General features: G+C 46.0%; 1 protein-coding gene across 1 annotated transcript; it reads right to left on the bottom strand.

Moving 5' to 3' along the window:
• Window positions 1-7801: 7801 nt before the first annotated feature.
• Window positions 7802-78783, bottom strand: FOXK1 (forkhead box K1). The gene is made up of 9 exons (XM_053555833.1): window positions 78230-78783; window positions 27984-28169; window positions 17284-17440; window positions 16524-16670; window positions 15632-15825; window positions 12062-12228; window positions 11667-11951; window positions 10455-10679; window positions 7802-9933 (listed from the first exon to the last, which is right to left on the bottom strand). Exons 1-9 carry the CDS (start codon window positions 78781-78783, stop codon window positions 9650-9652), a joined length of 2199 nt encoding a protein of 732 aa, XP_053411808.1. The 3' UTR covers window positions 7802-9649.
• Window positions 78784-121896: the final 43113 nt, after the last annotated feature.

Below are 121896 nucleotides of genomic sequence, written 5' to 3'. Positions count from 1 at the left end.
GTGTACACAGTAAAGTGCCAGATCGTAAAAGAACTTAATGCTATTTTACTTTTCAGTAAATTAGTGGTAAATTAGCAAATGTCTTAGCTCTATTTAAGCTCAGGTTGGGGGGGATTTGTTTTGGTAATTTCTGTGGTGTAAATACTCCTGCCATGGCTGGTTTCAAGATGCATACTATTCCCAGCTCCTTGGATGCACAGGGTGCCCCTTCCCAGGGGTAACCCTAACCTGATTTCCACCCTCTTTTTACTCTTCATGCAAATGGAATCACGTGGTTTACTATTTTTTGTTCTTCCATGGATATTTTGTTTGCTTCCAGATTTTGGCAATAATGAATTATTGTGTAGTGCACAATCTTAGGTCTTTGGGTGGGGGATATGCGCTCACTTCCCTCTTTCGTATATATATCCAGGTTCAAAGGGTAGCTAACGTTTACTGAGAACTTAAACTATGTGCCAGAAATTAAATCAATCTCAATCTGTCTCCTGAGACACACCAAGCAATTTAACCAAGGATGTTTATTATTTGACTAGTTTCTTACAAAATTTACATTTGTAGGCTTGGCCCCCGTAGCTCAATGGTTAGGGCGCTGGCCACATGCACTGGGGCTGGTGAGTTCGATCCCAGTCTGGGCCTGCTATACAACAATAACAACAATAATAACAATAAGAAAATAGCCAGGTGTTGTGGCAGGCGACTGTAATCCCATATACTTGGGAGGCTGAGGCAAGAGAAATCGCTTAAGCCCAAAAGTTTGAGGTTGCTGTGTGCTGTGATGCCAGGCACTCTATGGAGGGTGACATAGTGAGACTCTGTCTCAAAAAAAATGTTTGAGGTTGCTGAGCTGTGACGCCATGGCACTCTACCCAGGGTGACATAATGAGTCTCAAAAAAAAAAAAAAAATTTACATTTGTATAAAATGTTATTTTAAGGTCTTAGCCAATGCAGCACCCTGGAGGAAACTTAATTATTCTTACTCATGGTTGGGTATTTGGCTGAAATCCTGAAATACAGGGTGGCCATAAAGTGCAATTTAAAATTGTACATGAACTTTATGGCCACTCTATATCATATCTATGAATTGTGTGTTAATACCTATAGCTAGAATCTTACAATGACAAGTAACCGGAGGAAAGCAGAGAAATGTTCAAACTTTAGCTGTAACCATGGACAAATGCAAAATCTGAAGAATTCAAGTTATCTATTTAGCTGAATGTGTCACACGCACAAACATACATGTGAGAAACACATTCTTATAAAATCCCCAGCCAGGGGTAGTTTACAGCAGAAACACTCAATTGTCCTCTTTTAAATCTGGGGGCCCTGAGAGAGGAGGGGGGCGCCTCCACTCAGCTGACGTGCACAGAGTGCTCTGCCAGCCTGGGTCTGGGTGCCACCTCATTTAATCCACACAATACCCTTCGAAGCAGAGCTGCTGCTCTGCATGTGAAGAAATTCAGTGTACTGCAGGCTAAACTCCTGCAGCTGGAACCTGAACCCGGGTTTGTCAGGCTTTGAGGTCAATGGCATGCCACCTGACTCCCACCCCCACCCCCTGCACCTGGAATAGGAAAGGCCTCAGAGAAAACAGACATGAAATGGGTAGAAATCCTCATCTAGCTCAGTGCGAGCAGGAAGGATGCAGCTGTGGGCACTTGCTGGCACACCTCCCTCCACACTTCCCACCCTGGCAGTCTAAGCTGTGGGCTGGTTCTTGGAGGGGGGCTTGCTGGCTCCTCCCTTGCCCTGTCTGAGGGGCAGGCCTAAGCTGTCATCACATTCCTGCAGCTGCAAGCATCCACATTCAGGGATTCCCCAGGGGATTGCCAAGGCCATGGTCACAGGCACCTATGTACGTCTTTGTCAGCAGCCTCTCCCTAGGAATGAGACACCCTCGATATAGCTCCCAGTCCACTGCAGCCTCCTGAGCATCTTGGGGTGCCAGGGCTCTCATTTCAGGGCACAAAGACTGGCTGTATATCCAGACTAAGCATCTGTCCACACCTCGTCCCTCAGCACAATCCATTCAAATGCACCACACAGAGCCTCAGTGTCATCTCTTTAATATATAATTTTATTTCTGGTTATAGAAACAAATGCTAAGAGGAGAAACAAAACTTCCTCATCCACATACAACAATTTGATAAAAGAACAGTTAAAATAAATGAAAAACAAAAAGTAGAAATTTTAAACTTTGTTATAGCTTTAAAACATTAACGTCTGATACAATTAGAAATCACATTCAGCTTTCAAACTTAAAAAAAAAAAGTATGGCTCCATATTAAAAAAATACTGTATCCCATTTGAAATGAACATACAAGGCCGCCCACTGTGGACATAGGGCTGTCCGTCCCCTGGCAGTGGCACTTGAGCCTCCCAGTGCTGCTGTTCCCTCCTCAGGGTGAGGCACAGCCCCCTGACATGTCCCATCCTCATATCCAACACTCCAGAATCCAAATTTCTACTTTATAGGATACCACTGCTTTTTAAAGCATTGATTATTAAACATATTGTGAAAAATACTTTAGATAGCCACTGTAAAAAAAACAAAACAAAAAACCATACTCACACACACATACACACACCCCCCAAACACCCGCCCCTCCCAAATTATTTTTACAGGAGAATTATTATTCAGATAAAAACAAAATCTCAGTATTGGGTTTAACCCCTCCCTTGAGTATGCCACAGCTCAGGGCCTACAGGATGTTAGAGCCTGAGGATCTGGACGTAGCCACCTCTGAGGACAACCCAGACCACAGCTCTGTCTCTCCTCTCCCTGAAACAGAAACCACATATAAAGAAGCAGGCATGTGAGGTACCCACGAAGCCTTTCTACAAAGGAAGGGAGAGAGACCTTGATTTTAAGTCCCAATTTTTACTGATTAAAAAAAGGAAAAAAAAAAAAAAAACAAAACCTGGACCAGTAAACCCAGAATTTAGAGGCCACAGGCATGGTTTATTTATTCTGAGACGGGGTCTGGCTCTGTCACCCAGGCTAGAGTGCAGTCTCGCGGTCACAGCTCCTGCATCCTCGAGTTCCAGGGGTGACCAGCACACAGCAGAGCAGTTTAACATCATACAGGAAACAGAAATTCATTCAGTCACAGGTCTTGGTTCAGCTCAGCCAACAGATTCAGAAATCCAGGGGACAGTTCTAGCCACTGCTTGTGACTCCAGACAAAAGCTGTGGAAGAATGACTCCCAGCTCACAGAGAACAAAACTCTGGCAGAGGGAGAGGTGCCCAGCTAACCCCCTGCCCCCTGGGCCCAGCCCCTTGCTCTCTCTTCACTGCGTCTGACACAGAGGAAGCCAGCAGTGAATATCTGGGTGAATCAAATAAGCAAACTGTTCCAGAAAAGAGATTCCCAGATAAAGAACAACTAGAGAGATGGTCTATTTTACCTCAAAAAAAAAAAAAAAAAAAAATTTAAAACCCTATTCAGGCAGGAAAGAAAGAATAATAAAGTAGCAGTCTTCTAATTTTATTCTCTCTTAGGATAACTAGGTTAAGGAGCAAAAAGATGACAGTGACCTGGAAACCTAGCAGTCACCCTTGGGAGACTATGGCTGAACCTGAAGGATGGACCCTGAGATGCATGGAGCTCATTAGGGCATGTCCTGCTGCTCAGCCAAAGCAAAGAAATCCTTGGAGGGCTCCCCGAGAGAGGAAGGAAGATGCATCATGGCAGTGACTGCCCTCTCAACTACCTTCTCAAACACTGAGCCAGAACCAGCCCTCAGGTTCAGTCACAGAAACTAAACCCCAAGGCTAATTCAATTGTGTCCTGAAATGTAGTGAAAACACCCATTTTGGTGGCAGGCAGAGCTTGTGTGTCACACTCAGAACCTCCTGGTCTGAGGGGAGGCCTCTCCCTGCTGACCCTCAGGCTTCGCACTCTGAAGACAAGGCTGCTCCTCAGGGCAGGGCCCTGGTCTCCAAGAAGCTGTAACAGACTTGATGTGACAGCCTCAGAGAGGTCCATCAGCGACTCCCCTCCTCTCACCTCTTGCTACACACCCAGGCGGCCACTCCGTCTGGGGGCCCGGCTGCCAGGATGCATTCAGGTGTATTCCCTCATCTGGCAGCACTGAGGAGCAGGGCTGCCCCGGCAGAAGGGGGACAAGCCGGGATGGGAGGCAGGACAGCAGAGCCAGCGTCAGTGTCTGTAGGCTACAGAGACAACTTTTTTTAAACTAAGAGTATAACTACTTTCCATAAACAAGGTCAGTGAAATGAGCCTATTTATAATTTCAGTTCAGAGGAAACACTCAGGGTTGTGTGTCACAAAATCCCAGTCTTCTAAGCAGCTGTCACTTGGAAGCTATATCCTAGGGCGGGGTAACGGAGGACAGATAAATAAAGCAGCAGCTCCCACAGATGATCTTTCCATAAATTCAAGCCACCTGGGAAGGGTCCTGTCATGAGGCACATGGTCCAGCTGGCTGCCCTGCAGGGGGCTGCAGTGCCACCTGAGACACACTGCAAGGCATTGATTCCAAACCCTCCCCCTGGTCATCAAATGTAGCAGCTTGTGGTATTAAAAGAAAACACAAGTAGCAGATGTCTTGCACCAAACCATAGCAAAGGCAGGCAGGCAGATGACAAAAACTGTGTCCTGAGCATTTAAAAAACTATAAGTATAAAACAAGGCCTGGAGGAAGGAACTTGAAAGATGCAGGGAAACAATTTAAAAATAACAGAGAGAAATTGAGAATGTGTTACATTCTCTATTCTGCCCTAACTTTAAAAAGCCAAAATACATCAGGGAACCTCCAATAATAAGTCCCATCTAAAGATTAATCCTATCTTCATAGCAGCACAATTGAACAATTTAAATTATTCTTATTAAATAATATTGCTTCTAGGCAGAGGTATCATGAAAGAGGTGAGACTAGGCAGTGGCAAACACACTTTCACGTGAGCCCCGACAGGAGTGTGGGGAGGTGGCCAGGGCTACCCCTGCTGACCTCTGCAGTTGAGTGGCTCATGGCATGGACAAGGCTCCAGCTCAGCATCTTGGGGCTCTTCTCACTCACAGAGGCTCACAATCATTTCTTGTCACTTACTCCGGAGCAAGCTGTATCTACTCAGTGCAGAGGGCAGAGGTGGGTCACCCATTATTCTGCTGTCCTATCGGGGGGCTCTGCTCTCAGAGGGGTGAGTTGGTGCAGAGGACAGACCCAGGCATCCTCTCCAGAGACAGACATGATCCCTCACACCAGATGAAGTCACTGAAGTGCCAAGCAGAACTTGAGGCTTCTGAAGAGAAGCAGACAACTTCCCCCACCAGCTCTAAAGCTCTGAGAAAAAGCCTTTCTTCTCAAACATTTTCACATTCAACCATTTTCTTTCATTCCAGTGGGGTGTGTTCTTTGTCTCTATAAAATAAGACAATAGTTCAAAGCCAAGGAACATCTTTCTCCTCCTTCTGAACTCTGAATTGCATAACCGAGATATTTCTCTCTATAGAGAGAGGTGGCCCCTGGACACGGCTCTCTGCAGACTGGCACTCACTTTAAAGGGTCTGTGGCGATCACTCCTTATTTAGAGGAAATGAGCGATACCTGTGATCCCAGACTAATCTTTCATCAGGACCAGCAGATACAGAAAAAAGACCTAGAAGCTGGGAGGCCAAGATCAGCCTCAGCAGAAAACTTCAGGGGCTGGGGGCCATCTGGGGTACAGGGAAGGGAGGTCTTGGCAAAGCACCACTAGACAAAAAATGATCCCTAGCATCACAGGATACTCGTCTTAGCAACTCAGAAATTCATTTCTATCATTTTCATTGGCTTAGTTCTTAGATCTAAGAGATAAAAAAAAAATACAAATCAATAGCAAACCCAACAGGAATAAAATAGACCTGAAGGGGCTGTTGGTGTGGTGCTCATGGGCCTCTGCCTCCTTGGTCTCAGTACACTCCCTGGGTCTTTTCAGCACTGGTCTCAAAGGGCTGTGCTTAGGGGACTAGACCACAGGGTTCTGTTTTCCCTGAGCACACAGCAACCTCTAAGGTGAAATCAGTGCGAGAGAGAACTGGGGCACTGCAGGTCTGCCTGGCCACGCACCTCCTTGACCCCAAGGTAGGACAAGGGGTTCTAGGTGTGTGTAGTTTTTTTTTTTTTAGGTGTGTAGTTTTTAAGGATTTAGAAAGGCAGTGTTCTATTTGAGTCCCTCAAAGGCTTTGAATGACAGACTCTCCACACTCAACAGAGGCTAGATGTTACCAGGAAAACCTCAGAATGGAAAGACAGAAGCAAACAGCTAAGGATGGATGTGTACCATCCACCTGGGATGACCTGTGACCCATGGCTCTGCTGCACCATGGACCCTGGGCTGATGGCAGGAGCCAGCACGAAAGAAAGTGCCCTGGGCCAAGCATGGCTCTGGCAGCAGGTGGAAAGGTACAATTCTCTTCACTTCCCATAGCACACTCGACTGTCTTAATGAACACGTGCTTAACTATCTAACAAGTTACTTTTGTGACCTAATTCTTATTCAAAGAAAATGTTTTCCTGTATTTGGTAAACCTGGCGATTTGTCAACCAAGAAGCAGAAGAAAGAAGAGGGTTACCAGGCCCCAAGGACCTAGAGGGCCCAAAGCAGGAGGGAGCTCTTCCCAGAATCATCACCTCCACCTGGCTGATCTCCCGCAAGTCATGCCAGAGACTTGAGCCCTGGGGTGAGCAAGAGCCTCTGGTAGCATAATGGAATCAATTTTTTTCATTCCCTCACTTGACACTACTAGGATCAGCTCACCCTTAACAACTAAGAGAAAGTCACCTGGGCCGTCATTCTAAACCATGATGGGTAACAGGCCACCCAGACCACAGGCTGTGGCTCTCCGGCCTCCCTGGCCTGTGCTCTTGCTTCTGTGGATGAGTTCAGCAAAGAGACTCTCACCCGGTTGGCTCATAGACAAGAGAGAGCTCTGGGCAGTATGTGCAGCTCCTCCAGGCACCAGCCACTCCTAGACCTCCAGTTACCAGTTCCAGGATTAGTTCTGGCATGAGCTAGGTATGCTACCTGGTCAGATGGCCAAAACTCTTAAAAACCTCGTTGTTTATAAGTCCTGAGTGGCAGTTCCTGGCCCAACCCTCCTCTGCTGCCCCATTTGGGGTCTGAGATGACCTCCAGGGCCACTTCCCTTCTCAGTCCCAGCAGAAGCCAAAAGGTACTGACTCTGCGTGGCAGGATGTCACCCCCAATTTCTATCTTCTCCATTTCCTGGTTCATCCACCCCCTCCCTTTCATTCCCTTTGCCTGGAACTGGCATAAACATGAGAGTGAAAAAGGACAGAAACCAAAACATCTCAAAGCCAGGAAGCAAATGGGCTGGATCCAGACTCATCAGACCAGGCAAAGATGCAAGCAAACGCTTTGTAACCGGCATTCTGTTCTGGCTGGCACTGGGTGCTCTCTGCAGATGATATCAGCTTTCACAAGGAGATAAACCTGTGGCAGATGGGATAGTCCAAAAACAAACAGAGCTCTTCTCTGAGGGGGACCACATGCACCCCCGGGAAGAAATAGTCAGTAGGACAGGAAGTAGCAGCAGGAGGCCCTGAAGCCCGGGTGACAGACCCTGGAGGGCTCTTGCCTGGGAAGCTGGCACCTGTGCAGCCAACCTCCCTGCCCTGCCTGCTCACTCCCACCCACGCACGCACCAGGCACACTGGAAGGAAAAAGTTCACACAAAATACCAGAAACTGTGAGTATGGAAAAGAGAGCATTGTGGATGGCAGGAATGACACCCGAGGATGCACCCCCAGCTGTTTTCCTCCCATCCGGAGGCAACAGGTATGGACTGCAAAAAAGAGCTTATTTCCTACTTAGAGTTTAGTGCCATAGAAACAACTGATTAGAGGGGCTTAAAAAACAACAGAATGGGGATTTTCCCCGCCCAGACACAAGGCAGACATTCTACACGTGTCCTGGGGGGCAGTGGCCCTGGTGTGGCTGTGGCCGGGTCACAGTGGCTGCCAGTCTTCCTGCACCACCTCAGAATCATTTTGAAAGGCATTGTCCCTTTAAAGCAGCCCATGCCCACTTAGGTCCTGGTTCTTGCGGGACCATCTGCTGTTCCCTCAGACACTCTCCAGGAAACTGGATCTTTCTGCAGCTTCTCTACCAGGGCCATGGCTGAGGCTGGTGGGAGGCTGGGATGCTGAGGACAGGCTACTTCTAACAATAGCCACTCATCTGAGACTTCTGGACCTCTCAAATTTGTCCTTTCTAGTTGTGGTCTGCTCAGTATCAGACTGACTGGCAAAACTTAAAGTCAATCTTTATGTAGATGCATGTAGCATTTCCTGAAAATGTGAGAAGCTGAAGGACTCCAATCTCATCCCCAAATTGGGCCAAACACTAGCCAGCCCTGGCTCTGGTACAGGGACATCCTGAGGGGACCCGGGAGCGGCATGATCACTCAGAGCAGCCTGTCCTGTGGTTCTCAGTGTGCTGGCTACAAAGCCAAGTCAGTTAGCGGGAGTGGATCATGGGGGGCACAGCCTGCTCACCGACTGCTGCACAGAAGTCTCCTTTCTGCTGGCTGACCAGGGCCCTAGTGCTTCAGGTCAGGGAGAAAAAAGCATTCAAATTTATGACAGTAGATTAGACCCGGTGGTCAGGAAGCTGTAATCTGGGGACAAGCAGCATGGGGCAGACTGCGCTTGGCACTGGTGGGTCCCACTGTATCCATCAACCTCAGGACGACAAAACCACTGGTGAACACGGCAGGTCCTCCTGCCTCTAGTGCCAGGTGCAAGAGGGCTGGCTCAGGTCTGATCTTTCATCCTCGTAGACACCAGGCAGGACGCCGTCCATCTTACTTGAAGTTAGCAGACAGAGTGGTGGCAGGTTTACTCTCCAGGGGGCCTAATGCCAGTGAGAACCCCACACCCACAGTTGTTAAACTGTCTGAAGATAAAAACAAAATAACATGTCAAAAATAATTATCTTTTTTGTTTGTTTCAGATTTATGACTCAGCCTAAATTCCATGTTTACATAAAATAAGAAAGTTGGGGTCCAAAGCCAAACCTGGGCCCCTCCAAATTAATGCTGATACTTTCTACATCACGTTTGGGGAAAAGACACCACAGAACAGTGTGCAGTCAGCTTGCTCCTGCCTTCCTCTGCCGGTTCCCAGGCTGCTCCTGACAGGCATGCGGCCACCTGGCATCCTTCCTGTGTGGACCTTGGTGTGTACTGGCCACTTCTGTCCAGCCTCCTGGGATGAGGCTGTTCCTTCAACCAGACACAGAAGCCACGGAGCCTTATTCTGCTCGTGGGGGGCGTCTGACACATTCCTGGACATGCTGAGCTACAACCTTCTCCCCATGCCCCTGACAGAGGCCTGGGGAGAGGATATGGTGCTGAGGGAAGAGGAGAAAAAACAAAGAATTCCCAGAATCATACAATCAGTTGTCTGAACTTGTTTATGTGTTTTTGTTTTGAACCATGAGAGGACAGGAGATAAAATGGAAAGGGCTAGATGTGTCCAGGGGCTGCTGCTGCTGAGCCACCTGCTCACTGGGCACTGCAGGCCACTGTTAGCTCCTGTGTCTGTGGGCGCGGCCACTGGCACTGCCAGGCCCAGCTCTGGGCGCTGCTGGGTGAGTCCCACTCTACCCGGTGCAGGTGATATCACTCCCCAGGGCTCGGCCCCTGGGGGCCAGTGGCTGTGATGACCCCGGCCTGTGTAGTTCCAGTCCCACTGGGCTCTTCTACCCGGGACCTTTTGACCTCGGGCTCGCCAGTGGAAGAGGCTGAGGTGACAGTGGTGCCGGTGGTGGTGGCTGGTATAGCAGTGGCCACTGCTGTGCCAGCTGCTGCTGACTCCTCGGGTCCCACCTCACACACCCGGGTGACCACCACTGGTGTGGACGAACTCGCCTGGGCTGCCAGGAGCTGCAGGGGGCTGGTAAGGGCTGGTGGGGAGAAGAGGTTTACTGAGGTTTACTCGGGGAATCTGAGACAGGCCCATACCCACCAGCCCAGTGCCTTGGTCTGTGTGGCTGCGCCTCTCTGCCCTGCTGAGGGAACTCAGTCCCTGACAAGTTCTGCCCTGCCTGGTGCCCCTGCCTCTCCCCCACCCCATGCTATTGTGTTTGTCTGTACCCTACTGGACACCTGACAGGTGCCCCTCGCCTCTGTGATGCAGGTGACCTGCCCTGGAGGCTGAGCCCACCCTCTAGGGCTTGCCGGCCCTCTCACTTCCTCCTTTGACCTCTTGCCTCACCCTAGTGGAGCACAAGCTCCAGACAGGGTAGAGATCTGAATTTTTCCTTCCTCCCTCTTTAGCCTTCACAGTGCCCAGCATATAGCAGCTGCTCAGTAAATTGACTGAGCTGACAAAACGACTGAGTGAGGTGGAAAAACGTTTGAGGCACTGACTTGTGGCAGAGCCACAAAGCTCAGGACACAGCTTGGAGCCTGAACAGGGCCTCACCGTAGGCGCTGCCAGCTAGACTGTTCGTAGGCACAGCATGCTTTCCGTTCTGTGTGACGGCCCGGACGGGAAGGTGGTGCTGCCCAATGGCCATTGGTGCGGCTGGCTGCAGAATGGTGACTGTGTGTCCGGGGACTCCAGGGGCCACCTGGCTGGACACTGTCTGGATCACTCCGCTGGCTGTGGGGATTGTGGCAAATGCGATGGTGGGTTTCTCTTCCAGGCCTGCAGGACAGGAACAGTGTCAGAACCACACCTGAGGGAGGGAGTGGGGCCTTGGTGTGTGCCACACCTTTTGGGCACAAGACACGATTGTAAGAGGGACTTTACCTAACAAATGCAATCGGTGTAACCTGGTTTCTTGTACCCTCAATGAATCCCCAACAAAAAATAAAAATAAAATAGAAAAGAACCACACTCGACCAATGAGGCGATGGGTATGCATCGATGCTGCGGCAGGAAGCCTGCCAATGAGGGGAGTGAAGGTAGCACTGGGGAAACTTTGGTTCTCAAAAGAAAAGTCCCACCAATGAAATACACGCATATTTTCAAATAAGATAATTAGTAGGATTTTAGAAGAGTATTTTTAGAACCTTAACTTGAGCTAACCAAAATTTAATCTGAGAAAGAGAATGTATTATGTGGAATGAAATGATCTGCTTTAGTCTTCCTTCACCAAAATGGTATTTTCATTATAACAAATAAAAATTACTGCTGAGATTAAGTCAACAGTGGTAATAACAAGTAGGAAATGCTGCTTAATGTAAAAGAATTCCTGAGAGGACCTTCCACAGTATTAGCTGCATTTTCAACATCTACCCCAGCGATTCCCTAGGAAGAAATCCACAGCTTCTCTTTGCTATAAATGACATTCTAAGTCTCCTGCTCTAAGGAATCACCCTTCCAGGCTTATTCTTTCTCCTGTGGAAAATGTTAAATTCTAATCTTATGCAGAATCTCACAATTTAATTCAATGTCACCTTAAGAGAAAAAAATATTTCAAGGAAACAGCTATATGCATTTGAAGGTACCATTCAACAAAGGAAGAAGTTTTTGAAAACAATTAATGCTGATTTACAAAGATAGGCAGGGTGGGCAGATGCCTGACAACCATCCTCCTTGAGCCCCCAGGCCTAGGCTGAAAGTGCCACCTCCCAGAGGACAGGACAGCCCCTGAGTTTCTGCAAAGGCCACTGGCCACCGCCACATTACCTCTGGCCTCACTGCCCAGGTCCAGCACAGCTGTGCCTGCAGCGTCCTGGGAGCCTCCTGCTGAGCCCTGGCTGGCCAGGATGTACCCATTGGCAGAGCTGGCAGAGGTGGTGACCACCCTAACCATGGTGACCGTGGGGGCCTGCTGCACGACGTGGATCGCGTGGCCAGCAGGCTGCTGTGAAGTCACTATGGAGGCTGGCATGTAGGCCACAGGCTTGGCCACCAAACTGGATGGTCGGGGAGGCATAGCCATGATCACTGGCTGGGCACTAACAGGTGAGCCTGGACGAGGGACAGAGAGAGAGGGCAGTGACTCCCCATGCCCACCCAGTCCCACCACCTGCTGTCCCAAGTTCTGACACATTAAGTAAAAGGATAAAACCACTCTTTACCGGGTGCACTTTGGGAATACCGATACTCTGGAACAGCAGCTAACTTTGACCCAAAGTCGGGGTCGTGTGGGATGGGTGAGCCCTCTCGAGACACACACTCTGGAGTCTGCAGGCCACTTGAACGAGGGGACATCAACCCAGGGTGAGTGGGTGAGGCTGGGGCACTCCTGAAAAGTGAACAAAAGATACAGAAAGGTGCACAGTAGTAAGTCAGTAGGCAAAGGATTAAAGGACATTTAATAGGCATCAAGTGTCCCAATGTCACTCCCAAATCCCTTCTGCTACATGCCCCGGCGCTGGGCTTCACCCTCTTGATGCATTTCCAACACTAACGCTTGGGCAGTGCCAATGTCTTCTGACGACATGAAGCAGGTGGCTAAAAAAGCTCCATTCGAGGGAAGCCGGGTGTGGGAGACTTCACCAAGTAGGTGGGGTCAGTCTTGTGGGGGCCCCCAGCAAATGCCACAATCTGCAGGTTCATTTCCTGAAGGGTGCCAGCCAGTCTTCCATGAAAGTGGCTCGGCTTTCTGTGTCACAAAATGTGAGCTTCCATGCGTTGGGCACAGCTTCCCACCAGGAGAATGACAACTAAGAGGCACACGGGTTCTGAGGGCACCACTTTATCCTGCAGCCCCATCACCATCACCCTGGGTTCTAAAATGAAGTGTTCCCAACAATGGCTGACAGGGAGTACTGGCAGGCACAGTTGTGCCAGAGCTGAGACTCAGCCCTGGACACAGAACCAGCTTTCTTCTTTGTGAACCAAAGGCAGGTCCACCCACACCACTGAGCAGGTCCACCACAACACACAGGCTTGTTCAGCACAGACCCTGGAAGCTGGAACTGACCAGGTATGGTCTGGGGGAAGAAACTAGTCTTAATGTTACATTCCCAATCCATGTTGCAAATATCCTTGGCCACTCCAAATGTGCTGTGTCCACTGTGTGTGGCTGTGCTGGGTCTCCCCTGGCTTCCCCCTCCCGTCTTGCTGCCCTCAATCTGGCCAGACCTCTTAGCTCTTGTCTATTTTCCCCCCAATGATCTGGAGGCCTTGTCTGCTTATTTCAACGCTCACGCGACTCATTCTCAAATCAGCAGTGACCAGGCCACTCCACAGTCTTGAGTCTGTCATGGTTCTAGTTCTTATCAAAGAGCCCACACTCCTTTCAAGATCCTCTCTAATCTGGCCTTACTCATCCCAGTTCCCCATTCCGACAACCTCCTTCATACCCTAACACACACATCCAGTCCTGGAAGTCAGGAGGCCCCCTCCTCATCTACACCAGAGCTCTTTCCACACCACTCTCCAGGCCTGAAGGATGTCCCTTCATCCTGCAAATTCTACTTGGTACAAACTCAAGACCTTCCTGAAGTTGGAACCTTATAGGGGCTCCTTATACATGGTTTCCAGGACAGTGCTGGACACACAGAAAGCCCCTGAAACCGTCCCTCGACTGACAGTAAGAAATCATGTTGGTTGTTATGGGTCAAACTGTATCCCCCAAAGAAGATATGTTGGAGTCCTGACCCCCAGGACCTCAGAATGTGACCTTATTTGGAGACAGGGTCATTATAAGGGTGATTGTAACGACCAAAGGGGAACTTAACACAGACACGTACAGGGAAATGCAACATGAAGGTGAAGGCACAGGTTGGGGTGATGCGTCTCCAAGCCAAAGAACCCCGAAGATTGTCAGCAACCATGGGAAGCTCTGGGATAGGCCTGGACCAGACTCCCTGCCCTAGACCTCAGAGGGAACCAACTCTGCCAACACCCTGACTTCAACTTCTAGCTTCCAGAACCGTGAGACAGCAACTATCTGTTGTGTAAGCCTCATAGTTTGTGGTACTTGTTACGACCATCCTAGCAAACTAATAGTTTCATAAACTTTCTCTTCACATTCCTATTTAGGCAAAATGCTGTTTGAAAAAAATCTTAGCTCAGCCGAAACTTTCCAAACAATGAACACTTTTTAAAATTTTTACAGTACCAACATGACCAGTTTACCTGAGAATCACAATGGCAGAACCTACACCAGAAATGAACGTTTATGCATGTATGAAATCTTTCATAGAATCACATTTGAAGCAGAATTTTGAAATTGAGAGCACTAGCTGTGTTTTTTTCTGTGTGGAAGAATTTCTGAGAGGACCTCTCTGGAGATCTCCCCTACACCTGGGTCAGCTTGCTCTGATGGGCGATCTGGGCAAGGTCCACCCAGGCTGTCTATAAGCAGCTCTTCTAGACTGCGTGTGGCCAGGCCTGAGCTGGGCAGAAGAGGCCTGGGCTCAGGTGTGCCTGTTGTAGACAGAAGCCAAGTTCCTCAGCATCAGCTCTGCTGGGAGCCAACAGCCATCTCCTTCTTTGCCCCTCCAAAGATTGGCACCCTTTAGGGAAGAACACAGCTGGCTTTGCCGGGGCATCAAACACTCCAACAGAAAGCACTGTGAGCCATAACCCATTTGTTCCTTGCCTTCAGATACCCTTCCCTTCACTACGTACATTTAAGCTCCTAAGAATCAAATGTTAGAGAAATACCCAGTGGTTTATTAACTTTACTATTATATATATATATAAGTTCATTGGTCCTCAGAGATTCTCTCTCTTACAAAAAAAAAACTGAATTTTTTTTTTTATGAAACAGAGCCTCAAGCTGTCACCCTGGGTAGAGTGCCATGGCATCACAGCTCACAGCAACCTCCAATTCCTGGGCTCAAGCAATTATCTTGCCTCCACCTCCCAAGTAGTTAGGACTACAGGCACCCACCACAATGCCCAGCTATTTTTTTGGTTGCAGCCGTCATTGTTGTTTGGCAGGCCTGGGCTGGATTTGAACCTGCCAGCTCAGGTGTATGTGGCTGGCACCTTAGCCGCTTGAGCCACAGGCGCCGAGCCAAAAAAACTAAATTTTTAAATGCCAAAAATAATTCATTTGTCTCTCAGAATCCATGGGGAACTGGTTCTAGGACTCCACAATTTTCTGATACTCAAGTCCCTATTATAAAATGGTGTCGGGCGGCACCTGTGGCTCAGTCGGTAAGGCGCCGGCCCCATATACAGAGGGTGGTGGGTTCAAAACCGGCCCCGGCTGAACTGCAAATCAAAAAATAGCCAGGTGTTGTGGCGGGCACCTGTAGTCCCAGCTACTCGGGAGGCTGAGGCAGGAGAATCCCTTAAGCCCAGGAATTGGAGGTTGCTGTGAGCTGTGCGATGCCATGGCACGCTACCGAGGGCCATAAAGTGAGACTCTGTCTCTACAGAAAAAAAAAAATGGTGTAGTATTTGCCCATAACCTACAAACATTTGGCCATACACTTTAAATCACCTGTGCTTTACTAAGAATACCTGATATGATGTAAAGGCTGTGTAGGTAGTTGTTTTTACTTATATGACTTTTTATTGCTGCATTTTTAAAAATTATTGTTTCCTGAATATTTTTGATCCATGACTGGCAGCAGCAGAGGACATGGAATCTGAGGATGCAGAGGGCTGACTATTCTGTGAATCTCCACATGCTGGGAAGACGAACTTCCCTAACAGCTTGAGGATAGCAACACAGAGAGGTTTACCTTGAGGACAGAGGCCCAAAGGGAGTGCGGAAGCAGGAAACGCCTCTCTGCCTCCGTTTCCGGAATGCCTGTTCCACAAGTTTAGCTTCTGAGGCAGGGTCTATTCGCCAAAAAGACCCTTTCCCAGGCTCCTCCTGGGAACGTGGGACTTTAATAAAGTAACGGTTCAGAGAGAGGTTGTGTCGGATAGAATTCTGCAGGGAAGCAGAGACAGTCACCAATTATGAGCAAACCAGAAAATAGATCCCCCCAAACCCGAAGGTAACAGGTGCAGGACCAGCATGGCTGGGATAGGCCATCAGGCGGCAGAGGGCTCCTGTACCAGCACTAACTGTGCTGTCCTGGGAAAGTGCAAAGCACACTGTCATTCCCCTTCTTCACAGAAAAGTGAAACGGGAAGACAAACTGTGGTCTAGGGGTACGTCAAGGAAAAAACTGGGTCTTACAGAGCTCAGAGCTTGAGCTGAACGGGAAACAGTGACTTAGGAGAAATGGATACAAGTGCGACACGAGTCCGTCATGGCTGGTACAGGAAAGGCCTCACAATCCCATAGAAAGATGAAATGCACACAGCCTAGGCCTGTGGACTGCTGTATTCTCACGATGTGTAAAGTACACCTTAGACAGGATTATGACACAACAAGTGTGACACAGAACAAAGAATTTACCCATCTTCACAGTTCTGGGCATACGAAAGAAGGAAATGAATAAAAAACACTATTTTAAACTCAATGGCACCACCATTCTAAGGCACCTTAGGTGTACCATGTGCCATCTGTGAAAATACAACCAGCTCTTCTCTGGTCGTCTTAAATGAAGTGATGTGTCTGCTGAAGTATCTTGTTCTCAGGGGGTTCAATTGTAGTCAGTACTTTAGACCTCAAGCCCTCACCTGCCAGCCCTTGTCGGCAGTCCTGTAGTAGGGGTAATGTTTGGTGATATGGGCGTAGATGCCACTTAGTGTCAGCTGCCGGTCATGGGCCGAGGAGATGGCCTGTACGATCAGCTGCGCGTATGAGTACGGCGGCTTCGATTCATCCTGCGGGGCAACCGAGAGCACAGGGCTTACCAAGGGATGGTTCACAGTCCAACCTGCTCATAGAGAGGACCCTTCCACCAGAACACATGGGTCTAGATGAAATCTATCCCAGTGACCTCCAACTATTTCATTAGTGTACTTACATTTAGCTAGGAATAGCCGCTTTTGCCTCATGGGAAGGAAAAATTAGGTTTTCATTATACTTTAGTTCCTAAATTCAAATTTCTCACCTCAACAAATTGATTTTAAAACAGTTATCAGATGTAAACAAACTAAGACACAAGTTATAAGCAAAAAGTGTCATTCCTCTCAAAGTCTGGAATTAAAGCTCTGAGGCCGTCTGCCAGCCACAGAAGGAACACAGAGAAGATGGTGAGACCGTACTGCTGAATGACACACAGATCACCAGCAAATGGCCCATGGACTTCATGCAGGCACAGAAAGAGCAAAGGACGATGGCTCTGCTTGCCAGCCGCAGCCAAATTTCTCGTGAGCTGTTAGGACCAGTTGCTGCGTGGACATGTTCCCTGGGCACACATGTGCCACCTGCACTGGGTCCCTATGGTTGTTTTCGATCACCACATGTGTCAGAGAAGATGGGGCGGGCTCAGACCTTGGGGCTGTCCCCTCCTGAGGTGTCTGCTTGCTGCTCCGAGGCGGCCTTTGCTGCAAACTCTGCTGCCAGCTGCAGGTCCGAAGTCACGTTCTGGACAAAGCGGTAACCTGAGGACCCAGCACCACGAGGACTGGCCGGGCAGGAGTTGGGGACACTGAGGAGAGAAGGACACACCATGAGTTCATGATCCTGAAAGGAGAGCTCCACAGGACACAGGATTTCAGGACCTACCTGCCTGGATGATGGCAGGGGGAGAAGAAACTCACTACACCTCCTAGGGGTGAAGTTTCATTAGACCGCAGAGCTTCTTAAAAAGGACAGAGAAAGTGCAAGCAGAGGACAAAAGTTTAAAAGTTACAAAGAGTCCCAGACAAGACTCTGGAGATGGCAAATACATTTCATTTTGGTGGTAACTTCTGGTCTGGGGGGCTGAGAGCACCATGGCCCTCGTCCTGTCACAGTACAGGCCTGGGGCAGTGCCCAACCCGGCAGCTCTACAGGACCCAACCACGCTGGGCTGCATCTCAATCCAGGGACACTTCCACATGACAGCGAGCCACAAATCACGTGACTCAGGATCGTCACCACGGGCTGCCAGCTAGTGCAGAGGTGTCCACAAGATGTCGCTATGAGAAAAGGCTGAACAACCTCCGCGCGGTTACTCCTGCAGAGACTACAGGTGCCCGCAGAGGGCGCCATCCATCTATACACCAAGTAGGGGGCGGCGGTTGGAGAAGACGCCGCAGGAGTCCCGCGGAAACGCTGCCCTACCGGGAGAGGCACCCATGGCTTTGTCCAGAGCCATGGCCACCTGCTCAACCCTAGTGTTTTTCACAGTCCAGCGTCCCTTTCTCGTGGGCTGCAGTGACCGTGACACAAGGGCTGGCTCGGCCCCGGTGGCTCCCATTCTCATCTCTCGTCCTACCCGTGGGAACTGCGACGTCAGGCTGCACCTGCGTCTGTTGGACTGATGGATGTGCTGGGGCCTGTTTCTTCAAACTAATTAAGGCAGGCCATATAAATTTTGATTTGACAATGATTTCTATTCCAAAAAGAGAAAATCAAGGAGAACACCAAGAGTAGATGCAGGAACCCCTGACCCCACCCCACAGAAGGCACTCCGATGGTCACCCCTCCTCACAGTCCCCAGAAGGGTGTGGCAAGCCTGTGCCTGTCACCCCACAGAGAGCCCCAGCCCTTGGGATGCTCCTCAGTGCCCTGCCTCCCAGGCTGAAGCATCTGGAAGGTCAGCTCAGAACCAAGCCTGTGTGTTCCTGCTTCTTCCCAGTCTTGGTGCCATTTCCTCTGCCAGGAACCACCCCCCACCAACTGTGCCAATAGTAAGGCTTCTCCAACCTCCACATGCAAGCCCACATGCCCACTGTTGGTGCCACCCCTCAGCCCTAGGTGGTGGCCCTGAATCCTGACTTTCCTTTGCTGGATGAGCAAGGGATGGATAGGAAAGGCAAAGAGTGGCTAAGAGTGGCAACTGATCTTCATGGTAAATTCAATTGTGGGTCATTATCCTTTTCAGTAAAGACTCCATGTCAGGCAGACGGAATTTTAAAAACTCAGAATTCCTGTTCTCTTTTTCACTAGCTTCCCTGAAGGTGGTAGAGGCGGGCAAGTCCTGTATGTGTAGGGTTTATCAACAAGCATGAATTTTTCTGAATTTAATTCTGAACCCAAAACACAAACCCCGAGTTTATAAAGGAAGGTGCGGAGACAGCGATAAAGAATTTTATAAGTAACAATCCACACACTCAAAGATCAGGTTTTTCACAGCCATCTGTTTGCACATACAGCCCATAGCTGTGTTCCACAGGAGCGTGGCCATGGTGGGCCAGACCTGTCACTGAGTCTACAGACAATACAGCCCCTGTAATGCACACCTAATGCAGTGGTGTACCCTGTCCAGACCAAGCACACCTAATGCCCCGAAGATGGTGATACCTTGCTGCAGGCCAATGAACCGAGCTATCACTTGGAAACACACCAAGATGGTCTAGGACAGCTGGCTCAGCTTGGTCCACCTCTCAGGTGACAGGAAGACCCTCCAGTTCTATGCAGGGACTGACGAGGGGCACTCCTCTACCAGCTCTGATGGCAAATGGTGATGCTGAGCCCAGGCAGGTTACTGCACTCCTGTTCTGAGCAGTCATTTTATAAAAGAGGGTAAAAAATTTATGTCTAAACCTTAGGAGGCAAAACCCAAAGAAAAGGTTTAAAACCCAAAATCATTCCTGACAGAAAGATTTCAAATGGAAATAAAACCAAGGCTTGGCAAAGGCTGGCTCAGGAGCAGGGCAAAAGGCCAGGGAAGCTTGTAACTACTTTCTAGAATACCAGACCTGGTTTGCGCCAACAGCTTCTCACTGGGGTGGACTCGGGCGGGACAGTGCACCATGTGGCAGTTACTGGGAGACGTGATGCCGTGAGGCTCCCCAACGGCTCCTGGCTGAGGAACAACGTGCATTTGCTCACACGGCTCTTCTGGCCTTCTCGGTGGCCAGTTTCTCAATAACCCCCATTCAGCTGTCCTCTCTCGCTGGCCTAGCTGCGGGGCCGCGCCTGGTACTGGGCCACCCTGATGTTAAACCTCCATCTGAGGGGGGAGGCAGGAAGCAAGACAACGAATAAGCTCTGGAACATTCCAGGCTATAAAGCACTTGAATGGAGGATGGTTCTAAGGGCAGGATGGGACATCTGAGCTCCAAAGCAAGCTCCCGCACTGGTGACTACATAGAGGGTCCTTGGAGGCCATCAGGGAAAACCGATCAAGAAATTCAATGCTCATGCTTAGAATTTTGTCCTACTCCACTGAATAGCTCCTGGACATTAGCAATTTGAGAAAAATTCTTAAAAAGACAGCATAAATACCCAAGTTATCTCTTAGGGGACAGGAGAGAGAAGACAGAGGAGGGTCCCGCAGTAGAGCTGAGACCCCGACCTCCCAGCTGCCAGGGGTGTAGAAGTGAGGATTCAGGAAGGAGCATAGGAGGAGGACGATCATCAGCATGCAGAGCAAATGTTGGCTGTCCTCACCCTGAGCCTGGAGGTAGGACTGATGCGGAGCATGGAGCACATGCTTCAGACCAATAGTCACTGATTGGTCCTCTTTTTTATGGAAAAACAATTCCCAAATCACATTTCCCCTTCAGGCAAGAAAGTTGCTGGATCCTGAGCTCCCTGTTCCTGCCAGGGAAAACCCCCAGTCCTTCCAAGGAGCCAGGTTTGGGAGGTGCCCCAGCACTGTCCACGACACACCTGGCAATGCAACTCTGACAATGGGCCAGAGGGTTGCTCAGTCGCACTATGATAAAAATTCAAGCTGAGTGGGGCGGCGCCTGTGGCTTAGTGAGTAGGGCACCGGCCCTATATACTGAGGGTGGTGGGTTCAAACCCGGCCCTAATCAAACTGCAACAAAAAATAGCCGGGTGTTGTGGCGGGCGCCTGTAGTCCCAGCTACTTGGGAGGCTGAGGCAAGAGAATTGCCTAAGCCCAAGAGCTGGAGGTTGCTGTGAGCTGTAATACCCTAGCACTCTACCCAGGGTGGTAAAGTGAAACTCTAATGTCTCTTAAAAAAAAAAAAAAAATTCAAGCTGAGAAAGATAAATCTGACAAGAGACCTAAAGCTACCACTGCAGTGGCCAATGGAGATCGCCACCAGAGCCTGTGGCAAGCCTCCTCCTTAGCACCTGTGTTCCTTCCAAGTCTCCCTGACACCCTCAAGCTCTGGGGAGGGCAGTGCTGCTGAAACACAAGGGGTCCCAGTCCATCAGAAGTGGCCAGGTCCTTTTCCAACCCCTGGGAGACCCAGCTAAGACCTGACTCTGCAGGGACCACAGGGACTGAGAAGGCTGCAGAGGCTGCGGTGTCCTCTGTCCCCAACGCACTGCCTGGAGCCTCCTGGGGGAGACTCACTGACTGTGCTGCAAAAGGTCCTGCCCCAGCACTGCCCAGGAGCCCCCACCCCAATCCCATCACCTCCCGCTGACCCAGGCAGCCTTTTGGGACCCCATTCTTAGTGAGAATAGCTGGTCAAGGCACACCTGTTTGGGGAAAGTTTCTACCAGTCAGGTAAATAGAACAAAACAGAACAAGTGAAAAGGAGACTCAGGGGAAGCCGGCATAAGCCCAGGAGAAGAAGAACACCTCAAAACCAAGCGTGCATGGTTCATACACCCGAGAGGCCCCGTGTCTATGAGAGAGTAAGAACACCACAGAAAGAACTTAGGGAGGGCAAGAAAATGCTCTTAAAAATTGAAAGAAGAAGAGAAATGAAATCCAAGAAAGAAGAAGGAAAGACCAGAGAAAATCTCCCAGAAAGTAGAGAGACAAACATGAGGAAAGGATAAGAGAGGAACAAGAAGCCACCTGACACACTGGTCCCCAGAGACAGCAAGGATGGGGGCAGCACTGATAATTTCCCAGAATGGTGGAAACAAGTCTTCAGATGAAAATCCAATTATACGCCCAAAGGATGGCAAGAGATTGCCCAAGGTCACCCAAGGTGCTACCATGTGCAGGTACCCACAGAAGCCTAGGAGCCTCACAGAATCAGAATGGACCAAACTCCTTAACAGCAACACTCAACGCCAGAGAACAATTTTAAATTCTGAGGGAAAAATGTTTCCATCCTAGAACTTTCTACCCAGTAACACCATCCACCTAGAATAGTGATTTTCAAACAGTGTGCTGTGAAAATTTTTAATCTTAATTAAATTAGTTTCAAAAGAAGTTCAAAGCACAAGTATATTCCTTTTTTTTTTTTTGAGACAGTCTCAAGCTGTCCCCCTGCGTAGAGTGCCGTGGCATCACAGCTCACAGCAACCTCCAAGTCCTGGGCTCAAGCCATTCTCCTGTCTCCGCCTCCCAAGTAGCTGGGACTACAGGCGCCCACCGCAACGCCTGGCTGTTTTTTGTTTGCAGCTGTCATTGTTGTTTGGCAGGCCCAGGTTGGATTTGAACCCGCCAGCTCTGGTGTATGTGGCTGGTGCCTTAGCCGCTTGAGCCACAGGCGCAGAGCCTATATTCTTTTCTTTTAACTTTTTTTTTCATAAACATAATTTAAAGGTGCTACAGAAGTTTATAGGTTCAAGTATGCTATAAAATAAAAAAGGTTGAAAAACACTGATCTGGGGGGAATGAAAAATAACTATACTTTCTAAGCATGTAAAATTTTTTTGTAAAATGTACATGTCCTGTGCCCCTTCCCAGGAAATGCACTGGAAAGTGTTCTCTTAATAAAACAAAGGAGCAAATTAGGAAAGAAGACGACACAGGAATCAAAAAAGAGCCCTCTCCCCTCTCTACCTCCAGCGGGAATTCCCAGGAAGACAGAAAAGATGATCCTGTGGTCAGAGGGGCCCCAGACCCAGTTCTGGCTGGAAGACGCAGTGGGTCCCAGCGCAAGGCTGTCACACTGCAGGTGAAACTGATGGTCGTAAACACCACTGGCAGGACGCACAGGATATGCCTGCAATCGCTGCAGAGACATCTGACCACACACAGAAGGAGGCCGTCATTAGCTCTACACCAAAGGTATGAGGAAGGAAATAGCAAGCTATACAATTATTGAGTGGTTCAAATGAAGAAAATGCTATTGTTAGTTAAACAAAAAATGATGATACAATTTAACTGGGGAGAAACTAACTCCTTAATTTCCACATAGGAAGCTCATATATAATTTCTATGTACACAACTCAGATGGTTGGTAGTGAGAGGGGATTATTTCTGGGGAGTGTCCTAATAAGGCACTTTCATTTTCTGAAATGTTTGAATTTTATATGACATATACTCATCTCTATAATCTGAAAAAGAAATAAGAAGGAAAGAAAACTTCTGGAGCAAGTTTCTTATAATTATCTTAAAGAATGTTTGTTATCTTAAAGAATATATAAAATATAATAAAGAATATATAAATATTCTTAAAGAATATATATATAAATATCATAAAAATATATTTATATTTTATATATAAATATAAATAAATAATAAATATAAATAAAAGAATGTATTCTTTATTATATTAGCTTTTCTTCATTCATATAACAATGTATTCTTTATTATATTTATTTATATATAAAATATAAATATATTTTATATATTTATCAAATATAAAAAAATATTTTCGATAAATTCAAAACTGTAAAAACCCTGGGAAGCTATTTTAAAAATTGACTAGTCTTAGTGAAAAATAATCAGCAAGTGGGCCTGCATGTTAGCATTTCCCCACCCCTGTGGGTACTTCCTGCTCCCCCAGGGCTGTCCCTGAATAACCTGACCACACAGAGGTGACTGTTATCTGTGTGCCTGTCAGGAGACCCAGGGACTTCTACAGCTTAACATACTCTAATAAAGACAAGACCTTTAGTACGTACCAAGCTTCACATAATATTCTTGACTTTTAGAACCCCAAAATACCCCACGAATGGATTTAGGCAAAATGGAAAAGTAAAGGAACACAAATTTTTATTTCCATAAGATGGGCGTGGAGTGGGGCTGGGGGCTGGCAAGGTCTGTGGGTGTAGGAGGATCTCTGGGATGGACAGTTATATATCCAAACAGCCTCCTCTTGAAAACATGAGGAAGGCCACAGTCAGTAACCTTTAAACAGATGAACTCCCCCGAGGGAAGGCCACAAAGTATGTCAGAAAAAGACAGTATTTCCAATGCACATCTAATAACCTCTGAACGAAAAAGATCTCTAACATTATAAAACAACACAAACTGGGGCAGTGCCTGTGGCTCAGGGAGTAGGGCACTGGCCCAATAATACGGAGGGTGTGAGTTCAAGCCCAGCCCCGGCCAAACTGCAACAACAACCAAAAAATAGCAGGCGTTGTGGCAGGTGCCTGTAGTACCAGCTAAGAGAATCACCCAAGTCCAGGAGTTGGAGGTTGTTAGAGCCCACAGCACTCTACCATGGGCGATAAAGTGAGAATATGTCTCTAAAAAAAAAAAACCCACAAATTTTATCCAGCAATAAAGCAGAATTATGCTTAAAGATCATGACTGAAAGGGGATTTTTAAGTTAGTTGTTTAATTTGTTTTCTATAATGTTCTGCTAACGCTTGCTGAATTTCACAAGTTACTTTCATTTTTGATCTCCACGTTGGAGAAATCAGGAAAGGCCCTCTTAAACAGCTTCAAAAATCTTGCCCTTCTGAGCAAAAAGGAGTTACTTTTGCTGTGCCTTTTCTCTCATTAATTGCAGAAGTTTTCTCAAAAACTTCTCGGGAGTAATTTTTAGAATGATGTCTGTTTTTGTAATACCTAGAAAATGATTAAACAATTTATTCTTTCCTAAAAATGTGTCTTCTCTGCAAAAAAGGAAAAAGGTCAAATGCTGCTAAAGATAGCGGAATGCATTTCAAAGAGAGTTCATTCATTTTCTGGGTGGAGTACTTCGGAGTAGAAAAAATAAACTGAAAAAAAAAAAAAAAAAAAAAAAAAAAAAAAGAAAACCAACCACACACACCCCACCCCACCCACTCCGGGAAACAGAAAACAGGAGCTCAGAGCAAAATGGGAAGGGGGTGTCTGATGGGAGGGTGGGGTCCGATGGAAGGGCTCCCTGTGGGGTACCCCTCCAGGAACAGCCGCCCAGACGGAAGGGGCTCAGTGGATGCCCGCATCGCAGTCGCCGAGGCCGCCCAGGTGAAGGCGCCCCAAATTAGGAAAGTGACCCTGGAAGGGGCGGGGCCAGGAGCTGACAGCTCAGACTCCGCCCCTTTACGGCCAGATCTCCGGGAGGGCTGCAGGGAAGGCGGAGAGTGTTTGTAAACACCTCGGCTCCACCCTACGACAGAAACTCAAACTGAAAAGGATCTTGGCAAGCAAAACCTCAAGGGCCTCTGAGGTTTCTAAATACTCAATTGAATTCCACAGCGCTAAGATAAACGGATGTAAACAGAGATCCTTTTATTATAACAATTGAAGGCCCAAAAGTGAGAGAGCCAGTCCCAGAGTTACTACTTGTTCCGCAAATAATTCTCCCAGCAAGAATCCAGTCCCTACCCAGGACAGAAGACTTTAAAGAACAGGACCCGTGGCAGGGGAAAAACCAGGCCACCTGAGCCCCCAATCCAAGCAGTAAGAAAGAAGGTCAGGTACAGACCAGGAGCAGAGTGGCTTCATCCTCCAACCCAAACTGCACTCACCTACCACCAGTCTAACTTCTCTGAAGAGCTCGATCTAGTCAGCGTGAGCTTTACTCACTTTGTAAAAAAGATCTTCTTTTAACTCCTTTACAAACTACGGCCTCTGTTCTAAAACAAAAGCTACTTTATATACAAACCTTTTATTGAGTAACTTTACCAGCTGTCTACTCTTTTATTTGGGTTATTACTGGTTAATATTTTATTAAGTCCTCCAGATATAAACCAAAACATTTTGCTTTCTTAAATAGCCTCTATTTGGCTGGATTAGAACCTGATATTAACAACCCATGCAGCTCTCAAGCCCCTTAACTAGGGCCTAGTTTGGACTGAAGTGGACATGAAAAGCCCTTCGCTATCCATGTTGGAGACAGCAGAGACCAGCCCTCTGACTAGTCTGAGCTCTTAGCAAGATGTGAACCTGTCTCAGCAACTGCTGCAACATCTGCTTTAAGGTGATACTGGAGAAAGACTTAAGTATATGTAAGGCATTCAATAGCTTTATTGAGATACAATTCACACATCATACAGTTTACCTTTTTAAAGTATGTGACTCAGTGGGTTTTTGGAATATTCACAAAGTTGTGTAACCATCATCACTAACTCTAAAACATTCTCTCATAAAGCTGTCAAGGAATAAATAAAACACCACATGTGTTTATGGTTCTGCAAACAGGACTAGACATATTCAAAAACTTGGGTTTCCAATAAGTTATCATTTATCATCACCATTATAAAGAATTATGAAATCACAGTGCTGGCTTGATAGACAGGGACCACAAGGCGCAGTGAAGCTTAATTAACTGGCCAAGTTACACACCTAGCCATTCACACGTCAGAACTTAGACTCTGGCCCTGACCTGTGGGCTCTGCCCCTTACATGCTGCTACTGAACTTTTCTCTCCACTAGGGAGAGAGTCATCCACCCCTGGCTCTGGGGAGAAAGGAAGCCAATTTCAAGCAACTCAAATGCAAATGGCTCCTCACTTGTAACTGAAGCTTCATGACAGGAAAACAAAAAGTTTAAGTAAAACACGGACTATGGCACTGGGGGAATCCAGCCCTCCAGGGTTATGGTCAAAGAGAAACCGATTTACAACTCTAACCTTAAAGGTGGTCAGCCCACTGGTCAGCAGGGTAGGGCCATGTGTGACTAGAACACAGGGATGGAGAATCTGCAGCTCCAAACCAGCAACAGTGTCAGGGTGTGCTTTAAAGGTGGCCCCAGACCCTTTCACAATGTATGTGAAGTCAACACAATTTTCACAACAATCTTAAAATGCAGCCTGCCTTTTCCGCAGGCTGAGGAACTGCTGTGTGCTGGGGCAGGAACCACTAAGCCACCCACCCGCAGGGCCATGGACCAGGAGCCCAGAGGGAAAAGCCAGTTTCATTTAAAAATATCTGTAATGAAGCAGTAAAAACTTCAAATTTATTAACTCCTGACCTGACCCTCAAGCATATGTCTTTTTCCATCCTGTGTACCAGGATGAGGAGCTGGCAGGACCAGGCAGTCCCCAGAGGTCCACATGACTGCGCTGCTTTTCTCCCTGACACCTTCCTGCAGCTTATCTTTGTACAGAATGCCAAGTAAGATAAAGTGTAAGGACTTTCCTTTCTCTGAAATCTAGATTAGCTTCTAAAATGTTACAAAGAGTTTCTACAAGTGAGGCTTACAAAAAAACAACGTTCCCCATATCCTGACAGATATACTTTAAAACATCTCAATGTGGCTTGGCATCTGTAGCTCAGAGGTTAGGGCGCTGGCCACATACCAGGGCTAGTGGGTTCGAACCCGGCCCAGGCCTGCTAAACAACAATGACAACTACAACAAAAAAATAGCTGGGCATTGTGGCGGGAACCTGTAGTCCCAGCTACTTGGGAGGCTGAGGCAAGAGAATCGCTTAGGCCCAAGAGTTTGAGGTTGCTGTGAACTGTGATGCCACAGCACTCCACTGAGGGTGACATAAAGAGACTGTCTCAAAAAAAATTTTTTTTTCAATGAGACAGTGTCACTCAGTTGTCCTGGGTAGAATGCTGCAGCATCATAGTTGACAGCAACCTCAAACTCTTAGGCTCTAACGATCCCCTTGCCTTAGCCTCCTCAGTAGCTGGGACTGTAGGCACCCGCCACAAGGTCCTATTAGTTTTTCTATTTTTAGTGGAGATGTGGTCTCACTGCTACTCAGGCTGGTCTTGAACTCCTGAGCTCAAGCAATCCACCCGCCGTGGCCTCCCAGAGTGCTAGGATTACAAGTGTGAGCCACTGCGCCCACCAACATTTCAATGTCTTTAAAAAAAGAAATACCTGTGCTTGCTTTAACAGACCCTAATATGTGAAACTTATCTTTATAAGAGTTCACCAGTGATTTTTACGTAAGCCATCAGCTAAACAGTTTTATAACTTCATGAACAAATGATTTCCCAGAAGACGTGGGCCCTGGTGCTGCATAGGACCACCCCCTCTCCCCATGGGGAGAAGGTAAGACCAACCTCTCTCCCAGTGGACAGAGACAGGCTGAGGGCCACCTACCTGATGGTGCCAGTTGGGGAGGGCACGGGGCTGACCAGGCTCCGGAGATCCGGCTCCGGGATGTGGATCTTGAGAGGTGAGATCTGTGGGTAGAGCGGCCGGAGAGGGGAGGCCGGAGCCTCCTCTTTGTGGTATAGTGATGTGAACTGGATCTTTATGGCTGTGCTGGGGAATCGGAAAGTACACCTGCAATGGGAGGGACAGCAGTGTGTTAGGTCAGGAGGACACAGAAGAGGGGAGGCCCCAATGCAGTCAAGGTGTGTCCTGCTTCACCTAAATATCTATGACTTAGCCCCCAAATCTGTGCCCCAAAGAGTATTTTCTATGCTTTTGTTAGGACACCGTGAACGTGAATTTTGGCTCTTTTGGACATCAGCTGTCCTTCTATGGTACATATTAACAGACAGATATAAACCCTCTCAGCCTGGTGCCCATAGCCACCTCCCATAGAGGCTCCGGACAGACAGAGACACTTCCTGTCTGAGACAGCAGCTGTGGTCACACCCAGGTGGGATTCGCCCCCTCACAAAGAATGTACGCATGGGCGGCGCCTGTGGCTCAAAGGAGTAGGGCACCGGCCCCATAGGCTGGAGGTGGCAGGTTCAAACCCAGCCCTGGCAAGAAACTGAAAAAAAAAAAAAAAAAAAAAACCAACCAACCAACCAAACAAACAAACAAAAACAACAAAGAATGTACACTGGAAAACTGAGATAACATGGTTGCCATTTACACAGAGATTTTATAGATAGGTTCCGTCACATCAACCAGAGGATAGGACAAAAGTAGAGAGTCTCAGAAAGTGGGGATCCTGCACTTCCGTCTAGGGCTTTAAACCACCAGCCCTGGGTTTTCTGCCGAAGATGACCACATGTAAACAAGCAGAGGACTGCCAGGCTCAGGTGTCAAAGCAAACACCCATGTGCTTGGATGAGCAGGTGAAGACTATCCTACATTCATCTGGTTCTAAGAAACTTCTACCTATTAAAAAATTTAGGCTTTATTTACCCAAAACACCTTCTGATTTCTAAACTGACAAGTTACCAACCAAAGAGTGGCTAACTACAGGACTCAGTTAAAAAAACAAAACCAAAGGGCGGCGGCGCCTGTGGCTCTATTATCTATTATCCCCCCATAATCCAGAGGTGGCAGGTTCAAACCTGGCCCTGGCCAAAAACGAAACAAAACCAAACCCAATTAGTGCAGCCTGCCCACCAAAGACAAGCAACACTGGCCAGCGGTACAACTTTTTAGACAGGGCTCCCTGTAAAGCATGGATGGAAGGACAGAATGTGTGTAAACACTTATCTATATGCCCTTTTAATAGTCTCAGAAGGGGTCCAGCTCATGCGGGAATTCAACACTTGACCATGGTGAGATCTGCAGTGTGACCTGCACAGAGCCTCTGGACAGCTGGCTGCTCGGTCTACCCCTGTGTTTAATCCTGTAGTTATGTTTAAATAGTAAATCTAACACAAATCTTGCACAGACATGAGCAAACGCCCCTTCTATTTTAGGACCCCTTTGCTCTTAGTGAAATAGTTTCTAAAAAGTAGGGTTTAAGAAAAGGTTACGATATGATCTACAATCCAGAAAGGGAATGAAAGAAGGGTCCTTTTGAGTCTTTGCCTGGGGACCCACTTCAAAGGAAGTGACTCAGCACTGCATGTGGTGCTTTTTCCCATGTCTGCTCTGACAGCCACACTGCCCACACCCAACAGAGAAAAATCAGTAACTGAAACTGCCTCCACTGGGCCAGTGCTGGGTGTTCCCAAGGCCTCACCATGACGGCACACTCTGCCGCTGGCAGGTTAAGCACTAGGCTGCTATCTGACCTCCAGGTACTAGGTTTGTATTTCTAAACACAATATCAGAATAGAAGGATTTTGATCCTGTTTGTAGGAGGGGGCCTCCTGGGAGGCACAGCTCAGATGCTGAAATGTGAACGGGGATGGTGGTCTCTAATGGGTAGTCAGCATCACTCCTGTGGTTCTGGCTTAAAGGGCAACCCAAGGCTGTTTTAAAATATTCTGCAATTTTCTCTCTTCTTAAGTCATGTATAAAGGAACGTCTGATGTCATTTCCACTCTCTTTAGTTTCCCACAGCCCACTGGAAATTCCCTCCACCAGTACTTTGGCTTGAAGGGCACAGCACCCACTTTTCTAAGCTGCTCTGTGAGGCCCCTGGGCTCTTCTGTAAGTCACAGAGCCAGCATCTGTCCAGGCTCAGGTATCTGAGGAAGGGCCACATGCCCCTGATCCATGGAGATAAGGGGAGAACCTTGGAGCCAGACTCTGGCTGAGGGTTCCCATCAGGTGAGCTGCACTGGGCTAAGGTAAGCTCCACTTGGGAACAATAGAGCCAAAGGAACACAGTGTACATGGTGTGCATGGGGTGTGTGTATGTGCGCGTGCGCACGCGTGCTTGTACACACACCCTATTCTACCAATGCTGGACAGGAAGGCCGGAATGATGACAAGTATTTAAAGATGGTCTCTTTGACCCTTCACTAGTTTTCTCTTTCCCCGATTTCCTCAATTGCTACATACCAGCAAAATAAGCTATATCTGACAATTTGCCAGAAGTGCATGTAGTAAAGACTTTTGACCTTCTGTGGTGTGAAAGCCCCTGTGCTTATATCAGATTATATCACACTAGACCATCAAGGTCAACTGGAAAAAAGACGTGGCTTCTGCCCCATAACAGGTGGGGAACTTCAAAGAACAGGATTCAGATGTGAGGCAAAAAAGAGGCATGTGGGCTCCTTGGGTCCAGGAATCTGGAAGCCAGGGCAGAAAGGCCTCTCCAGACCACCCCTCCCTCTACCTCCTGGCTTTGATCCTGAGTCTTATTGAGTGCAGAAATGGGAGGTGAGGAGACACACCATACAGGTGACACCATCAGAGAAGAAAATCAGCTTGGAGCCACCTGACCCAATCTCTTCTCACTTCCATTTTCTTCACTAACAAATGAAATGGCCTAAATAGAAGCGATCACCTTGAAGGTGCTTTCCAGTTAGAAAAACTAAGAATCTAGATAACATGTGCATATAGATTGAGGTTTTAATAAAACAAAACAACATTTTACAGAACGGGCAGGGATCTGGATATGTCAGACAAAACCAAATACCATCTATAAATGGTATCAGTAGGACAATTTCCTACTGTAATAGTAGTTTAGTAATTAAGGCTTAACAATAAACATTTTTTTAAATTAAATCATAGCTGTGTACATTAACACAATCATGGGGTACAATGTGCTGGTTTTATATACAATTTGAAATATTTTCATCAAACTGGTTAACATAGCCTTCAGGGCATTTTCTTAGTTATTGTGTTAAGACATTTATATTCTACAATTAGTAAACTTCACATGTACCCTTGTAAGATGCACCGTAGGTGTGGTCCCACCAATTACCCTTCCTCCACCCATCCTCCCCCCTCCCCTCCTCTCTCTCTCTGCCCTTTCCTCATATTCTTGGGCTATAATTGCGTTATAGTTTGACACAGTAGGGCTGAGTACAATGGATACTTTTTCTTCCATTCTTGAGACACTTTGCTAAGAAGAGTTATGTTCCAGCTCCATCCATGTAAACATGAAAGAGGTAAAGTCTCCATCTTTCTTTAAGGCTGCATAATATTCCATGGTGTACATATACCACAATTTATTAATCCATTCGTGGATCGATGGGCACTTGGGCTTTTTCCATGACTTAGCAATTATGAATTGGGCTGCAATAAACATTGTGGTACAAATATCTTTGTTATAATGTGATTTTTGGTCTTCTGGATATATACCTAGTAGAGGAATTGTAGGATCAAATGGTAGGTCTATTTTGAGTTCTCTAAGTGTTCTCCAAACATCTTTCCAAAAGGAACGTATTAGTTTGCTTTCCCACCAGCAGTGTAGAAGTGTTCCCTTTTCTCCACATCCACGCCAACATCTCTGGTTTTGGGATTTTGTGATATGGGCTAATCTTACTGGAGTTAGATGGTATCTCAAAGTAGTTTTGATTTGCATTTCTCTGATGATTAAGGATGATGAGCATTTTTTCATATGTCTGTAGGCCATGCACCTGTCTTCTTCAGAGAAGTTTCTATTCAACTCCTTGCCCACCCCGAGATGGGATCACTTGTTTTTTTCTTACTAATACGTTTGAGTTCTCTGTGGATTCTGGTTATTAAACCTTTTTCGGAGACATAACCTGCAAATATCATCTCCCATTCTGAGAGCTACCTGCTTGCTTTACTTACTGTGTTCTTGGCTGTGCAGAAGCTTTTCAGTTTGATCAAGTCCCAGTAGTGTATTTTTGGTGTTGCTTCAATTGCCCGGGGGGTCCTCCTCATAAAATATTCACCCAGACCGATTTCTTCAAGGGTTTTCCCTGCACTTTCTTCTAGTATTTTTATAGTTTCATGTCATAAGTTTAAATCTTTAATCCAGTGAGAGTCTATCTTAGTTAATGGTAAAAGGTGTGGGTCCAGTTACAATAAACATTTTTATCTTTGCTGTAACAGCTATTTTAAAAGCATCACCTGATTCACTTCCAAAAATTATCCTGAAGCAGGTTATCTGCTAACTCAGGCGGAGGAGGAGAAAACAGCAGGAAGGATGCTGCTTTATTTCTAATCGATGTCTCCCCAGGGTGCTCACAAACTTGCCAATTACACCTCTCCCTGTAATATTTCCATTAAGGGGTGGGTTCCTAGCAGGAGAGTTAATGAGCATGCCTTGCAATTACCGTATTTTCCAGAAGGAGCTGTGTATTCCATCTTACACCCGACTACACACACACTGCCTGTTTTTCCTGTTGGAAATACCTACTAAGGCCCAGGGTGTTCCCATGCCAGAACTTCTGTCCACCACTCAGAAGGGTTCCCATATGAGCCAGAGCCTACCCTTGGAGGAAATCTCTCTAAAACATTCTTACCCAATTTACAGAGAAAGAAGGGACATGCTGGGGTGAGGGGTGGGGGATGGAGAGTGACGAAATGGTTACCAAGGAATGGGTTTCTTTGGGGAGGTGATAAAAATGTTCTAAAACTGACTGTGGTGACAGTTGCACAACTTTGTGAATACATTAAAAATCACAGAATAGAACATTTAAATGGGTTAGTTGTATATTTTATCTCAATGTTCTTGCCCTAAAACTCCCACACCAAGGGCCTATTCTGGCCTTGGATATTCCCCAGGTCCGTCTGGAAATGGAAGACTCCTGGAATTGGGCCAAACTGAGGATGAGCTGGTTTAAGATGAGGCTGCCTCATTCAGTAGCAGGTCAGAGATCCCCCCAGGACCCGTACTGAGCCCAAGTGACCTAGGACATGGCACCAAACTTCCTTTTGCTGAAGAGAAGTTTTGAGAGGAGAAGCATTTCATTTTGAGAGGAGAAGCATCCCACCACCTACCCCACTACCCAGAAAGTTGTCACAGAAATAAAAATTGTCCACTTAATTCCTGGTGGTATAAAGGCAGCTAACTTTATTTATTTTTTTTTTTGTAGAGACAGGGTCTCACTTTATGGCCCTCGGTAGAGTGCCATGGCCTCACACAGCTCACAGCAACCTCCAACTCCTGGGCTTAAGCGATTCTCTTGCCTCAGCCTCCCGAGCAGCTGGGACTACAGGCGCCCGCCACAACGCCCAGCTATTTTTTTTGGTTGCAGTTTGGCCGGGCCGGGTTTGAACCCGCCACCCTCGGTATATGGGGCCGGCGCCTTACCAACTGAGCCACAGGCGCCGCCCAAGGCAGCTAACTTTATTGTAGAGGCAAAGAAATAATGAGCGAGAGAGAGGAAAGTTTATGGGAGAGCTTCCAGGGAGTATTTTAAAGTTAAGGTAGTAGACTCCTCCTCTCCCCAGGCCCTTCCTTCTACCCCACAGAAGGCCCTTCTTCAGTTTACTTTCTGGAGAGGCTGAACCTTAAAGCCTAGACTAGGGCATCCGACACAAAGAACAGCAGGGAATGTCCTTCCATGGGGGACACAGACTCAGGACCATGGGGCTCCCGCTCCCCATCCCTCTGCTCCTGTTTCCCAGGGCCAAATGGCCACACCCAAGGTAGCCAGAGTGCGACACTCTCCAACAGGACAGATGCTTGGGGAATGTGTCCAATAAGGAGCACGGGATACTGGGAGCAAAAGACAACGCAGACCCCTATATCTCCCCAAGAAGAGAAAGGGCATTATATCTGCTGACCAAGGACAGGACTGCAGGAAGGCATGTCTGGGGAAAAACAAATCTGGGACAATTTAAAAATGACACAGAAAACTTCAAAAGGAAACTGGGATGACAGACTCAAAAACCTCTTCCAGAAAAGACAAAGAAAGAGAAATTTTAGAGGCTCTGTCCTGGAGCACTGATATTTGAATCAGAGTGACTCCACAAAGGTCACTCCCCCTCAGAGCTACACCAGGGTACAGACTGTGCTGTCTCCTTGCGCTGCATAATGTCATGTCTGCCACAAGACAGTCTCTGCCTCTCAGGAACCTAGATGCTTAGAGAAATGATGATTCATGTACAGCCCCCAGAGCAGCAGCTCTGTCCCAGCACACTCATGAAATACCACTGTCCCAGAGAAGACCCTCTAGAGCAGCGGTTCTCAACCTGTGGGTTGCGACCCATAGAAACTGTATTAAAGGGTTGCGGCATTAGGAAGGTTGAGAACCACTGCTCTAGAGACTCTGATCTGCCCAAGGACCACTAGGACTGAGGAACAAGGCAGGGCTCCAATTTGAAAGCCTTGCAAAAGACACAGCAGGGGACTGTATGAAGACCTCTGTGAGAACATGAATTGCTAAGGGTGCAAAGTAAATGCTGACCTGCCTGGCCTGGCCACTGCAAATGACAAGCCTGGATTCTGGTGGTGCCCCAAGCAGCTGGGAGGGAGGGGACTTGGGAGATGGGGTGCCCAACAACACCTGGGATTCCCATAAGTTGGGGTTTAATTTGGGGACTGCTGGTCTGGAAATAAGAGGTGCTGAAAGTGTTTAACATAACACAAACTTCTGTTAATTCAAATTATATAAAAAACATAATTATTAAGGGTGGTATTCTTATTAAAAAATTTAATAAGTAAAAATAACAATATCCCAATTCATAAACCCCACCTGAGACACAGCACAGCACAGCACTGGCAGGTGGCAGAAGCAACTGAGGGGCTCTGCAGCCTGCCCAGCTCTGAGCAGAGACCTACCTTGCTTGTGGATTTTCCAAGCACATTTTCCTTCACATCTTATTTTGTAAATTGGCTAAAACAAACAAACAAACAAAAAAAACACCCCTGACAGGCTCTAGATCTCCCTGAGGGGATGGTTGAAGGAACAATGGTGTGAACTTGATGGAGAAATGTTTTGTGGCCATTTAAAAGGACACCTTCCAGTACTGCGGGTCTCTGGGCAAATCTACCATATTAGCCTTGTTTCTCTCGTCAGGAAAATCAGGTAGTTAGAGTGGATATTCTTAGAGTTCTTGTGACTATTAAAGGATCCGAGCACAGAAAGCGGAAACACACACAACATGTGACACGGCTAAATGCTGGTCCTGGCCTGTGGAGGAGTGTGACAGTGTACATGAGACTCGGTAAATGAAAATAGCAGAAGACCAAGCAGAATAGTAGCTGGTGGCTAAAGGCATGGATGTAAAATCGGACAAACCTGGTGGGAAACTGTGTTGTTCAAGTACTCTGGGAGTACCTGGGGCAAGTCACTTGGTCCACGCCCGTCAGGTGGATGTGGCCTCAGTGTGGCGGCAGTTTGTGAGGCTGCGAACGCCAGCCCTGACCACAATGCCTGGCACACGGCTTTTGAACATGTTTCAGTCATCCTTGCTATTACTAGAAGGAGAAATGAACACAGCCGTGGGTGAGGGTGGCTTACAGCAAACCTCTCTTTGTACAAAATGTTCTTAATATGTTGTCACCATGTCCTATAAGAAACAAAAAGACTCAAGAATGGGGCAGGGGTAAAGCTGTTATATACTAGATAACAGGTTACTATCACATTTTACATGGGACAATGGGTCTTTTAGGCATCCAATAAAGTATGAAGCTTGGCCCTGGCCTGCTAGGTGGTCCTGCTCTGAGGGGAGGGAGAATGTCCCTTGGGGCCCAGGGCGCAGACCCCCCCCAAGAGGTGGAAAAGTGGAAAGGCCTCCAGGATCCCAAATAGCCCCAGGGGTCCCCTCACCCTCCTGCCAGCGTGATTGCTGCACATGCAATCAGGTGACCTTCCTAGGGTGGGCCGTGTTACACAAGAGCTGAAATTGGAATGCCAGTGATGCTGAGTTTTGTAAGAGCGCCACAGAAAAATAAGACTTCAGGAAATGGTATTGAAAGAAACTTTTACACACAAAATTCCCAAATCAAAGAATTCTGACAATCTTGAAATTTTTCTACCCTAAAATATCTTCTGTTAAAAACTTAATAAATTTGCTAGAACACCCACTAAAAAGAACAAAAGCATCAACAGCTGTGGGCACTTTTCTACTGCAGAGACTCCAGCTTCACTGGCAAGCTCAGCAGCACAAAACAGTGAAGGAACGCAAATTACAGATGAACCAACACAGCGAGAATGTCTAAAGTGTGGAAAATAAAATACAAACTCAAACTAGAAAAGGCAAAAGGAAATACACAGCCAGGCTCTAGGAAGGTGCAATAACTGTTGTTCTTGATCAGGTGGCCAAATGTGCAAGGCGCCTCCCACACTTACTGGCTCCCCAAAATGTGGGGTGTACAAATTAAATACAGTACTGGTTCTCTTATTTATAAGTGACTTAACTTTCTTTGTGTTTTCCTATGGCCTAGTTTTTTTAAATAAAGAGAATGCACTTATTTTTACAATCAGGCAAACAAACTAATTCTATTTGGAAAAAAGAAAAAAGACATCAAGAGACTTAAGCCTCTACCCTGAATGGTTAACCTGAAGTGAAAACTGAAGCAAAAAGTCTGACCAAAGTCAGTGGGGTTTCTTTTTAAAACTGATTATCTTGGCCTCTATTTCTGGAGTATCCTGGGTGGTGAAAAGGGCGAGAGACCCCACAGAGGTAGGACGGCCATGACACACTGCCCTCCCCAGGGCACAGGTGCAACGTCTTGTCAGGTGGGCCTCCCAGCGGTCAGCAGTCCTAAGTACCCTGATGCAGCAGAGGATAAGGAAGTTAGCCCCAGGGTTCATGGCTCTTCATGGTTGTCCCCCTGCTTCTCAGGAGTAGCCTCTTCTGGGAGATGACCACGTTCAAGTCCAGCAGTGGGGGATTTGCAGTAGCTCCTACAGTATCATCCACAGAGTCCAGGAGACCCTGAGACTGTGATTCAGCCAGATCGGGTGGATCCCAGTATCTGCATTGTTAGCAGTACTCCCCAAGAGAATCTTGTCCTTCAGAGACCCTTGTTTTCACGCAAGTTTACAGAACTGCCAGAGACCCCAGTAAATCCAAGGTAGAGCTCCACAAGGGGCCAGGCATGAATGGCTCTATACTCCAGCCTGGGAGAAAAGCCCACTGCATGCCTATCCTAACGACAATCCTGAAGGTCTGAGAGGAGACACACCCTGCACACGGCTGAGGCCTGTGTCTCCCCATGAAAGACAGCCGAGAGAGTATATTAGTGGAGCTGCCAGCAACATAGGGTGGGAGGGGCACCCCCAGGCTGTCCTTCCAGGGACATTCTCATCCCGATGTGGGGATTCATCGGATTTAAAACAAACAGAGAAAAAAAAAAAAAATCACTGTGTAAGTTGAGTTCCCAAACTTTTTAGTTTGGGAAATCAAATAAGGCAGAAGGTCCAATGTATCTGGAAAAGAAAATTACTTCAAGATTAGCCTAAAATGCAACCAAAGATCATCCAGGAGGGTGAATGGAGGCACCCAAGGGCCAACTTTCTAAAGTTCAGTTCCAAACAGAACTCAGCCCTTCAGAGGGGCATCCTGTGCTTTACAGCTGAAACCAGGCAAGCACATGACTGGACTCTGCAGAAGTCACAGTCTGCACCCTCTGGGACTGGCATGGAGAGAGCAAAGCATATGTGGGATTGGAGCTTGCTAAATGAGCAATGCAAATCCTCTTTTATTCTTTGCCTCTATACTGATTTAAAGAAGGTGCTTTTGAAAAGTCCAAATGAATCAATCTACAGATCTTCATAAAATGCTGTCCACAGTAATTCAACTTAATCATTCACTGGACACCTGACTGGTACTATGTACAAGATACTAGCTTGTCCAAATAAACTTAAATCCTTCAAGATTGTGTTCTCAAAACCTCTTCTCTCTTGAGGCAGCCTTCCTTGAACTCCCTGGGCTCATTTCCCACACTTAACTTAGAAGCAGGTTTTGTTTTGTTTTTAGAAATGGGGTCTTGCTATATTGCCCAGGCTGGCTTCAAACTTCTGGGCTCAAGCAATCCTCCCGCCACAACCTCATCAGTAGCTGGGACTACAGGCATGAGCCAGCACGCCTGGTCAGGATCAGGTCTCCTCTTCCTTACTGGACTGCAAACTCTTCGAAGAACCATAGCTACTACTGCTACTGGGCTATTCTCCCCACAACATGTGATATACACAGAGCAGGTGGCCAGTGTGTGTACATACAGCACGTGCATTTTAGTGCACATCAGTAAGAATTCATAAAAACGTATTTCTCTCAGTAATTGAGAATCTACTAGAAGTAAATGCACATTAACAAGCTTCTCATATATGGCAGAATGAGATCAGCGCTAAAAAGCCTGGACAACATGGAAAACAACCTGCTGGTTCAAATGTGCTCATTGGATCTTACAAAAAACACAGACAAATTAATTATCAGACTTTTCTTATCTTGGACTAATCCTGAGAGGACAGCAACAATCCTACCTTCACTGTGTTTAGTAGGCTTAATCAGTGAAAGAATCAGAGAACGCTCAGCAGCAGGAAGGGGCCATGTTGCTTTTCCATGCACACGGTAGGGGCAGAGGTGGCCATCAACTAAACTAATAAAATCCATGTCCCATCTTTTAAAAAGAGAGGTTTATGTGAAAACAGAAGCTTCCTGGGCAATCTCTGGTGTCCTAAGGGCTAGGCTGCCATGGGATTAAAGTGTCGCTAAACAAGGGTGGGGGAGGGCACCAGGGTCATCTTTGCAGTTATCAACGTCAGTCCATTCTAATACTAATGTGATATGAAAACAAAAGCTGTGATTATCTGTATTTTATAGATAACTTTTCCTCCCCTTCTGAAGGATGGGTGTCTAAGCACGAACATAAGGACCTCACAGAGGCTCAGGAAAGGTGCCAGTGTCCAGCAGGCAGATCAGTCGCCAAACAAGCAACAATCCTGTTTCCGCAGATAAATGCACTGCCCAGCTGCCTGGTTCACACTCCCCAGTGACTCTTTGACGTGATGACTGCAAATAATCGGCCTTCAGTCAGCCACTAGGACCTGGCAGTGGTTCTTCTCTCACTTGGCACTGACGCACAAAAGCAGAACACTGGACTTGAGAGTAACGTGCAAAATCAAGAGTCTTTTGTCTAACCCTTAATTAACATGGAATTCAGTAATAATATCTAAAAATCATTATCTGTTATTATTTATACTACTCACTAAGCATTTTAAGTATATTAACCAACCAAAGTGTCCCACTTCTCTGCATGCTTTAGTCTTATATAAATACACATACTTAAAGGCCAGTACAGTAAAGTCTCCAGCCTTGTTACTTCCCCTGACCACATAGTGGGCAAAAAGAGAAAACGTGAAGACAAAGCAGCTGTTGAAATGTAGAGGGAGAGAAGAAGCAAAGGGAAACAGAGCAGGAATAAGCTTGCAATATTTATTTTCTGGATTCAAGCAGCTCCAAAAGGCTTTTAGAGGCCCGGACCCTCCTGGCACCCTCAAATAGACTCCAGGAAAAGCCTCATCCTTAAATAAAAGCCTTAGTCTGCCAAAAAAATAGCAATCTTCTAGGCAAAACATGTGAAAACCTTCTGTTCCTCCCCTCACACAGACATTAATTACTACCCAAGTTATTTAAAACTTTTCCTTTCAATACCATCCTCAAAGACAGCAGCAAAGCTCAAAAGAGAGAACCCCAAAATATAAACCTCAACCACGCCTTAATAAAGGGCAAAATTATTGTATTCACTGTTTAAAAAAAAGTTCCATTTGTCAAAACCAAACAGGGATAGTGTCTAAAAAAATGCTTCAAAAATCGCTTCCTTGCTTTAGTCACTACAGCAGAGCTCAGCTTACATCCCTAATATGGAGAATCTGACCAGGTCCGAGCCCAGACCTGAACGCTGCACCTCCCGCACCCCAGGGGCCCGCCACGCCTGCACGTACGCCAGGCCCTCGGCCCATCCGCCCTGAGTGCCACACCTGGCTCCCAGCCCACTTCCCTGAGAACTAAAACCTCCCAGGGCCCAGGGAGCTGCCACAGTTGGCAGAGATTGAGAAATCCTCTACAATCGGCAGTGCCACCCACTAGGGCCAGTCGCCAGCCTGGGTGTGTCCATTACCAACCAAGCTCTGGGCAGCTCCTCCTCTCTGGATACTGTTACGCACCCCAAGAGCACAGGCGAGTCCCAGCGAGTGAGTTGCACAGATAAAACATGAGCTGAGGCCCCACTGGGCCACTGATTCCTTGGTTCTTAATTGCCACAGGGGCCCAGCCCTGCTGTTCAGGCCTCCGACTGCAGTGGCAGGAGGCTGCCTTCTTTCAGGGGTGCTGGGGCTCCTAAAACAACCAGGCTGGGCTTCACTTTGGGCACAGCAGTAAAAACTAACCTGATCACATTGCCCCCCATTGTGCCCTAGCAGCCCAAGGAGATTGCACTCCATGTTCATTTTATTTCCTGCTACGGCAAAAGGGGAATCAAGACACCAGCATTCTGAGGATCGGTATTCTCAAGAAGAAGCTCCTGCTTTCCCACATGATCCCAGCTTCCAGTGAAGTGAAGCCAGGAGAGAGAGAACGCAGTGAGCAGCCAACACAGGCTAGAGTTTCCACCGGTGCTGCGCATGGTGAGATGGCCCAGAGGGCAGGGTACCCTCCCCAAACCCAGTTTCCTTCTCCCTTCCCTCACTGTTCTTCTGGGTAGTCACACACCCAGATAGAAGACTACACTTCCTGCTTCCTTTGCAGTTGGAGACAACCAGTGGAAAGAGAGGGGCGACTACTGGACAACCTCACAGAAGCCCTGAGAGGCACGTTAGGATCACTGTACACCACCCCTCTGACCCACTTCTGGCCTAGAGTGGAAATGTAATGACCAGTGCACCAGCAACCTTCCTGGGCAACGAGGCTGCCTTGAGAACAGAGCCTCACAGAACAGTGGAGTGTGGGCCCAAAGCCTGGGCTGGGCGCAGCCTGAAATAGAGGCACATACAAGGCACACAACCTCTGCTGCTGTACACATCTTAGACAAAACAGAATTGCTTGGAGTTAAAAAAGGACAATTACGTCAGAGCTCCCCAACTAAAGAAAAAACATGCCTAGGCAAAGAATTTATGAAGAAGACCCAAAGGTAATCATAGCAACACCAAAAATTAATAAATAGGACTTGATATATTAAAAAGCTTCTACACAGCCAAGGAAACAATCAATACAGCAAACAGACAACCCACGGAATGAGAGAAAATATATTTTGCATGCTCTACATCTGATAAAGGGCTAATAAACACAATCTACAAAGAACTCAAGCAAATCAGCAAGAAAAAAAATCAAACAACCCCATTTAAAAAAAAGGGCAAAAGACACAACAGAAGCTTTTCAAAAAAAAAAACCGACTAATAGCCAATAAACATGAAAAAATGCTCAATGTTTCTACTCATCATGAAAATGTAAATCAAAGCACAATGAGAGATCATCTAATCCAGTGAGAATGGCTCTTACCAAAAACTCCTAAAACAACAGATGCTGGTGTGGACACAGAGAGAAAGGAGCTCTTAAGGACGGCAAGCTATTACCTCTACAGAAAGCCATATGAAGACACCTCAAAGAACCAAAAGCAGACCTACCATTTGCTCCAGCAAGTCCACCGTTGGGTAGTTACACAAAGAAGAAAGCCGTTTTATCAAAAAGACACTTATTGACTATTGCAGAATAATTCAGTCATAAAGATGTATCATCAACCCACGTGCCCATCAATACACGAGTGGATTAATGAAATGTAGTCAATGTCTACCATGGAGTACTACTCAGTGTTTGCCAGGCCAGGGAAACAGCTGTCCTCAGTAAAAAAATGGGTAACAACCTGGATGGCACTGGAGGTCATTCTTCTAAGTGAAGTATCACAAGAATGGAAAAACAAACACCTCATGTACTGACTATTAAATTTGAACTATCCATCAACTCCCATGTGCACATATGGAAGCAAAACTCAATGGAATTCAAGCAGGTGGGAGGGGAGGAGTAAATTCACCCCTAAAGGGTACAGGGCACACTCTCTGGGTGATGGGGACATACTTACAATTGTGACTCAAATTGCACAAAAGCAATCCATGTAATCAAAACATTTGCACATCTGTAGTATTCTGAATTTTTAGAAAATAATTTAAAAATACATAAAAGAAGCTTCAGAATAAAAATAAAACTCTGGATGGTCCATGGAATCAAGTCAGAAGGGAGTGGTATTTCAGGCACTGTCTGGTACCCAGCAACTCAGCATACCAAGAGCTTCTTTTGCAACATCATTATCATTTTCACTCACACAAATTAAGAAACCAAAATACCCAAAAGCCTCGGACAAAATAAGAAGCAGAAAATGCAAGGTCATTTTAAGTTTTCAAAAATTGATGGTAATTATTTTGAACAGCATCTGGTCGAAAGAGCAGAAAGTGCCCTGCATTCCTGCAAGTCCCTGTGCTTTATCCTGTGCCAGGGGTGACCCTGCCATGGCAACAAGGAACCGTGTTTGCAAAGGAGCAGCAGTGGGTCCACTGGGAGGCACAGGGACAGCCAGACCTGACCTGCACAGCACAGTGCAAGGGCTTCCTCTGTTATTTTTAGTATGCTTCTAACTCAGCAAGATTATTCAAAGATGGTCCTTGAATGAAGAATGCAAAGTTAGTCAGCTGGGAACATCCCCCCCCTCCAAATAAAAAAACCCCCAAACAAAACAGCTTTGAGAAGACAAATTAAGCCAACTTTTTTTAGACAGTGTTTCTTCTACTACTGTTTGTCACTCTGGGGCCAAGGTGCAACTACTCTTCAGGAGTCAGGCAAATCTGCGGGTCTGGCGAGGGGCCCTGCAAACTGCCATTGGGGCCCACCCAGCAACTCAGTGACTGTGGACACACACCTGCCCTGACCACCTCCCAGCACTGTCCTGCTTACTGAACAGGGGAGGCACTGTCATCATCAGCTCCACAAGGCTTAGGGCACAAAGATTTCTGTTCAGGACCATGAAACTAATATGTGGCAGAATTGGGATCCGAACCCAGAACACCCTCTTATCCAGCTCTCAAGGTCTGAGGGTACCTGCATTGACCACTTCACACAGAGCCTGCCATGCACCTGACCACTCAGTCTGTGCCCATGAGGCACTCCGGAACAACCTTTGGAAGGTGGACCCCAAACCAGAGGAGCAGAAAAGGAGAAGAGGCGCAGCAGAGTACTGGGGGTTAAGGCAGCAGAGGGAGGAACCCCAGAGCCAGGCCAGGTAGACAGCTGTCCTCAGAGTAGGCAGACGAGCATCTCAGATAGGTGTCATACCACTTCCTTGCTCTACCACAGGAGAAGCACGTTTCTGAAAAAACACTGGAAACTGCATGTGCACCCGTGATGTGTAAGGGTCTGTGGCCAACGTGCACTTGCACCTGTCTTGGCACGCTGGGTATGCTGCAATCACCTGGTACTGACCATTCAGCTGTTGACATCCTCTAGCCACGATCTCAGGGAAACCCTATTCCCAGAAGAACATTTTTCTAGCTGAGGAAATACTGCCAAAGAACGTAAGAGGCTAAAATGAGAATTGAGCACAACATTGGAGAACTTCTAGATCAAGAAATTTTCGGTTAACGAGGGCAGGCAGTGTCTCTGAAGCAGAGACGCTTAGGACAGAGAAAGCCAAGCTGCTTCACTGCGCCGGCATTTATGTTGAGGCGGTGAGGAAGCTAAATCCAGTACTTACTAATCCTGTTCTCTTCTGCACTAACTCAGCATAGGACACACCCAAACCCGGAGGCCTAACCAAAGTCCCTTCTCCCTGCAAGCACGTCACACTGGAAGCCTGCAGGGCCCCTGGTCACGCCTTCCCCAGGAGGAGGCCATACTGTGCACGTATCCACAGGACACAGGGACGCATTTATGTTTACGAGGTCTGACAATTAAGTTCAAGAACTCATTCTAGGAAAAGTGCTCCATATTTCATTACTGAATAGCATATGGTCACCTTAGGGAACTCCCCTCGGCCACCTGGGGACAATTGTGATATTCAGCAATGAGGTATGCAGCACTTTTTCTAGAATAAGTTCGAGAAAATAGTTGTCTAACCTCATAAATCCAATTTTGAAAAACAAAACTCACATGCTGAAGTGACAACAGTATGGCCATCTCTCATTTTAGTTTTTACTTGTTTCACAATTTTCCCATGCTCCTTCTCTAAAATCCTCAGGAATTATCCACTCATTGTTTCCCACATAGTCTGAGCTGAGTTGGGGTCACCAGGCCCTTTAAACTCATCTGCAGCCATGGCCCCAGGGGTGAGGAGATAGACAGTGGGGACCTAGCTCACATCATGGGAGGACAATCACCTGCAGGGATGTGGCCACTGTCCCAGGCAGTGGGGAGCCAGGGTTTTCTTGTCTTTCTTTTTTAAGGACTAATTCCAGGAAAATTTAAGTACGTACGGGTTTTTTTTCTTGTTAAAAATTTGAAACCGTATTGCATCCTGCCGAGGGCTACATGTTCATCAGCTGCTGGGCTGCATTGTGGACCACCGCCCACCTCTCCTGACTTGCTGCCTGGCAGCCTCTTAGCACCCTGGGCACAAGGTAGGTGCACTGTTCATTTGTTTACAAATTAATGTAAGTGATATATATTCAATTGATATGCACACCATAAACCATGAGAAATACACTCTAAGACGAGATTAAAAATGAACCAGTAAAGGTTCTAATGTCCCCTCACCTTCTCTTGTACCTGAGACTGTACCCTTGCCCCGAAGGCCCCTAAGGGTGAAGAAACAGTTACAGAAGCGGTCCCAGGGCTCTGGGCACCCACTCCCATGCCCCCCCGCTTCGTGAAACCCCAGACCAAATGAGGTCCTTCCTCAGCTTACACACTACCACTGTTAGAAGAAAATGCAAACTTCCAGCCCCGCCAGGGGGTCCACCTGCCTCCCCAAGGCCATCCCTCCTCTCTCCTGTTCTGTGTCCTCTCTGTGGGTCTGGCCCCACCCATGGCAGGCTCCACATTCGCCTCCCCAGTCTACCTGTGTGCCCACATCAGGTGTCCCCTCCACCTGCCAGGCCCTAGGACATTGCCCAGGGCCAGCACACAGGGACTCGCCTACACTGGGTGAAATAAAATGGAAAGCAGGGCGGCGCCTGTGGCTCAGTGAGTAGGGGGCCGGCCCCATATGCCGAGGGTGGCGGGTTCAAACCCAGCCCCGGCCAAACTGCAACAAAAAAATAGCCGGGCATTGTGGTGGGTGCCTGTAGTCCCACGTGCTCGGGAGGCTGAGGCAAGAGAATCGCGTAAGCCCAAGAGTTAGAGGTTGCTGTGAGCCGTGTGACGCCACGGCACTCTACCCAAGGGCAGTACAGTGAGACTCTGTCTCCACAAAAAAAAAAAAAAAAAATGGAAAGCAAAACTGTGTCTTACGCTGCCATCCACATGTCCCCCTTGGTGAAGGGTCAGAATCATTCTCAAAGTTTAAAAAAAGATTATATAATTTAGGTTAATGACAGCCAACAGCTCAAGATTAGGATTCAGGTCACTTTATTGAGCCACTGTGTACCCACAGGGCATAGGCCTGGACATTGCAGGGAGCAACCTCCTCACCAGGTCATCACAGGGGTTACACCGTCCTCAGGGGCCCAGCAGGGAAATCCCAGTGGGGTTTTCCAACCATCAGGGCCCACTTTAACCACAACACACAAGGCCAGGCCTCCATGAGGCTGAGACCCCAGGTCAAATCTGACCTGCTTCACAGCAAATCTCATGCACAGATTGGACATGTGACCCCCTTCAAGGTGATGAGAAGGACGTGGATGTGCATGGAGGACGACATTAATTCAGTGGAAAACTCTAACAGCAGCAGTGATGACTGTAGAGCAAAACAGCAAGAGACATGCAAGACCTGCATGGGGAAAAACTACAACACTTGACTGAGGATAAACAGCCTTGCGGAGACAGGAGGCGACGCACACAGCTCACAAAGCTTGTTCACGTCTGCCGAATGCTATAAAGAATCTGGCAGTGGGGGAGGAAGAGGCTAGGGCTGGACTCTGGCCAGTGTCCAAGGCGCCAGAAAGCCCCATTGGAGGCCGCCCATCCCCACCAAGGCACTGGGGAAAGGAGGCTGGAACTGAAAAATGTGACAACTGAGATAAACCTCAGTGAATGGGTTCAAGCAGAATGAAAGGAGCAGAGGAAGCAATCGGTGAGCCTGAAGCTAAAAATTACCCAACCTGAACCACAGAGAAAAAGACACTAAAAATAAGTTATTAAGAGTCTCAAGGACACAGTAGGCAGTAACAAAAGATCTAACGTTCATATCATCAAAATCCCAGAAGGAGAACAGAAAGTGGGTGAGGTAAAGAGTATTCAAAACAATAATGGCTGAAAATTTTCCAAATTCAGCAAAAAGATAAACCTATAGATTCAAGAAGATGAATAAACTCCACACTTCTTTTCTCCAAAGAAATCCATGGCAAACTTTTAAAACATACAGACAAACCAGCCAGAGAGAAACCTGTAAGGAAAAACAATTCAAAATTCAAAAAATTCTTCAGGAACTAGGGCTGGGTGAAGAGTTCTTGGACATAACACCAAAAACATGATCCATAAAAGACAAAAAAGCAGCCTCTGGGAGGCTGGGGCAGGAAGATCACTTGAGGATAGAAGTTTGAGACCAGCCTGGGCAATAGCGAGACCCCTGTCTCTGCAAAAGATAGAAAATTAGAAAAATTATCTAGGTGTGGTGGTGAATGCTGTGATACCAGCTACTCAGGAGGCTGAGACAGGAGGATCACTTGAGCTCAGGAGTTTGAGATTTGAGGTTCCAGTGAGCTGTTATGGCACCACTGCACTCCAGCCTAGGCAACAGTATAAGACTCTATCTTAAAAACAACAACAACAACAACAACAACAAAAAAAACCCATAATAAAAAAATAACCTCAACAAATCAGACCTCATCAAAATTTAAAACTCTTAGTGTGCAGAAGAGCCTATTACGTAAAAAGATAAGTTACAGGCTGAGAGAAAAGATTAGCAACCCACATATTGAATAACAGACACACGTGTGTGTGAAAATGAACTCTCAAAACTCATTAGTAAAAAAACAATTCAATTAGGAAATGGATTAAACACATGAAGGGATTTTTCACTAAGGAGGATCTAAGATGGCAAATAAGCTTGTGAAGAGAGGTACAGTATCACTGGCCAAGTTAAGATATGTCAAATGCCTGCCAGAATGGCCAAAATAGAAAACTTAGCTGGCCAGGACAATGGAGAAGCTGGATTTCTCACACACTAGTGGAGTGAATATCAAATTTGAAAGCTAGTTTGGCAGTTTCTTTAAAAACTAAACATATGGTTTGGCGCCTGTGGCTCAAGGGGCTAAGACGGCAGTCACATATACCTAAGCTGGAGGGTTCGAATCCAGCCTGGGCCCGCCAAACAACGACAGCTGCAACCAAAAAACAGCAGGGCGTTGTGGCGGGTGGCCTGTAGTCCCAGCTACTTGGGAGGCGGAGGCAGGAGACTCGCTTGAGCCCAGGAGTTGAAGGTTGCTGTGAGCTGTGATGCCACAGCACTCTACCCAGGGCGACAGCTTGAGGCTCTGACTCTAAATAAATAAATAAATAAATAAAACCAAACATACATTGATGATGGGAATTAATGCTTACACTCCTACATGTTTATTCCAGAGCAATGAAACTTACGCATGCTCAAAATATGGCAGTTTCATTTGTAATGTGCCAAAAATTGGGAAAACTAAAATGTCCCTCAGTAGGTGCAGGGCAAATGGGAGCACTGCCATGCCTCAGAGCTGCTCTGAGCCTGGCTGGGCCTCGGACAAGAAGGACCCAGGCCCAGCCCCATCCACGCAGGCCATAGGCAGGAGATCCCCCACTCTCCCAGAGCAGGCGGTGTGGGTTAGGGTTAGCATACTGATGCATTCTTACCTGTACAGCTCCTCCGTGTGCCAGGATGTCAGATGTCCCCTTGAAGGCAGAAGACACCCAGGCTCCCAACCCTGCAGGCTCCTGCCAGCCTACAATTCTGACCTTTGGGTTCAGATGCAGATGCTGGGGATTGATGCTTCGGGCTGATGCTGTGGTGTGGCAACGCCTATCCTGTGATAGGACTGTTCCCATGTTTTGTTTTTCCTACATTTCCTTATATTCAAAGAACCAGCTACAGACCTGACCACGTTTGGTCAATGACACCCAATTTAACAACGCTAGCCACAGAGTGACTTAGCAAGACCTAATTCCTGCCAGTGAGTCACACAGCGAGGAACAAAGCGGATGGCCACAAGAACTCACAAAGCTCTGTATTTCACAACACCAGAGCATTTCAAAATATCCTATTCATTCATTCTAAACTTGGCTCTGCTCAAGTCAAAAGCTGACTGTTGATAAGTGGAGGCTTCTCCAAGGTCAGGCTTCCAGCTTCTGCTTCTGGCCAGGAGAGGCCCAAGTCCTAGCCAACCACTGTCAAAGAGGAAGGCTGGGGTCAGCCATGCTATGTGGATGACCTGGCTATCTGTGCAGCGGTCCCACCAGAGCCCACACTGGGGCCACCTGCATCTGAGCCCCCAGAACACCCAGGCCTACTAGCTTCACTCCAAGAAAACACTTTACAAGCAAACTGAAGCCGGTAATGATGATTTCTCCTCGAAACAAAACACCTGTGCACTGTAACACATGTCTATCTACGCTTGCTTTGAATATTGTCTGTACTAGACAAAGCCACAAAACTCACCTGACCAGAAAAGCTACCCCTACATGCCTATGTAAAATCTGATTATTGTTGGTGTGTTTTTTTTATGGGCTAGGAAAAGATGCACAACAGTGCAACAACAAGATTCTCTAGGGACACACTTCATGTCCACACAAACTCCTGAAAGCACACACACAACACAGTTCTCTCTGGACAAATGTAACTCAGAATGGGAAAAGAATGGGATTTTATGCTCTTCCTGTACCAGACCTCAGAAACTCATTATCTGGGATGAAATAGAAAGAAAATTGTTTCACTGTGTACCTTCTGAGTTTTAAGCTGTGGGAATGTGTCACCTATTCAGAAAATATTTAAGTCACATTTTATAAAATATGCCTGTAAAAACAAAATAAAAAAGTACCCCCATTTTTATTAAAGAATATTACAAGAACTTTAAATCTAAGCTTTTCCTTTCAAAGCTAAAATAAGACCAGCATGAAAAGACGATGCTCACTTTCTCCTTGAGCTATCTTGTGAAGGTGACAGTTGTGGGAGTCACAGAGCACATTTCCAGGGCTCAAAGACAGACAACTTAAAAAAAAAAAAACCAAAAAACCTTGAAGATGAGTAAGAAATCAAAATCAAGGACAGCGTCTATGAAAATCCTTCTGTTTAGGGCGCTGACCCCTCACGGGCCTTCCTGGAAGGAACAGTGCGCCAGCTGTGCTGTCCCCTCATTCTTCTTCGGCCTCAGCTTTTCCAGGACCCCAGCTTGGTGAAAGATGGGAACCCTGACCCTTCCTCAAGCCTAGGGCCTAGCTTGGGCCTGACATACAATTTAAAAATTATGTAAAGGCTGCGAACAGAATTACAAACTTTGTTGACTATTTCAAAATGTAAGTAAGTAGCAAATTAATAGGGCAGGAAGGAAATAAGCCAAATATTTACTTGGATAAATTACTTGAACCAAAAGTATCCGACTATGTGTTCTAGATGTGAAGTTTATCACCCCTTAAGGGGCGGGGAGTGGGCACACCCTCAGAAGCACTAGTCATCATGTCCTTTCTTACTGTAGTTTTAAAATGAAACCTTGTCTGAAGTTCTGCAGAAGTCACAGAACTGTGAGCACAATTTAAAAATAAATGTCATCTCTTGTCAACTGGAAATAAACAGAACAGAGAGAAATGACACCCCCCCAACGCTCCATCCCTATCAACCCCGCTGTGTGTCAATAAATCTTACTCTGGCTGTTTGAGCAATGTTTAATCATAAATGGATTTGGACACACTCTGGAGTATAAACCGAACCAAGTATCACCTGTCTGAGAGAACAACAAATTGGTAAGAAAAGAGGGTTGGAAACTCCTGAGTTACAAAACAAGAAGCCAGATCTCTGGTACATTTAAATCAAATACAGACATCACCATTTTCAAGATTACAATAATAAATCCAGCATTCTGAAAACAGTGCTTTGATTTTAGCAGCTACTAATAGCTTTTTCCAAGGAAGCATGTAAAGCAGAACAAATGGATTCCACTCCTCTTAGAATTGTTTATCCCTTGATGGTAAGTAATCAGATGGAAACTCTTGTGTCTCCTTTCCCTTGGCAATCACTGTGATGGTGGGTGCAGGGTGCTGGTGACTCAACAGGAACAGCAAACTCTCCCTACTCGGAGGAACAGCCAATCCTCGGTTTGATCATTCGAGACCACAGGCAGTCAACACCAATTTATAGCCCTTTATCCATTTCCATTTAAAGTAACCGTATTTATGGAGACAGGGACCAAATGCTCGAGTAAATCGTTTCAAGTCAATTACTGGGCAGAAAGCAGGAGTTGCTCTGTGTTGAGTCTCCCCACAGGGCTGGGGAGTGGATGTGTCTGGATGTCATCTCTACTCTCCTCCCCTGCTTAGGTATAAAGGAAAATAAACTATCATGATTAGACGAATGGATAAAAAACCGAGGAACTAATAAAAAATAAGGCCAAATAATCTACCTTGGAATATCAAAAAAATTGAATTTCCAGCTTCAGACTCACCTCCCTGCTCTCATTTCCTCCCTCAGCCAGTGTCACTGCCCTGGGCCTCTCCCTAAACACTCCTAGAATATCTGCCCCACTATCAACTCCTGGCCCAGCCACATCTTCCTGACCAGTGTGTGGCTATGATCTTTTCCTCCTTGACCTTGTGGCACTTCTCAGCCTGGCCATTGGCCACCTGGTGACCCTGTAAGCACCATCTTGCTGACCAGTGTTGAGCCAGCCCCACATGGTAATCCAGGGCTGTTGTCTAGTAAGATGTGGTGACACTACCCACCCCTTAAAATTGGGAAACAATGATAAGGGAGTGTGTGACACCCTCAGCCAGGCCTGTGGTAGGGACAATAAATATAAGGAGACACATCTTTGTTGATATTGTTCTCATCATGATCCTGAAACACAGTTTTGATCCCATCTGTGCCTATCCTAGGAGCCTCTGACAGTTCTCTGATGGCTATGGAATGAGGCTCACCCTCCCCCAGCCAATTGCCAAGATGTCTGAGGTCCATGGAAAGCTCCACATCCCTTTTCTCTCTCTCTCTCTCTCTCTTTTTTCAGACAGAGTCTCATTCTGTTGCCCTGGATACCGTGTCATGGCATCAGCGCTCACAGAAACCTCAGATTCCTACCCTCAGGCAATCCTTTTGCCTGTGCCTCCCCAGGAGCTGGAACTACAGGCGCGTGCCACCTATACCTGGCTAGTTTTTCTATTTATTTATTTATTTTGAGACAGAGCCTCAAGCTGTCGCTCTGGGTAGAGTGCTGTGGCATCACAGCTCACAGCAACCTCCAACTCCTGGACTCAAGCGATTCTCCTGCCTATGCCTCTCAAGTAGCTGGTGTTACAGGCACCTGCCACAATGCCTGGCTATTTTTTGGTTGCAGCCGTCTTTGTTGTTTGGTGGGCCCTGGGTGGATTCGAACCAATAAGCTCAGGTGTATGTGGCTGGTGCCTTAGCTGCTTAAGCCATAGGCGCCAAGCCAAGTTTTTCTATTTTTAATAGAGACGGGATCTCACTTTTGCGCAGGGAGGTCTCAAACTCCTGAGCCCAGGCAATCCTCCAGCCTCAGCCTCCCATAGTGCTGGGACTACAGGTGCCTGCCACCTATACCTGGCTAGTTTTTCTATTTTTATTTTTATTTATTTATTTATTTAAATGGATAAGCCACCATCCCCAGCCAGTCAGCCCACAGCACATCTTCCTTTACTCAGGATCCTTCCTCGATACCCAGGTTGGCTTTCCTGATAGAGAAACTGCTTGGCTCCTCAAACCCATCTCTTCTGCTTTGGGGACACACAGCTAGACTGCACCTCCCATACCACTAGCTCCCACCAAGCAGATGGCAGTGGGAACATGCCCGACTGCTGGGCCAGCCATTCAGAGGGAGGGTGCCTGCTCCCTGCGCCTTCCCCTTCCTGACTGACAGAGACCCTAAAAGTGGCTGAGCCCCTGGTGGAAGGGGCTGTCCTCCCCTGAGCTGCTATTTCCTCTTACAGGAATCCCATCCACATGGGGCATGTTTGTTGCAGCCCCCCAGCCTCCCTGACTGAAACATCACCTGATACTCCGTGATCAGCCTTCCTGCCAGCTTTTCCAGAGCTGGCCTGTGCCAAACTCACTGCTCTGCGTCTCCTGAGTGCCCAGCAGAACACCATCAGCACGAGGCCTCTGGAGTGGAACCACGGCATACTCTATCCTAGGCTTGCCATTGTGAAGAGACTTTGAGTTTTATCAGAAAAAGCAATGCTGACTGCAGCCTAAACCCAGCTCGGCCACTCATGCAGAACTGACTACAGCTGCCTTGATCGCGCCCTCGTTGCTTCATGTTGGCAATCTGACCTGCTTCCCACATGGCACAGCAGCCAGGACAGCACGCGGTACGTTAGAGTCACTGGCACATCCCCATCAAGAGCAAGAACAATAACCCAATGGCAAGTAACAACCGCCACCAGAAAAAATCAAAAAGAAACGGGAGAAATTCCAGACGTGCAACTGCTGTAATTCCAAGTAGCAGAGATTAAACGGCTCATCTGAGTTCACTTTCTGTCAAAAGCCTCTGTGACCTGCCCAGACTTCCGAACAGGCGCCTCTCATGCTGCCGCGCAGTCACCTTGCCCCTGCCCCCAAATGCTGCCCTCCTTTCTAAAGTGAGGAGACATCCACTGTGGCTGTCCCAATTTCTCTGAAATCCACAATGATTTTTAAATTGCAAGTATAAGATAGTCCTTATGTATATTTTCAATACTCCATTCTTAATTTAAATGCCAACTAAAACACTTATGGATACCACTGCATCTGAAGCCAATGTGTACGGATCTTAATTAAACAGCCAGTCAGGTACATAGGCCCTAGGAAGGACTCACTGCCTTCAGTATGTTCCAGGAGGTACCCACCATTGCAGAGAGGAAGCAGGAATCTGCAGTGTTCACAGATGAGGAAACCAAGGCTTCGAGCATGTAAATTAGTTGGCCAAAGTCAAAGATATCAAAGCAATAAGTAACAGGTTCTATTTAAGCTCCAACCTTCTTTTTTTTTGTAGAGACAGAGTCTCACTTTATGGCCCTCGGTAGAGTGCCGTGGCATCACACAGCTCACAGCAACCTCCAACTCCTGGGCTTAAGCAATTCTCTTGCCTCAGCCTCCCGAGTAGCTGGGACTACAGGCGCCCGCCACAACACCCAGCTATTTTTTGTTTGCAGTTTGGCCGGGGCCGGGTTTGAACCCGCCACCCTCGGTATATGGGGCCGGCGCCTTACCGACTGAGCCACAGGTGCCGCCCAAGCTCCAACCTTCTAACTCCTCAGATGAGAAAACGAAGAAATGGCATTTTATTAAAACGTTTCTCACAATAAAATTAAAACTATAAATGTACTGCTGAATTAATTTACCAACAAGCAATTTAATTTTAAAAAATCATTTATTTTGCCTGCGGTTCTATCCTAATGCATCAGAACAATATTAACACCTAATGTGAATAGTCATGTTAAAACGTGCTAGGCAGTGTTCTTACTTGATGTGTGAACTCACTCAATCCACTCACACTCCTAGAAGGCAGGAACCACTCACTGCTAGGCCCATTTTACAGATGAGAAATTATAGCCAAACAGTGAGAGGATAGCAGATGACTCAATGACAGAAATCATTATTACTTTGTGGAATTGCACATGTTTAAGCCAATGGCATAATATGCAATCTGACATTTTTTTTATCATGTTAATTAAACTTTATTGTGGCAAAATTAATTCACAATTGACCATAGTCAAATTCTTCCAACACCTCTTCTTTTTTAGCAGATCACATATGCCTGCCATGAAACCAAACATGCACAGGGGTTTATGGACCAGGCGCACACCAGGTCAGCACAGTGGTGGTCAGCCCCTGTCAGCAAACACTTATGAAGCGCTTGTTAAGTGCTGGGCCTAGTACAGGCCCTAAGAACAGAAATAAAAGTTCCTCATAGAGGACAGGGCTCTTGATCCAGGCAAGGAGGTCAATGAACTCAGCAGTATGGTGTCAGGGACCAGGAGACACAGACGGGGCCTCACTGTGACCTGGTAAAACAAGGAGGCTGGGGGGAGGGGACAAATAAAGCTTGACCAGGTCCGGATGGCACAGCCAGGGTTCTCAGTTGACAGGGCAGGGATAGTGCTCTAGTTCTAGGCAAAAAACAACGTGGACAAGGCATGAGGGGGGCCCCCTCCCCAGCGTGCATATGGACAGTCGTGTGATGGCTGCCAGGCTTTCAGGAGTCAGAATGTCCCACTAGCCCCCTTTCCAGAAGCAGCATTTGACTGCTATACTCTACCCATGCAGAGGCACCAAGGAGGAGCCAGGAGGAACAGGGCTGTCCCCACCTCAGCTGGGAGACTGGAAGGTGGGACCCAGCCTCCTGGCCAGCTGCAACGGCCCACACCACAGACACGCTGGGGAGAGCACGTCTGCCCAGGTCACACACAAGCTGAAGTCTGGGGCAAACTGCTGTTTTTATGACATTACACTTGGTCATCTTTGTTCTTATTCTGCCACATAAAATTCCACACTAAACCTAGAAAATTACTTCAGATAATTTAAGGTAAAGTTAGAGTTTAACCAATTCAGCCTTTCCCAAGGGAGTAGTCTTTTTCCAAGATCCACTCAGATTCCCCTTCAGGTTAATTTCCCCCAAAATAGCAGCCAGTGATAAGAGGAAAGCTGATCAAAGACTGTGTGGAGGAGCTTCTAGTTTTCCTCAGGGTGGCTGGGATAATAGCTGGCAACCAGATCGTGTTTACCAAGCAACAGGGACTCATTCTTAGAGACCTCAGCCACCTGGATAAAAAACAAAACAAAACAAAGTGGCACAGCATCAGCATCAGATACAATTTTAAAAAGCCTTTATTTGGTTCAAGACTCAGGCCCTTCAGAGAGAACATTCCAAACAATCCTGGAAAGCTGAGCAGGTCCCAGGCTGGCAAAAGAAAGCAGCCGGCTCTTCCAATTCACTTCCCGCACCAGCTACAAGGGAAGGGTTCCTCGTGCAGAGCAACCTCTCCCTCCACATTTACTCAGGTTTCAGAAAATATGTAAAAAAAACTGTATATTGGTGGCAGGCTATGGTTCACACATAAATCAGAAGAACAGGACATTCCAGCCGGAAGGCCTGGAAGGCCTGGGCGAGGCAGCCTTCTCCAGCAGACAGCAAGAAAGTGCAGGAAGCAACTGCATCGACTTTTAAATCCACCCTCTCCTGCTGCGTGTACCTGAGACACTAAATATATCTTAACACTATGAAGGTGAAATTATCCATTTGGGGAAAATGGGTCATAAAACGGATTAATAACACAAAATATCCGCCAGAGGAGAGGCCTGGTTCTAGCTGCAGGATACACTAAACTGGTTTAATTGTTGTGTAAATTGCACCCTCAGTCCCATCAATTTATCCCTCACTGGCCTATTCAGCACAACCGTTTTCTCTGAAATAAAAACTTAGCCAGACACTCTCCTTACAGGTTTCCACCTCCAGACTCACCACCCCAAACATCCTTAATTCTCTCCTTCAGTGTTTGTGCAGGTCTGTGCCCACAGCACCGGGGTTTGTGACACACATTACAGGAAACGTGACGGGAAGCCTGCTATTTCCTGAGACTGAGAGGGGACCCCCACCCAGGGTCCCCCCTTTAGAGACCGCAAGTCTCCACATGGTGTCTCTTCTTCATTATGGTCAAAGGCAGGAAACCCTCAGGTTTTAGTTTTTATTTTTAAGAGGAAAGAGAAATGGAATTCGCTTAGAGTGTAGAGAAGCTAAGTTACTCAGAAGTACTTGCGGAATGTGGTGAAGTTGGTATAGGAGTTAAAGGCACAGACAAGGGGCTGAGAGGAAGGCGGTGGGGGGTGGGGGTGAGGGGGGCGGGGGACCAAGTTGTGCCAACTTAGGGAGCCTAGTATCCAAGACAGCTATGGGAAGGTCAACCTTGACATTTTTTATCATGTGAATTAAACTGAAGCCAGAAATAACTTAGTTGATATTCACAGGAAAGAAAATAATTCCTTGTTCAAATAACTCTTCAAACACTTCATCCCTTTGTCTTTAACTAGGATGCACAATGACCTATTTGACCCTTGTTCACTCTCAAAACAATTCTGAAAGAATCAAAAATCACATTTTGCTTTTCAGTGACTGTCAGCATTATCTGATCCAGCTTGTGAGGCAGGGTGGACGCTGAGGGAAGGTAGAGAGGTTCTGTCTTGATAAGGGAGAATCACAGAAATCAGAAACCAAGCCCTGCTATAGAGGACAGAGGATGTCCTGCCCAGCCCAACCCAACTCTGGGGTCCGTTCCTGGAACCCTGCTGAGACCATGTACCCTTTCTATTTAGCAGAGGGAGTGTCACATATATAAACTAATTTAGGGAAGCAAAGCACTTTAATCTATACATTTAAATAAAGTATTCATATAAAGAGTATTTAAGCAGTTAAGTTCCTTACCAATCTGGATTCTGATCATCAGCAGTTGTGAATGTGCAAATATGCAGTTTGAAGGAAGTCCCTACTATAGATTTAAAAACCAACAAACAAAAAAACCAAGGCACTCTTGGTGCGAGTAATTATCTGTAATTCCAGCACTCTTGGAGGTTAAGAGGGGAGGACCACTTGAGCCAGGAGTTTGAGACCAGCCTGGGTAATTTGGTGAGACACTATCTCTCTAAAAAATTAAAACACCGGCTTGGTGCCTGTAGCTCAGCAGCTAAGGCACCAGCCACATACACCGGAGCTGGCGGGTTTGAACCTGGCCCAGCCTGCCAAACAACAATGTCAACTACAACAAAAAAATAGCCAGGCGTGGTGGGGGGTGCCTATACTTGGGAGGCTGAGACAAGAGAATCGCTTAAGCCAAAGAGTTTGAGGTTGCTGTGAGCTGTGATGCCACAGCACTCTACCGAGGGCAACATAGTGAGACTCTGTCACACACACAAAAAAAAAATTAAAACATTAGCCAGGTATGGTGACAGGTGCCTGTACTCAGGAAGATGAGGCAGGAGGATCACTTGCACCCAGGAGTTGGAAGCTGCAGTGAGCTATGATTGTACCACTACACTCTAGCCTAGATGACAGCAAAGCAAGACCCTGTATCTACAAAATATACAAATAATAAAAATTAAAAAGGAAACAGATGTGAAGAAAATACACTGAAATACTATTCTAGTCATTTCTGTAGAGAGTTATATGCAGCTCTTCTTTTCATATTTTACAGTTTTTCTATAAGCATGAATTATATATATAATAAAATAATAAAAATATAAAGTAAAGAAGTTTGAAATAATAAAGTACATATAGATATATAGCATAAAAGCTAAAGTGCAAGTTTTGGGTTTTCTTTCACAATTGGCTTCTACAAAAAGAATTCTCTCAAAAGAATTCTGACTTTAGGCCAGGCAAGGTGGCTCATGCCTATAATCCCAGCACTTCAGGAGGCAGAGGCGGGTGGACTGCTTGAGCACTCAGTGGACTGCTCAGCACTTTGAGACCTGCCTGAACAAGAGTGAGACCCTATCTCTAAAAATAGCCAGACTTTGTGGCGGGCGCCTGTAGTTTTAGCTATCCAGGAGGCTGAAACAACAGGATTGCTAGAGGCCAAGAGTTTGAGGTTGCTGTGAGCTATGATGCCATAGCACTCTACTGAGGGAAATTGAGTAAGATTTTGTCAGGGAAAAAAAAAAGGAATTTTGACTTAAAAAGATTAAATAATGTAGGCTGGTTAGAAAAATCTTTTAATATTTTAAGTTCACAATAAATTTCCTTTTTTTTTTTGGAGACAGAGTCTCAACCTATCTCCCTGGGTAGAGTGCTGTGGCATCACAGCTCACAGCAACCTCAAACTCTTGGGCTTTAAGTGATTCTCTTGCTTTAGCCTCCCAAATTTCTGGGACTACAGATGCCTGTCACAATGCCTGGCTATTTTTTTTTGTTGTTGTTGTTGCAGTTGTCATTGTTGTTTTTAGCAGGAACAGGCCAAGTTCGAACCCACCTGCCTTGGTGTATGTGGCCGGCGCCCTACCCACTGAGCTACAGGTGCTGCCCACAACAAATTGCTATTAATTCTACAATGTTAATAACCTGGAATCCTCTAGGAAAAAAAGTCATTTTGGATAGATGAGTTCTGTTCTTTAAAAAAATTACTGACTTTTATATTTTAACCATTTTTTACAGTTACATTGATTAAAATATGTCATATCTCCTGTTTCGTAGATGACAGTGAACAAAATAAAATCGCTGGGTGTAGTGGCGCATGCCTATAATCTTAGAACTCTTGGGAGGCCAAGACAGGAGGATCCCTTGAGCTCAAGAGTTCGAGACCAGGTTGAACAATAACAAAACCTCATCTCTACTAAAAATAGAAAAATTAGCTGGGCATTGCGGCAAGCACCTTAGTCCCAGCAACTCGAGAGTCTGAGGCAAGAGGATCACTTGAGCCCAGGAGTTTGAGGTTGCTGTGAGCTAGCTAAAACCCTTATACTTTAATGAAATTTCTACTTTTAAGAGTAAAAAGGTGAAAGCTACAAGGAATTACAATTAAAAAAATGATGAAAGTATTTATCAAAAAAAGTAAATATTATATAAACATGGGCATTAAATTGTCAAATGTGAGAATTATAGTGTATTCCCTTAAAGGTCAAGAGTATATCACAGGGAGAGAAGCTCGTGGAATAGAATTAGGGTTTGATGTATTTACAGGTGGCCCACAAGTCCCCTGATGACAGACAAAAACTAACAGAACCAGACAGTACAGAGAGACCACGCCACCGTACAGGCACAGAAATGGGGTCCTGGAGCAGCACCCCACCTGGGTCTTCACACTGAGGCTACAATGACCATTCACAAGTGACTCACTAGTCCTGGCCTCTAGGACCCACACAGCTCTAGGTGAAGGCAGAAGCTTACCTCTTTCCAGGTGTCCAAATCAATCCTTACAAATAGTGACAGAAATGTTTCCATGCATGCCCGACCTTCGAGGAACTTCTACATTAATGGGTCAGGAAGGGAGTAGAGGACACTGCCCATGACATAAAAATATACAATTATGAACAATACTGACTGCTGCAAAGAAACAGAGTTCCCAGACTGGTCCTGAGGACTGATGGGGGAACCCCACAGAAAGTGTGGCACCTGGGCAGGGGACAGCCAGTGCAGCCAGTCCCAGGGGAGATGGAAGGGACAGGCACTCAGGGTTCAAGGATCAACTAAAGATTTATAGGAAGCACTAGGAACACTTGTGGAAGCACAGGCTCAGACTGGCTGCAGGCGGTTTCTGCAAACAAAAGACTCAGAAATGGCCTTGGCACGAGGAATTGGATCCACAGAGACAGAAAGAAGAAAGGAAAGGCCAGGAATTACGTTGAGGCAGAGGCATCATCAAGTGTATAATGGGGACAGAGTTGCAGTTTGAGAAAACAGTTCTGAAAAGGGATGTAGAGATGTCTGTACAATGGGAATGGGCTTAATGCCTCTCTAACTGTTCACTTAAAAAGGGCAAATTTTATGTGTTACTGTATCTTGTCACAATTAGAAAAACGAGTTAGGAGGTTCTTCCAACAGCTGGCCTAGGGGTGGCCGGGAAGTGCCACCATCACTGCCCGGGGTGTTGGCTCTGTTCACTCAGCCTGGTATCCCTGGGACATCTCTATATCCCACTCAGGCCACACAGCAACATCTGACCCGGGGGCAAACTTGCTTAAAATCTTCCTTTGTTGACCCCATTGGAACTTTTACAATCACTTAAAAAACAAAACCAAACCAATTTCTTTCAGAAAAATTAAATTTGCTTGACTGATAAAATTTCCCCAGTCATAATCAGGAAATACAAGGCAAAAAGCCTTCCATGAAAGCCCGACATGCAGGGCAGATAAAAGACAAGCTGTACTGCCCCCCAGGTGAGCCCCTCAGTCTCTTCTTGTTCTCCCGGGGCACCTCCAAGAAAGTAGAGGGATCCTAAGAACAGGTCTAAGGGTCCCGACTCGGGGACTGGATAGGCCACCTAGGTGTATGTGGGGGCAGTGCCCTCCAGGAGGACACAGCCAGCATAAGCTAGGCTCGGGAGAGAACCGGCAGGAGCAGGCCCTGGCCAGCCCCCACCCCACTCTCTATGCAGTCCCATTCTCTGTATTGATGCACCAGAACCCTCCACTCCTTCCACACTCTGTGCCCAAGCACCAGGGCAGCTCTCAAACCACCTCAATGCCCCCCCTTCTGCAAAGCCCAGGGCTCTAGACTTCAACCTCCTCAGCCCTCTCAGAGGCTCCTATCCCAGGAACCATGTCTGTCTGTCTTTCCAGGGCCAAGGACAGTCCTGGCACACAGCTCTCTTAAGCTAGAGATAAATCCTTTGGATTCTTTTGGGAAGTGCTGGCCAGATCCCGGGTCCGCGGCCATGGCTGAATGGCAGGCACACACTGGCCCCTTCACTGGACTTAGGAAAAGCACCTTGACTGCTCACAGGTCCTGCACTCACACTATCAGGCTTCCTAGGACACTTGGCAACCCCTGTGTTGTCTGGACCTCAGCATATCAACCCCTGAAATGGGGATGACACTCAGAAAGTATCCAGAAATCCCTCTAGCAAGCGCTACTACAAGTAAAAGTTCTAAGGGTAAGATGCTGATCTGAAGCCTGTGCCACTAGTTGTCTGAGTACTTTATTCCCAAGTTATTTTATTAAGCAAGCAACAACCAGTGTTCCAAATACAAGAATACACAGACACATTTTTTCTACCATATTTGGTTTTTCTGTATTTATAGTGAAGGGAGGGAGTATTTAGCCCTCACTGGTACAATGTTATGCGATTACCACATGCTTCTTTGCTCCATCCCCAAATTAAATCCTGGTGTGGGCCATCTCTTTAAAGCTCTTGGCAGGCTGAGATTCTCCCTTCATTTACTTTAACATAGTCACAATGTTCTGAAAGATGGAGCTGGAAATGCAGCAGTACTAGGTACTGAAGGGACTCTGGCTTAAGAAGAATTTCCATGCTTCAGGCCCAGGCCCCCCTGCCTGGCACTTTCACCCGGGTAAGTTGACTTTAACATTGAAGCTTTTAAGGCCGGGCGTGGTGGCTCACGCCTGTAATCCTAGTACTCTGGGAGGCTGAGGCAGGTGGATTGCCTGAGCTCATGAGACCAGCCTGAGCCAAAACGAGACCTCGTCTCTAAAAGTAATAATAATAATAATAATAATAATAATAATAATAAACTAGCCAGGTGTTGTGGTGGGCACCTGTAGTCCTAGCTACTTGGGAGGCTGAGACAAGAGGATCATTTGAGCCCAAGAGTTTGAGGTTGCTATGAGCTGTAACGCCACAGCACTCTACTGGGGGCAACAAAGTATGACTCTGGCTCAAAAAAAAAAAAATTAAAGCTTTCAGTTTTGCCATATAAGGTAAATATAATTCTTCTTAATGATGTTCTGTCCCCAACTCTAAAATGAATAAAAAATCCAGCCAGCCTCCAGGATACCTTCAATTTCATGTGCCTTTCATTCCCTCCTGCATGGCAAGGTCAGGCCACGCCAGAAGAGTCCTTATGGGCAAGGACATCAAGACCCTACCCCTGTGCTAGAAACCTCAATAGCCCTGCAGGGTCACTGACCTCGCTAAGTCACCCACCCCGACCCCAGCCACCCTCAAGAGTCAGTGTGTCACCCAGCCCTTCCCATTTAAAATCCCAAATGCCTAGCCCCTATGTTTGGGTATGGTCTCACATCTGTCCCCTCTATGTGTGGGGACCCTGACCTGCCCATATCCCAGCTCCCTTTGGTCCTCCTCTTCCTTCCTCTGGCCCCAGAGCCACCATGCCTGAGGCCCTGCTGCTGGGAGGTCTTGCCTTGTCCCTTCTCACTGCCTGCTTCTACTTGTAACTCAGACATCAGCTGAAGCATCACTTCCTCAGAAGGGCCCTCCCTGAAATAGTGTAGAAGAGAGAGAGTGGCACGTCAGTCCCCCAGCTCAGCATGGCACCTACCATAGCATCAGTCTCTCCCCAATGTAGGTAAAACCAGGTCCTCAGGAGCAGGAGCTGAAGAGGACTCTGCCGGCTCCATTCAGTTCATTGCAAAGGAGAAGTGAGCTGGAGGTGTAGCCCCTTTGGGCAGGGACAAGGGTTGGGGGGCAGGGGGCAGTGCTGGACTTGATACCTAAGAGGGGCAGCAATGGGAGTCAGGGTGGCCACTCAAGAAACTGAAAAGAAGGCCATTCTGGCAAGTGCTGAGAGGTACACAGAAAGGCAGAGAAGAGAGGCCCTCAAAGCCAAGTCCAGGGCCTTGAGGATGGGTCTCAATCTCAGGGCCCCAAAGAAATAGCTCTAGTCACTCATGTCTGACAGCATCACCTACAAAGCGATCTTTTCAGAGAAGCAGAGAACACAAATGGAGAAGCCTGTGTGGCACCATCTATGTAAATTTTAAAAGCCACACAAAGCTGCACAATGAATTATTTTACATATCTCTGCGTGTGTGTGGAGCGTAGGAAAGGACTAGCGCCAAATCCGGGGGGAACAGGGGTGGCGCGGGGTGGCTCTGGAGAAAGGAGAGGACAGGATAAGGATAAGACTACAGGAGATCCCAGCTTCCCACAAGGCCATGCTTCTCTTATTTTAAAAAGGACTTGAAAAAATAGAAAATGGGAACAAGCATTGATTCTTGCAGGTGGTACACAAGTAATCGCTAAAAAATCCTTTGTGCTTTTTTTCTTTGAGAAAGAGTCTCACTATGTCACCCTCAGTAGAGTGACGTGGCGTCACAGCTCATAGCAACCTCAAACTCACGGACTTAAGTGATTCTCTTGCCTCTGCCTGCCAAGTATCTGGGACTACAGGTGCCTGCCACAATGCTTGGGTATTTTTTGTTGTTGTTGCAGTTGTCATTGTTGCCCCAGCTGGCCCGGGCCGGGTTCAAACCTGCCAGCTTCAATGTATGTGGCCAGCGCCCTAACCACTGAGCATGGGCACCACCAATCTTTTGTACTTTTCTGTATTTTGTTCAATCCTTTAAAACACATACAAATTATTTCATTGATTCTGTGCTTCCATCGCCAAAATTTATCACCCTTCTTGGAAAACCCGCATACCCTGCACCCCACCCCCAGCTTGTGGTCCAGAGAACTCAAGGGTAGACCTCCCCTAAGTATTAGCCAGTCTTGCATCCTCCAAAGGTTATTCAAACTAACTCAAGGTAAAATCTGAGTTTGTTTTTTCGGATCCCCTGTACTTTGAACTCTCAATCTCTAGAAAAGCAGCTCAGAAAAACACTGGGAAATAAAACCCTATGATTTTGCTCTGATCCTACAAACTTCAGAGCCCAGAGGGAGCCTGGAGATACCAAACCTATTCTCCAGCCAGTGCAAGATGCTACCCAGGACACCACTGCCAAGTGACCAGCTGCTCACACAGGCTGGGGACAGAGCAGTCAGCAGACCAGAGGGCAGCTCTACCACATCGCCATCCGCTCAAAGCACCACAGCATCTCCCTTTGCACTGGAACAAACCTGCCTTCTGAATGCCTCAGAGAATGAATACTGTCCCTCGCACTCAAGACAACAGCAGCAGCAACAACGATAACAAAGGTGCATAAATGCAGGGGTGTTTATTTATCTATGCTAGCCACTGAAGTAAGTATTTCAACACATCTCTTGTATTTCTTATAATCACCTGTGAAGGAGGTTGTGCGCCGCTTCTGTAGATGAAGAAACAGGAGCTCAGAGGTTAAGGCCCAAGGGCACCCAGCTAAAGTGAGCAAGCCAGATCTTTAAAAAGCTAAGATAATGTAACCTCTGATCATGTTCTTAGACCAGATTAGTTTTATGTTCAGATCTCTCCTATTTGTTTACTCATTTTACCAACAATTATTTACAGTAAATAAGAACAACCTGGCCCTGCTCCCACAAAACTTAGGGTATACCAGATAGATATGACTACAAACAATGACAACAGCAATCACTGTTGGGGTGTCGTGGGATGCCATCAGCACCCCACCAACAGGATCTAACCTCAACCTGCCACCGGGAGGCCTCCTTAAGGAAGTGGGTTTTAGGAAGTCAAAGCTATATTTACTTTGAAATGCCTCAGAAGCATTCCTTTCCAAGTTAGAAACAAGAAAAGACCCCATTATTGTGGTATTTACTCAATGTTATTTGGAGATTCTAGCCAATTCAACAAAACAAAAAGAAATGAGATATAAAATAGAGGAAGAAAGGGGTGAAACAATCACTATTTGCAGATGAGATTCATGACCTATGAAATTTAAGCACATGAATTGAAAAACTGTTACTAGAAACAGTAAATGTGAGTAGATATAAAATTAATACTTTATTGGGGGGAGGACGACTGGCAGAAGGCGGGATCTCATCTAATGTGCACATTGTGAGGGTGTACAGCACGCCTCCTGGGTGAGCAGGGCACGGAACTTTACCCTGGAAGTAAGAACAATGTAACCTAAAAATCTGTACCCTCATATTAATTTGAAATAAAAAAAAATAAAGAATACTTGTCAATATAATAGTAAATGACCCAAGAGGAAAAAAAATTAATATTTTATATTAGCACTGAATCTCAAAAATGATTACAAAAGAAAAAGCAGTAACTATTTGGTGGAAGAACCAGATGCGACCTAATCTAAATGACCAAAACTAACCCATACAGTAAGGACTCCAGGTCCCTGTGGAACTTGGGAAGGACGCACGTTCCTCTCCTGGCACCTTAGCCAAAGATGCCTAACCTGATTCTAATTGAGATTCTGTCAAATCAAGACAAACCTAAATTGAGAAATAACCCATAAAATAACTGGCCTGTTTTCTTTAAAATTGTCAAGGTCAATGAAGACAAAAAAAGCGTAAAGAACTATTCCAGATTGAGAAGCTGGGAAAGCGAGACAATTGAAGGCTCCATCCTGGGCTGGATCCTGTGGCCTGGGGACAAGATGCTGCAAGGGACATTGTGGGAATAGTGACTGCCCTGGCACATGGACTATACACTGGAGAATAGTACAGGACCAGTGTTAGAGTTAAATTTAATAACAGGTGGAGGTATGTGACATACCCTATTCTTAGGAAATACCTCTTGCAGTACTAAGGAAAAAGGGGCAGACAACACACAGCCCACTCTCAGCAGAGAGAAGATGCTAAAGCGAACGTGACAGAGCAGAAGAAATGAACAAACTGGGGCAGAGGACACAGAGGAGTAACTTGTACTTGTCCTGCAACTTTTTAGAGGCTTGAATTTTTTTCTTAAATATCAAAACTTAAAAACAAATTAGTGTTATAAAACTTATACCAAAGAAAAACACACACACACCTTCAGCCTACCTTTCCTATGTGTAAACACTAACCCTTTGAAAATAGTAAGAAATAAGATTCCCAAAACAAATACATACAACATCTAGAATTAAACATTACAAAAAACAGGGGTTCTGTATGAATTAAAACTAGTAATATGAAGGTATGGTTGAACCTCAGTAAAATGCTCGAACACAGAAGATAAAGACTGTGACCTAGGGCAGGGTGTAGACACTGTTCCTGTCAGGGCCATAGGGAAATACTGCAGGCTCTGCGGCCCACATGGTCTCTGTGTGTCTCTGCAGGCAGCCACAGACAGCACGTGAACAAATATGCACGGTGTATTGCAATAAAACTTTATTTATAGGCTCAGTGCCCATAGCACAGTGGTTACGGTGAAGTTGGTGGGTTTGAACCCAGCTGGGCCAGCTAACCAACAATGACAAATGCAACAAAAAATAGCTGGGCATTGTGGCAGGCACCTGTAGTCCCAGCTACTTGGAAGGCTGAGGCAAGAGAATCACTTAAGCCCATGAGTTTGAGGCTGCTGTGAGCTGTGACGCTATAGCACTCTACAGAGGGCCACATAGTGAGACTCTGTCTCAAAAACAAAAACAAAAACAAAAAACTACTTACAAACACCTGGCAGGGTGCAGTAATCTACTTTAATCTTAGCAATCAGCAAACAACTGCCCTCTCCTTCCTAGGCCCACTGCTCTCCCCTGGAGGAGCTGGGGACTGAGTGGCATGAGTGAAGTGAGAACCGCTGTTTCTGGGCCTGGCTTCCCCTGCTCCTGCCTTCCTCCAGAAAGATGCCACTGTAGCCTATGGAGCCATGCCCAGGCTGTGCAGTCTCCCCACCGTGCCAGCCTGGGTCCCGGAGTCACCCCTTGCAGAAAATGCTTTCTGTTCACCAATCAGAAACTTTTGAACTTTCTATGAGAAAGATTTTGGAGCAATCTATTGAAAGAGCTAGCAGGTTACAAAAGATTACGTCTGTTAAGTGCTCCCTAGCACTGGGAAAGGCTCCAGGAACATGGTACCTCACCTAAGAACCCACCCCTGCCCTTATGGCACTTGCAGCTTCTAGGGGAAACAGGCAGTACCCAGGATTTGCCCCAATGTATAAATGACCCACCATGGCAGGTCCCATGAGCTCAAGGCATGGCTATAACAAGGGCTCAATAAACCAGGGCTACAACTACCTGATGTGTAGATGGTAAACACCACACTTCACACACATCTGATTATAAAGGAATTTTAAAGTTTGCAAGTTTATGAACAAAAAATATGAGCTGGGCTCACATGTAAACCATCAATAACCAATATGCATGGTAAATCCAGACTAGAGAGGGCCACCAGGATTTCTTTTTCCTCCTAAACCAGCGAACTTGTCTATCCTTTTTATTATCCCTAGGAATCACCTCTCGTACAATTTACTTTTTTCCTCTGGCTTCAAGAGGTATGTAATAAAGGAGAAATGGAAGCCTTCCACTCTAACCTGCCATCAGTAGTCAAGAGTTATCAACCTATTCAGCAACAAGAGATTTCACAAAGAGCCTTTAACAAAGGGTCTGGCTGGCAGGTCTTTGCCTCCTAGTACCTTGTAGCTGCAGCCAACTTTGATGGGTCTTCCCCAACCCCACAGCTCAGCCCAGACAATCCTGAGCTTTTTCAGCTCGAAACACATAGCTGAACACCCTACCTGTGCCTCAGACTTAATGTAGTAAGCTGAGGCAGGGCCACACCTGGCAGCCTGAGGACCCGTAGATCTCTAACTTATTTAAGGACACCTGTGAGCAAAGGTACATGTGGTTATTTCACTTTAACTTAAAAATTAAAAATGAATTAAAAATGCAGGCCCTTTAGCTATCTTAGCCACATTTCAAATACTCAAGAGCCACACAGAACCAGTGGCCAACATGGTGAGACAGTGGAAATATATAATATTTTTACCACTACAGAAAGTTCTAGACTCTCCTTGGCACCCTGGTTAGTTAGCAAATCAGAGGGTAGGCAGGCCCAGACAGTCTGTTTGTACTACAATGTACATAAAAGAAAAAAAAACTGTAAAAGAAGCTAAATATTTAACAGTATCTTCTTGCACTTTAGGAGCCAAATTAGGGCTATAAATGTTCCTTCGTTAATAAGGAATCCAACTGGGGGCGGTGCCTGTGGCTCAGAGGGTAGGGCATCGGAGCCATATACCAAAGGTGGCGGGTTCGAACGCGGCCCTTGCCAGCTAAAATAGCAATGACAACTGTAACAAAAAATAGCCGGGCGTTGTGGTGGGCACCTGTAGTCCAGCTACCTGGGAGGCTGAGGCAAGAGAATTGCCTAAGTCAAAGAGTTGGAGGTTGCTGTGAGCTCTGGTGCCACAGCACTCTACCGAGGGCAACAAAGTGAGACTCTCTCTCAAAAAATAAAAAATAAATAAGGAATCCAACCAACAAGAGCCAGATATTCTTAAGGGAAAGATGTTTTCATGGAGCTGTAATGAGTCACTGTGCCCAGCTACAAGCATATACCAGCCCAACAGGCGATGGTTCCATCTCAAGGGTAGAGCTGGGGAATATAGACTTGACCTTGCAGTTTTCCTTTTCCTACAACTGGCTTTACTGTCAGCTTTCACTGTAACATTTTTCAAAGTTAACTCCAAAGAGTTACTAAGTTCTTAAGTTATTTTTCACTGACCACATTCCAGCCACAGCTTTTTGGTAACATGCAGGAGGTTCCTTCATTGCATCAGTGAGCTGTATCCAAGTCATATGGTGCAAGGCTGTATTTCAGGGACGGTATTCTACAGACAACGAATCCTACTGCATTCTGTGCGTCTGTCTGAGCGTAGATCCCTCCCAGCTCCTGGGTTTTGGGTATAAACTGGCTTCTGCCTGACAGCTCTTCTGTGGCTCCCAACATGACTGACTCCTGTGGATCAGCCACCAAATAAGACAGCACAGGCCACGTGACAGGGAAAACTGGCACAAAATTCCAACTTGAGCTAAGAATTTATTTTTTGAATTCTATATGCTGCCAACAACAACAACAAAACCTCCCAAACCCTAGGACTTATCTGAGAGAGAGAGAGGGAGACAGAGAGGGAGGGAGGAAGGGAAGGAGGGTGGGAGGGAGAGGAAGGGGAAGAGAGAAAGAGAGAGACTGAGGCCAATGTAAGCCTGTGGGAGGGGCCAGAGGAGCACATTTATCACTAATCCCATCCAGGTGGACAAATACTAAGGACACTTCATCTCTGTGATACAAACACAAACAGCAAAGCTCTTTCAGAACAGACAGAAGATCAGTTTTATCCCCTGTATGATACTGATACACTTAGAAGAAGAAAAGAAAGAGACAGAAATCTCCTCCAGGGGTTCCTAACAGACTAGGAGGGAGAAAATGAATTTTTATGCGTATTAAGAGTGGCACAGTTTTTCAAGGGTGTGCTTAGAAAAGCCTCAAGAAAGGCCTGGCTCACACAGGTAACTGCAGCACTAGAGGCCGAGGCTAGAGGATCACTTAAGCTCAGGAGTTAAAGACCAGCCTGAGCAAGAGCAAGACCCTATCTCTACTAAAAAAATAGAGAAATTAAAAATAAAAAAATAAAATTTAATTAGAAAAAGAGAAACTAGCCTGGCATTGTGGTGAGTGCTGTAGTCCCAGCTGTTCAGAAGGTTGAGGCAAGAGGATCACTTGTGACTCCAAAAAAAAAAAAAAAAATGAAAGGACAAAAAAGAAAAATGAAAAGCTTCATGAGAAAGCCCACACAACGAATGTTCCTATAAAAACACCTTCTGTCACAGATACTGCCAAGGATTCACACCCAGGGCATTGTCGTCCTATGCTGCCTCCCAGGCACTCAACCACCCTCCACGGGGCTCATGCCTGTGGCAGGCGGGGTGGGGGGGGGGGCATGTGCCACAGCAGGCAGCTTCAGGGCCACAGCACACTCAGGCCCTACCTCGTCCTGGGTTAACAGCAGTGACTGACAAGATGGACAGTGCCCTGGAAAGAATCAAGAAGTGATGCACATAAGAAATGCTAAATTTAGCTAAATTCTGTCTCAAGATGCTAATAAGGCCAATGACTAAATTACATAACTTTTTATAGCTATAAAAATTCGCTTTTGCTGTGAACCCAAAACTGTTCTAAAAAAGGTTTATTTTAAAAAATGCTGTGTCACTCAAGTTTTAAAAGAGTAAAAATTAAGTGACATCAAAAAGCCTGTTCCTATGAAAGATTTCTATTTTTTAAAAACATGATTTATTGGGCTCAAGGGGATCAAGTTTAACTACCAACTGAACATAAGGATAAAACAGACTTGTTTTAGGTAATAAGATGTATCATTAGAAGATCTGCAAAACCTGATCAATATTTTTCCCAATGGCCAATGTATAACGTTACTAACTCATGCATGGGGTAAAAGATTCATTCAAAATGCAAGACAGAGCAATGTATTTTAATGTACAAAATATCAGTCCATGGAGTTTCAGATACCACATTACACCTTTAAGAAACTACCAATTGTCAAGTTTAGGTGAGGTATCAAAGAACATCCACAATTATCTGAAGAAGCTACTAAAAACCTCCTCCCTCCCCACCTGCATACCTGTGGAAGGCTGGGCTTTCTTCACATCAGCCTAAACAGCATAACACAAGAGACCAAATGCAGCAGCTAGGAGACTTCAACTGTCTTCTACTAAGCCAGATACTGCAGTTTTACAAAATAAAACAAAAAAACTCTTATTCTAAATTATTTTGCTGTTTTGGGAAGTATGAAGATTGTTGTTGTTTTCTTTTTTTTTCCAGAAAAAAAAAAGTTTATTTTTTAAATAGGTTGTTATTTCTGAGATTAATAAATATATACATTTAAAATTTTCAGCTTAATTTCTGACAAGGTAAATGTCAACAGATACATCCCACAAAAAAAACAAAGCTCTTCAGGGTCCCCAGCAATGTGTAAGAGTATAAAAGAGTCCTTGAGTCCCCCAGATCTGAAAATTGCTATTACAGGCAAAGGCTGCCCCAAAGAGAATCACGTTCCCTGACACTTGGGGTAGCAAGTTAGTAGAAGAGCTTGAGGAACCCTGGGGCCTCTGGTAAGAGTCACAGCCCACTCTATGGGTATTAGGAAGCCATTGAGGACTCTGGACCGGGGCAGCAACTTCATCAGAGCCACTTCTGCAGTATCAGGGAAGAATGAGAGCGCTCCATGGAAATAAATGGAAGCTGGTTCACAACTTTATGGGCAAGGTTAAACAAGTCACAGATGATTGGGAGCAAATAAGAGCCTTCTTCTTTTTTATTTTTTTGTAGAGACAGAGTCTCACTTTATTGCCCTAGGTAGAGTGCCATGGCATCACACTGCTCATAGCAACCTCCAACTTCTGGGCTTAACCAATTCTCTTGCCTCAGCCTCCCGAGTAGCTGGGACTACAGGCGCCCACCACAACGCCCACTATTTTTTTTTTGTTGTTGCAGTTTGGCCAGGGTGGGTTTGAACCCGCCACCCTCGGTACATGGGGCTGGCACCCCACCCACTGAGCCACAGGGGCTGTCCATAAGGTCCTTCTTAATCAAATCATGTACAAAACCCTCACCTGCACTCATCTATTGATCAGCTTTGTCTACCTACCTGAAATTGTTCTTAGGAGAGAAAAGCCGTTCACATTTGCAAGCCGTTCATGACTTAATGATGGCACTGTTGTGTCCCAGTAAAGCAAACACACCTCCCCTCATCCCCTCAGTGTCCAGGGAACTTGTGTATTGTCAGTAATTCAAAAATGGGGCAAATGAGGTGGGTTCTGGTCCTGCTTCCTCAGACTCTATGCAACACACAGCATGGCATCTTGGTTTCCCTTTATAAATTCTACAACTATGTTCACACACACATTCCATGGTTCATTCTTTTTAATTATCCAGCAACATTTTACTAAGAAACTAAAAACTCATGAAAAGTAACAGTAGCAATGAAAATTAACTGCAAGATCTCCTAACAAGTCACAATACAAGGGCCTATTTCCAGGAAATCAAAGTAAAATCATTTTATATAATCTTCTCATTTTAATATGAAATGCTTTAAATGTAGGGTAATTATGGAAATGAGGCATTGCTGCAATTTGAGTTGTCATTAATTTACCAAGTTTATCCTCTGACATTCACAAGATGCAAAAACAGCAAATAGTAAATTACTGTATCTCCAAATCGAATGCTTTAGTCTCATTTCAGCACATAATTTTAAACATAGCTGTGTCTGTTTCCAAAGGATTAAATATGAACACCATTAAGATTCCACGTGATAACACTTCTTGCACTTACCAGCCCTACTGCTCTATCAATATGACAAAGGCTTACATACATCTCTTATAAATTCAATTCATAATACTACACAATAAATAACATCTCTCATAGATTTTTAAAATTCTATATAAATTTTCTTATATGGCTAATAAGCCCCCAAACTTCACGAACTAGAGACAAGAAAGTGGCTTATATTTTTAACACAGACTCAATGTACTAGCTCTCAACTTGCTACACTCCCACAAACATTTTTAAAGTAAGTTTTTAAGCAGATGATTGTCTCTCTTGGAACAAATATACATACGTGATACACAATAACTGCCAATAAGCAAGAAATCAAAATAATGGCTTTATTTAGAGAAGATGCCACAGTTTGTATCTTGACCATAATATTAAGACACAACAACTGAAACTAAAGCTTCACCTTCTTCCACTAGGCCACTACCCCCACCAACCTCCCAGCTTCACTCCACAGCAGTTACCCTTCCCCCAGGGCCACCCTGTTCAGGTCTCAGAGTCAGGCCTCAGGACTATCTTGGTTCCTAAACCCTCTCTGACCACAGCTCTCCCTCCTGCTTACCTCTCACACTGTAGGCTGGTCTCTCCACGTGCAGAAGAGAACCAGCAGGACCTGAGCATTCATACTTCCCAGCTTTGGCCACTGGAAAGAGACGGATCTGACACCCTCTCCTGTCCCAAGTGCAAAACCAGGCTGAGCACACAAGCCCACTCCTGCACCAATCAATCAAGACCTGGCACCGGTCACTTAAGGGCCCAGCAGTTCTGCTGGGACTGGGGAAGGGAAGTGATGGGGGCAGAGTCCCCAAGAGGAAAGGAACGCTGTGACTGTCCCCCAGATGCTGGGTACTGGAGCATTCAACCCCAACGTGCTGTCTTCAGTAAGCATGGCACATTTCTCAACTAATTCCAAAATAATATCAATCTGATAACTTGTATGATAGTTATACACAGATTTGATATTCTTCTAGTGACCCATTGGAAACAGCAATGAGAAACTATGTTCTGTGTTTCTGCAGGGCCTAAGACATTTATGTTGTAGTAAATGCTTTGATGGTTACAACTGATTACTTTAACTCATGGCTCATGTGTAGACTCTGTGATCCACAACATCTGTCACTCACAATGTACCACTCAGCAGGTAGAGCACTCACTACAGGCAAGTGCCTGACACTGCAGCCAAAGTAGTGAACTATCAAAGAGTACAGGTGATAAACAAATTAGGGGATCTTGGCCATGAGCATCAAAAGCTGCTGAAGTTACAAAAAGGGAGACATTCCCGCATGTTGCCTCCTGAGAGATACATGATGAATGCTACCTATGAGGCAGTTTTTTTTTTTTGTTTTTTTTTTTTGAGACAGAGCCTCAAGCTGTCACCCTGGGTAGAATGCCATGGCAGCACAGCTCACACCAACGTCCAACTCCAGGGCTCAAGCGATTCTCCTGCCTCCGCCTCCCAAGTAGCTGGGATTACAGGCACCTGCCACAACGCCCAGCTATTTTTTGGTTGCAGTCGTCATTATTGTTTGGCGGCCCGGTCTGGATTCGAACCAGCCAGCTCAGGAGTATGTGGCTGGCACCTTAGTTGCTAGAGCTACAGGTGCCGAGCCATATGAGGCAGTTTTGAACAACAGCAACAACAAAAATTTATCAAGCCTGAGTGTGATCCAATTCCTGGGTCTAACAACTGATTCACCGGAAGGACAGGAAAGAGCAAGTAGCTAATGGATGCTGCTGGAATCCAATCTGTAAAAGCAGGTATGGGAAACTACACAGGACAAACGACCCCATGAGAAAAAAAGAGGGCCAAGGGAGCCTACAGATAAAGAGGGGTTAATTGTAGCACTCTGGGAGGCCAAGGCAGGTGGATCACCTGAGCTCTCCTGAGGTCAGAGTGAGACCTCATCCTCTCCAGCCCGAGCAAGAGACCCCATCTCTACCAAAAATAGGAAAACTGAGGCAGAGGGATCTTTTGAGCCTAAGTGTTTGAAGTTGGTATGAGCTATAATGCCATTGGACTCTACCCAGGGTGACAGAATGAGACTCTGTCTCAAAAAAAAAAAAAAAAAGGAAAGAAAGAAAAGAGAGAAAGAGAAAAGGAAGAAAGAGAGACATCAACCAGGCCACACACCTAGACCTCACTCAAATCCTGACTCAAATAAATACACAACAAGAAAAAAAAAAAAAGAAATCATGAAGGCAGGAAGGGAAATTGAGCACTGATTGCACATGTGACGACAGTAAGAAGTTATCATTCACCACTTAGGTGTGATAATGACATTGTGGTTAAGTTTTTTAAAAAGAATTCTCATCTTCTAGAGATACACTGAAATACAGACAGAATGAGGTGACCCTCGGGAGTGGGGGAAGAGAAGAGGGATGAAGGTCAAACAAGCCTGGCCTCGAGATGACAACTGCTGTCACTGGATGACAGGAATGTGTTGTCTGTTTATGTTTGAAATTTTCCATAATAAAAAGTCTTAAAACAAAGTAAGTAAACCATGCTCTCACTGCAGAAAATTTAGAAAACACACACAATAAAAAAATGGGAAACAAAGGGCACACATATAAAACTTACCACTCAAAGCTACCACAAACAAATTTTGCTCTCATTGTAATTATTCAGGTATTCATTTTTACTATAAGTGTACTAGGGAGAAAAGGTTACAGAACGAGAGAGAAGAGCAAATGAGGGGTATGTATGGGTCTTTAAATTCATGAGTTAGACAACTTTTTGATTTTTTTTTTTTTTTTTTGAGACAGAGTCTCACTATGTCACCCTCTGTAGGGTGCACTGACGTAACAGCTCACAGAAACCTCAAACTCTTGAGCTCAAGCTATTGTCTTGCTTCAGCCTCCCTAGTAGCCAGGACTACAGGTGCCCACCACAATGCCTGGCTATGATTTTGTTGTTGCAGTTGTCATTGTTGTTTAGCTGGCCTGGTCCAGGTTCTAACCTGCCAGCCGGGGTATATACGGCCAGCACCCTACCCACTGAGCTACAGGCACCGCCCAACTTTTTGAATTTTGAATTGGATAATTTATATGCATGTGCGCGCGGGCGCACACACACGCAAAACTATGTATCCAAAGATTGCCATCCAAATTTCCCTCCACACCACCCTGACTGTCCATTTTAGGAAACCAGTTTAAATGAATGACATTATTTTTTTCCTATGGAAGCTGTAAATTCATTTAGCCATTAATTTGTTCATTTAACAGACATAATTCAGTTGTCTCGCACCTACTGCCAGGCAGTTCTGGCACTGAGTCTCTGGTTAAAGATAAATTCTCAGCCCCAGCTTCAGAGAGCTCATGGTCTAGAAGAAAGGCTACACTGTGGCCCATGAAGTTCCACCAAGTTAACACAAGGCAAATCTGGATCAGAACCAGAGCACACTCCCCTCCACCTGGAAGCTCCATGTAATTCTCCACCCTTGGGTCAGACACCCCAACACAGCAGGATTGGTTCTAAGGTGGGTCACAAGTCATTTTCTTCTTGTCAATAATTAAAAATATTGAAGATCTGGAAAGTTGTACTTATACTAACTAATGGGGGTAAGTTCTGGTAGCCCTCTTGAATGGGAGTTATATAATGGAGTGCCTAGTACATGCAAATATCACCAATGTAGCTGTTACCTGTCCTAAGAGGTGGCAAAGAAAGCAGATTTGGGAAACAGTATAGGTGCCAATATAATGCAATACCCTCCACTGAAGTCAACAAAACTCCAGGATGAGAACTTGAGACTATGGTAAAGAAATTCATCATTTCAAATATTAATGACAATACTAGGCACCAAAGCCTGAGAGAAAATAGACACAATAATTACCGACGTTCTTTCAATGCTATACGGTAGTGAATTTCCCATTTCTGGGTGACAAAAATGTATGCATCTAACCTCATTGTTATTAATTCATTAAAATTTCTCAATTACTTTCAATGTAATAGTTCTCAGAACCTTGATCTAACTCTAAAAAACAAGTTTACAACAGACTTGAACCTTGATCTAACTCTAAAAAACAAGTTTACAACAGTCTACACCTATGACTACTTAGGTTTAAATTTTCTAAAATAAAAAATGTGCAACCACTCAAACTGCTAAACTTTTTTGACAGGCTTCAAAGGCTTTCAGAAGCAAACAGCTTCTCTCTAGGAGGTTTGACAAGGGCACCCCACTTAATGTTTTCCCTTCAGCACATTTGCTCTGCTCTTGTAAATTTTGCATCATTGCCTACATGTGTATTGCTCGAAAGCGCAGGCGGGCACGATGGGGCAAGCACTGCATGCACATCTAAGGTAAAATGTTAGCCTGACAGCTCTGGGACTGTGGGTAATTTGCCCACTAAGAATGTGAGCTCCTTGGAGTATAAATGTTCAAGGCACTGTATACAGCAGTAATATCTCATAAATAATAGACCTGGTACTTGCATATTCTGTACCATCTGAGAACTAGGTGGGTTGAAATTTTTTCCCTGTGAGTTAGAGAAAATACTAGTATGAAAGCCTCCTTTAAGATCCATTAAGATGAGTCCTAGTAAGGAATGTGTCTATTCAATGGCTGGGATAGAAAGCCCTGCAAACACTTTTAATCCAAGCACTTAAAGAACCTGGACTGCGTAAAGGTGCACAAGCAGAGCAGGCCTTTAAAGGGTCAAGGTGGAGGAGGCATCTACCTGTCATTTTCTCACCAGGCAATGCACTTAATATCCTTGAAAGGAGAGAATGTTTAGGTTATAGAAGAGACAGAATAGAAAAATAAATGAGATACAGAATAATGCTGTCATTTGCTGAGTCCTGATTTCACTGAAATGCACACCTTTCACTTTGGAAAATGAAGGTTTGTCTTCCCTCTCACGCCCAACGTGGGAGTGACTCATTGTTGACGTTACATTTAAAACTTATTCAATATATTTATAAGCAACCTTAACAAGACCCTACAGAAACAGAACTTTGGGCCCTGGGAATTACCCCAGCAAAAATTCCCTGGATGCAAGGCACTTATAAAAAGAGAGAGTAATTAGACAGTATAAGACAACTCTTGAACATGAACCACAGTGAAGAAATATAAACACTAGTGAGGAGTTAGACGCAATTACTACATAGAAAAAGAAAGTGCCTGCTGAGGAAATGAGTAATTAACTAGGCTTTCTCCTGATCAACAGATCTTAAGATCCGGGACTTCGGAGGCAGAGCAGAGGGTGGGGAAAGGAGTGTGGTGTCCAAAAGGAGGGGACAGGAGACAGAGCGGCAGTCTAGACCCCTCCGGCCAGGGAGTCCCGCTGTGCTCTGAAGCGCCCCGCCCAGCTCAGGGTCCCACGGCCCCACGCAAGCATCTCAGAAAGCCACCCACGTTCCCCACTGCGTTTGCGAGGTACACTGAGGCAGGGTGCTTCCCATCCCTGCCAAGCCTCTGCCCCTTCAGACCCAAGCAACTGCCGAGGCCCGATACCAGGCTTCGGGCCTTTGCGCGGGGAAGGGGAGGTGGCGGATACTGCAGTCCCTCGGAACCCCGCACTTCCCGAGCGATACTCTCCCGCCGCCAGATACCGCCTTCCCCCAGCGAGGCAAGCGCACCTGGGTGCCCCAGGACCAGACCCGAGGGCAGAGGGCCTGGGACAGGCGGAGCTCGTGGTGACCACGGGGATCCAGCCCGGCGGGGATGGGGACCGGGGTGACTCTGGTAGTAGCCCAGGGGTCCATTCGGGCTAGACTGGGAGTGACCTGGAGGATACAGGTCAGGCTGGGTTCAGGATGACTCCCAGGCCCAGGACGAGCGGGGTTTGGGGTGACCACTGGGGTTCATGCCCACAAGGGTTCCAGAGTGATCCCGGGGTGTAGACCGGACTGGGTACTGGGGGATCCTGAGGGCCTAGGAGGCAGAGATCAGGGTCGAGGATGGACCCCGGGGTCCAGGCCGGCAGGGGTCGCGGTCGTGAAGGACCCGGGGACCCAGGTCGGGCGGGGGCGGGGTGCGCCCCGGGGCTCGGGCCGGGCGGGGCGGGCGCGGGCCGGTACTCACTGCTTGGGCAGCTGCAGGGCGGGCGCGCCGCGCCGCTGGAAGGCCCCGTCCACGAAGACACCGTTCTTGCCCAGGCAGCGCAGGTAGAAGTGAGGCTCCTGGAAGCTGAGCTGCAGGTGGCGCCGCGATATGAAACTCGACAGGCCCATGCTCAGGTCCACCGAGCCCTGCGACGAGTTGCGGCCGATGGTGACGCTGGGCTGCCGCATGAGGAACTCGAACTCGCGGCCCTCTAGGCGCGCCAGCGCGGGCGCTGGGCTCTGCCGCACCGAAGCGGCCGCCGCAGCCACCAGGGCCGGCGCCGCACCCGCGCCCGAGCCGGAGCCGGAGCCCGCGATCGCGCTGGGCGGCAGTGGCGGCGGTGGCGGCGGCGGCGGCCCGGGCGGGGGCTGCGGAGGCTGCGCCGGCGGCCCGGGTGGGGGTGCGGCGGCCGGCGGGGGCGCGGCGGCGGGGAAGGCGGCGGCGGCGGCCGCGGCGCACAGCACGGGGCTGCAGGGCGCGGAGCGCAGCGCCAGCAGGGCGCGGGCGCCGCTGTCCTCGCCGACTTCGGCCATGTTCGCGCAGCTCCGGGCGGCCTCCGGCGGCGGCGGCGGCAGCGCAGGGGGCGGGGAGGCCGCGACGCGGGGCAGGCGCTGAAACCCGGGCCGGATCGCGCCGGCGCGGAGCGGAGCCCGCTCTGCCAGCGCGCGCTCCGCGAACTGCGCGCGTGCGGTGCAGGGGCGAGGCCTGCGCTCGGGTCTGCGGATCCTGGGGTGTGGGGCCCGGGAGCCCCTGTGGCTGGCCCTCCCCTGCGGTTATAGGCTATACTTCCCTCTGTCCATTTGCGGGCGGGTGGGTCAGAGGGATCCAAGAAACATCTAACCGGAGAGTTTTGCTCCTGGGACACTGGAGAAAGGGTCAAATGACTTCAAGGGTCTCCAAGGCCCAAGTCGTGCCCATTCTCCCAGTTCTGAAGCACCCAAATTAAGGGTTTTTCACACCGTAAATGAAGATCAAATTTGCCTAGGAGTACTCGCGGAATGACACATTTGGCCATCATCAAGAGCCCTTCAGGACTTCAGTATTAGGTCCCCCTAAAACGGTGGTGACGTTCCCACATTTCTCTCATTTAATAATTCAGAATGTGAAGGTAGACATTGTAGTTCCCGCCCTGGCGGAGCTTACAGTCTTGGGAGATACGGCCACGAATTAAAGGCATTCTAATAAATGTAAAATCACAATTGTGATATGTACTGGCGAGTGCAGAAGGGAGATTTGGCCTGCCCGAGGTGGGAAGTTTGTTTGCTTCCCACTCTCCAGTCTGGGGCTGAAATAGGTATTAATACAGTTTCTCATCCTTGAGTGCATGGATGCAAACAGAAGGCAAGTGTTTGGAACACCTTTTTATGTGAAGCTGTAACAAGATGTCCAAGGGTCTCCTCCCTGCGCTCCAGGGGTTGGGCTTGGGAGTGTGGGGGCAGTGTTTCCGTTGGGGTCGCTGGGGCTGGAGAAGGAAGCCCGGGCTTGAAGGGGTGTAAAAGACCGACGGCCACTGTGGGTGGAGCTGAGTAGCCACAGTTGCCAACCAGGTTAGACTAAAGAGGCGGCAGGGGCCAAAGTACTTCACGTAAAGATCTGGGTCTGACCCCCACAGCAACGAAAAGCCCCTGGGGGGATTTAGGCAGTAGACAGCATGCATACCCAGCGCAGTATGTGAAACCCACTCACTCTGGCCCTGTGCAGAGCCTGACCCTAAGAGGAGCCAGAGTGACCGTGGGAGGCCAGTCAGGAAGCTAGGAGACGCAGCAAAGGGGGCTCAAGGGGAGGGGGGGGGGCTGCAGAGAAGCGGAGAGATTCAAGAAATGCCCACTGCTTACAGAGAGTTGAGGGAAATGTAAGGTGGGGTAGCAGAGTGGAAAACGGAATAGGTGTACACCCAAAAGAATTGAAAGCAGGGTCTAAAAGAGGTATTTATGCATACCATATTTATAGCAGTATTAACAATAGCAAGAAGGTGGAAGCAAGCCAAGTACAAGCGTGTGTCCACACTTGTGGTACATACATAAAATGGAGTATCATTCAGCCTTAAAAGGAAGAACATTCTGACACCTGCTACACCATGGACGAACCTTTAGGACATTATGTGCAGTGAAGTAACCCAGACACAGTAAGACAAACACTGTGATTCCACTTCGGAGGAGTCAGTCCCTAGAGCAGTCAAATTCATGGAGACAGAAAGTAGAAGGGAGGGTTCCAGGGGCTGGGAGAGAGGGAGTAGCTGTGAGTTCCAGTTTGGGAAGATGAAGATATGCTGGAGGTGAATGGTGGTGATAGTTGCACAACAGTGTGAACATGCTTAATGTCACTGAACTGCAGACTTTAAAATAGTTAAGATGCCAAATTTTTTTTATTAAATCATAGCTGTGTACATTAATGCGATCATGGGGCACCATACACTGGTTTTATAGACTGTTTGACACATTTTCATCACACTGGTTAACATAGCCTTGCTGGCATTTTCTTAGTTATTGTGTTAAGACATTTAAATTCTACATTTACTAAGTTTCACATGTACCCTTGTAAGATGCACCGCAGGTGTAATCCCACCAGTCACCCTCCCTCTGCCCATCCTCCCCCCTCCCTCCCCTCCCTCTCCTTCTTCTCCTTGTGGTACATGTACACCATGGAATATTAGGCAGCCTTAAAGAAAGATGGAGACTTTACCTCTTTCATGTTTACGTGGATGGAGCTGGAACATATTCTTCTTAGTAAAGTATCTCAAGAATGGAAGAAAAAGTACCCAATGTACTCAGCCCTACTATGAAACTAATTTATGGCTTTCATATGAAAGCTATAACCCAGTTATAACCTAAGAATATGGGGAAGATGCTAAATTTTATGTTATATGTACTTTACCACAATTTTAAAGAGATTGATTTATGTTGAACCTCCAAGGTTCTTCCTTCTGACTCATTTGAGGTGACTTCTCACCTTTTAATGAGAGGTTTGATGACAAGAGGCATTTTGTATGTACTTGCAAGCACCTTAAGACTAACTTAATATTTAATGTGAAAAATTGTGCACAAACCGACAAACATAGATTAATCTTTTCCCGAGGAGCAAGAACTGTACCATGCTGATGCAAGGAGCTCACTGGGCTGACTCACGGTGACCTTGGCAAGTCTAGGCACATATTTGATCATTTGTAATTTGCTATATTGCTATCTTGATGGCTTCCACAGAGAAGATTAAATAAAAGGGCCATTAGGAAAAGCATTCAACCCAAATATGAGAAACTGAATTCTTCTCTCGTTGCCTCTAGAGTTTGAGGGCATGCCAAAGCTGTTTCACAAAGCATTCACTCCAAAAAAGAAAAACAAAAAGCTTGCCAGGAGAACCTAGTCAACCTTTTGGAGTCCCTCAGGCTCTCACCTTGACAGAAGCCTGGGAGCGGGTAGCAGAACCAAAAGGAACAGAACTAACTCTAATGCACTTCACCGTCCACAAAACGACTAGCTGGGTTGGAGGTGATGTTTAAAGCTGCGTTAAAGAGGCGGTGTATTTAATTTTGTTGCTAAAGAGGCAATAAAGTATCTAGGGAAATAATCCATTTAAAAAAGTAGGCAAAATATGTGAACAGGTGCTTAATCAAAGAAGATATATGAATGACAAGCAAGCATATGAAAAGACACTCAACATCATTATTAGAGAGTGAGTTAAAACCACAATAGGATACCACACCTATTAACAACATCCCTTAAAAATCAAAGCTGACAATATCAACCACTGGTGAGAATTTAGAGCAATGGGAACTCTCATCCATTGTTAATGCCATGCAAAAGGGCACTGCTACTTTGAAAAACAGCTTAGCAGTTTCTGTAAAGTTAAACTACACTTACTATAGGACTACCAGTCCAATTCCTAGTTATTTACCCAAGTGAAACAAAAACTTATGTTGACATGAAAACGTACGGAAATATTATAGTGGCTTTATTAATAATCACCCCAAATGTACCTCAACTGGGGAATGGATAAAGGAACTGTGGTTTCATACAGTCATATAATAGAATACTTTGTAGCAATAAAAAGGATGTAATTGCTGCCACACAGAACAACATGGGTGAATCTCAAGTGTATCATATATGATTTCATTTACATGACATTCTAGGAAAAAGCAAAACTACAGATGGGTGGTTTCCAGGGGCTGGAGGTCCAGGGAGAGGTTAACTGCAAGGTGACATGTGGGAGTTATTTGGGGAGGAGGGGGACAATGATTGTACTGACAAATATAAGACTATACATATTTGACAAAAGTAGCAGAACTTGCACTAAAAAAGATGGAATTTTAGTCTATGTAAATTGCACCTTAATTTAAAAGTTATTTTTAGGACAGGCACAGTGGCTTATGCCCATGATCCTAGCACTCTGAAAGGCTGAGGTGGATGGATTGCTTGAGCTCAGGAGTTTACCCGCCTGAGCAAGAGTAAAACCCCATCTCTACTAAAAATAGAAAAATTAGCTGGGCATTGTGGGCGCCTGTAGTCCCAGCTACTTTGGAGACTGAGGCAAGAAGATCACTTGAGCTCATGGCACTCTACTCAAAGCCACAGAGTGAGGCTCTGTCTCAAACAAAACGAAACAATCCAAAAACAAATAAAAGTTTTTTTTTTTTTAATCCAGAGAGAGTGAGTTAAACTCAAGACAAGACTTAAGAGTTATGCTGTCCAATTCAGTAGTCACTTACTGAATATGACTAAATTTAGACTCTAATTAAAATTAAATAAAATTGAACATGCGCCACACCTTAAGTGCTTAGTAACCACATGTGGTGAATGGTTATTGTACTGGTCAGTGCAGATATAGAACAGTCCTACCACTGCGGAAAGTTCTGTTGGACAGTGCTGCTATGACTTCTACCTTCGCCTCCCTTTATCTTCCAAAGTCCAGGAATCATGCTGTACACCATGTGCCAGGGACACAGTAGCAGCACAGCAAGACCCGAGAAGAAGCAATGATGGGGGTCATTCCCTTCCCTTAAGCTGAAGAGATCCTTACTTGGACTATTGTTTCTGGGTAAATGTATGCAAGATAGCCTGTCTCCATCACCAGAGAGGATTCTCATGGAAATCCTTGAACCCTGGTGCTGGCTGCATCTGAAAGCAGATGGATGGAGGTAAGGAGGAGAAGCCTCGAAATCTGAAAGCTACTGGTTCACACTAGTATCTTTAGAGGCCTTGAGTTCAGTAAATATTTGGCAAATGACTGGAGAATTCAGATCATTCTTCCGTTTCCCCCCATCTCCTTCCTTTTCCCGTCTGTTAGATGTCACTTCCTGCTGCTTCTGTACGTGTTATCCTCCTCGGAGCCTTCCTGCATCCCCAACGTTGCTTCTTGCCTGTTCACTGAGTCCCTAGGATGTCCCGTCACACAATCATGAGAACTCTGACCATTCCTCAAAAGGACTACACTTTCATATCTCTGCAAAAGACAGAGGCCAAGTGTGTGTGTGTGTGTAAGGCAGAATAATCTTCCATGTAAACACTTCCTTACCCATTTGAGACCATCACCTAAAAACCTAAGAGAGTTGAACTCTTTCCTCAGCTTGATTCTAATAGGCTAACTGGTTTTTCTTTTACAGACACTCCTTCATTTAGAACTCACACGTATTTCTTAAACAACAATTCAGGAAAAGATAGGTCTGACTCCAACACCATTGGAAACATGTTCAAACCAAAGCATGGATGAAAAATACTCTTGACAGAGTACGGTGGTGTTGGGACTACTTGGAAAAAGGTGGAGGTGCTGTGTGTTACTCTATTGCAGTGTGATGAATGACTCCACACTTAGTGGCTTAAAATGATAAAAATTTATTATCTTCCAGTTTCTATGGATTAGAAATTTGGGAATGACATAGAGTATGGGTCTGGCTTGAGGGATCCAGTGAGGTTGCATCAAGATGTTGGCTGGGGCTGCACTTTCTGAAAGTCGGCATGACCCTGGAGATTCCACCCTATACACCTGGAGAGTTGGTGCTGTGATTGGCAGGAAGCCTTGTGATCTCTCCATTGGGCTACTTGAGTGTCCTCACAACATGGCTTCCTTTTGAACAAGGAATCCAAGAAAAAGCAAAGAGAATCCACCAGGTCTTTTATGATCTAGCCTTAAAAATCCCACTCTGCCATATTCACAATATCCTAACGGTTATATGGCTTAGTCCAATCCAATTTGGGACAGGACTGTACAGTAGTGTGGATACAGAATGGGAGTTGACCTGGAGAGCTAATGGTTCATACATTTATTCACCAGCCAACAATATACTAGAGATGATAGTGGAAGCAAATTGAGTAAGCCCATTCCTGACCTGGATGGAAAAGTGTAATGAAGCTAATTGAAACACTCAAATTGTATTAAATCAAACCAGCATGACCGTGCAATGGAAGGGGCATAGACTTTGGGGCCAGCTCTACCATTAACCAGCTGTGTGACCTTGCACAAGTCATTGGCCTCTCTGGGGCTCATTTTCCTACCATTAAATGCAGACTCTAGGAGACGATGTCAAGGGACTATGAGGCGCTCAGAAATTCACTCATGTGACCTGCAAGAATAGACTTGGAAATAAGGAAAGCAAGAATCTTAGCCCAAATACTAGCTCCATAGAACCCCCCAAAAGCTGCTCAGCTGGGAATCCTGGGACTAGATGCAACTGGAGGACAGGAAAGTCATCAGGATCCAAAGCTGCTCCAGTACCCATGTGTCCCCCTTGTCTGTAAGATGGTAACAAGAATAATGATGGCAAATACATGTTAGGTAACAAGAACATGCTGTGCAGAAGGCACCACGCAGAGCATGTCATAAGCATTTTGTCCTCCAGCCAATGACTTTATCAGACCAGTTATGGCTAAATGAGGACATTAAGCATAGAAAAGAAGGTAAGTAATTGCTTAGTCTCTGGTAAACCCCCGTCAGTTGGGCGTTGGTAGAACAATTTCCCTTGAGGGCAGGCCCACTGAGGATAGCTGAGGAATATTTCAAAGGCGCCACCTATGTTTCTCTTCCCCCTACTGACGCTTGAGGGTTTTGTTCTGGTTTTTCTCTGATCCTTACCGTGAAAATATGGCAGGGTTTCTAGTGGCAAAGCTCACAAGAGCACTGGGTCTCCTGTTTCTACCTCTCAGACCTTGGAGGCTTGGAGCTCTCATTATAGGTTTTGGTTTATTGGGGGTTCTTTGTTTTGTTTTGTTTTGTTTTGTTTTTTAGAGACAGGGTCTCACTCTGATTTCTGGACTAGACTGCAGCAGTGTGATCTTAGCTCACTGCAGCCTCAAACTCCTGGGCTTGCCTTCTTTCTGCCTCAGCCTCCCAAGTACCTAGAAATATAGGTGAATGTCATCATGCCTGGCTAATTTGTTAAAAGTTTTTTGTCGGTATGGGGGTCTTACTATGTTGCCTAGGCTTGTATTGAACTCTTGGCCTCAAACAATCCTCCTGGCCTCCCAAAACACTGGCATTATAGGCATGAGCCACTATGCCAGGGCTGGGTTAGGCTTTCCTACACTGGTGCTTGGTTCCTGTGTGGCTTTTACTCCTGGTTTCTGATCTGAAAAGTTGTAATTCTCTGGAGCTGTGTGTCTCTCCAATTTGGAGCAGCAGTTAGTCCTGTGACCTCACTTCCCTGATGGATCTAAGAAGAGTTGCTAGTTTTCAGCTCATTCAGCTGAACTGCTGGGTGGGTGAATGGAGTGATGAGTTCTAACCACACTCCTCACATGCCAGCCTGGAGACTGGAAGTCAGTAACTATAAATGGCCATTCAATAACTCTGTCACTTCTCTTTGAAGGTCTTCAAGCTTCTACTTCCACCACCAACCGCTCCATTCTCTAATATTTTAAGTGCCAGCTCTTCTAGAGAGATATCTGCTGGGCCCCCTTAGTTGCCTTTGTCATTGGTGAATGGAGCATGCCAGCCTTCCCGTCTTTTAGTGGTCAGCTGGGAGTCAGGCCTTTCTTGTGCTTGGTCAGTGCTATCATCACAATATAGGGGTCCCCATTACACACAAAAAGATATGAGCCACATACTTGTGCCCTTTAGGCAGAACCCTGAGGATAAAGTGGGGCAGGTATGGTGGCCACCCTAAGGCCTCATGATCCAGGAGAATACATACAGAAATAGCTGAGGTTTCCAATATGTTAGCCACTGGTTACATATAATTATTGAGCACTTGAAATGTGGCTGATCCAAATTGAGATGTACTGTATGTGTGAAAGATGCTAGACCCTGGATTTCAAAGATTTAGTTAAAAAGAAAAGAATAAAAAATCTCAATATTTTTTATATTGGGGTAGGATAAGGTGGCTCATGTCTGTAATATTGGAGGATTGTTTGAGGCCAGGATTTCAAGACCAGCCTGGGCAACATAGCGAGACTTTGTCTCTACAAAAATTTCAAAAGTAGCCAGGCAGGTGGCTTATGCCTGTAATTCTAGCTACTTGGGAGGCTAAGGCAGGAAGATTGCTGTAGGCCAGGAGTTTGAGGCTGCAGTGAGCTGTGATGCCACTGCATTCCAGCCTGGGTGACAGAATGAGACACTGTCTCTAAAAAATCAATCAATCAATAAATAAAATAATTTTTATGTTGACTGTGATAGTAATTTGGATATATTGGGTTAAATAAAATATATTATTAAAATTAATTTCACCTGTTGCTCTTTTCCATTTTAATGCTCATACTAGAAAATTTAAAATTACATCTGTGGTTTACATTACAGTTTTACTGCTGTTACAGACCAATGAAACCTTTTTTGTTTCAATAGATACTTCTGCCTCAATGACAATGCTTTGAATCTGTGTTTTAGCAGAGCATAGGCTCATAAATATCAATTGTATTGCTTCCTCTTTTAGCAGGAAGATTGATTTGTGTAGGTTCTTTCTTTCTTTCTTTTTTTTGTCTTTTGTTTTTTAGAGACAGAGTCTTACTATGTTGCCCAGGCTCACCTCAAACTCCTGGGCTGAAACCATCCTCCCATCTTCCTGCTTCAGCCTCCCAAGGAGGTGCCACCACACCCGCCTCAAGACTTGTGTAAGTTTTAATGTCTCAGGAGTTCTAAGCATGGGGCTGTAACAGCTGATGATGGAGAGGAAGGAGAACAGGAGCAGAGCAGCTGATGACCTGCAGAGGCTCTGCTGTCAGGGGCTTTGCTTTGGAGCCACAGGAACCAAGTCTGGCCAATTTAAACAAAAAGGGAATTTATTGGCCTGATAGGAGGTAGTTCACATAACTGAAGCCAAGCTCCAGGCTTTAGAAAGGGCTGCTGTGTGGATTTAGCAGCAAAAACCCAAGGCCACTCTCTCCGGATGGCCCCACGGGGATTAATCAGCTCTGAGCTTTTCCCTTTCTTGCATCAGTCCACACAAGATTAGATTCCTCCAGGGAAGGAGGCTAAGGGGCTTTGCAGAGGTTCTGTCCTTAGGCCTGGGCCAGAGGCAAGCACCTCGAGGAGCAGGCAGACCCTCAAAGGCTGCATGCAGTGGGTTGGCCGCTCCTCAGAGCAATGTCAGGCTGCTGTTAGCAGAGAGGAAGGGAATGCTGAGCTCAAAAATGGTAGGTATCCGCTACCTCATTCCAGCTAGGCTCCGGTCAGTCACCTGTGGGGAGCTCTAGCTCTTGTTTTTTTTTTTGTTTTGTTTTTTACAGACTCGAGTTTATTTTTTAAAAGTTTTAATTATGGAAACATTTAGAACATACACAAGCAAAACAATCTCCCAGGTATCCACCAACCAGCTTCCACAATGATCGATTCATGGTCACTCTTGTTCCAACTGTCACCAACTAGACACCAACAAATCTTGGGCAATATACCAATTTCATAGATAACTGGTCTTTTAAAAATATATATATAACCACTATATATAAATAATATATTTATTATCCCTAAAATGATCCTAAGACAATGATACCTTAATATGACCAGATTTCTGGCCAGTGTTTAGATGTTCATTTTTATTTATTTATTTATTTTTTTTTGGTGAGGCAGACTCTCACTATGTCACCCTCCGTAGATTGCCGTGGTGTGGTGTCACAGCTCACAGCAACCTCCAAGTCCTGGGCTTAGGCGATTCTCCTGCCTCAGCCTCCCGAGTAGCTGGGACTGCAGGCACCCGCCACAACGTCCGGCTATTTTTTTGTTGCAGTTTAGCTGGGGCTGGGTTTGAACCCGCCACCCTTGGTATATGGGGCCGGCGCCCTGCTCACTGAGCCACAGGTGCCGCCTCCTAGATGTTCATTTTTAAAACAATTTGATTGAGATTTTATTTACATACTAATAACATTCCCATGTTGTCATTTTGATCTATATGGTTGTCCAATCTTTATCAGAATCCAGTTTTCAGAATATCGCTATCATCCCCAAAGTTCCCTCTTATTCACTGAGAGTCAGTCCTCACCCCAGCCCGCAGCCTCAAGCAGCCACTCACCCACTTTCTCCTGGCTTGATTCCCCTTTCCTACCAATTTCACACACACAGGATCATACGGACACACGGCCTTTTGTGTCTGGCACCTTTCACTAAGTGCAAGATTTGGGGGTTCATCTATAATGTTGTGTGTATCAGGAATTCATTCTTTTTAGTGCTAATAATCCTTTATTGTAAGAATATACTACAGTTTAAAAAAAAAATCAATCCCCTAGTTGATATACATACCAATTGTTTCCAGTTTTTGGTTTTATGAATAATGCTACTGGTATGAACATTCACAGACCCGTCTTTGAACATGTGTTTTCATTTCTTTCGAATAGATTCCTGCGGGTAGGATTGCTGGGTTACATACTAAGTATATGTTTAACTTTTGAAGAAATTACCAGACTGTTTCCCCAAGTGGTTGCAGGATTTGACATTCCCGACCACAACATATGAGGGTTCTTGTAATCTCTTTTAGTCTAAGTTTCCTCTCCATTTCCTTTTTTTCCCCTTCCAATTTATTTAAGAAACTGGGTCATTTGTTCATCAGAATTTCCCACAGTCTGAATTTTCTTGATTGCATCATGATGTCTGAGTTTGTCTGAACTATAAAAAAAGAATGTCTGATAGCTATGTGTACACATGTATATATCAGAATAAAATAAAAGTTGATTGTTAACTGAGGAAACTGGAAAAAAGAGAAACAGACCAAAAAAACAGGATTAAACCAAGGATACAGTCAGTACACAAAATACAAACCTTCAAGTGTAATGTACTTGGTAGAGATGGATCCCAGTTTTAGTTCTTAGCTACCTCACAGCCCAAACAAAGAAGGAAACATGTTTGGTATAAAGATTCATAGCTCATAAAATAAAAACAGGCTGATTACTCCGTAACGCTATCTTTTATTTTCTTGGGAAAAACAAGGGAAAATGTTGACCAGTATTCCCATATCTTTATTAGGAAGGTGGTAGAAAATCAGGGAACGGACACTCCCACTGGTAGCCAGGCCAGTACACAGTGATGTTTGTTGAGACTTCAATGATGGAAATGGCAGTTGGTTTCTTTGGGATCTGATGAGATAACATAAAAAGTCAAACTTCCATTCCAAGTCCACAAAGCCAACTTTTAATTGCAATAACAGAGTCCTCATGCAAATACTCAGTGTCAAAGCCCCAGTGTTTTGCAGCTGTGAAGGCAAAGAAATGTTATCATTACATAGAGATTACCCCTAACAAAGCATTTACAACATTATCTTCCTTCCCAGGTATATACCAACCTTCAACCCCTAACACGAAGCAGCAAACACACCAAAATAAACAAAAACTCCATAGTTAGTTTGTTCATTCTAAGAATGAGCACAAGTTTCACTCCTAGGTATCTACTCAGAAGAAATGAAAACACATATCCACACAGAAACCTGTATATGAGTGTTCATAGCAGCACAATTCATAATAGCCAAAGTGTGGAAACCACCCAAATGTCCATCAACTGATGAATGGATGAACAAAATGCGGGCGGCTCCTGTGGCTCAGTCCGTAAGGCGCCGGCCTCATATACCAAACTGCAACCAAAAAATAGCTGGGCGTTGTGGCGGGCGCCTGTAGTCCCAGCTACTCGGGAGGCTGAGGCAGGAGGATCACTTAAGCCCAGGAGTTGGAGGTTGCTGTGAACTGTTTGATGCCAAGGCCCTCTACTGAGGGCCATAAAGTAGTGAGACTCTGTCTCTACAAAAAAAAAAAAAAATACAATGGAATATTATTTGGAAATAAAAAGGAATGACATAGTGATGCATGCTACAATGTGGATGAACTTTGAACACATTGTGCTAAGTGAAAGAAGCCAGTCCCATAAGACCACATATTGCATGGTTCCAACTGTATAAAATGACCAGAATAGGCAAATCTGTAGAGACAGAAAGTAGATTAATTGTTACTTATGGCAGGGTGGGATGGGAGTTTGAAGCAGGAGGTAATAGCTAAGAGATGTGGGGCTTCTTATTCTTGTAATGAAAATGTTCTAAAATTAATGGTGATGGAGGCACAATTCTGCACACCCAAAATGGATGATTCCTATGGTTTGTGAATCATGTCTCAGAGCTGTTGAAAATAAGCTAAAATCTTGTATGAATAAAATTAAATTAAGTCAGCTGGGCACCCATAGCACAGTGGTTATGGTGCCAGAGGCTGGCAGGTTTGAGCCCAGCTTGGGCCAGCAATGACAACTGCAATAAGAAAAGAGCCGGGTGTTGTGGTGGGCACATGTAGTCCCAGCTACATGGGAGGCTGAGGCAACAGAATCGCTTAAGCCCAAGAGTTGGAGGTTGCTGTGAGCTGTGACACCACAGCACTCTACCGAGGGTGACATAGTGAGACTGTCTCAAAAAAAAATTAAATTAAATATAAATTAAACCAAATTATGTTTATCATCTTTCTAGGTAAAGACTGAATCATATCTTTTTTTTTTTTAACAATACTCACAAAATTTCACAAAGTTAAAAAATGTTCTTGTTTTAAGTGGATTCAGGGTAAGCAGCCTTTTACTGAGGCCTCCTGTGTGCGTCAACCGATTATCCTGAAGTGACAAGTAGCCAAGTGTTTCAGTGGCATAAGAATGCCATTGGCGGCTCCACGCCTGTGGCTCAAGTGGCTAAGGCGCCAGCCACATACGCCTGAGCTGGCAGGTTCAAATCCAGCCCAGGCCCACCAAATAACAATGACAGCTGCAACCAAAAAATAGCTGGGTGTTGTGGCGGGTGCCTGTAGTCCCAGCTACTTGGGAGGCTGAGGCAAGAGAATCGCTTGAGCCCAGAAGTTGGAGGTTGCTGTGAGCTGTAATGCCACAGCACTCTACCCAGGGCGACAGCTTGAGGCTCTGTCTCAAAAAAAAGAATGCCATTGGCAACTGCATCCTTCTTAGAAGAAGGGGCTCCCACTGCATGCACCTGCCTCTCCCCTAAGTGGCCACATCCTCCCAATAAGGGGGATGTTTGGTCCTGGCCTTGCTTACTGCAAATCTGGTTTGGATAGCTTCGTGTTATCTGAACCAAGTCTTTATCCCAAGGGTTATTTATACCTCATGGTCCCATTTCAGCATCTTTCTTTTGTTCATGCTTTATGGCATCCACTCTGCCTTTGAGAGCTCTGCAGTGAGGAAAGCCACAAACTTTTGGTTTTTATATATTTAACCATTAAACTTTAGCATGGAGTTAGCTCCCTGCTTACTTGAAGCCATACTATTTATTCAAAGTTCAGACTTCCCAGAAGAAGCACAATAATTCCAATCTTCTCTAATTTTACGGTAATTTATAAATATAAAATGTGCAAAGAATTCATTAAGCTTATAAACCCTGGGAGAGTTGGTGCTGGTTTTAGTTTGCTGAGCACCTGTAACAGGACTTAGCACATAGTGCATGCTCAGAAACTAGTGAATGGATATACAAGTATGAATTTGCAGCAATTATATGGGATGTAGAAAATCTCACATTCTTTTTACAAAAAAAAATCAAAATAATTCCTTGAGTGCAGAAATAGTACAAAATTCAGTTTTAGTCATTACTGGGTTTCCTCTCCTTCCATTCCAGGCTTATGCAAAGGCAACATATCCTATCTAGAGTGAGCAGACTGGGGCCCCTGCTCACACTGGTTTCTGCTGATGTGTCCACTGTCCGAGGCTGAACAGCCCCCCAGGGTTCAGCATCTCCCAGCATGGCCAAGCTGGGGCACAGGGATCTTGGGCAAGACTGGAAAGCCCAGTTTCTGAGGCAGCTGTGCAGCTCTGTCCCCTTGTCAGAGTCCCTGATGCTCACAACACCACATCATCTGGATCCTTCCCTGACCTTGGCTTGTGACCCCTCTTCTGGGGTTAGGAGCCACCTCCCCCAGGAATGTTCACCCTTTCTTGTTGCCTTCTGGGAGCTCCTAGTGTAAGTCCATCTCTGAACACTTGTGCTTTCAGCCTCCCCCAGACCAGGGCCCAGCTACTTTCAGAAACAAACATGGAAAGAACATAATACAATGTATATATCAGGAAATATCCTGCCACGTGTGCTTTAAGAAGTATTTCTTCATGGCTTATACTAATGCCTTTTATCATTTTCTAAGTTTTTTTTTTTTTAATCTGATTTGTTTGCACATGCCAAAGCAGAGGGACATGTTATCATTCCCATTTTGTTGCCACATGGCTGAGGGCATGGCCTGGGTGACATGCCCAAACCTCACAGCGTTCAAGCTGCTGAAGTGGTCCCAGAGCCCAGGCTTCTCACTCCCTCGAGGCCATGGCCTCTTCCATAGCATCCTATCAGCTTCCCATCCTCACCCCACACTGTAAGGTGTCTGGAAAGGCCATTATTATGCTGCTTCTATACCTGAGAAGATGGATACTTAAACTTTAAGTGACTTGTCCAAGATCACAGAGGATGTTAGTGAAAAAATAACCAGACTAGTCACAGAAGCAAATCTCCCCATTACTAATCCCCAGGTCTTTCTGTTGCAATTTGCTGTATCATAACTTATTTTAGTTAACATTCATTGAGCACTGAGTGTGTGCCAGTTACTGTGCTAGGCACCTTGCAGGTATTAATTGTCCAAGCAGCCCTGTGAGAGGCATTTTTATATCCTAATTTTATGAGCAGAAAAGTGAAACAAAGCTTGGAAGAGGTAAAGGATCTGGCCTGAGGGCCATGCCACAGTTGCAAATAAGGGAGCTTGGGTTCAGCCCTCAGGCAGGTCTGACACCAATGCTCACTTTAGCCCTTCTGTCCCTGATCTTTGCAGATCGATGCAAGCTATTAATTGAAAGAATTACTAAAATATATAAGCAAAAAGCTTTCGCTCAGTATTTTCCCACAGAATGCTTTATAACCCACACAGATACGTTTCTGTTCTTGAGGTTAGGAATGCTGGTGGCATGCTGGTGTAGTTGGGCACATGAACAGGCTCTGCAGCCAGACCCCTGGGTTCTAACTGAGGCTCCAACGCTTATTAGTGGCATGACCCGAGTCGCTTAATCTTTCTCTGCATGCCTCAGTTTCCCCACTTTTTATAAACTGCCAGGCTAACTGATGGTCATGTGTTTAAGAATTTTATGTACTAACCTGCACATAAGCAACATCTCCGTATATGCTACTTAGTATTAGGTTGGATCACAGGCAACTGCTGTTCAAAAATGGTCAAATGTGGTTAATTGTCACTACTTTCATATGTTTCAAACTAAAATTATTGTCAAAGCTTAAATGGAAAAAAAAATCCAAGTACAGGAGTCCAACTAGAAATTTTCGAGCTCTGAAGGGGGAAGAAGGAATTAAATGGAGGCAAGGAGAGAGTATAAAATTGGGTGTTAGTAAATTACACGCTGCATGTAGGAACTGCTTGTTTCTCCCTCTACTCTAAATATATATTAACATATTTCTGTTTTGAAGTGGGAGAAGAGGAAAAAGCAAATGTAGCTTCCTACATCTATGAAGAAATTTGTATCCTAGAGAAGGAAATGGAATTTGAGAAGCCCTGGCTTCCAGCCCAACACTCAGCCATTTATAAGACGTGTGATTGTACCAAACCCACTCAGCACGGTGGTAATTGAAAGCAGATGAGATACAGCCTCTCGTTTTGTGTGTACCTTGCAGATATACAACCTCCAGTGACCATATTGGTGTGTGGGAGGGGAGGCCACAAAATGCATATGAAACATCTCAGGCTCAGCAGCCCTTGCTGTCTAATATCGATTGATCATATTTGCCCTCTATGGTTTATCCTATGAATGCCTCAAAAGAAAAACGCCACGCTGGCTAAGAGAATCTTGCAATATTTAAGTTATTAAAAAAAAAAACAACTATGACATAATTTTGCTTCCCTCTTTTTATGTATATTAATGCCACAAAGCAAAAACAGCTAGTTGTTGAAATGAAAGTGAGCCAGCATTTACAGGATTTGAAATTCTCCTGAGCAAGCATTTTCTTACCAACTCAGTAAGAGTAATTGCAGTTACAAAGGATGCCTAGCATAAAGACATCTAGGATAAAATGGTAGCTTATGTCTGAGAAAAGCACCAGATAAATGCAAAATAAAAGGAGAGTAGAGGACATGGGATTCCTGAATTCATCTCAAAACTAAGAACATAAAACCCAGATTCCCAATTGGAAAGAGCCAAGCTTGACTGTAAACACAGAAAGAAAAAGGGAACATATATGCAATGGCCGTTTGGTGACCACTTTTACATGGTGGAAAGTTTTACTGCATGCACGTTTGTCCAGTTATTGAAGGTTGAAAAGCTAAGAGATGGAAGCAATTCTCTCTCTAAGATTCCAGAAATGAATCATTGTTCCAATGAGGAAAATAGGCGGTGTGCCCTGGGGGGCCACCATCAGAAGACCTGGCTTGTAGTTCCAACTCTGATGATAGCTGTGTGCTCTCAGGCAATGTTCCAGGTGGTTAATGTTCATAGTCTGGAGTTAAATGGGAAGAACCTCTGGCTGCCTCCCCAGTACCCATTCTGCCCTCCTGCTAATGAACAGAACTCTGATTTTGCCTAGAGTGGTAAAAAGCCTGGCTAAAACCTATATATCCCAGCCTTCCTTGAAGCCAGATGTGACCAAAGACACCCCTGTGAGTGTGCTTGAAGTAGAAGTCACAGGGTTTAGGGTGACCAACTCATCTCAGTTTGTTCAGACTTTCTTGGCTTTAGCAAGGGAAGTCCCACATCCTGGAGAACTCCTCAGGCCTGGACAAACAGGGATGGCTGATCATCCCAGTAAAAAGGTCTTTAAAAGGGAAGATCAGCTGACAAGCACCATTTCCCCTTTGCTTGTCCCCCTCTGGCTGTGTGGAAAGTGGGCTCAGTGCTAGAGGTGACTATAAAGCAACAAGCGTGGAAACAAGAGCCGCGGGGTTATTTTAACAGGGAGAACTTGATATGAAGAACTATTGACTAGGTATAAAATTGTAAACTAGGTAACTCAAAGGGCACAAAGAGAATTCTAAGTGTATCTTGGAGGCAGCAGCTGGATGGAGTAGATACTACCCCTAAGGCTGGGAGGAGGAGGAGGCGCAAAACGAAGTTGGAATTACTGAATTTTGGAACTTAGAGGAGCTGAACCTGATTTCTGAGGAGGGGGCTGGCTAGTGTTGGTGACTATGGCGGGGTGGTGGTGTCACAATGAGGCTGCCTTTGTAAATTGTAGAGAAATGGCAGGCAAGATTTAGCAGCGGCTGCAGAGAGAAACTGATGAGGCCAGAGTAAAGAATTTTGTTAGGAACAAACTCAAAAGGACAGGAAACAGGTGGAGACCTAAAGGAAAGGGACAGGAAGGAGAAAGTCTTTCCTTCCTCTTCCTGCCTCGCAGTCTTTCTCTAGCACCACCTATGGGAAGAGCCTGGACACAGAAATGTGTGGTTCAAGTCTCTGCCCCCAGCATCACAAGGCCCAGCATAAAATAGTGGGTTTGAAGCTGAGGCCATAACTTGGTAACTGGTGGATTTCATTTCCCTTTTCCCCAGAGGAAGCTGCTCTGTCAATGCTTTTGATCACTGGTTCCTGTCTTTTCCTTATAGTAGTATCACACGCAACCCTTAATAACATGTTTTGATTTTACTGCTTTTTAAAACTTTTTATGATTGGGTTTATACTGTATATGGTCTTTTGTGTCTGGCTTTGGGAATTGTTTGGAGATGCACCTATACTTTGCTCCTGGCTATAGTTTGTTCATTTCCAATGCTTCATAGTATTCCATTGTATGAATATCAGTACTTTATTCATTCAATTGTTGATGAACATTTTTAGCTATTATTGAATGAGTAATAGTTCTTACACATGTATCCTGGTGTATGAAAGTGTGGTCCCAAACCTGGAGCATCAGCGTCGTCACCTGGGAACTTGCTAGAAGTGCACATTCTCAGGTCCCACCCCCAAAATACTGACTCAAACTTAGGGAGTGGGGCCCAAAAGCCTGCCAGAGGTTATAATGCATGCTAAGTTTGAGAATCATTGTTCTGGGTTAAGTATCTAGATTTGCTGAGTCATAGGATATGCAAAGTTAAACTTTTCTAGGTAATCCAAACTATTTTTCAGTTATTGTACCAGATACACTCCTACCTATAGTGTATGAGTTCCCATTACTCTACATCTTTGCCATCACTTTGCTCAGTCAAATCTTTAAATGTTTGCTAGTCTGGAGGGGAAAAATATATCTTACTATTGTTTTAATAGGCACTTGCATGACTTGAATGAGGTTGAATGCTTTTTCAAATGTCTGTTGGCCGTTTGGATTGTCTCTTTTGTGATGTGCCTATTTTTCTATCGGATCATTTGTTTTCTCTTATTGGGTTGAAGTTCTCTAAATAGTTGGAAAACTAATCCTGGTTGGTTAAATGTGTTGCAGGTATCTTCTGGAACTCAATGACTGGCCTTTACATTTTCTTTTCTTTCTTTCTTTTTTTGGAGACAGAATATCACTCTGTCACTCTGCCTAGAGTGCCATGGTCTCAGCCTAGCTTGCAACAACCTCAAACTCCTGGGGTCAAGTGTTCCTCCTGCTTCAGCCTCCTGAGGAGGGACTACAGGTGCCTGTAATGCAGCTAATTTTTCTATTTTTAGTAGGGACGGGGGTCTCACTTTGCTCAGCCTGGTCTCAAACTCCTTAGCTTAAGTGATCCTTCCACCTAAGCCTCCCAGAATGCTAGGATAACAGGCGTGAGCCACCGCGCCTGGTCCATTTTCGTTTTCTTTTTGTTGTTGCACTTTGATGAACACCTTGTTAACTTTTTTTTTTTCTTAAAGTGCTGAGGAATGAACCTGGGACCTGGTGTTCTTAATTTTAATTCAGTCAAATTTATCACTATGTTCCTTTATGATTAACATTTTTAATAACTGGTTTAAGAAATTATTTTCTACCAGTGTCATGAAGAGATTTGCCTATAATGTCTGTTTAAAATTTTAATTGCACCTATAGTCCCAGCTACTAGGAAGGCTGAGGCAAGAGGATCACTTCAGCCCAGGAGTTTGAGACCAGCCAGACAACATATCAAGACCCCACCTCCACTCCCTCCCAACTTTATAGCTTCTAGTAGATCTTCATCTTGTGGCACCATCTCTCTGCTCTTCCTGTGGTAATCTCTCTGTGTATATGTCTGTCTCCAAATTTCCCTTTTGTAAGGATACCAGTCATGTTGGATTAGGAGTCCACCCTATTCCACTGTGACCTCATCATAGCCAATTACATTTGAAACGATCCTATTTCTAAATAAGGCCATATTTTGAGGTAGTGAGAGTTAAGACTTCAGTGGGTGAATTGGGGGGGGGGTACAAAGTTCAACCTATAACAATGACCAATATAATTGATTATCTGAAACTGGAACATTTTTGTGGGTAAAGTGAGGCATTGTTATAATTAGGCCAGGGTCATAGGTATAATTAGTGAGTGCAGGGGTGACTCTGGATGAGAGGATCGCTTTACACACAGGGAACTCAGGGGGCTCACACCATGCATGCGCTTCTTAATTCAAGCTGTAGCTTGGTGAGGAGGCTTCTGACAGCAAATAGCAGAAAGTCCAACTCAACATGGCTCAACTCCGAGGGTATTTATGGTCTCATACAATAAGAACTGAGGAGATGGGGCAGCCCCTGGGGGGCTGACTGTGAATCTGCAATGTCTTCCAGGTCTCAGTTTCTTGCTGTTATTTACTCCTCTGTCCTTGGTGCGCTGGCTTTAATGAATTCAAGGTGGCTCCAGAGACCTTAGGCCTCGCATCTTCACAAGTCAGCTAATTTTTCTTTATTCATTCCTTTTAAGGAATACAGACCCTTTTCTTGGGCAGTCTTTCCTCCTGGTACAAATCCCCTCTTGTCTCATTGGCCAAAATTACACCTCGCGTGCCCTTGCTCGAGCTAATTCCTGGCATGGGCTTTGACATCACCTTCCTTTTCTTGGTTCTGTCATGATTCTCCCTTCGGACCTGGGGTCCACCAACCCTCAAGCTCATGGAAAGTGAGTATCTTGACAAATCTGAGTTCTCTGACTTCCTAAAGTCTGGTCAGATGCTAGATAGACAGCCAGAAGGTATCTGCTACAACTGGGCAGAGAACAAAATGCTAGAAACAGCAGCATGCAAGGAACAGAGAGAAGGAAAGAGATTTTCACACCTGGGTGTCGAAATAAAAACAAGGAACCATGAATCTTTAAGGTGTTATTCTTTCTAGTACATTTGTTAAATGCAATGTTTGGGGAAGTTGCCAGTAGTACCTACATCCAAGAAATAATTCAGAAGCCCAAGTAGTTTTGTTATTGTCCTGGTCTGAAATCATTTTACACCAGATTGCTCTGCAATGCAGCCTTGCTGAAAAGTGCCAGTGAGGAAAAAGCCTTATTAAAGATGATTGTTACCAAGCAACAACCTAGCGTATCAAGAATTGAATAAAAGGAACTTAAATGGACCACAAAAGTCAATTATTGAAAAAAAAAAAAAAGGTAGCATATGGGAAAAAAAGAATATTAAAGAGTCGTTCCAGTTTCTGTTACATTTCATTTTAAAAACTATACTTGTCTCAATCAGAACTCAACAGGCATTCATTGTAGGAAGTTAGGAAAATACATATAAAAAAGAAATTAATGGGTGGCGCCTGTGGCTCAGTGAGTAGGGTGCCGGCCCCATATGCCGAGGGTGGCGGGTTCAAACCCACCCCTGGCTGAACTGCAACCAAAAAATAGCCGGGCGTTGTGGTGGGCGCCTGTAGTCCCAGCTGCTCAGGAGGCTGAGGCAGGAGAATCGCGGAAGCCCAAGAGTTGGAGGTTGCTGTGAGCCGTGTGACGCCACGGCACTCTACCCGAGGGCAGTACAGTGAGACTCTGTCTCTACAAAAAAAAAAAAATTAATTAATTTCATGCATAATCTTACTGTTGCCTATGTTCAGTTTCTTATCTTGCTTTTTTCACTTTATATGGTATTCTCCCATGTTATTAAAAATTATTTGCTGACATCATTTTAAGAACTGTATATTATGTGCATATTATCAACTACGCTTTACAAAATGCTATACATTTGTGCTTTTTTTGTTCAAGACAGAATCTCACTCCATCGCCCTTGGTAGAGTGCTATGACATCATAGCTCACAGCAACCTCAAACTCTTGGGCTCAAGCGATCTTCTTGCCTCAGCCTCCCAAGTAGCTGGGACTACAGGCCCCTGTCACAATGCCCGGCTATTTTTAGAGATGGGGTATTGCTCTTGCTCAGGCTGGCCTCGAACCCATAAGCTCAAGCAATCCACATTCCTTGCAGCCTCCCACAGTGCTAGGATTACAGGCCTGAGCCACCATGGCCGGCATATACATTTGTGCTTTGGGAGGAATATCAAGAGAGCACAAGAAGACAAGGGGTTGAGTTGAGTATCAAAGTGCAAACCTTCCTCACTATTCTTATTTGTTAAACTTTGAAGTTAGGCTGGTAGTCTAGCAAAAATGAAAGCCCCTGTTGAGAATGGGATGAGAGAAATATCTCTGAATTTTTTGGTAGGACCCTATACATTGATTTGTGCTGCAAACCATTAAGCAAAACACAAAATATTTGGGCACGAAAGAAAAGTTGGTTAGATATTAAGATAAAGAAGGAAAGAATGGGAAGACCCAGCCACAGTGGCTCCTGGGTCCTGTGGCAACACCCTTTCGGGTCCCTCCATGGAGCGGGCCTGGGCTCTTTCATCTGCCAGCACCTTTCATGTTCTGAGATCCCCTGGTGCCAGTCAGAGGGCAGCTACTGAGCATCACCATGCTGTTTGTCCTTTTACGGTGAAATCAGGAGGAAAGGGAAGTATTTCATACATTAATACCTGTATATGCTGATTAGCTTTCACTAGATGTTTTGGTCCTTTTCAGGCTGTTGTGACTGGATACTTAGAAACAACAAAAATCTATTGCTTACAGCTCTGGAAAGCCCAAGGTCAGTGCTAGCCATTGCAGAGTCTGGTAAGGGCTGTTCTCTGATTCCTAGGTGGTGCTGTCTTGAGGTGTCCCCACATGATGGAAGGGGCAAGGCAGCTCTCTGGAGCTTATTTTATATCAGCCCTGATCCCATTCGTGAGAGTTCCCCCTCATGACTTAATCCCCTCCCAAAGGCCCCACCTCTTAATATCACGATGGGGGTTAAGTTTCAACACAGGAACATTTTGGAGAGACAAAAACATTCAGACTATACCACTCAGTTCTAATGAGATAAACAAAAAGCCTTCAAATCTCAGAGACTTACAAAAGACAAAAGCGTATTTCCACTTGTGCCACACTTTGGTGTGGACCCTTATTCATGTGCTGGGTACCTGGTAGGTCGCCTTCAGCTGTGCAAGCCAGGCCAAGGGAACGGCTCCCACGTGGAACATTCTGGTTCTCTGGGCATAGGAAAAGGTGAGACAGTGGAACCTCAACATTGTCCTTAAAGCTTCTGCCTAGAGTGGCTCGTGGCTCTTCCAGTCACCTGTCACTGGCTGCACAAATGACAAGGCGGTACCTGAAGTCAACAGGGCAGGACATTCAATCTGTGAGACAGATATGCTGATGTGGCCAGGTCAGGTGGGAGGTAGAGAGGATATTTTGACAATAAATAGAACCAAGTCATGTCTCTTTTAAAAGTAGGAATAAAAGCTTGAAAGCTGAGTACTTGAACAAAATGAAAGAGTCACGTTTAACTGGAACTCCCCAGGAGCCACTGTTAGTCCGCATGTACACACATAGGAATAGAGGTGGAAGGGCCAGGGAACCTGCCTGAGGGTCCCTCCATGTAGGGTATCAGTGGGCATCAGTGGCAAGTCTGGGGGCCACAGCCTGGAATCCACTTTGCTATATTACATCTCCCACTGCTTCCTTACATGGAAGTCACCAAGAATTGTTGTATTTGTTTCCTGTGGCTGCTGTAACAAATTGCCACTAACTGGGCTGCTTAAAACAATAGGAATTTATTTTCTTACACTTCTAGAAACCAAACTCAAAGTGTTAGCCAAGCTATGCTTCCTCCAAGTGCTTTGGGCAGTTCCACCCTGGTCTCTTCCAGCTTCTGGTGGCTCCAGTGTTCCTTGGCTTGTGGCTGCAGGGCTTCAGTCTCTGCCTTTGTGTTCATTTGGTTATCTCCTTTCCCACGGCCAAACTCCCTCTGCAGCCCTCTTACAGGACACAGGTATGTGCATGATCCAGACCAGACTCTCTGATGGTCATTGACTCTCACCATTTGTCATGTAAAGCATTATCCACAGGTTCAGGGGATAAGGACATGGATATGGTCCCTCGGGGCTGCTGCACAAGTCCGCCTTGGTGGTCTGCTTGCTGTCAACAGGTGCTCTCACAGCTCCTAGCAGGGCTGGTCCTTCTGCCTTGCCCCAGCTGTCAAACTGCCCTGGGGCTTGGGGCAGGTGCCCTAGAGTGCAAGCAGCTATCTCACATGAACCCTTCTGGACATGCCGCCCAGATGTGTAGCCCCCAGGCCTTCCAGGCTAAGCAGGCACCAGCAAGTGGCTAGAGAGATTTGCTGGATAGGGGACATGTAAACACTCTGTCTCCTACCCTTATCACCTGCTCGGAGCTCTGGCCAGGTATCTTTTTGGGTATGTTATTGTGCTTAAGTAGCCCTAGTGCTGGCATGTACCTCATTCCTTCATTTGTTACATGGGGGTGGCACCTGTCAATCTCTTCCTGCTGTCAAGTTGGTGATTTTATTTTTTTATTTTATTTAATTTATTTTTTTTTTTGTAGAGACAGAGTTTCACTTTATTGCCCTCGGTAGAGTGCTGTGGTGTCACACAGCTCACAGCAACCTCCAACTCCTGGGCTTAGGCGATTCTCCTGCCTCAGCCTCCAGAGTAGCTGGGACTACAGGCGCCTGCCACAACGCCCGGCTATTTTTTTGGTTGCAGTTTGGCGGGGGCTGGGTTTGAACCCGCCACCCTCGGTATATGGGGCCGGCACCCTACTCACTGAGCCACAGGCGCTGCCCTCAAGTTGGTGATTTTATTAAGGAGTATCAGCCAGACATTCACCTTTGTTTACATCAGACAGAATACTTCTCACATTAGTGATGAGACCCCACTCGACCCAGGAATGGTGGAGGGTGTACTGCTTATGAGGTTAACTTCCCAAGCAGGGCTGACTTGGCCTGTTTCACTTGCGCCTAGGCCCTAGACCTTGCCGTGGTCCTTGAGCCCTCTCTTTTTGTTCTCTGTCTTTGGGATCTGCAGAAGACCTTTTTGGCCACCTCTGCAGCTTCTCCCACCCCTCTGGCTGCCTCCACCCACCTTCACCAGGACAACCCTGGTCCAAACTACCTTCTGCCTGGACTCCACCCTGGCCTCCTACTGGGCTTGTTTTTTCTGTCCCTTCTTCTGTTTAATCCCATCATGGCACCCAGATGATTCTTTTGAAGTGTATGGCCCTCCTCTGCTCCGTGGCTTCTCATCTCATGGAAAGCCAAAGCCAAGGTGATGACAGTGACCTGCAAGACCCTACAAGGTCTTTGTCTGCATCTCTCAATGACTCTGCCTCAGCCAAGTGACCATGAAGGCAGAGACTGGAGCCCCACGGCCACAAGCCAAGAAACTCCTGGAGCCACAAGAAGCTGAAAGAGACAAGGGAGGAGCCTTGGAGGCAGCACAGCCCTGTCAACACCTTGAATTTGGACTTCTAGTTTCCAGAACTGAGAGGGAATAAATTCCTATAATTTTAATCCTCCCAGTTACAGGTTAATTTGTTACAGCTTGCACAGGAAACTACTCCTTCCTTTCCTTAAACAAACTGGATCTGCATAAGCCTTGGGGCCTTGGTACTGTAGTCCCCTCTGACCCTTACCTAGATACATGCATGGCTCACTTCCTTGCCTCAGTTCCAGGTGAGTTAGGCTCCAGTTGTCCTCCCCCTACTTATCGTCAGTGTGAACAGAGGCAAGACCTTTGATCTTCCCTCATTTCCTAATCTGTAAAATGGGGTTAACAGCAAACTGTTCAGCCAACCTAACTTATCCAAGCATTTTGAAAACTGAGAAGAATTTTCATCATTCATCTATTCACCACATGTTATTGAGTCCCCATTAACATGTCAGAAAAAGCCTAACTAGCTACAAATACAATGAACAAAATCAGATCTGGCCTCTGCTCAGCTGGAGAGATAGACATTATGTACTAGTCAGCTATCACTGCTGCAGTGCTGCATAACAAACAGTACCTCCTCCCCAAAGCTTGTTAGTTTAAACAATAAGCATTTATCTTTCCATCAAGATCTGTGAGTTGGTTGCAGCTCTGCTGGGCTGTGCTGGGCCTGGCTCTAGGTTGCCAGCTGAGGTCAGGTCTCCTCCATGGGCTCCTAATTCTCCTTGAGTCAGTCATCATCCAAGACATGTTCTTAGCATGGATGGCAGAACTGTAAGAGGACAGGCAGAAACTTACTATTCTTCTTAAGGCCTTGGGTTGGAGCTAGCTTCAACTTGAACTCCACTGACCAAAGCAAGTCATGCAGTCAGGCCCTGAATTAGTGGGGATGTAATGCCACCTCTTCTATGGGAGGCATGCAAAGTTGCATGGGAAAAGATGGGGATGTATAATCTTACTGTGGGGTACTGGAGAACTGGGGATGATCTACCACATATTATTTAAATACAGTAGAACCTCTACAGGTTAACCACCCAGTTTGTTGACTGTCACAAACTGGTCAACATATGGAGGTGGTCAACATAAGGAACTAGGCCTAGTATACTGACATGTACATGTGGTACATGTCCAGTCTATAAAAATTCGGTCAACTTAAGGAGGTGGAGAGTGCAGGGAGGCAGTCAACTAGGGTGGTTCTACTATAATTCCTGAATATATATATATATTATGTGCCAGCTGTCCTTGTACTGTGATCACAAACAAATTGCCACCATGAAATTTCTCACAGCAGTAGACTTTGTTTCTCATAACCTGTTGTATCTTCTGTTTTAAATCCATAAGACAACTGCAGCATGCAGACAGCCCAAGCCATGCCAAAATCTATACTTTGAAGTACACCCCTGCTTGCTAGGCCAAGGACAGTGTTTTTGGATAAATTGCTGTATTTCTGTGTGCTTACTTTTCTAAGTTGATGTTATGTACTTGTTTTGGATGGACTTCTGCCCTCAGATGTGAATATCTGACACTCAAATGCTTTTAGAGCCAGCTTCTTCTTTTTTAAAAAACATTATGTGGAAAAGAATGTGCTTCCACTCAAAGACATAAAAATCTAGGACTGTTGCCCTTATGTCTGGCAGGAAGTAGTCTCTGGATACACAGGCAGACATTTCTCTGCAATGGGATGATCCAAATCCCCACAGATACAGACCTAGTCCCTGGGGAAATGATTGCTTGGTGCTTTGGCCTGTAGTCTTCCATTTAAAAACAGAAGCCAAACTTTATATTTGAAGATTGATGAATAATGCAATATTAGTTATTGATCAGTTCTCAACAGCAGCATCAGAAAACAGAGAGACAAAGAAGTTGTGATTCAGGTTCTATGGAAGAAAGGAAATGGGATTTTTGTTTTCTCTTCTGTGCTCCTTGAATATGTCTACTTTAAAAACAAATCATTCAACTTGGTCCTTTTAGTTTCAAAAACAAAATAAGGAAGGGGCTGCGTGAAGGCAAGAGCCCTCTCTCACTGCCCTGCTTCCTGCGAGGCGCTCTTTGGAGCACCCAGTAGAGTTGGTCACATTCCAAACCCCCTTCTGCACGCAGCCAGGCAGCCTTTCTTGTTTGTGTGTGCGAGTCTGGGAGGCCAGGGCGTCTTGTTAATGCTATGTTGGCAAGAGGGGTTGGGAGGAATCTTTCTGCACAGGCCTCTGGCAAAAGCTCTTCCTGCTTAGAAAAGAGGTTTTGTTTGACTCTTTTTGGGGGCCTTTGAGGCACCAAGGGGAGTGATTAATAGAGAACCACCTCGAGATTTCCATAGAGCCGCAGTGTGAGCTCCCGGGGGCCCAGCCCGGCCTTTGTTCTGCAGAAAAGAGCGATAAAGCCCTATGAGCTGCTTGCCGGCAATCCGGCCCTCATCCGGCTCTGTCTGTCTTTGCCAAGCCAACCTCACGACCTAAGCTGGCCTGGGAAGATTCCTCCGCCCTGTCAGTGGGGGCTTGTCTCCTTGGCAAAGCTCTGGGGGTGGAGTTGGGGCCCAGAGACCCTTGTTCTGTGAAATTCTGCAGACAAAAGCAACTGTACAAGGGCAAGGCCTATGACGGCTAGACTTCCAAGAAGGGGCCTGGGGGATCCCAAGGTCGCTGAGTCCCAGGCCACTGTGGCCAAGGTGGTGAGAGCAAATGCAGGCCTGTGAGCAGGGACTTGGCTCTTGGCCAGCCTGGGCTAAATTTTGGGCATCTAAATATCACAACAGAAGTCAGAGTGAGCTGTGGAAGTGAGAAGAAGGTGGCAATCAGCAGGCCCGCTGGGAATCCATTCGCTGCTGGTGCAGAACCCATGCTGGCCTGATGCTCCCGAGGGGCGCATTTGTCCCTGGTCTTAGGTAGGGAGGATTAGAAGGTTGTTCTAGTCATACTACAGTGAGGATCAAATGGGACTTTCTCTTCTGCAGAGCCTGGTGCCTTTCCTTCATTCACTTAACAAATGCTGAGTACCTGACCATGATAGTAGCATCCTGTGCAAATTCAAATGTCACATGCTCAGCAGTGTCTATGGAGCTTTTGCCAGGCTCCAAATATATCATTAGGCATAGTACGGAGGGCAAATAACGTGGCTAATGGCACTTTCAGCATGTAAGTGCTTGGGGACGAGTTGTCAGAGGCAGTAGGGCACAATGTTTGGTGTAGAGGACTGTCTCAGCCAGCCGGGGCTGCTCTAACGAAAGTATCATTAACAGGGTAGTTTAAACAACATTTATTTCTCACAGTTCTGAAATGTGGAAGTCCAAGATCAAGACATTGGCAGATCTGGTGTCTATTGGGGGCCCACCTCCTGGCTTGCAGAAAGCCACCTTCTCACTGTACCATGTGCAGGATGGGAGGAAGGGGGCAGAGTGAGCTGTCTGGTGTCTCTTCTTCTAAGGGCACTAATACGCTAGTTGGGGTCCCACTCTTGTGGCCTATTTACCTCTCAGAGTATGCACCTCTTAATAGCATCATGTTGGGGGTCAGGATTTCAGCATAAGAATTTTGGGGGGACACAGGATTCAGTCCACACCAAGGAGGAAACCCTGCCCGTGGTTAGCCACGTGGCCTGTGCCCACGACCTAGCTTCTCTCTGCTTTAGCATCTGCATCTATAAAGTGGGGGTTTGTTATTGGCTGAATTGTGTCCCCTCAAAATTCATATGCTGAAGCACCACCCTCACCACCTCAGATGGTGACTGTATTTAAAGAGGTGACTAAGGTAAAATGAGGTCCCGAGTGTGGGCCCTAATTCAATCTGACCAGTGTCCTGAGTCAGCATCTACAAGCAAGGGGGGAAGCCTCAGGAAGAACCAACCTGCTGATGCTTTGATCTTGGACTTCCAGCCTCCAGGACTGTGAGTTGATAAATACACTTCTGTTGCTGAGCTGCCTGGTTTGCGTGATGTGTGTGGAGGCCCAAACAAACTAACAGAGGGCTGTGGCCAAGGCAGCTGCAGCCAGCACACAGGAAGCCACATTCGGTGTCAGCTGTGACAGAATGCCGGCCACTGTGTGGGTACCATCCTGCCCAAGTCCAGGGAGAGCTGCAGACACAGAATCCAGCTTCGACCATCCCTCATCCCTGCAGCAGACAGCCCATAAAGGGCTTTGCACCATATACCTGTCAGGCTGCCAGTTTAGCTCACTAAATACCAGAAACTGCAACTCAAAACCGTCTAAAAAAAAATGCTGAAATGTGTAAGTCCACGTCACATTTGGACGTGGGGGAATTTTCAAGGTGTCTTGACTGGGGGCTCCAGCTCCTGCAATGAGTGGTGATGTGGCTCTGTTCTCCTTCAGAGGCGGCTGGGGAGGGGGTGATGCTGGTGACTGCATTGTCCTAGGCTGCCCACAGTTCATCCTCTCTGGTGGCATGCAGAAAGGAAAAGGCCATCTCTTCCCACGGGTACCTCTTGGAAGACAGGAACCCTTTTCTGGAACCTCCTACCAATATGCTCCTTGAACCTGAATGCCCAGCCCTTCCTGGACAGCTCAAGGAATGGGGGACAATTATAGACTTAGATTCTGGACTGACTAGCACAGGGATGGGATGCCATCCTTGGTGTAGAAACATCTGGGACCCATGTGGGAGCTGGAGCCAGCCCCCTGACAGTTCCATAGTGGGTAACAGATATAAGGAGTGATAGTCACTTAACATGGTCCACTGAAAATGACTGGCTCACCAAATCCCAACAGCTCTCCCAAGAGGCAGGTGCTATGTCATCTCATTTTAAAGTGAGCAAATCAAGGCTTAATGAGACCAACAATGGGAAGAAAGCTTTGAAGCTGAGAGAAACACTCAGGCTCCCAACTTTGCAACCACTTCAGCCCAGAGAGGCCATGGGGTCAGGACAGTGAGCTTTTTAGGAGCAAACAAGGCAAACAAAACCCACCACAGTTTCCTCCCAGAGTTAGAGCATCTGAGAACACTCTCGCCAACATTTGGGTACAGTTCTTTTCTGTCCTGATCATTTTTATTGTTTAATGTTAATATTTTCCCCATAACCTTTTAAATTGAGAAATGCGGCCAGGTGCAGCAGCTCATGCCTGTAATCCTAGTACACTGGGAGGCCAAGGTGGGAAGATGACATGAGCTCAGGAGTTTGAGACCAGCCTGAGCAAGAGTGAGACCTTGTCACTCTACTAAAAGATTAGCTGGGCATTGTGGTGGCTGCCTGTGGTCTCAACTACTAGGGAGGCTGAGGCAGGAGGATTGTTTCAACCCAGGATTTGAAGTTGCTGTGAACTAGGCTGAGGCCATGGCACTCCATCCCAGGCAATAGAGTGAGACTATCTTAAAAAAAAAAATAAAAGTAAAGAAAAAGAAATAAAATTGAGAAATATAACACACACAGAGAAGTATGAATACATCCACTGAATAATTAGTAGTTTTCTAATGTTGTGAAACAATTGACTACAAATATAGCAGCTTAAAGCAGCATAGGTCAGGAATATGGCCACAGCTTAGCTGGTCTTCTATTCAAAGTTTCACAGGCTATAATCCAGGTTTTGGTTGGGCTGTGTTCTTATCTGGAGGCTCTACTGGGCAAGAATCTTCCTCTAGGGTCCTTCAGACTGCTGGCAGGATGCAGTTGCCTGTAGCCACATGACTGAGGGCCTCAGCTTCTTCCTGGCTGTTGGCTGGGGGTCACCCCTAGATCCTGGAGGCCACTCATGGTCCTCTGTCATGGGGTCCTCCTCTCCAGGGACTGTTCCCAACATGCTGTTGTTTCTCTAGTCAGTCAAGACGGGAGCTCAGATAATGACATGTGATCATGGGAGCTTTGGGAGCAGCAGTCCCTCACTCTTTTCATATAACAATACAATCAAGGCAACAATAGCCCCCACACCCCCGTTGTCATATTCCACTGGTTGGAAAACATCAGAAAACATCCCCTCTCTACTCAAGGGGAGGGGGTGATATGAGGCATGACTCACTGGGGGGTTACTTTAGGGTATCTAAGTGTAACCCAGGCTGAGAAATAGAACACTGTCTACTATCCCAGAAACCCATCTCCACTTAGACCAGTGGTGGGTCAGAGCTGGCACATGAGAGCCAGTTATTAAAATTTTCAGGAATTCTGTGAGCTGGCTGTTAAACATAACTGTTATTAAAAATTAAATGATATAAACTTACAGGGAAATCAAGTCTGTTGAAAACAAGGTCTTGAAATTCATCATTTCCTGATCTATGTTCCTGAGGTTATTTACAGCTATTGTATCCGAAGTAGAAACAATCTTCCCAACTCCAACTTCAAATACTCCATGTTGGTAGCTTGACCCCAACCACTGCAGTGATATTTACACTGTGAAAATCTGAAAATGCTACAATTCAGAGCTTGAAAGCCAAATTTGGCCGTTGCTTGAGCTAAGAATGGTTTTCACCTTTTTATTTTATTTTTTTATTGCCTCCAGCATTGTGAAGGCAGATTTTTTTGTTTTAGAGACAGAGTCTCACTTTATCGCCCTTGGTAGAGAGCTGTGCTATCACAGCTCACAGCAACTTCCAATTCCTGGGCTTAAGTGATTCTCTTGCCTCAGCCTCCCGAGCAGCTGGCGCCCGCCACAACACCCAGCTATTTTTTTGTTGCAGTTTGGCTGGGGCAGGGTTTGAACCCCCCACCCTTCATATATGGGGCCAGTGCCCTACTCACTGAGCCAGAGGTGCCGCCCACTATTTTTTTTTTTTTTAATTAAAAAACATTGTTTTTGAGACAGAGTCTCATGCTATTGCCCTGGGTAGACTGCTGTGGCATCATTATAGCTCACAGCAACCTCAAACTCTTGGACTCAAGCGATTCTCTTGCTTTGGGTTCCCGAGGAGCTGGGACTACAGGTATCTACTATAAGACTTGGCTAATTTTTTTTTTTTTTTGTAGAGACAGAGTCTCACTGTACCGCCCTCGGTAGAGTGCCGTGGCGTCACACGGCTCACAGCAACCTCTAACTCTTGGGCTTAAGCGATTCTCTTGCCTCAGCCTCCTGAGCAGCTGGGAATACAGGTGCCCGCCACAACGCCCGGCTATTTTTTTGTTGCAGTTTGGCCGGGGCTGGGTTTGAACCCGCCACCCACGGCATATGGGGCCGGCGCCCTACTCACTGAGCCACAGGCGCTACCCCCATTGGCTAACTTTTTTATTTTTTTATTGAGACGGGTCTTACTCTTGCTCAGTCTGGTCTCAAGCTCCTGAGCAGAAGCAATCTGCCCTCCTTTGCCTTCCAGAGTGAGTTTTTACATTTTTAAAGGGTAGTTAAAACAAAACAAAACACAAAACTATATGACAAAGACTGTGTCTGGCAAACTGCAAAATCTTTGCTACCTGACTGTGCAGAAAATATTTGCCAACCCCTAGTCTAGACTTACGAAGTAATAGAGAAAATTAACAATGCATGTCTACAGTCGTTATATTGGGAATAACACAAAATGCTGCCTGAAGAAAAGCTGTCCAGTAATGGAAAACCACAATTCTATACAGCAAAGAAGTTGCTCACATCATTGATGAACAAATAAAGTTTTGTTCTGTGTTTTTGCTTCATTTTTACTTGTAAGTGAAAATACCAACCAACAATCATGAAAAAAATTATATTTAATGACAATAAATTTGCTGGGGAAATAGGCAAATCTCTTGGCAGAATACAATTCAGTTTTAACCCAGGTTGGCTATGGAAACAAGAGTTCAGTAAAATGAAATGAAAGCATATTCTGAGAATCAACTGGGTCTATGGAATTTACAAAAAAGGGTGTTGTTATGTTTTATCATCGTGTGAAATTGTTGTGCTACACATTTCATATCAGTAAAACTTTATTTATTTATTGAGACAGAGTACTCTGTCACCCTGGGTAGAGTGCCGTGGCTTCTAGCTCACAGCAACCGCAAACTCTTGTGCTTGAACAATCCTCTTGCCTCAGTTTCCCGAGGAGCTGGGACCACAGGCCACCCACAAAGATACCCAGCTCGTTTTTTCTATTTTTAGTAAATACTGGGTCTTGCTCTTGCTCAGGCTGGTCTCCAACTCCTGAGTTCAAGCAATCCACTTGCCTCGGCTTTCCAGAGTGCTAGGATTACAAGTGTGAACCACTGCAACCAGCCAGTAAAATTTTAAATACATGCACATATATGTACATATATATATGCACTCCTCCCCTAGTTGGTTTTTAAATATGTACCATCAGCCTGACCTTTAGGATAAGTACTTTCTGACTTTTCTTTATAATTTAACCACTTTTAGATTTTCCTCTTACCTAGAAGTGATCCAAGCACTTCAGAGCTTGGAGCAGTATCTAGGGCACAGTAGGCAGTCACACGCTGCCTAACGATGTTAGGTCAAAAATGGATGGTGTATATGGCAGTGATCCCTTAAGATTTTAATATTGTATCTTTATTGTACCTTTTCTGTGTTTAGGTACACAAATACTTCCCAATATGTTACAACTGTCTGCTGTATTCAGTACAGTAACGTGCTTAGAAGCAATAAGCTGTACCATATATCCTGGGTGTGTGCCATCTAGGTTTATGTAAGGACATGCTAGGATGTTTACACAAGGACAAAATTTCTAACTGCATTTCTCAGAAGGCATCCTGGTTGTCCGGCTGTGCACGACTGTGTTTAAAAGATGCTGCTGGAGTGGATAAACTGAATGAACTCTAACTCTACAGAGCAACCAGCAGTGCTCATGCACTGCTGAGTCTTAATGAAAAATATAGCAGAGAAAGTTAGGGAAGAGTTCGTATGCTTGTCTTTTAATCTTTATAAACCTCTTGACATCTTTTTAAAATTAATAGTTTTGTTTTTTTTTTAAGCTACAGATGTAATAACTCCACTCACTGAGAGCTTAGGAAACGTCCAATAGTGTTCTTCATGAAGATTTTCATAAATAAAATCTATAAAAGTAGATAATATAACAAAAACCCTAAAAATGCTTTGCCCCATCCGTTTATCTATTGCATTTGCACTGAGCACGTTATCGAATCTGCCCCTGCCCCTCCTCCGGAGTCCCACAGGGTCCACACGCCCCACTCTTCCCGCACTCCTCCACCGGCTCCAGTTTTCCCCCATCTCAAGCCGGGCCATAGAGCAACAGTAGCCCGCTAGCAACCAGCAGTTGCTCCGCTCGACCCCCGGAAAGCGCCTAGCTAAGCGTTTTGAGCATGCACACAGTACAGTGCAGTGCAGCGCAGCGCAGCGCAGCGCCATCAGGGGGCGCTGCGCCCCACCCCGGCCCTGTGGAGGAGGGGAGCCGCGGCCCTGGGCCGGACCACGTGCGCACCACGTGGCGCCCGGCATCCCCGGCCCGCGGTAGGGGAGCCCGACCGGCCAACCCGCGCAACCGGCGGCTCTTAAGGGTGGCGGAGGCGGCTTCTCCGCTGGTACCCCCACGTCCGCTGACCTCTGACCTCCGCTCCCCCCACCTTTAGGGTTACCCCTTGCCGGCGGGCGCGCGGTGTGTTTATAAACACAGCTCCGGGTGGGGCCGAAAGCCCGGATTGGTGGATTTGAGCTCGAGGAAATGGAGCTTTCCTTCCACGCCTGTGTGCCTTCCGCGCATGCGCCCTGGGAACGCACCGCGCTTGCGCACTGGGGGCAGGGCGTTGGCTGCCCCAGGCCGGGACTGGGTGGCGAGCTGTGGCCGGGAAACGGAGGGGAGGACGGGATTGGGGTGGGGCCACGGCGCTGCTCAGGTCCCCACTTCCACTCTCCTTTCTTCCCTCCCCAGCACCGCCCGCCCATCGCTTCCCCTGAGTTTCCACCCACCCAGCCTGGGTCCTTGCTTGTATGGTGGGGCCGAGGTTCGTGGTTGGGAGTTTGGTACTGACCTGTCTGGAGGACGCCCCTCACGCACGGGTGACCCTCACTGCTCCCTAGGCAAAAAGGCGTTTTAGAAACATCCCACACGCTGTGGCATTATAAAAGGAGGAAGGTAGACACGAATGACCAAAACAGGGAAGGACTTTTACAGAATTCATAGTCTAGCTGAGGACATAGTTGATAAACACAAACAATAATATCAGGTGGTTGGCGGTAATTGCTGTTCAGGCAAACATAGTCATCTGATTACGCAAGGGTGGGGTGGTTGGGAATCTAACCTAGATAAGGCGATCGCGAAGAACTGTCCGAGGATGGCCCTTTGATCTGAGATAGTGGTGGGAAGATTGAGAGGGGGCAAACAAGAACTTTCAGGGAGAGAGAACAGCAAGTGCAAAGGCCCTGAAGCCAGGACTGTTTTGATGTATTTGAGGACTAAGACCAGTCCAAGTGACAGGAGCATGCAAGGGAGAGTTTAAGAAGGCAGAGACGCCACTCATTCCTATAACTGTGTGACAAATTACTTCCAAACTTAATAGGGTAAAGTAACAATCATTTTATTTGTCTCACAGTTTTTTGTGTTTGTTTTTTAGAGATAGTGTCTCCCTTTATCGCCCTGGGTGGAGTACCGTGGTGTCACAGCCCACAGCAACCTCCAACACCTGGGCTTAGGCAATTGTCTTGCCTAGGCTTCCAGAGTAGCTGGGCCTACAGGCGCCTGCCAGAATGCCTGGCCTTTTTTTTTTTTTTTTTTTGCAATTTGGCCGGGCTGGGTTTGAACCCGCCACCCTCGGTATATGGGGCTGGTGCCCTACCCAGTGAGCCACAGGCGCTGCCCTATTTGTCTCACAATTTTATGAGTGAGGAGTTAGCTTGGGGCTCAGTGAAGCAGTTCTTGCTTGGGGTCTCATGGAGTTGTCATCAGATATTGGTGGGTGCTTTGAGCACCTCTGAAGGCTGGACAGGGCTGGATGTCTGAGATGGCTTGCTCCCATGGATGGTAGGGGATGTTAGCAGTTGGCCCGTAGATCAGAGAGGGCTGCCATTGTCAGAAGTGCTCATGTGTGCCTTGGCAGTACTTCTTACATGGTTAAGGCTCGGAGAGAACCAGGCAGGAACTACACAATGGTCTTTTAGGATTTATCCTCAAAAGTTACTATGCAGCATCACTGTTGTCAAACTTTCTTGGTTGGAGGCATCAGAAACCTGCCCTGATTTAAGGGGAAGGGGCAGAGATGCCACCTCTCAGCGAGAGGAGGATCCAGGCAGCTATGTTTTACAATCATTCCAGCGGGTGATGTTAGCTCTTTTTACAGATGGAGAAAATGTTGCCTTGGAGTGGAGTGCCGGTCCCAAGGCACACAGCAGAGCAGATTGGGATTTAGGACTTGGGACAGGAACTGATCCAGTCCTTCTCTACCACATCCTTCCTGCCCTGCTCCAGTCCCTGGGTGGGGGCTTTAGGACAGACATTGTCATAGCCAAGTTTGGGCCCAAATGTCTCTTGAGTAAGGACTTTCTTAACAATCCCACCCTCAAGTAGCACAAACCCCGTATGTCATGATCCTGGGTTATTGTCTTCACAAGCCTTATCATTGTCTCAAGTTATCTTGTCTGTCTGTACTTGTTTCTGTTTGGCTAACTCCCAAGAGCCTTGTTTGCCTCATTCGCCGTTGTATTAATATTTGCAGCATCCAATCCAGCCTGGGTCTTGGCCCACAGTACATACTTGTGGAATGAATGTGAATGGATGGATTTAACCCAAGGTTTGCCTGGCAAGATGTGCTCAGTGTGCCTAACTGCTTCTTTTTGAGCACTTACAACATGCCAGGTATATTATTTTTGTTATTATTAATATTAGAGAAGATTTTGTTCTGTTGTCTAGGTTGGAATGAGGTGGCATAATCATAGCTCACTGTAGTCTCAAAATCCCTGGGCTCAAGCAATCCTCCTAAGTAGCTGGGACTATAGGCACATGCCACCACGCCTGCCTGATTATTTCTATTTTTTGTAGAGATGGGATCTTGCTATGTTGCCCAGGCTGGTCCCAAACTCCTGGCCTCAAGTGATATTCTCGTTTCAGCCTCCCAAAGTGATTGTAGGTGTGAGCTGCCTCGCCCACTTATAGATGCCAACACAGCTCTTTACAGCTCTTTACAAAGTAGGAAGCAGAGGTTTAGGATGGCAGAGCCAAGATTCAAGCTATGGGCTGTATTGGATTGTTTTTCTGCTGATGACAACCCTCCCATTACCTTCCAAACTTGTCAGAGGTTAAAGAGGTAGTAAGTAGAAGGGTTTAGTGAGCTGTGGGGTCCCACTACCACAACTGCGAAGAATCGTTACCAAAATATGTATGTGTTTGTGTCCCGCCTAATTTCTAAGCATAATTGAATAGGCCCCTAGTGATTGATAACAAAGTACATCAGAATGAAACACAATCATTGGTAGGAAAATGGGATTTGGAGAAGAGAGGGAGATAGGATAAGACGAAAGAGAAGATTTTATGATGGCAATTTCTGGAGGAAGCTGTGGAGTTGTTTGTTCGGGCAGTGAGGACAGGCTGGCCACACGCTTTGGCTGCATCTCCCTTCCTTGATGGCACTAGTGGATAGTTTTAGAACAAAGACCCTTGGGAATCAGAGCTGCACAGTCCACAGTCATCGTCGTCCATAGGTGACTTATTCTTCTGCTAGTGGAGACATATAACTGGCAGGATCCCAGACATTGCTCATCCCAAGTGTGCTGGGAAGATCTTGTAAGACACGTATAGTCCAACGTGTAATTACAGTTTCTCAGACTGGAGGCAATTGTGGTGCAGCAGGAACAATTAGGCTATCTTCTCCTATGACACTAGTGAATAGTAAGAAGAGACATATTAATTGAAGTGTCTATTTTGGAAACTTAGTCTTTTTTCTCCCCACTAAATTGTAGTATGTTCAGAATTTCTAAAACTTACTTTTGTCTCAGGTTCAACCTGGTCCCCAACACCCATAGCTTGGAGAAAACCCATGCATTCTTTCAATATCAGTATAAACATCCCTTGCTATTATCTTTTTTAAATTCCTTTTAGACGTGACAAATGTATTAAACACACATGCATATAACCAAGCACTAGGAAGCTCATGGATTCATGTTTCTATTCTTAGCATAATCACTGTTGATGATGTTCTTTGTAGGAAACAAAGTTTGATAACTGAACATTTAGGAATATACCATTGGTTTGGAATTCTAACATTGTGTTATGACATTAGAGTGAGAACAGGTCTAAAGCAGTGATAGTGGAAGTGAGGTTACCAACTGTTCACTGCTCTTGACAAGATAAGTACAGAAGTGGAAGATAAACATTTAGAAATGTTTCAATGATGCTCAAGAATTGGAATTGTTATCTATTTTACAAAACAGATTGGGAAGAAAACCTAAACATGGTCCTTCATTGCAGATGGTTTGAGAAGAAACAGAGTAAAGAACTAACCTAAAATATATTGTGCGTACCAATTTCTACATCTAGAAATCCAACAATCACCTGGAAACTACCATGAACAACAAGAGAATTCAATAAGATGAGTGGGTAAATACAAAGTGAATCTTTTTAAAAATCAGTAAAATTACAACATATACATGGTAGCTCTTTAGAAAAGGTTCCTTTTACAATAGAAGCTAAAATTAAAATACCCAAGAACAAACTAAAAAATATGCAAAATCTTTCTGAATTATTTTCTCCCTTGAAGACACAGAAATTCTCTGATTGAGACTGAGGTGTTTGAGCTGGTTAAGAAGGTGCCCGACTTACTTTGCAACAGGCCAGAAGAGTGTCCAAGAATGCCAAGGTGTGGCCATGGCTTTGGGAGAGCCAAAGAAGCCTATTCTTGGTTCTACGAAATTAAGAATTGAAATCTAGAGTATCTGAGATTTGGCAGAGACACTGAAGCTGATTGAGAAGTCTCTGATTCAGGGTTAGAATCTGCCTGGGAAGGAACTTTGGGGACGAGGCTCTCCTGTCTTCTAGGAATGTTTGTCTTTTTTTTTTTTTTTTTTTTGTAGAGACAGAGTCTCACTTTACGGCCCTCGATAGAGTGCTGTGGCCTCACACAGCTCACAGCAACCTCTAACTCCTGGGCTTAAGCGATTCTCTTGCCTCAGCCTCCCAAGTAGCTGGGACTACAGGCGCCCACCACAACGCCTGGCTATTTTTTGGTTGCAGTTTGGCTGGGGCCGGGTTTGAACCCGCCACCCTCTGTATATGGGGCCGGCGCCTTACCGACTGAGCCACAGGCGCTTGCCCTTCTAGGAATGTTTATAAGAACAACAGGCTACTATGTACACTGTGTCTACGTGTATGTGGACATCCCTGAAGGATGCTGAGGAAACTGGTAATAAGGAGCTGGCAGGTGGGATGGAGATAGGCATGACACTGTTCTGTTTCTTTTAAATTTTTTTCCATGTGTACATATTACTGATTCAAGGAAATTAGAGGAATCAATTAAAAAAATTAATTTAAAAAATAACTTGCTTCATCTAATCTTCTCATTTTAATAATGACATGAAGGCCCTTCCGTTGTCAGCAGTTTCACTAGCGCCCTCTAGTGTGTTAGGAATAGTGTCAGGACTCCAAGTCAGTAACTAACCAGGTTTCAACTCCTTCCTAACTCGCAGTCAGATGTACACCCTTTGTTCTTTTCAAACACCTGGAGACCATTTAATTGATGTGGTCCAGGCCTTTGGCATCTGTGATTCTGTGAACTAGCATTAATTCAGCCATGCAGTAAGTCAGGATTGAGTCCATTGAACACCGGGTTCAGGGAGAGGTGTTTGGGCAACGTCAGAGAACAAAACAGACCATGATCCCGGCCATGGTGGAGAAACCTGGCAAATAAGTATGTGTAACACCAAATTGTAAGCAACGAGCTGTGGAGAGAAGAAAATTCAGAGTGGGAGGGGGAAAGGGTGTCTAGAGCCCTGGGTTCCAGCTTGCTGAGTCTTGTACCTGGGGACCCAAGGCTTGACCTGTGAGGAGCTGGGTGGGGGGAGGGCCGGCAGCAGGCCTTGCAGGACCTCACAGCACTTTCCTAACAGTGGCCTTTCACCCTGAGTGAGATGACAGCTGTTGCTGGGCTTTGATTTGACAGACTTGTTAAAGATAATAACTCCAACTATTTTGTTGGAATAGGTTGCAGGGCAAAGGAAGACTCAGAAGTCAGCAAGGGGGCTGTGCAGCGACCAGCTCTGTGATGGTAGTTGAACTGGGATGGGTGCAGATGGGCAGATGGGAAGTGCTGGAGTTATGAATACATTTTTTTTTAAACCATTGTTTTTTTTCATTGTGGTACACTACAGTTTGCCATTGTAACTATTTTTAAGTGTGTAATTCTGTAGCATTAGTTACATTTGCAATATCATGCATCCATCACCATTACCTATTTGAGACCAGCCTGAGCAAGAGGGAGACCCCGTCTCTACTAAAAATAGAAAACTTAGGCTGGGCGTGGTGGCTCACGCATGTAATCCCAGCACTCTGGGATGCCGAGGCTAGTACCAAATGTTCATCACCCCAAACAGAAACTCAGTAGCCATGAAGCAAAAACTACCCATTCCACGTCCTATAGACCCTAGTAGCAACTAATCTACTTTTTTGTCATTATGACTCTGCCTGTTCTAAATATATATTTCATGTAAGTCTCACTTTGTTGCCAAAGCTAGAGAGCTGTGGTGTCACTCTAGCTCATGGCAACCCCAAACTCTTGGGCTCAATCTTCCTGCCTTAGCCTCCTGAGTAGCTGGGACTATAGGAGGGCCACCACAATGCCTGCTAAGTTTTCTATTTTTATTTTATTTTATTATTTTTTTTGAGACAGAGTTTCATTTTGTCGCCCTCAGTAGAGTGCTCTGGCATCATAGCTCACAGCAACCTTAAATTCTTGGTCTCAAGTGATTCTCTTGCCTCAGCTTCCCAAGTAGCTAGGACTATATAGGTGCCCGCCACAACACCTGGCTATTTTTTGAGATGGGTCTCGCTCTTACTCAGGCTGGTCTTGAACTCATGAGCTCAAGCAATCCACCCATCTCAGCCTCCCAGAGTGCTAGGATTACAGACTTGAGCCACTGCGCCCAGCCTAAATTTTCTATTTTTAGTAGAGACAGAGTCTCACTCTTGCTCAGGCTGGTCTCCAACTCCTGAGCTCAAGTGATGCTTCTGCCTTGGCCTCCCAGAGTGCTGAGTTTATAGGCCTGAGCCAACGTTTGGCTTTTCTTTAACTTAGCACAGACTGTTTTCAAGTTTCACCTGTGCTGTAGCATGCGTCAGAACTTTATTGCTTTTTATGGCTGAATAATAGGTCATCATAAGGATAAACCATACTTTGCTTTTGCATTCTTCTATTGGTGGATACTTTGTTTGTTTCTAGCTTTTGGCTATTGGGAATAATCCCGCCATGAATGTGGGTGTACAAATACCTGGTCTCTATTTTCAGTTGTTTTGGATATAGACCTAGGAGTGGAATTGCTGGATCATATGTTAGTTCTATGTTTGAACTAGAACTAGCAGTGTATGAGGGTTTCAATTTCTTCACATTCTCACCAACAATTGTTATTTTCCATTTTAAAGATTATTTTCATCTTAGGAGATGTGAGCTGATCTCTCATATCCCTCATGATTTATGATGTTGAACAACTTTCATGTGCTATAACTATTTGTATATCCTTTTAGGAGTAAAAGATTTTAGGGCATATTAATAAAAATATTAGTAAAATTTGATATGGTATTAATAAAATATCCTAATAAAAGGCAAACTCTCAAACTTTGCTTTCTACTAGATCATTTGGAGAATTCTAAAAGTCCCTGCTATGTAGGTGGGACTCAGCACAGATTAAATCAGAATCTCTAGGGATTCCCCGGCAGTATTTTTTTAAAGCTCTGCAGTTGGCTTCTGTGTGCCACAGGCTTGAGAATCAGTGTTGCAGAGTATCTCAGACCTTAAGATGTCTGTGAGTCACCTGGGCTCTGGTTCAAATACAGATTCTGACTCAATAGGTCTGGGAGGGGCCTGAGATTCTGAATTTTTTTTTTTTTTTGAGACAGAGTCTGTCCCACTCTGTTTCCCAGATTAAAGTGTATTGGTGTCATCATAGCTCACAGCAGCCTCCAACTCTTTGGCTCAAATGATCCTCCTGCCTCAGTCTCCCAAGTAGCTGGGACTACAGGCAGCCACCACAACACCTGGCTAATGTTTTCTATTTTTAGTAGAGATGGGGTCTTGCTCTTGCTCAGGCTGATCTCAAATCCTGAGCTCGAGGGATCCTCTCCCCTTGGACTCTCAGAGTGCTAGGATTACAGGTGTGAGCCACCTCCTCTGTCCTGGACTCTATTTCTAACGAGCTCCTAAGTGTGGCTGATGCTGCCTGCATGAGTCGTTCTGCATTTTGAACAGCACAAATCTTCTAGGTTCTGCTGCCAAAGCTGGTCCTCAGGCCACATTTTGAACAAAAAGATTGGTTTAGCCTCAGACAGCTCTGGCAGCATCTGGGATTTGCTAGAAGTGCAGACTCTTGGGTCCCACCCCAGCCTACCACCTTGAAGTCTGCATTGTGCAAGATCCTGGGTGCTTGCTGGAATTTTGCTGTGACTTAAGCACTAGGCTAGGGTGCCCCTCTCCGCAGCCCTGTGGTCTTACCGCTAATATTTGTGTAGGAGACAGGCAGCGAGTGGGCGTCTGGGCTTCTGGCTTCTGCCTCTGGAAGAACAGCTGGCTTTTCCTTTCTTCCCAACACAGTACAGCAGAGGATGAGCAGATGTCCCCAGTGCGCTCTGATCTTCCCTGACCTCTCAGAAGTCCTGACGGCGAAGGTGAAGGTGATGCTGCGTTTTCCCAGCAAGTGCGCTGCAGCCCTGATGGTTCTGGAGAGGCCCAGTGCCCTGCAGATGGCGCTGCAGGATGGGGATTGAGCAGGAAATCCACAGCGTTCCTTTCTGAGTTCACCCTGTTAGTGTGGCTATAATCATCTGAAGGGGCCTGTTGTCCTACCCGTTCCCAACCTGGGCTCTAGTTCTTCGGATAAATCTGAAGCGTGAATCAGACCTGCCCCTGCCCTGAGCAGCTCTCAGCAGTACTGCCGGGATGCACATAGCCGGGAGGCCCGTGTCCGTCTGCTGGCTGGGGTGGGGGCATTTATTTCATCATTTGACCAACATTTATTGATCACCTACTGTGTAACAGGCAGCCTGCTAAGTGCTGGGGACACGAATCCAATGCAAAGAAAACAAGCATTGATACAAGCATTGATTAAGCATCACCCATACACACGTGGACGAGGAACAAGTGCCACCTGGGAACAGATCTCAGAAGGGGTCTGACCTTGTCTGGAAGCGAGATCTAAGGGACAGTGTCAGGGTGGGTAGTCGTAAGCTTAGAAACTTCAAAGCAAAAGCACAGCTCTGTGTGTCTGTGCCAGTGACAGATTTCTTAATATTTCTCCTTGGTAACAAACGAGGCTTAGCCAATCAAAACTCGAGTTTATGACCTGTGTGTCTCTTGGAGGGGGCCCTAAGCCTTTGGCAGGGGTGGCCCCAAACTCTGGGGAAATGCCTGGCTGTGAAGTGCCCAGCACATGTCCCTGGAGTGTATATGTCCCCACACACGCCAGGTGTGGCCCTGGGAAGTCTGGCACATACCGAGAAGCAATAGCCAGGCTCTTGCCTGTGAAGAGCCACCAATTTCAACTACAGAGACTAGCAACTGCCTGTAAAAACAACCATGCAGTGTGGTTTACAGAGTGGCCAACGTGCTGGAGGGTGGACGAGGGTGGGGAATT

Source organism: Nycticebus coucang, chromosome 12 (assembly GCF_027406575.1).
Source record: "Nycticebus coucang isolate mNycCou1 chromosome 12, mNycCou1.pri, whole genome shotgun sequence".
Lineage (NCBI taxonomy): Eukaryota > Metazoa > Chordata > Mammalia > Primates > Lorisidae > Nycticebus > Nycticebus coucang.
The sequence above is the reverse complement of the archived record's forward strand: the minus strand, read 5'-3'. Positions and strand labels throughout refer to the sequence as shown.

Excerpts from the sequence above, each read along its gene's own strand:
- FOXK1 (XM_053555833.1), bottom strand. The coding sequence starts at position 78,783 with ATGGCCGAAGTCGGCGAGGACAGCGGCGCCCGCGCCCTGCTGGCGCTG. Across the intron at positions 17,441-27,983 it reads TCCCCAACTGGCACCATCAG|TGTCCCCAACTCCTGCCCGG; the intron begins GTAGGTGGCCCT and ends TTCTCTCCTCAG. Across the intron at positions 16,671-17,283 it reads CAGGAGGGGACAGCCCCAAG|GATGAATCGAAGCCGCCGTA; the intron begins GTCTGAGCCCGC and ends GTTGCCCCGCAG.